The sequence below is a fragment of the Manihot esculenta genome, chromosome 8 (genome assembly GCF_001659605.2).
Source record: "Manihot esculenta cultivar AM560-2 chromosome 8, M.esculenta_v8, whole genome shotgun sequence".
NCBI lineage: Eukaryota > Viridiplantae > Streptophyta > Magnoliopsida > Malpighiales > Euphorbiaceae > Manihot > Manihot esculenta.
The window spans coordinates 6,050,357-6,194,535 of record NC_035168.2 but is presented as its reverse complement, the minus strand read 5'-3'; the positions used below and the strand labels follow the sequence as shown (position 1 = coordinate 6,194,535).

The 144,179-nt window shown below is 34.6% G+C and overlaps 9 protein-coding genes, 2 long non-coding RNA genes and 3 other non-coding genes across 17 annotated transcripts; 7 read left to right on the top strand and 7 right to left on the bottom strand.

Moving 5' to 3' along the window:
• Positions 1 to 5,616: 5,616 nt before the first annotated feature.
• LOC110620211 (probable methyltransferase PMT7) lies at positions 5,617 to 11,933 on the bottom strand. Of its 3 annotated transcripts, none has more exons than XM_021763845.2 (7): positions 11,535 to 11,933; positions 10,540 to 10,954; positions 10,095 to 10,384; positions 8,830 to 9,213; positions 7,985 to 8,231; positions 7,754 to 7,892; positions 5,617 to 6,058 (listed from the first exon to the last, which is right to left on the bottom strand). In XM_021763845.2, the coding sequence occupies exons 1-7, from the start codon at positions 11,707 to 11,709 to the stop codon at positions 5,900 to 5,902; spliced, it is 1,809 nt and encodes a 602-aa protein (XP_021619537.1). In that variant the 5' UTR covers positions 11,710 to 11,933; the 3' UTR covers positions 5,617 to 5,899. The 3 variants fall into 3 exon arrangements, with proteins under 3 accessions (XP_021619537.1, XP_043814611.1, XP_021619538.1); XM_043958676.1 differs by lacking the exon at positions 5,617 to 6,058 and adding an exon at positions 6,125 to 6,146; XM_021763846.2 differs by lacking the exon at positions 5,617 to 6,058 and adding an exon at positions 6,165 to 7,343.
• A 12,940-nt stretch (positions 11,934 to 24,873) lies between these two features.
• LOC110620963 (pentatricopeptide repeat-containing protein At4g33990) lies at positions 24,874 to 27,218 on the bottom strand (the record flags this gene model as incomplete). The annotated part of the gene is made up of 1 exon (XM_021764922.2): positions 24,874 to 27,218. A coding segment is annotated over one exon (2,202 nt), but the record flags the coding sequence as incomplete, so codon positions are not given.
• A 2,119-nt stretch (positions 27,219 to 29,337) lies between these two features.
• On the bottom strand, positions 29,338 to 32,007 carry LOC110620200 (nuclear intron maturase 3, mitochondrial). Its single transcript, XM_021763830.2, has one exon. The coding sequence runs from the start codon at positions 31,888 to 31,890 to the stop codon at positions 29,554 to 29,556; it is 2,337 nt and encodes a 778-aa protein (XP_021619522.1). The 5' UTR covers positions 31,891 to 32,007; the 3' UTR covers positions 29,338 to 29,553.
• A 10,221-nt stretch (positions 32,008 to 42,228) lies between these two features.
• On the top strand, positions 42,229 to 45,583 carry LOC110620962. Its single transcript, XM_021764921.1, has 6 exons — positions 42,229 to 42,764; positions 42,939 to 43,730; positions 43,816 to 44,026; positions 44,568 to 44,640; positions 45,103 to 45,164; positions 45,404 to 45,583. The coding sequence occupies exons 1-6, from the start codon at positions 42,229 to 42,231 to the stop codon at positions 45,581 to 45,583; spliced, it is 1,854 nt and encodes a 617-aa protein (XP_021620613.1).
• A 2,950-nt stretch (positions 45,584 to 48,533) lies between these two features.
• Positions 48,534 to 49,632, bottom strand: LOC110621705 (probable calcium-binding protein CML36). The gene has a single exon (XM_021765991.2). It carries the CDS (start codon positions 49,442 to 49,444, stop codon positions 48,776 to 48,778), a length of 669 nt encoding a protein of 222 aa, XP_021621683.1. The 5' UTR covers positions 49,445 to 49,632; the 3' UTR covers positions 48,534 to 48,775.
• A 9,748-nt stretch (positions 49,633 to 59,380) lies between these two features.
• On the bottom strand, positions 59,381 to 64,685 carry LOC110621133 (triacylglycerol lipase SDP1). Its single transcript, XM_021765232.2, has 3 exons — positions 62,375 to 64,685; positions 60,980 to 61,123; positions 59,381 to 60,740 (listed from the first exon to the last, which is right to left on the bottom strand). The coding sequence occupies exons 1-3, from the start codon at positions 63,791 to 63,793 to the stop codon at positions 59,763 to 59,765; spliced, it is 2,541 nt and encodes an 846-aa protein (XP_021620924.1). The 5' UTR covers positions 63,794 to 64,685; the 3' UTR covers positions 59,381 to 59,762.
• A 7,144-nt stretch (positions 64,686 to 71,829) lies between these two features.
• Positions 71,830 to 75,362, top strand: LOC110621077 (protein STRICTOSIDINE SYNTHASE-LIKE 2). The gene is made up of 3 exons (XM_021765130.2): positions 71,830 to 72,188; positions 74,132 to 74,398; positions 74,697 to 75,362. Exons 1-3 carry the CDS (start codon positions 71,917 to 71,919, stop codon positions 75,259 to 75,261), a joined length of 1,104 nt encoding a protein of 367 aa, XP_021620822.1. The 5' UTR covers positions 71,830 to 71,916; the 3' UTR covers positions 75,262 to 75,362.
• A 135-nt stretch (positions 75,363 to 75,497) lies between these two features.
• LOC110621079 lies at positions 75,498 to 77,198 on the bottom strand. Its single transcript, XR_002488902.2, has 3 exons — positions 77,057 to 77,198; positions 76,889 to 76,966; positions 75,498 to 75,754 (listed from the first exon to the last, which is right to left on the bottom strand). It is a non-coding gene; the product is annotated as an uncharacterized LOC110621079 (long non-coding RNA).
• Positions 77,199 to 77,230: 32 nt separating this feature from the next.
• On the top strand, positions 77,231 to 83,441 carry LOC110621076 (calmodulin binding protein PICBP). The gene is made up of 3 exons (XM_021765127.2): positions 77,231 to 77,581; positions 77,686 to 83,056; positions 83,189 to 83,441. Exons 1-2 carry the CDS (start codon positions 77,231 to 77,233, stop codon positions 82,984 to 82,986), a joined length of 5,652 nt encoding a protein of 1,883 aa, XP_021620819.1. The 3' UTR covers positions 82,987 to 83,056; positions 83,189 to 83,441.
• Positions 81,967 to 84,752, bottom strand: LOC110621080. The gene is made up of 3 exons (XR_002488903.2): positions 84,442 to 84,752; positions 84,266 to 84,362; positions 81,967 to 82,102 (listed from the first exon to the last, which is right to left on the bottom strand). It is a non-coding gene; the product is annotated as an uncharacterized LOC110621080 (long non-coding RNA).
• Positions 84,753 to 92,234: 7,482 nt separating this feature from the next.
• On the top strand, positions 92,235 to 100,111 carry LOC110621078 (uric acid degradation bifunctional protein TTL). Of its 2 annotated transcripts, none has more exons than XM_021765131.2 (6): positions 92,235 to 92,591; positions 92,689 to 92,780; positions 94,056 to 94,113; positions 94,539 to 94,640; positions 95,206 to 95,362; positions 99,485 to 100,111. In XM_021765131.2, exons 1-6 carry the CDS (start codon positions 92,451 to 92,453, stop codon positions 99,940 to 99,942), a joined length of 1,008 nt encoding a protein of 335 aa, XP_021620823.1. In that variant the 5' UTR covers positions 92,235 to 92,450; the 3' UTR covers positions 99,943 to 100,111. The 2 variants fall into 2 exon arrangements, with proteins under 2 accessions (XP_021620823.1, XP_021620824.1); XM_021765132.2 differs by having other exon boundaries at positions 92,236 to 92,591; positions 99,488 to 100,111.
• An 11,874-nt stretch (positions 100,112 to 111,985) lies between these two features.
• Positions 111,986 to 112,059, top strand: TRNAI-UAU. The gene has a single exon. It is a non-coding gene; the product is annotated as a tRNA-Ile (tRNA).
• Positions 112,060 to 113,661: 1,602 nt separating this feature from the next.
• On the top strand, positions 113,662 to 113,735 carry TRNAI-UAU. Its single transcript has one exon. It is a non-coding gene; the product is annotated as a tRNA-Ile (tRNA).
• An 851-nt stretch (positions 113,736 to 114,586) lies between these two features.
• TRNAI-UAU lies at positions 114,587 to 114,660 on the top strand. The gene has a single exon. It is a non-coding gene; the product is annotated as a tRNA-Ile (tRNA).
• Positions 114,661 to 144,179: the final 29,519 nt, after the last annotated feature.

Sequence of the window (144,179 nt, the reverse complement as noted above, 5' to 3'; positions counted from 1 at the left end):
CGAGTAAATATGAGAGATCTCATATTCAATCCAATCATAGAGCACTTTGATTTATTTGGTACTTTAACAAAACACAAATTGCTTTTTAGGCTTAAAATGGAAATAATGACAATTTATTTTTAGCGTGATTTGACATAATTGGCTAGTGGAAGATACATTAAAAGCACAAATTAAGATTTTTTCCTATAAATATTAATATACATAGAAAATTTTAAAAATAAAAATAAAAATAATTATTATCTTGTAAGATCCAATTGAGAAAAACAAACCATTCTATATTATATTGAGAGAATGATTTAATTTCCACTGTATTCTATGTGTGCTTTTAAGGTTTTCAACTATAGCTTATGAGACATCTTGATTGATTTTTTTTTCTTAATTTTTTTGAGCTTTAAATAATTAATATTTTATTTTAGAATTACTCTTATTGATAAATAAGTGTGCTTTTAGTTTTGGATTAAAAGATTTTTTTTTGTCATTTTAATAAATTCTTTAAACTTATTAATTGAATTTTTTTTAATTTAACAAAAAATATAATAGTCTAAAATTTTCAATTGAAACTTATCATATATTTTAATTTTATAAAAATTGTCTAAATAGAAATATAAGCTTTCTTATACAATTTTAATATCTGTGTCTATTATATTAAAAAAAATATTTTTTAGTCTTTCAACTATAACATAATTAACAGATTTATCTATTTATTTTTAAAACTCAACACTTTAATTATTTCACTTTAATTCTGTTAAAATTTAAAATTTTTTTATTAAAAATTTAGGTTAACTCAATAATTTTTAATATAGATGGTAAAATGAACTCGCAAGATAATCTAATTTTTAAGTTAGAGGAAAATTCAAAATTGCAAAGAAAAAAAAAATTAGGCAGATAAATTGATGGGATAAGTATCCGATGATGTGCAACTTTCTTATTCTTTTGGGTAAGCTCGACCATTTTCTATAATTAGACATCATTTTCCACTTTAGATTGATTGGACTCTTTATTATCACACACCAAATCTATAGGAGGAAAAAAGAATTTGCCTCTTCATCTTCTTCTAAAAGTAAGTTAAATTTATTTTCGGATTATATACTTATTCGACTTTTAAATTATAAATAAATAAAATTTTAATATTTTTAAAAATTTTAAATTTTTTAATTAAATTATTCCAATTAAATAAAACTTTAGTGTTAATTGTTATAGAATTTTATATGAAATAAGTAAAATTTAAATAATTTATAATGTTCTGAAATTTTGAAAATAAAATTTTTAGTGGTTATGTAAGCTTAACGCGAGTGGAGGATATCCCTTCCTTTTATTATTTTTCCTGTCTACTATCGGTACCTAATGGCCTTTTTGCAACAGTACTGTTCGTCTCTATCGGTTAGGTTCGTACGTCCGAAGGGCGTCAGACGTCTTAAGGGCGTCAGACGTCTTTTTCATACCAGACAGCCATTTAATTTTTTCGACGCGCATGTAAACAGGGCTGCGAGGTGACTGGATCTGTCGTCTTTTTTCGTATTATATCATTGGACTGAGCTCAGGATTAGGGGATTAGGACATTTGGGCTTATGAGTGACCCGACCTGCTTTCTGAGGCCATGTCTGAGTAGGGCCGGTCCAAATCGACAAGGAGAATTTCTAATTCTTGAGTTAAGATAATTTTCATGGATTTGAACTCTTCTTAGACGCGTGAAACCGCCTGTCATCAATTTATAAATTGATTATACTCATTGATTTGAAAGAGCTCATAATGAAAAGCTTACTTCCATTGTTGTGAAGATTCTTGGAACCAATGAGTGGAAAATTCTGAGGAGTACTCATTTGAAATATATATATATATATATATATATATTATATTCAAGCTCACATTTATTTAAATTATCATATAATTTAATAATATATTTAAATTTAGTTGATTCTATAAATAAATATAAGAATAATTTGATTGACGTTTTTTCACTTGTCAAGTGAAAGAAGCAGTGGATGAGATATCGATCTCAAACTCGAATTTTTTTTTAATATTTACTTTATGATCATAAAAAAATTTATATCTTATAGTATAATCTACTAATCCTATTTTTTTTTATGTTTTTTCATATATATATATATATATATATATATATATATATATATATATATATATTATTTGATATAATTTATTTTATAAAAATTAAATTCAAATAATTTATTTATAAAATCATGTAAAATTTTAATTTATTTTAAAATAAAAAATTTTAATTAAAAATAATTTTTTTATTTTAAATAAAAAATTATTATAACACAATCAATTGAATTAAATTTTTATAAAAAATAATTATTCCAAATGGAGAGTACATGAATATATAGCGTGGAATTTCATTTTAAGTGCATTGTGTGAGTTTTTTGGATTTATTAGGGAGAATTATTATTTAGTTTTTGTGGCATAAGAAATATTACTAATTAATTTTTTAATTTTAGAAAATATATTAAAAAGTTTATGAGGTATTAGAAAATCTACTAATTAGTCTCTTCGTTAATTTTAATTAAAAAAATTTAAAATGTTATTAATTGGAGGGACTAATTAATTTAATTTTTATAAAATTAAGGGATCAATTAATAAATTTTGTTAATACTATAAAAATTAAATAATAGAATACTTAATATTCAAAATTAACAAAAAACTTATTAGTAAATTTTTTAATATCTCATAAATATTTTAATAATTTTTTTAAATTAATGAACTAATTAATAAATTTTAGTACATTTGAGGAATTAAATAATTATTTTTCTTTATTATTATAAATTTTAGGTGTTTAAAAAAATTGATTAATATTTGGTGGAATGAGTATTTTTCATGTTAAAAATGAAAGACAAGAGAGGAGAACATCTAGTAATGTGTAGTATTATATAGACTTATTCCTATGTTGCAATGATTCACTTTTGCTAAAAATGTAAATATTAGAGGTAAACAAAAAAAATTAGGACATTTTTGTGTTAGCACTATTCAGTTTAAATAGAAAAAAATAATTTAAAATTTTAGTTTAGTTTTTATTTATTTTAATTTAATTTTTAATTTTAAAAATTTTAATTATTTAATTTAATTCAATTTTATTTAAAAAAAATCAAATCAAATTGATTAATAATAATAATATATTATTTTTAATAATATAAAAATTAAATCATAATTAAAATTAAAATATTTTAATTAAATTTTAAAATATTAAAAATAAAGTATAAAAAATAAAAAATTATTAAAAATTCAAATTAATTAAACGAATTAAATCGAATTAAATTGATTCAATTTAATTTAATTTCTAATAAAATCACTTTGATTTTTATAAATACGAAAGTTTTAATTTTATTAATTTCTGCATGAAGGATGGCCCTAATATTGCTGTGAACCCAATACATGTATGGAACCTACTTAATTATTCATTCCAATTCCACCTATTAACCATTTTTTTTAAAATAAAGAACAGAAAAAAAAAAAAATATATATATATATATATATATATATATATATATATATATATATAATCTCAATTCTTTCTTCACACTCATTTCTATTAATAAAATAAAAGTACAATTTCATACAAAATATAAAATTAGTTTTACCCTCATTCATTTAATAAATCTATTTATCAAATTTATAAAATTTTAAATTATTAAATATTTAGTCATTCCTTTTATTTAAAGAAATTAACTTTTTAAACGGTTGCTGAATTTATGGACAGAAAAAACGATTTGGCAGCTTCCGTCGCCGGTTTCCTTGTCATGAGACTTGATATACTATTCTCTAATTAGTCTATATCAGTCCTTGCAATTATATAACCACAATTATTTGATTTTTATAATTTAAAAATCATAATTTAATTTTTATAATTTGACTAATAACAATTTTTCAAAAAAAAAATGGTGAAGGTTGAATTTAGGGGGTTAAATGAAAGAGCACGTGATAGAGAGAATTTATCCAAAATTTTTCTCTTTGTTTTTTTTTAAAAAAAAAATAAAAGAATGAGAGAGAGAGAGGAAGAGAGTATAGAAATAGTAAAGCTTGACAGGAAGAAGCAGAGGGCAGAGGGCAGAAGGCAGAAGGCAGAAGGCAGAAGTAGGGAGGGAGGAGGGCCACGGGGGGGAAGATTGAATACACAGAAGGGAGGAAAGGAAAGGGAAGAAGCCAAAGGGGTCAACAGAAGCAGAGGGGAAAAGAAAAGCAAATAATGGCGAGCGTGTGTGTGGGGTTCCGACAAGCGTGGGCTTGTCTTGTCTTGTCTTGTCATTTCCCTTCTTCTCTCTCTCTTCTTTTTTATTTACTCTTTTGTCCTTCTGTTTTTATTTGCATGGCTATGTCCTTGGTCAATCCCCCTTGGTCAAGCCTACCATTCCTCTCACTATTTTCTAATATTTTATTTTTCATTAAATAACCTTATTATTTATACAATATTTTTTAAAAAATTATTAAAAAAATATATTATTTTTTTTGGAAAAGGATTTATGACTCAACTCTATAATTATATTAATTAATTATACGTGCAACTAAATGAAAAATGAATTCATATTTAATTGAAATGAGCATCTTCATTTAATTTGTCTAATGTAAAAAGTAAGTTCTTATTTTGCATAGCATCACTCAGCAGATAAGAAATAAAATTATGCATAATTTTATAATATTGAAAAAAAAAATTTTCTGACAAAATGAATCATCATTCAGTTTTGGTTTTGTTTCTACTGGTGGTGGTGATCGAATCAACCAAGGAGGCGGGCGGTGCTTGAGCATGTCTAATGCTTGAATCCACCGGGCCTTTATTTTTCAGATGAAGCCACCCATGGCTCGATAGGGTTCATGTGGTTGGATTTAACCTTGTTTGTATGTGGGCTGTAAGAGTCTAGTTGTTTGAAATCAAACCCATTTAGGCATAATATTTAACCTCCTCTTTTTAATGAAAGATTCTTACATAAATAAAATATTATTAATTTAATGGAAAACCTATCTTAATTTTAGTTGATATATTACTTATTTATTGGTTAAATTTATACACCTAGACCCAGATGTGTAAAAGAATTTCTGAAGTCTTTCAAGTTTTTGAAGGCTTAGAAATATGAAGTCTTGTAGTCATCTTTACTTAGAAACAATTGAAGAAAGAATAAAGGCAACACTTAACATTTCACAAGAGTTTTCAGTATGAGAGTAGGAGTTGAACTCTAATTATTTAAGGCCAACTCAATACCATTTGCAAACCGAGCTCGCGGCGGCAGGCAGCTAAAAATGATATGCTCATTGCTCAAGTGTCCTAATGGATGAATATATTCCTGTCCTTCAATATATATCGATATATACACATACAATATTGAAGGTAACTGAAATTGTAACCAAAATCATGAAGGTAAACTTCAAAGTTTCCATTAAAACTGTTAATCCCCCCAAGGTCGAGGCTAACCTCTCGACGAAGTTTTGTCCAACGATCAAACCTGAATTCTCTCCTCAGGAGAGAAGTGAGCCTTGTCACTATATCAAACATGGCTTCACTAGTTGCAAATAAGCTAGTTGTGTGTGAATACAAGTGATAAGTGGAACAAAGGGCCGACTCTCACTTGCAGCCACAATTTTGTTTCCTTTGGCACTTACAAGAAAAATAAATAAAAAAATAAAATTTACCTCTTTTATATGTAGAAAAATAATAATTTCTATGACACTAGATGTTCAAATCTTGTCATGGGTGAAAAAATAACAAGCAAAAATGAAATAACTACAACAATACTAATAAATTATAGCCTTAAGACATGAGCATGACTTGTTCTGTCAGCTACGCTAATTCAGGGGAAGAAAAGGAGAGAACATTAACAAAAAAAGTTAGCTAACAGATTGTGGAATAAGTAGCCTATCTAAGGTGGAGAGAGAACCTGTCAGTGGAGAATATGTCTCAGATGATTGCCCAAAACTTCTTTCTACAAATTAGAACTGTTTCAAGCTTCTTTTCTTTGTTTTCCAGAGAATGTGATTTAACCTCCCATAAAAATTTTGGAGCCAAATCATGGATCCTTGAGCTAATGGCTTCCTCATCTCTTATGATAATATACCCCTGCATTATGCTCAATATGAGGCTCCAGTAATCTGTTTCTAGACATTGAGGTCTGACAACACATTTGATTTCAAATGCAAGACTACATCTACAGTTAATGCAATGGTAAAAGTGGATAAGGAAAAGATTAAGCATTGAGATTAAAGAATCACTGTCACCAATCAAAAGAACTTATAGCTTACCATGCATCTAAAAGTAAACGCGAAATGAAAAATAAAAGGCTAAATACTTGATGACGCCCATGTTACTATATGGGATTAAGCTGTCAAACACTTGAACTAAAATCTTAACGCATTGAATACCTGAACTTTTAAGAATCATAATCATTAAACATGAATTAACTATGTTTTGTCAGGAAAAATAAAGAATAATCCTACTTATTGCTTATAATACTCTAAATTTCACTAATTGTACATAAAAGTTCTATAAAATGACAAAGCTACCCTTATACAAATGAAAGTAACTTTGTCACTTTATGAAAATTTAGAACACATTTAATAAATTTAGAATATAGTCCGCAGAATTAGAGTATAATAAAGAATAAGTGAGTTCATTCCTACTTTTTTACAAGACACGGATAAATTATATGGTGGATCGGTTATTCCATATTCTGAATGATAAACAACTAAAAACTTGACAAATAGATAAATTTAGTAATTAAAAAAAGAAAACTGCTTGATATTTTAAGGGTGACTTTTCCTACTTTAGGGTATACTTTCTGCATCATTGTTTAAATTTTATTGGGTTACCATTCCATATCGCTTACCTGGAATCACAGATATATGGCAAAATTTCTACAAAACATGGCTAACTTGTGTTTAATTATTATGTTTTTCTTTTTCAAGTTCAAATGTGCAATAGATTTTAATTTTAGTTCAAGTGTCTTATAAGTTAATTCTACATAGTACAAGAATATAAGTATGTACTTAGCCAAAATAAAAATAAAAGAAACTAAAGATCAAAATTGCCACAATAAAGTTTTAAGATGACCACTTATAACAAATTGAATGTAATGTTTTTGTTCTTTTTTCCAGATTATCATATGGATCTATGTATCAAAATAGTTTTGGAGAATTACAAACTCAAGACAGTAAATCAATGAAACAATATTACACATCGACAAACTGCAAAAACCCTAGCCATGATCCAGTTAAACTGTGAACCGGTCAAATGGTTCCATCATGAATTGGATTGGGACTGTTTATTAGATGGCTAGTTACAGGCCTCCCCTTCTTGAACCAGGATAAGAACCGTCCCAGAATTGGCCAGTTCAAACTGCCAGTTCCTAATCAAAATAGCCTAATTAAAAAATCTCTTTTTCAGAAAAAAAAAAAATTGGTTCACTTTAATTTTATTATTATTATTATTATAGAAACTAAATAAATGATGTATTATAAATCTAGATCTTATAAATTTATGTATTGTAATGTATAATACTAAAGTCGTCGTAGTTTTATATATTTTGAATTGAAGCCAACTGAAACTAATTGAACAAAAATCGCTTGGAACCATAACCATGTTTAAACCAAAACCATTTTGAACAGAAACTGGTTTGATTCATGAAGCCTACCAAACCAATGGTTCAAGCTGAAACTCGACAGGAACCAGTCCATGGCCAGGACTACACTGTGACCATACAAAAAGTGCATAGCTTATCATCAACTATGATTTTTATTCAAAAAATATACAAATTACCTGAGGTCGTATAACACGGTCCATCTCTAGCATGATATCCTCAAATAAGCAACCTTCTCCACGGTTTCTATAATGACTGAAGAGATGATTGGCATGCAACAAATCATATGTGCGTGGATATGTTGAGAATGGTTGACACCTGAACAAAAATATGCATACCAAACTAGGATATTACCACTCATCTATCAAAATTAGCATACAGCAACAATCTGAATTCAAACAATTTCTCACCAATCGTGGAAAGCACCTAAAAGACCCCGATCATAAATAGCAGGTAATGTATTCTTCATGCTCACAGGGACTATATTCATAACCCAAACAGGCAATGTGTTCAAAGCCACAGCAAATCCACCAAGAAAAGCATTCATGTCCATTATGTTTCGTATATCCGTCTCACCAACATTCAACAGCTTCCAGTAATTGCTGACTTGATTTTGCCAGAATATGGCATCTGAAGCAAACTCTTCTTCAGTGATACCTGCAATGAGCATGTCCAGAAATTAATGTGTCAGATTGAAATGTTTAAGCATATTTCTGTGTAATCATAACAATAATTCTAAATGATAAGGCTAAAGTCTAAACATTAATATTTTCTTTTTTTATTCTTTCAAATAATCAATTTCCAATATGTAAAGAAATACTGCTTGTTGCTTTTAAATTAGCAAAAAATAAAAAGAAAGTTGCTTTCTAGTAGCTATTCAAATGCTACCTTATTTTATGCCCGGTCAATATGGATTGGACTTATTTTCACCTAAAATAAAAGTTTTTTATCAAATTAAACAAAATAAAAAGAAAAAAAAGTTGGGATTTAATTGCACATTTGACTATAGAACAAGCATTTATCAATGATGCATTTGCTCTGATTTTTCTTTTCCACTGTGCTTATCACCATGCAACTGAAACTACATAATGTGATAAATTTTAAAAATAAAATCCCCTTTTAGCCTTTATTTTCTTTTGAAAAAAAAAGTGAAAATTCTTGCAAGTATGAAGCAATTAATGTACTGAACAGGCTAAAGCAGGAAAAAAAGAAGAAGCTATTTAAGCTCATAAAAGGTTAAGTGATAGAAATACACCTATTTTGATGAGATTCTTGGAGTATACAGAGAGACGCTCTGGCCTGGGAGGGAGTTCCTGAGCATTTATTTGTGCAGCCCTTCTTGGTATACAGTTCCTCAGTGGTGTCTTCCAAGATGGTTTACTATCATCTGCACTATCACATATATGTATTAACTCCATTTCTGCATTGTGCATTAGGCATGACTCATTCTCTTGTTTAAACCAGATTGCTGTCTGAACCTTTTGAGCAATGAGTTTCCAGCACATTGCTGAAGTCAGATTGACCAACTTTTCCCAAATCTGTGGAAAATTTTTATCCTTTCTGTAAGCAGGAGGAGCTGAATAGACAAAATATCCATTATATCTCAGAACACGATTAACTTCTTTCAGTAAAATACCATCTGCAATGAAAAATATAACGGTAGAATTTAGATTCACTGAATTTTTTAAAAGAATGCAGAAAAAAAAATTCAGAAGACTAACCTTTCTCAAACTCAAGATTATCATAAATAATAACAATATAGAGTGAGGGACTATATCAGCTAGCAACTCTAGGAAGGAACTATTATTTCTATGGTTGTTAGGGCATGAATGTACTTCAAATTGCATAGTCTTTTTTTTTTTCCTCTTCATACGTATCTCAACGGAGGAACAACTATCGTGGGCATTTGTATATAAATTTTGTTGTTATACTAAATTAGTCATTTTCGATTCAAATTTCAGTCATTTTAATAATTGATTGAATAGAAATTTATATTATTATTATTTTTGAAATATCAAAGAGAATTGAACAATGGGAAATATTTGACTAAAAAGGATAGAGAGCGGGGGATTTTCAACCAAGTTTCTCAAAACTCCTATATTGCAACAAATCCAAATTCAAATTCAAATAGTGTCTTGCCACAAAAAATTTTGAAATGAAAAGAAAATGAGACAAAGAGAGGTACTAGCTTGTAGAAATGAGAACTTTAATGAATTTGTTCCTCTTACACTACAAGAATACCTTTTTCCCCTACTCAACAAATCATAAAAAATACCAATCAGTGATCCATTCTACTGGTGCATAATTGACAATTTAATTTTCTACTTCACAACTACTAAATTGGACAATAATCATTAGTAACTTCTTTTGGCTGACAAATATCATTTTAATAGGGAAATAATTGCAGCACATCAGCAATATTATCCTAATTAGGAATGTCACTTTACATGTAACTTTTTTAGTATTAAACAATATTTTAAAATCATTTTGCACAAACATATGTATGAAACAGCAAAATACCATTCTCATGCCAATCAACACGACACCTTGAACAGTGAACCATATCAAAAGAGCTAGAGGGATATGGGAGTTGCTTTGTGGCAATAGCAGAGATCATAGCACCAATTCCTCGTTCTAAAGCAAACTGAATTTGATTTTCATGGCCATCTTTGGGAGCAAAAGACATTGTTTGTATATCCAAGGGAAGCAGATATGCTGAGAAGCTAGCAACCCCACAGCCAACATCCAGAACTTGAAAAACCCCAGCTGAACGTAGATCGCCTGTTTCATTAGTTGTCATATTTCCTAACCTGCACTTAGATTAAAAAATGACCAAATGGTACTTATAAATAATACCAAACCAATCCAGTGCTTGGATAATGGAAATATCTTAATCATGATGTAATATTCATGTAGGAATAACAAGGTAAAAGCTAATAAGAAAAAGAAAATATAATAAATTTACCTTTGAATGTACTCAGGAGCTCCATGCTTGAAATGAGTACCACCACCTGGGAACCACCATAATTGATCCTTTTCATGCACCCAATTTTGTCCTCCTTTGACTTTAGCAAGACGGGTATGATTCACATTGCTTCGCCACACATAATCCCGGCTGGTTGACCATTTTATTGGCAATTTATAATCTTCTGGTGGTGGCACCAAGCAAAATAGACGCCTTTCAGGGGGAGGGCAATGGCTCTCTAACTCTTCTCGTCTAGAAAGATCTAAGCTTGGGAGTATGCTGTTCACATATAAAATATCATGGCAAGGGATATACTCATTGAATTTCAAGGGACATATATTCATCCCACTTTCTGGGATCAGCAATGGTGTTTTGCGGTAAGCAAGAGCAATTTTGTTGGTAAATGTGAACAGATCTGCAAATATCCAAGATAAAAATATTTCAATTATTAGAAGAATAAAAGTACTTAAAAGTCAATACTACACATAAGTGCAGAGCCACATAACAAGCTCATGCATAATCTTAAAAACATGGTTTTATATTATTTTGCTTAACATATGATTGTAAAATATGTGTTTGAAATGTGATATGTAATCTGATACTACACAGGACTGTGGAAAATCTGCAATCAATCAATGAATGAAATGAGACTCAAACTCATTTCACTAAATCAAATGCATGTTTAACTATCTAATAATGCTTGATCCATATGAAGTGCAGAATCACATCTAGGCAGGTAATGCTGTCCAAGCAATCCAAGTTCACTACAACTTTGCCGTTCTCTATAATTTAATGAGGTTTTTTAAAATAGAAAATTACTAAAAATGGAACTTCAAATTCTATGCTAAGCAGCCTAAATTTCCACTCGAAACCCATCTCGAAAATGGGGAAAACATTCTTTTTTTTAAAGATGAAGATCATGCAATAGATTCAGCAGACACAGATATAAGTAGAAAAAAAAAAGCAGAATAGCAAAAAGAAAGAGAAGAGCGTACCAGGGGAGGAAACAGCGGAAGATGAATTAGAGGCGAAGGATTGAGAAACATAAATGGGAGCATTGTTGCCAAAAAGAGTGCCTAAGTAGAACGAACCCACCATTAATAACAAAGCCAACATTATCATCTGCCCTGATTTCGAATCAAAGGCCGAACCCAAAGCATAGCCTCCCATCTCTCTCTCTCTTTTCTGCGGGTGGATTGATCTAAATTGGTTCACTATTGAACTTGGAATAACAACTAATAAGGAAGACTATACTGCCATTTCCAGATCTCTGTAACAAGCACGGAGAAGAGGAAGAAGACGATCAGCTGAAGAGCCCGCCTCCGGTTAGTTTTTGTCGGGTAAAGTAAGGAATATTAAAAGGCCAGAGTTTGTTATTTGTTTCCATAGTAAGTTTTCTCATAAAAAAGGCATTGAAGAAACAAATCCAAACTTTCACCATACTTTATATTTATATTTAATACTTTTAATAGTAAATATAATTTTTTTTAATTTATCATAATTTAAAAAAATTATTAATAAATTATAATATAATCAATTTTTATATTATTAATAAAAAATATAATATTTTAATTTAAATTTTATATTAAAATTAAATATATTTTATATTTATTATTATAATATTAAATATATTATAAATATTTATTACAAATAAATTTATATTATATAAAAATATCATATATAAATAATATATATTAAAATATTTTATTGAATATTTATATTCAATATTATAAATTATGTGTATATTTTTATTTAAAAATTTTACTTTATTAATAATATTTTAAATAAAATAAAATATTATAAATTTTAAATTATAAAATTTTATTTTTTTTCTATTTTAAATTTTATTAATAATTTATAATATTATATAAAAGTGAAAATAGAATAAATAATAAAATTTATAAAAAATAACATTATTGTAATAAAAAAATATATATATAATTATTTTATTAGTCAAATAAAATTTTAAAAATTATATTTTAATTTACTATTAATTTTTTTAAATTCAACTTAGTTTTCATGATATAATTATTGAAAATTTATCCAATAGCCCTATAAAAAATAAGAACACTTATCCTTTCAAAAAATAAGAACACATAATATTTTTTATATTTTTTTAATCTTTATAATATGATTTTTTAAAATTAATTAATTAATTGTAAAAATTTATGATTTTAAAAAAATCTTCAAGTGTATAAAATAATTTTTTAAAGGATATAACAGTTTTTAAAATTTTAATAGATAAAATATATATGGCAAAATTTATAAAATAAAATTTTAATATCTACATTAATAGATAATCTATTAAATATTATTGATTGCTAATTAATTATAGAAAATATTAAAATAATGTTAATATCTTTAATTCAATAAAATTTTATAACTTAGAACTAAAATAATTTATTTTGAAAGTAATATAAGATATCCCATTCTGTTATTATTTTTAACTAATATTTTATTTAGTATTAATAAAAATATTATATATGTTTTTTCCTTCCTGAAGTTTTTTCATTAATTTAGCAATTTTTCATAATTAATTAATTTATAAAAAATATTATTATATAAAAATATTTTGAGGTAAGTTGTAATATTATGTTAAATAATTATTATTTTTTTTAAATTAAAAATTTCCACTACCAAGTCTATTTAAGTTATTTTATGTATCTGATTGGGAGATAATTCACTTAGCAATTTATTAGAAAATTGTTTAAGTCTTATTTGACGATAATCGAACGAGAGTCCTTTTATGGTCGAGTATTGATTCTTAAAAATTTGAGTAAAATAAAATCAAGAAAACAGTAGGATGGATTTCTCATTCATAAAAAAAAATTACATGGGAGGCACATCCTCAGCTTCCTCCCGAGTCTCTATTATATTATTTTTTACATCTACTACAGTATCTTTAGAGACTCGATTGTCCTCAGCGTCCTCCTCCTCTTCATCTTCACTCTTGTCTGAGAAGATGTCGTGGATCCAGGAGAAGACTTTTGCAGGAAATTGTCCGATGAGCTACTTCTTGATAGAGTCTTGACCTTGTACGAACATCTCTTTGCTCCAGACCACTGTCTCCTAAAACTTAGCTTCCAGTTTAGCCACTCTATCTATGATGGTTGGAGCCTTCTCTGCTTGAAACTGTAGTTCCTAGACTTAGCGTTGGAGAGTAGCCACTTGGTCCTCAGCAGTTTTAGCTCAATCTTTAGAGGCCAACTTTGAAGTATTAGCATCATCTAAGTCTGCTTGGAGTTTGTTAATGGACTCAAGTGTCTCCTTTATGGTGTTCTCCACCTCTTTAACCCGAGCTTTCAGCCTCGATCACTCCTCTTGTAGGAGATTTTTTGTATTTCTTGCACCCTGAACTCTCGCCTTAGAGCTTTGTTGCGCTCCTTGGCCATATAAGCACAGAAAGCGCTCTCCATGGCGGAGTAGATAATGTTGTCGTAGAGGTCGTCGGTCTCGACCTTATTCAATCGATGGCAGTCTCCAAGCCTTAGAGCACTCTTGGCGATCAAGACAGATAGGCAGGGTGTAACGACCTGAAAACCGGACCGCTACCGGCGCTAGGATCCAGATCGGCTTAAGGCCGCCGGGACCCGTAGCAAGCCTAACATACATCCTATCACCTGGTCAAATCCCATACATGATCAAAACATTAACATAAAAACTTAAACATCTGATGTAAATACCGAGCTTGACCTGTATGCTACATAACTGTAAACATAAAAGAACCCCATACTAGAGCCCTCATCAAATGCTCTAGCTGGGTCAACATTACATACATCAAGCTTGGATCACATCTGATGAGCCAAAACCTAACCTGTGCATGCATAAAAAACCATAAGCATAAAACCTCCACTAGAGTCCTCATTAAAAACTCTACCAGGGTAAACAACACATGCCACCAGTTTGGTTCAAACTCAACTCAACATTAAAACATAACATACATCATGTATTAAACAGGGACTAACCAAGCCTTAGGGCCAAGCACAATACTAATCCATTACATAACTCTACTTTACGTTACATTTCATTACATTACCTTACAATGCAATATATCAATTTACATTACATGTCCACACTAAAACGCTAATCTATTACTATTACAAAACCATAATCTTTACCCTTGACGTCTTCCTGGACTACCTCTGACCTGCAAAACTGGGATTAGGAGAGAGGGATAAGCTAAAAAGCCCAGTGAGTAGAAACAATAAAAACAATTCATTAATTACATGCTTTCATGGAATGCGTCACAGCACAAACAATTCACATCACGGATTGGACATGACCTCAAAACTCCCTCTGTCAGTGCCCGGTCCACAGAGAGCTCACACAGGACTTTCAACACATATCATGGTGCCCGACCCTAAAAGGGCTCACACAGGACTTATCCATCAAATGCCCGGCTCTCAAAGGACTCACACAGGGCTTTCAATGCCCGGCCCCCCTAAAGGAGCTCACACAGGACTTTCAATCATGACAGATCTATGGGCTATTGAAGTCGCCTTGGTCCATCCACATTAACAGCAAATAATGCAATGCATCATATTCGTGTAACTAGTGCAATCAACCTATTACATATAATCATGATGTATGAACATGTTTTAGGCCTTTGCTTTTCTTTAACATAAAAGGTTAGGTTTAGTTCTACTCACCTCTGGCAGACACTGGACTAACGCTGCAACAGCTAACACTGCTGGCCTCCTCGGTCCCTCGGGTCCTATCCTACACAGGTGGACTCGAATGAGGTGCCAAACACACCCTAACAACTCAAAAACAACTCCCCAAAAACCCCTCTAAACATCACTTAAACATGCATAGAAAACAACCATGAAAGGGCTGGACAGGGCACTTTCGGCGGCCGAAGGTCCCTCTAGAGCCGAAAGCCATGCAGGTTCGGGGGCACTTTCGGCGGCCGAAGTCTCTCTCCAGATCCGAAAGTCAGGCACTTTCGGCGGCCGAAACTGTCCTCCAAAGCTGCAAGACTAACTTTCGGGGGCAAGGTACGGCAGCCAAACCATGCATCCACAGGCAGGTTCGGCGGCCGAAACTACCTTCGGCGGCCGAACCTGAGTTCATCCAGAACTCAGCCTCTTATGCACAACTAGCCAACCAAACCTTCCAAACACCCAAAACATGCCTCCAACCTCTTAAAACATGCATAACCCATTCCCACATGCATAAAGGGGCATAAACTAACTTAAACCCCAACACAAACATCACATAAACATACATTGGGCATAAAACCCACATAAACCCTAACATGCATATCTACCCATACTCAACCATCAAAGCATCTTTAAACTTACTTAAAACTTCATTAAAACGTAAAGAAAGCAAAGATCTACGCTTACCTCTTGAAGATCGAGGGTTGGTGCGATCCCTAACTTGAAGATATGGAGAATCCAAGCTCCAAAGATCTCCAAGCTCCAAAACTTTGATCTAAGCTTTAAAACTCTTCAAGACAACCATGAAACTCATAAAAACATGAAGGAGTTGAAGAAAAAGCATGAAAATGACCAAAGGAGGACATGAACACACCTGAGCTCGAGAATGGGGAGAAAACTCGCCCATTTTTTGTCCGAGGGCCTTTTATAGGTGGCCGATCAATGACCTTCGGCGGCCTAAGCTGCTTCCGCAGCTTCACCACCTTCGGCAGCCGAACGAGCCTCCTAAACTATCTCATGTTCGGCGGCCGAACTTGACGTTTGGCGGCCGAATCTGGTTTCTGCCCTCCAGACTTTCGGAGGCCTAAAGCACTCCCGAAACAACCTTATGTTCGGCGGCCGAACCTGGGTCCTTCCTCCTTGGCCTATTCTTTTCAAAATTCATTTCTTTTCCATTTAAAACCATAAAATCATGTGAAAACATTTTAGAAACACATTTTACCCTTCTAGAAGGCTCTGGCATCTTCAGAAATTCCAGATTCCAACGGAGATTCCACCGGAAGGTAGGGATTTCGATGCCGGAAATCTAGCCGGGTATTACATTCTTCCCCCCTTTAAGAACATTCGTCCCCGAATGTTCCACAAACAAACAGGCAATCTCAAATCATAGCATCAAGCATACATAAATAAGCAAGCAAAACCTAAAAACCTCCCTCCTAAAAGGGATACGGTACTGCTGGAGTATGAATTCCCAGGTCTCTCAGGCACACTTTTTCATTATGTGGTGATTCCAAAGGGCTATCACCATTGAGATTCCTTGTTCCTCAGCTTCCTGACTTGGGTGTCAATGATCCGCACTGGCTACTCAACATGGGTGAGACCCTCTGAGATCTCCACCTCTGGTTCTTTAAGAACCTCACTTGGATCTGACACGAACTTCCATAACACAGGAACATGGAAATCCGAAGGGATTCTCTCCATCATGAATCACCCTTCCCATGAAAGACACCTTAAGCAATACCCTAACCTTCTCTTGAACTCCACAAGCTTCCGCTGCGCACTCTGATCCTTTCTCTTCTCTCTTCTTCTCTACTCAACTGACTTCTTTCTCTAACCCTCAACAGGTAGTACCTGAATCTCTGATCTATCTTGGAAAACAACCGGCTCCTACGAGCCGGTCCAATAGGTCACAAATCCGAGGTAGGGGATACCTGCTCTTGGTAGCGACCTTGTTCAACTGCCCGAAGTCGACACAGGGTCTCAAGGATCCATCCTGCTTTTCCCACAACAACACTGGAGCAATCCAGGGTGAGGTACTAGGTCGGATAAAACCCTTGTCTACCAAGCTCTCACAACTAATCCAACAACTGCTACAACTCTGCAGGTGCCATCTTGTAGAGAAGAATAGAGATGAACCTGATGCTAGGCATCACTTCTATTTCCAAACTCTATCTCTCTAGCAGGTGGTAAACCTGACAGCTCGATAGAGAAGACATCTAAGAACTCTCTAACTACTAACACTGAGGTTGGTTCCCTAACCTGATTACTACACTCTCAAACAAGAGCTAGAACCCTCTGACAACCCCTCCTACGCACCCTACGAGCCTGACAGGTTGACATCAAACCTCTAGGCATCCCTACATTGTCCCCTCAGCAGTCTACCTCTGACCCATCCTATTCTCTGAACCTGACTACCTTGTCTCTACAGCCTAAGGTAGCACCACGAGTAGAAAAACCAATCCATCCCTCGATTGACGTCCAGACAGTCAAGTCTAGGACCTCAAAGTCGGGTGGAAGGCATCTACCCTCAACTGACACTGAACTGAACCGGCAGACTGGCTCTGCCACAGATGGATCACACTCGGGTCTACTGACCCAAAGAGGACACTCTAGCCCAGAAGTTACCAACTCAACCTCTCGACGACTCCTAGAGCAACTAAAGAAAGAGAAACACCAGGGTTCACAAAAACATACACATCAGAACATTCAAAAGTGAGCATACCTGACACCACCGTGTTTGATGTGTTTGCCTCCTGCTGAGTTTGGGCGAAGATCCGAGCTGGAGCTAATAGACCTTCTCCGCGGGAACCTTCAGAAGAAAAGGCTGACCCTCTCCCTCTGCCTCGACTACTAACCTGAAACATGGTTGGAGCTACTGGCTGGGCCGCTTTACTTGAAGCTGCTTGCTGGGACTGAGCCCTCCAGGGCGCAGTGGGACACTCACATGCTATGTGCCCCTCCTGTCCGCATCTAAAACATAGATTGGTCCCAATCAAACAGACTCCCTTGTGCGGCCTTCCACACCTCAAGCACCTTGAATTGCCTGAGCCAGAGCTTGAGCCACCGCCTAATCCCAGACTAGACTTCAAATTCTTCCAAAACTTACTCTCGCATCCGCAGACATTCTCCTTAGATCCATTCCTTCTCTGCTCACATCAAAAGACCTTCCAGGATCCCGTGATGTTCCCCATCTGCCGACTCTACACGACTGCGCTCTTGGCAGAGCAAGGGGAAAGGTATCCATACCTTCCCTCTCAGACGGAACTCCAGTCGATTCCACAGATCGACGAGTGCCTCGCATCCTAGCTCCGCTCTGAAGAACAACACACAAGCATACAAACATTAGCATCATACGGTTCATGTGGAAACACATGAACCTGCATCACATACATAGCATAACATTACTGCACATGCATAAATCATGGCATTTCACATTATCATTCATACAAGACAGGACTCTACATCCTATCCTAGTGGACATGATTTTTTTTTTTACCTATTGTGCTTGCCTTTCTATAACCTCTATGAGCCCGACACAATCTAAGTTCGACCATATGAACTTAGGGCTCTGATACCACTCTGTAACGACCCAAAAACCGGACCGCTACCGACGCTAGGATCCAGATCGGCTTAAGGCTGCCGGGACCCGTAGCAAGCCTAACATACATCCTATCACCTGGTCAAATCCCATACATGATCAAAACATTAACATAAAAACTTAAATATCTGATGTAAAATACCGAGCTTAACATGTATGCTACATAACTGTAAACATAAAAGAACCCCATACTGGAGCCCTCATCAAATGCTCTAGCTGGGTCAACATTACATACATCAAGCTTGAATCACATCCGATGAGCTAAAACCTAACCTGTGCATGCATCAAAAACCATAAGCATAAAACCTCCACTAGAGTCCTCATTAAAAACTCTAGCGTGGTAAACAACACATGCCACCAGTTTGGTTCAAACTCAACTCAACATTAAAACATAACATACATCATGTATTAAACAGGGACTAACCAAGCCTTAGGGCCAAGCACAATACTAATCCATTACATAACTCTACTTTACGTTACATTTCATTACATTACCTTATAATACAGTATATAAATTTACATTACATGTCCACACTAAAACGCTAATTTATTACTATTACAAAACCATAATCTTTACCCTTGACGTCTTCCTGGACTACCTCTGACCTGCAAAACTGGGATTAGGGGAGAGGGATGAGCTAAAAAGCCCAGTGAGTAGAAACAATAAAAACAATTCATTAATTACATGCTTTCATGGAATGCGTCATAGCACAAACAATTCACATCACGGATTGGACATGACCTCAAAACTCCCTCTGTCGGTGCCCGGTCCACAGAGAGCTCACACAGGATTTTCAACACATATCATAGTGCCCGACCCTAAAAGGGCTCACACAGGACTTATCCATCAAATGCCCGGCTCTCAAAGGACTCACACAGGACTTTCAATGCCCGGCCCCCCTAAAGGAGCTCACACAGGACTTTCAATCATGATAGATCTATGGGCTATTGAAGTCGCCTTGGTCCATCCACATCAACAGCAAATAATGCAATGCATCATATTCGTGTCACTAGTGCAATCAACCTATTACATATAATCATGATGCATGAACATGTTTTAGGCCTTTGCTTTTCTTTAACATAAAAGGTTAGGTTTAGTTCTACTCACCTCTGGCAGACGCTGGACTAATGCTGCAACAGCTAACACTGCTGGCCTCCTCGGTCCCTCGGGTCCGATCCTACACAGGTGGACTCGAATGAGGTGCCAAACACACCCTAACAACTCAAAAATAACTCCCCAAAAACCCCTCTAAACATCACTTAAACATGCATAGAAAACAACCATGAAAGGGCTGGACAGGGCACTTTCGGCGGCCGAAGGTCCCTCTAGAGCCGAAAGCCATGCAGGTTCGGGGGCACTTTCGGCGGCCGAAGTCTCTCTCCAGATCCGAAAGTCAGGCACTTTCGGCGGCCGAAACTGTCCTCCAAAGCCGCAAGACTAACTTTCGGGGGCAAGGTACGGCAGCCAAACCATGCATCCACAGGCAGGTTCGGCGGCCGAAACTACCTTCGGCGGCCGAACCTGAGTTCATCCAGAACTTAGCCTCTTATGCACAACTAGCCAACCAAACCTTCCAAACACCCAAAACATGCCTCCAACCTCTTAAAACATGCATAACCCATTCCCACATGCATAAAGGGGCATAAACTAACTTAAACCCCAACACAAACATCACATAAACATACATTGGGCATAAAACCCACATAAATCCTAACATGCATATCTACCCATACTCAACCATCAAAGCATCTTTAAACTTACTTAAAACTTCATTAAAACGTAAAGGAAGCAAAGATCTACGCTTACCTCTGAAGATCGAGGGTTGGTGCGATCCCTAACTTGAAGATATGGAGAATCCAAGCTCCAAAGATCTCCAAGCTCCAAAACTTTTATCTAAGCTTTAAAACTCTTCAAGACAACCATGAAACTCATAAAAACATGAAGGAGTTGAAAAAAAAGCATGAAAACGACCAAATGAGGACATGAACACACCTGAGCTCAAGAATGGAGAGAAAACTCGCCCATTTTCGGTCCGAGGGTCTTTTATAGGTTGCCGGTCAACGACCTTCGGCGGCCTAAGCTGCTTCCGCAGCTTCACCACCTTCGGCAGCCGAACGAGCCTCCTAAACTATCCCATGTTCGGCGGCCGAACCTGGTTTCTGCCCTCCAGACTTTCAGAGGCCTAAAGCACTCCCGAAATAGCCTTATGTTCGGCAGCCGAACCTGGGTCCTTCCTCCTTGGCCTATTCTTTTCAAAATTCATTTCTTTTCCATTTAAAACCATAAAATCATGTGAAAACATTTTAGAAACACATTTTACCCTTCTAGAAGACTCTGGCATCTTCAGAAATTCCAAATTCCAGATTCCAACGGAAATTCCGCCGGAAGGTAGGGATTCCGATGCCGAAAATCTAGCCGGGTATTACACAGGGCTCTTCGAGAAGGGAGGTGGTACTGGTCAGAGCCAATGCCAGGTGATGGATGCCCTGAAGACATGTGGCTCCAACACCAACTTCTTCTTATGGAGTATCAGTTTGAGTAGGGGCTGCAGGAGGAGTATCCTTGGAGGAAGACTCAGGCTGAGTGAAGGTTGTTCCCTTGGTAGCAGGAGGGGGTGGAGGAGGAGGAAGTATGATAATCTCCTCGGCACAATGAGCACGCTTAGGTGGAGGACCGGTCGCTCCAACAATAGTTTTGCCTTTTCAGGCAGTACGTGCCGCTTTAGCGAATTTGTTTCATACCCCGACCATATCTGCATAAACAAAAGATGAGTAAGGCAATTTGAAATACAAAAAAAGTTAGAAAGAGAAATACCCTATTCGCTAGCCAGGATGGTGCTTTCTCCAAGGCAGGGAAGGCGGGTGGGTGAGGAGCCTGAGCCTGGTTTCCTTGGAAATGGCTCTGCCAGGATAAAACGGCGTTCCTCACCGCCACAGTGATGCTTTTTGGGACGTGGCCATTGTCTGGAGGAATTCTAGAGTCTTTTCCTCACTTCTCCATGGCTGGACCCCATCATTTCTTAGCTCCACATACACGTTCCAACTAGTACGGAGGAGATCAAAACCCTCGAACATCCTGTAATGGAGGATGAAAAACTTGTTCTTCCATCCCTTTAGGGATGAGGATATCCAGTCAAATAATATTTGGTGTTTCCTTCCATTGAAAAACTAAAACTCTTTATTTTTTTGAGTGTCCAGCTAGTACAATTGAGAGAAGAGGATCACACTCGACTCAATATTGTTATTAAAACAAACAAACCAGAATGGCACCAAGATCCTCCAACTATTGAGGTGCAATTGAGCGATTGACAGCTTATGGAATCGGAGGACCTTAATAAAAAATAAATCCTTGGGGAACCGAAGACCCACCTACAGTTGTTCTTCGTAGATAATGCAGTATCCTCCGCAGGGATCTAGTCATCTACGCGAATGCTCAGAGATGGATAAATACGAAAGATTTCTCGAGAGCTATAGTATTGGTCGTAAAGGCGGTCTACGTCCTTCTCAGTTAGTATGGAAGGAATGTCGTTGATTAGGATGCTTTCAATTTCATGGACCGCTTTTAGTGGAACCATGGGAGCAAAAGCACAAATGGGACTGTCAGAGGAGGAATTTGAGGTGAAACTACTACCAGAGGGAGAAGAAGAAGAAGAAGAAGAAGAAGAAAAGGAGGAAATGTTCCTATTCATTTCTATAAAAGGGAAAGCAAATAGGAATTACCTTGAAGTAAGGAAGTGCGAATGGAAAAGAGTGATCAAGTATTTTCTAAAACACAAATTTCAGTTGTGAGTAAAAGTGATATTTGGAGGAGAAGAAGGGCTTTTATATGATGGCTTTGAATGCAGCTTGAGGAACCATCATTTATGATCAGGAGCAAACAAAACGACGCTAGCATGAAAGGCCAATTTAGACATGCCACGTGTTCAGATCTTGAAGTCAACTGTCACCTTCGAATCTGAAGAATTGAAGGCCAGCAGGGGGACCTTTGATATAACACAATGACCGCCCAAAGCAAGTCATGAGCTGTCAACTTAAGATAGGGCCACGTAGCAAAGGTCTGATCAGATAATACACGGTCTCATCTGTGGAAAGGAAGACAGGAACACATGGCAAAGGAAGACAAGGTCACATGGCAAAGGTCTAATTAGATAATATGCGGTCCCATCAGTGGAAAAGAAGATTCGGATATCGTAGTCCTTGAATCTTTGCCAAGACTTGCCCTCTCAATAACAGGACGAGACTTCACAAAAATTTACCATTAGAGAGCACAATCTAGCAGATCCCTCACCTATAATCGCAGGATCTCATATTTACTAGCCGGTGATAGTTGGATTTCCAAGAGATTTGATGACCAATTTCATTTTCTTATAGTATAAATGCGGATAAACACAGAGATCAAGATACGCATTCTCATACAACTACTCTTGAGTTTTAAACAATTCATTACACTCACCCTAGTTCACTGACTTGAGTGTTGAAGTGGCTATAGTAGATATCAACCACCTCACTTTCTCTTTTTTACAGATTGACCAATCACAATACAAATTTATTTTAGCCACATCACTAGCCATTATTGATTTTGATCTGGTTAACTTTATATTTAAAAGTATAATTTTAGAAATTCAACTGGCGCACATAATATTATAAAAATGGTCATCCTTTTACATTATATGAAAAAAAAAACTTAGAATATATTAGGTATATTTCTATATAAAATTTTTTAAATAATTCTCCTCGCCTTTTATTTTATCTCGTTATTGATTTGAACGTTAAATTAGTTGCCACAAGATGTCATTCACCTCATTTTTATTTTTTCTTGCATATTGATCCATTAGATAATTGAAATCAATCTAAGATTACAGCGATATCATTTATGGATATATAAAATGAGATAAATAATGTCGAATACCATTAAAAAAATAAACATAGTATATTGAAAATAATTTTGTAGTTTATAAATTTTGATAATTATATTAATGATATCAATTTTTAAGTTTCAGCCCCTCCATAAGTAATCTCCGTCCGCCCGGGACCTTCATTTGGTCAAAACTTTTGAGCTAAGCACTATGCATTTTCCTCAACAATTTTGATGTTAAGGATGAATTTCGATAGATATTAGAATGGTGTCTGAAAATTTCGAGACCACGAAACCTAATCATAGCATAATGATAAAAATAAGGGTAAATAATTATATATTTTTTTTATTTTTAAATTTTAATATAATTAATAAATTAATTTTTATATTTTTAGAATCAAACACTTAAATTTTTATATTTTTAGTTTCTCTAAAACTCAATTTTTCCATTCATATTTAAATATCTTTATTGTTTTTTTTTTTAATTCAAAACATTAATCACAATTATAATCTTAATGAATAAATTAAAAAAATGTTAAACACTTTATTCATTCATTTATTTACCATTGCATAATATACTTCAGTCGCCGACATCAACCGTATTCTATATTATAAATTCAACTAATCTTAAAATTTTGGTTCTTAATAACTTAAATAGATGGAATAAAAGATATTTTAGGAAAAAAAAAATTATCTTTTCAAATATTTTACATTGATGAAAAGACTGATTTTTAGATGGACTGGAAATACAATGATTTAAATGTGGGATTTTAAAATACAAACATTAAAATTTAAGAAATTAAAATTTAATTTATCCTAAAAATAATAATAATGATAAAAAATGATGGGAGTTTTGTGGCTGCTAGAGCATGCTCTTTTTATAGCCAGATGGATGCAAAGTGTGCTGAAACTATAGCATTCCGGGAAGCATTGAGCTGGATTAAAGAGTGTGGATGGGATCGAGTTCTTTTCGAATTGGATGCTCAGGTACTTGTGATGTCAGTTAATTGTGTTTTATTAGATGATTTATCGTCTTTTGGCCTTTTGGTTCAAAATTGTAAACTGCTTCTATCTAGTTATGAAGAAGCAAAGTGTGCTTTTGTTCATAGATCTGCGAATGATGTCGCTCATGTTCTAGCAATATCGGCTCATTCTGAGTCAGGTCAAGGAGTTTGGATTGATATCCCTCCTCCTCATATTGTTTCTTTGTTCTCTTTGAATTAATGAAGTTTTCTTGTTATTTCAAAAAAAAAACCAACACTTACATAAACATACATGCAACTCACAGAACAGGAAGAGAAAAATTTCACCCCTTCGGGTTATTAGAATACCTTCTAGACTAATGAAATCTGCAAATTGAAAACTATCCAAATTCCTGTATTTTCCTACTTAAATGTCCTAATATCTCATAAATTTCCTCACTTTGCTCATGTGATCTATCTCCTGATACAAAAAAATAATTCTTCATCTTTTCCTCGATATAGCTCCAACCTGGAGTCTTCCTCAGCTCCTTCTCATGCATAATTTTTCTTACTTCTTCAACTGTCTCCCATTTTCCAGCACAAGCTTGTATATTACTCAGCACTGTATGATATCCAACATTATCAGGTTCCACTTCCAAAAGCCTCTGTGCTGCAAATTCCCCAATTTTCCGGTCACCATGAACTCTGCAGGAAGCAACTAGTGCTCCCCATATTCTACTGTCAGCAACAATCACCATTTTTACAATCATAGCTAATGCCTCCTTGAGCTTTCCAGATCGACCTAAGAGGTCCACCATGCAAGTGTAATGGTCTAAATCAGGTTCAATGCCAAATATCCATTTCATGGAAAAGAATAGCTCACAGCCTTCTCTGATGAGTCCGGAGTGGCTACAAGCAGATAACAAGCTTAAGAAGGTCACTCTGTTGGGTATTATTCTTTCCACCAGCATCTGAGGGAAAAGTTGCAGGGCTTCAATAGCCAGGCCGTGGATTCCGTATCCTTCGATCATTGATGTCCATGTTATGTTATCTTTTTGTGGCATTCTGTCGAAACATACTCTTGCTAGAGAAATGATTCCACATCTTACATACATATTGAGGACAGAGGTTCCCAAGTGTATATTTTCTTCCTCAGATGAGTAAAACAAGTTCCTGATCAGGTAGCCATGGATTTCTTTACCCAATTGTAGTGCACCCAGATGACTGCATGCATCAACAAGGCTTCCTAATATCCCAGCTGGGAGTTGAACACCTGCAGATTGCATTCGCCGGAACAAATTAATGGCATCATCAAAATATCCATGTTGAATGTGCCCTGACATCATTGCATTCCATGTAATACTGCTTCTACAAGGGATTGCTTCAAACAACTGAACTGAATTTCTCAATTCACCACACTTTGCATAAAAATCCATGAGAGAAGCTAGCAAAATGTCATCACATAACCCAGCTTTTATGGAATAAGAATGGAGTTTTTCACCTTCCATCAGATTCCCCATCTTTGCAAACGCTGATATAAGTAAAGTTAAAGTCTCACTACTAAGTGCTACTTCACTGTACATTTTATTGCAGCTCTCAGCCAGTTGTTCAACATCTCCTTTCAAGGAGTAGAAGCTAATCAAAGTATTCCAAGAAATAACATCTCTCTTATCAATATCAGTGAAAGAAGTTTCGACTTCTTTGACACAACCCAATTTACTATATATTCTCAAAATTGAATTTTGCACAGATCCATCAACTAACAGGCCATTCTTGATAATATAACAGTGAAGTTGTGTCCCTTCAATCAAACCATCAAATGCATAACACCCCTGCAACATAACAATCAAAGTCACAGAATTTGGTTCCACTTCAAGCCTCATTTTATTGAACAATTCAAGAGCACCAGAAACATTTCCTTCAAAAACAACCCCACAAATCATGGATGTCCAAGAAACCAAATCTCTGTGCAGCATCTCATCAAACACTTTTCGAGCATACCGGACCCACCCATATTTAGCATAAACCTCTATCATCGTATTGCAAAAATACTGCTCCAACCCAAAACCCAACCTTATTGAAACAGAATGAACCATTTGTCCCAACACTACATCACTCTTAAGAGACAAAACAGCTGTATTAATTATAGGAAGCGTGAAAGTATCGTGTCCAACATCCAATTCCCTCATCCTCTTATATAAGAACAATACCTCGTTAGAAAGGCCAAAATCAACGTGGGCTTTCATCATCAAATTCCATGTTAGAGTATTAGGCTTATGTAAGGAATTGAACAAAGTATTAGCACTTTCAAGGTCATTAAAGCGTGAGTATAAAGAGATGAGCTTTGAAACAGAGAAGAGAGGATCAAATAAACCAGTGGAGACTACAACAGAAGCATGGATTTGTTTGAGAGTGTTGAGGTCCTTGCAGGATTGCAGAAGCCAAGAAGAAGAAGAAGAAGAAAACAAGTGATGGGTTTTTATATTTAGGTGATGGGGGTGAAGTAGAAGAGGAAGTTCAGAGGTGAGAGCAGATCGAGCGAAACGGCATACGCCATGGAAATGAGAAGGAATAGTGGAGCTTGACAGGAAAATGTACGGGAATTACAACGCTTTCTGAATTATAATCAGCCTAGAAGAAGAACCACGAAACTTTTTTTTTTTTTTACAAGAAAAGAAAGAGAGCTCCCGACTATAGTACGGGCTTTTCTTTGCAAGAAAAGAAATCGGTTAGAATCAATTAGTAGTTTCGGTTTATAAATCAGATCATATTTGCTTGATAAGAGGACCAATCACGGGCCTTTCTCTAGTGAATCAGTATTAGAGCCACCCTGATTTTGAACTAAAATTTGCTTGATATATATTTTAAAATTATATTGGTTGATTTTTTCACTTTATAATTTTTTTACAATAGGTTTAAATAGATGATATATTATAAATGTAAATTTTATACATTTATGTATTTTAATATATAAAATGTTAATGTTATTTGAAATTTTAAAAATTTCAAATCTGTAGTATCAAATTAAAATCAAAATTAAACATGAGCGAATGTTGCCTTTATTCCTTGTTATACAATACCTAATTTAACTAAAATTTCAACATAAAAAACCCTAATATTAGATAAATGATTTTTTTTAAAACAATTTTCCATCGCTTTACAAAATAATTCTAGCAGGGACAGGTGGAAGTGAAGGAGCAAAAGAGGTCCTTATTAGAAAAGTCTATGAGGTCATTAATGAGGAAGTAGTCGGTTTAGACCAAAACAAGCCAGTGGTCGGGTCTATATGAAAGAAACCATTTTCTTTTCTCATGCGGAATCACACCTCTTCCATAGGCTCTATTGTCACTATTTCTAATCGCACCATCTGAATTCAGCTTCAAGCATCCAGTTGGGAATTAAGATTTATTTAAATAGAATGTGAGTGGAAGTGAGATTTTTTTTATGTAGTTTAAAATTTATTAATTATTTATATAATATATTTAATAAAACAGATAAATCTTTATGTAATAATATGGACAACTCTACTCATATGTATATAATTGCTAAAAATATATTTTAAAATGTATAGTTCACAAGCTTATATGATTAAATTAATTGTCTGTGATTACTAAACAATACTGTTCTTTATTTTTTAACACTAAATCATTTTTTTTATCGACTCTTAATTTTTTATTACGTTTAAATAAAAGATAATGGATTTTAACTTTTTATTTTTTAGTAGAATTTGTATTTAAATAAAAATTTTTATTTTAGTTTTAATAGATTTAAATTATGAGTGTATGGTTTCTTTCTATTCGATTTGCTTATTTGTGCTTGTGGTTGTTATTGTGCATTCCTTCTTGTTTGCAAGTTGTTCATTGGTCTTGCAACAAATGCAAGATCCATAATTAGGAGATTTTCAGCGGAAACCTTAGAAGCTTTTACTTCTCAAGGGCCTATATTTTAGGGAGTTTTTGGTGGTCGACACTATATCCTATCCACGTTTGGCGAGCAGGTCTTGGTAGCCTACGCGACGTAACTTTATTCTTATGAAGCCCGTCACCCCCTACTCAATTTCTTTACAAATCACACTGTTCTCCTGGATTTCTCCTTGTGATTGTTTCGGCTGCGGTGCCATTGCTTTCCTTGCCTATGTTTTCTGAATTTTTGCTGTTGATAAGAGTTTGGGCCTCGATTTTGTAAGTCTACTTCTAGTGTTTCTACCAATGCTTACTTCATAGAGATGATGGCTTCTCTCCTCTAAATCTCCTTGTTTTCATGGTTCGAAAATGCTTCTTTTGGAGGATCTTGCCTTTGTAGCTTTGTTCTTAGTGGACGCGGACATGAATGGAGGAGTTGGGATGTAAACAGGATTCGGAATCGGATTAGAGCATCCTGTTTGTATCAGGCCTTACACTTTTTTTTAAATGCTAATATTATCTTTAAAAAATAAATTAATTATTTGTGGTGCTATGCTCTAATCCTAGTATTATTTAAGTTTTTTCCCTCCTTTTTATAGGTTAAGCAATAGGTTAAGCTTGAGATCATCCCCTTGTTTGGAATGAAAGATTTCACAATAATTCAATTCTTTTCTATCAATTTCTTTATTTAGAATCTAAGAATTTTTTTTTAACTTATAAAATTTTTATTTTCAAAACAAATGAAATCAAACTGGATTTTACAAAAATTCATTTAAGTTCTTTTCTTACAAAATAAATTATGCCAAATGGAGACTATAGCTTCAGGAATTGCTAATAACAAAAATGCATTCCAGTATTGACCCAGCCTGAGCATGTAGAAATCACTCTATAAGGAAACAAAACATGGAGAGAGAGACTCCCTAATTCTATCTGTGTCAAAAGAACTGGTTGATTTGTATATAGAAAGCAACGGGTTGATCCCAGCCTCAGATCGTCAGCGGCTTTAAGAATCAACATGATCATTACAAACAATATTTCAGTCCACATTCAAAAATGAGGTGCAGTCAATGTCTTGAAGAGTAATTTTCCCAGTATATAAATCACTTATGTGATCAGAACACAACGGGAGGCATATTCGATCCATGCAGTCATGAATGGCACCCATTCCTTGACCCCCCTTGTCTTCTTTCATTGGGTTCACATTTAAATGATTTTGTAGTAACCTTACTCGATACACGATAGTATTCGTTCTATCACAGAAATGAGCAACACAGGAATGAGATGGCTCGTCGGAAGCCAATCTGATCAATGCCAATGATAAAGCCCCATCTACAGGTATTGGATCTGAGAGATTTTTATCTCCCATCATTTTTACCTCCCTCTCTGTGGGAAAGTGCACTTCTTCATTCCCATCCATATCAGTGACTTTCAAATCTTTAGTGTAATGTTTAATAGCTTCGCGCTTCATTGCTTCATGCTTTTCTGCTAGTGTTAAAATACAAGAGAACCTCAAGTGATAACTTACCACAGTTTTTACCATCTTAAAGTTGTGGCAGCAGCAAAAGAAATCTAGCCATCTTCTTCCAATCCCTGCATACCACTTTATAATATCTACGTCTTCCAGAACAGTAAGAAAGTGGATCGGTCTGGGTCGACCCATATTGTTCGTAAAACCGGCCATCTTAACAACCTTCCTTACCAGTTCTATTGGTGCTGATACTTTCATGCATAGCCTAGTCAGATCCTCCACTGTTCTCTCAGCGTACTTTCTTTCCTCCTCTTCTTCAACTCTCCTTTCTGCTGCCTCCAATGCCCTTCTAGCCTTCGCTGGTGATAAATGCTTCTCCACCTGCTCTTGGAACCTATCATAAGCATCAATAAGCTCTTGCGGCAATTGATCTCTAATACGCCTCAAAGAGAGGAAATCACCTGCACTGAGCATTCTATGCCAATTCCAACGCTCTTCCAAGGACCCCATAAACTCTTGAACAACTTCATCAGCCCAAGAAGCAAAGATTTCTCGCACTTCATTCTCGATTTGGTATTCAAACTTGAACCCATTACTCTGCTTTAGCTTCTTAAAGACATGACTTAAAATTTTCAAACCCAATTTCTTCCTATTCCTTTCCCGAGCATTTCTCAACTCCAAAGCCCTAACTTCCTTCTGTCTAAGATATTTCTTCCTTGCTCTGATTGCTTTTTCTGACATAGGAGGATGCAAGACTGAAGGTAGGACAGCCTGCAACTCCATCCCCAAAAAATCGATCTTTTCTGAAACTGCACTATGGATAGCTGTCTTTACTCTATCTAAGCCCAACTCCAAATTCTCCTCCAACAGTTTCAAAACCTTATTCTTCACATCCACGGTCATCATCTTCGAGCCGGAAGTGATTACTAATATCTCATCCAAGTACCTAACTGCATATACCTTCAATGGCTTATAATAAGAATTGGAACTCTCACTAATCTCATTTGGTTCAAATTTGGGATTCTGTTTGCTGATTGCTAAACGCATTTCTTGAATTTCTCTATCAAACCCATTAAAATAAATATTAATCAAAATTGAACACAACTTACATTCTTGAGGAAATCCCTTCCCCAAATAAAATCCACCCAATTCAATATTCAGAACTCCACATCCAAATAACTTTTTTATCACATCAATCAAAATCTTATCCTTAATTTTCTCTTCCATGAACAAACATAACTTATCTACATTCTTGCTATCAAATTTGACACGATTAAAGCAAACTCTAAACCACCAACTTGGGTTTTTCACCGAGCTCTTAAGGTACCTAAGAGCCGTGTGCCGCCCCATATTGACACGTCCACCATAAGAAAAAGTAACAAAACGATCATCGTATACAATTTCTAACACAACCCTTATAGCTTCAACAAAAACTTTAAGCTTCAAATTGGGCAAAACCAAGAACTCACCTTTACCTGCCATTTTGACACAATTAGACTCAATATCGAACCGGTTATCATAAATCTCGCGACCCATTTCTTCAATCGAGAAATGTCTAGAGACTGAGTGGTAAAGAGACTGAGAGAACCGAGTTGCCTCCGGCGAGGTGGAGGCATTATAGGGGCGGGGGACGAGGTTTTCTGAGGCAGAGAGGAGAACAGAGGGCAAAGCGACGACATTTTGGATGAGATTGAAGAAATTGCCATGGGAGAATTGGCTCAGCACTAAGGTTTTGAGTTGTGGTGGGGTTAAGGGGATTATTGTGGTGGGGTTTTGAGGTGGGGAATTGAGATTGTCGTGATCAGGGTTTAAGGGTAGTGTTGAATATAAGGAATTGAAGGAAGAGAAGATTGGGAAAGAGAAATTGAAAGGAAATGGCGTCTTTGTTTTGAGGGCGATGAGCATTGAAACACAGAGACGAACTGCTGATGGAAAGCTTGGCAAAGAAAGAGCTACTGAGTTGAAGAACTCAAGAAGTTGGAGTTTGATTCGGAGAACCAGACGACCTTTTTTTATTTTCCTTAATTGCTTGAATTTTATCAAAATTAATTAGTAGTCCTTGCTTTTAAAACTAAATTAAAATATATTTATATTTTATAAAATTAAATTCTATGGTTTTTTATTAAATAAATTTTAATAAATTTATATTAACGTTAATTAAATAGATTTAATATTATAAATAATTAAAATTACAATAATTATTTATATACAAAGTTAAAATTAGAACGATTAAATCATATAAAATTAGAGGTTAAAACAAGTTTATTACCTTTTATTTTGCTACATGCATTACTTGATGGCATAAGTACAGCTGAAGTATAAAGACATATTAAAAAAACAATGATTCATAAATAGATAAAATTGAACCTAGAAAAAGTTATTTCTTTAAGTATATTTTTGCCACGTAATTTGTTATAGTTTTAGCAAATTGCTTAATTAAATTAAAAAATATAGTCTCGAATTGTGATCACAACTCTGACATATTAATCACATGAGCTCGAATATCCCATGAAACTAGACTAGAAGAATGCAGAATGACAGAATGTACTATAGACGACTGATTTAGTCACTACAAAAAAACTATGAAATTGCGACCAAAATTTTTGGTTGCTGTATAGCAACCAATTAGCGACCATTCTGCTACTACATGAATAAAATAATATTTTTATTTAATAAAAAGCTCAACGACCAAAAATTGATCGTTATTTGGTCGCTAATTGTTAAAGTCTCTCTAGCTGTTAGTTAAAGTCTCACTAGTGCCAATCTAACTACTTTTCTAAATGTTAAAGTCTCTCTAGCTGTTAGTTAATAACACCATACTTTTTTCGCCAAGCCACTGAGAAGGTATCCAAGATGATTTCTTGCAACTACAGGACTCACGGTCAAAGAAGACTAGCTTGTCCAAACCACATCATAATTAAGTTTAATAATGCCAACCGAAGAGACTTCAGTAAGCTAAGCTAGAGACACGATGAGGACAAGGCTCAGAAATACCACCAAGAACATATGGACAATACTACAGTTCCAAGAGAACACTATTAATTTGTTTCATGGTTGCCACAGAATCCGGTTGAACATGTTCAAAAACACATCTATTTCTAGCCTTCCAAATACCACAACGTCATAGTGATCGTTGTCGTGATGGATTCACAATATGGCAAAGTACTAGAGGAATACCACACATTCATCTACCAACGCTTAAATCTGGGAAAGCTCACAATATTAGGTTTATAGACACAGGGGATTAAAAACCATGATATTCGAGTATGGGGACACCAAAAGAACGCATGCTCTAATGTTTCAGGGCCTTGCTGATATAGAACACAAACATAAGACACCTGCATATCTCTACTTGCTAAATTACTCAAAACAGGTATTGCACTATGGAAAAGGTGCGAAATAAAGTACTTAAGTTTCGAAGGAATTAGTAAAGCTTATGATCGCTTCCGAAGATAGTTCGATACTATATCTAAATGAGAAGCAGTAGCATTAGTAGTACCTTGAATAGAGGACTGCACCAATAATTTGTATCCAGAACAAACCGTATACTGACCATATTACTCATAATGTCAGACTAAGGTATCAAGCATATCAAGAGGTGCTATGGGAATGGCAAAAATAGCTTGAGCATGAGCTATTGGAACTAGTTGATATATCAAATACCTTTTCCACTGCAAGATAGTATGGTCAATCAAATCAGCCACCTATTAATATGAACGAGACATGAGGCTGGATGAGAAAGCTTAAAACTAACATTTCCAAGTACCCATGGCTCAGACCAGAGAGACCATCTCCAATATTCATATGTACCCTAATCTTCAATAAGTCTTGTCCTGCTAACAAACCTTACCAAATCCAAAAACAACGGCTTCTGCATTATGCCTCCCAGAAAGATGAACGAGGAAAATACAAACCCTTAAGTACCCAAGCCCACAAACTGGTAGGTTGAATGACAAGTCTCCAACATTACTTTACTAAGCATACGAGATTAAACTTTTCTAGATCCTTGAACCCTAGGCCACTTTGAAATCTTATGACTATCATCATTACCTCCTCCACCAAATATTAGAAATCAAACTATTCAATCTAGCACAAAATTGCTTGGGATAACGAAAAATAGCAATAGAATAGATAGGGATAGTAGTAAACACAAATTGAATCAAGGTCGCCCAACTTGCTTATGAAAGAAACTTATGCTTCCATGATTGAGTTTTAGCTCGAATTCGATTTTCCATCAGTCATAAAACATGTTTTTTAGATCGACCTAAGAACACTGGGAGGCCTAAATATTTATTAGTATCTTGCATCTAAAACACATTAAAATCTTGTGTCGTAAGCCAACTAGGTTTTTCTTACTGAAAAGTATATGAGGCTTATGGAAATTTATTAGTTGTCCAGAAGCCAACATATGAGATTGAAGAAGATGGAGCAAAGAAGTGGCTTCTTGTCTCGTTGCTTTAGCAAACAACAGTGTATCATCAGCAAAAAAGACACCCATAATAGTTGGAGAAAACCGCGAGAGTTTAATTCCTTGAATACTTTCATTAGTCTTAGCAGTAGCAAACAAATATAACAATGTCTGAGACACAAACAGAAAAAGATAAGGGGATAAAGGATCTCTGTGACGGAGTTCTCAAGAAGAAGAGAACGGAGCAGTGGGTTCACCATTAACAAGTATACAAAAATTGACAATTGACACACATTGCATAACCAACTGAACTCACTCTCTAGCAAAATCCATCTGTAGCAAAATTGATGGCAAGAAACCCCATTCCACCTTATCATACGTCTTGTATATATCTAACTTCAAAGCCACATAATGTGTTTTACTATTGGAGCTGTATAGATAATGAAAAGCCTCATGTGCTACCACGATGTTATCTTGAATTGCTCTAGAGAGAATGAAAGTAGTTTGATTGTGGCGATGAGAAAATCCATCAATGGCTTTAATTGTCGTACCATAGTTTTAGAAGTGACTTTATACACAAAATTGCAAAGGCTCATAGATCAAAATTGATTAAGCCCATGAAGGGGTAATTCTGTGAGAAATATCTATATATCGAATATAACATTATCTGATGTGAAAATAGATATAGGATTACCATCTATCAAGTCATTTGTTGAATTCAAGTAATCAAATTAGAGGTACTTGGTTTCTTTCATGTTAAATTCATGGAAGCTTATTATTTGTTTGGTGGTCAACTCACCTTCGATTGTAAATAGTCAATTAATTTCAATTTTGATTCTTTCCATTGGAAAAAAAAAAAAAAAAAGATTGCCTAATTAAATATCTCCTTATTTGTTTTGGTGTTTTTTCTAGTGGTTGAGAAGAATTTTCTAGCTATTCTGAAAAAAGAAAAAGAATTATCTTATTTTACTTTGTGTTGGTTCCACTAGTAACCATATTTTACCAGCTACATCACTATAGCAACTCCTTTTTTATTTTTATGAATGAAATAGGAACTGGGTATTTGAGAAAAATGCAACCCTTATGGTTATGAATGAAAATAAATAATGGGTATGTGAGATAATTAAACCTTTTTTATTATTTTCAAAGATAAATCAAAATATAGTTGTTAGTATATAATGACACTTGAAGAGCCAAAATATATCAAGTTTATTGTCTGTAATGCCATCGGTTCATTTTACCAGTAAATTTTATTTCATCTCCAAGCTTTGAAAGTATAAATATTCCATAAGCACTCAAATTGCAAGAAGAAAAAGTAATTAACTAATATATCTTGGTGTTTGTAATCGTAATTAAACAATATAGCTTTATTAATAGTCTAGCTCTCTAGCTAGCTTCTAGGGTATTATCACAAAAAAATTTGATTCGGTGGATTAATCACTTTATATAAAGAAAATATTTATTTCAAAGGGTCATGAAGGTCATAATCCCGATCACGAGAATGTAAGAAGAAAATTAAAGAAAAGTATAATAATTGAAGAAACTTGTAAAAGATTAAAATCGCATACTAGTTGAAATGCGTGAAAAACTTTAGACAATGAAAATAAAATAACATGCTTTTTCATTGATGTCATCGTATGTCCATTCAATCCATAAATTCTTAGGTGCTTCACATATGAATTAGATTAACACTCACTTTTTAGCATGAACTTATGATGCTAAAAATTAATTGTTATACTATTTTACTTTTTAGATATTTAAACTTTTTTACAACTTTTTAATTTATTGTGTTGTGTTGTATTTATATTTTGAATGTTGGATTATGTTGGCATTTTTCTTATTTTAGATTGTATAATTGAGGATTGAAATATATGTATATATATTGTTATTATAATAGGTCTACGATTAGAGTAAAAAATAATTGTAACAATGACCTTCGAAGCAGTAATTATTTTTCTGATAAATTATTTTGCAACCATTTAACAAAACAAAAAAAAAAAACTACATGCTTTAATTTAACTACCATTTAGTGACCAAATAGTAATCCTTTAGTAATTATATACTGTTGATTTAATTTAGCGACAATTTTAACGATCATAAAAAATTTGAGTAAAAATTTATATAATTGATTGTCAACTTCTATTTAGCAATCTATTAGTGATTAAATGCCCGTAACCGTTTGGTCACTAAATTAGTAACCATTATCTATTTAGACGCTATTAATTTAATAGCCAAACACAAGTTGCTTTTTTTTTTTATCGCTATTTTCTGATTAGAGACCAAATTATATTATATAGTGATCATATTTAGTTGCTAATTATCTATTTTTTTGTAGTGTGTGGTGATATAAAAGAATTTCGAATTACAATTCCATTCTAAAGCCATTGAACGTGAGACCTTCATTTCCAGTAAAATTCATCTCTCTTCAATAATTCACTACCAATAAACCAGCCTCAGTTGCATGAAAGGAAGGAGTTAAGGGTGAGAATAAATGTGTTCTACATGCTGCTGAATGGTAAACAATAGGGATGAGCATTCGGTCGGTTCGATTCAAAATCAAACTGAACCGAATAAGTTAAAAATCAAAATTTTAGTATTTATGAAAATCGAACCGAACTGATTTTGGTCAGAAACTGAATCGAACCGAACCGGTCTGATTCGGTTTGGTTTGATCGATTTTAATTTTTAATAAATTTTTTATTTTTTATACTTTAATTTTAGTATTTTAAAATTTAATTAAAATATTTTAATTTTAATATGATTTAATCTCTATATTATTAAAAATAATATATTATTATCACTAATCGGTTCGGTTTGGTTTTTTCAATTTTTTCTGATTAAAATCGAACTGAAATTTCTGAAATTAAAAACTGAACTGAATCGAATTGAATAAAAAATCGATTTAAATTTTTAAATTAATTCAATTCGATTGATTTTTTCGATTTGAACTGAATACTGCTCTGCTCGTGGCAAACAAATATTGCTCGGAAATCTTTCAATCTTTTACAGCCCAGCGTGTGAAAATGTCTTTTGTATAGTTTGGCCTTTCACTTTAAAAATGCCTTTTGGGTGACAAGCCCAATGGATAATATGGTTTTCTTTTTGCGTGTGGTTTCTTCAAAATGTTTTAATTTTAAAACTAAATCTAATATCCATTTCTTAAAAATAAAATTAACACATTAATACTCACTTTGAAAAATATTCATTTTATAAAAATTAAATTTTAGCATAATATATATCATTTAGTTTAATTTGGTTCAGTGATTAAAGATATATTATTCACTTAGAATATCTAAGTTTGAATTCTCATATCTTATATATTATTTTTTAATATATTTTTCACTTGTATTTTTTTATTAAATTATTATTTTACCTTTTTAATATCTAGTAATAGAGAGTAATATTAAAAACTAATAAATAAAATTATCATCTAAAAAGAAAAATAAATGAGGTAAATAAAAAAAAGAAAAATAAATATATTTTTTATGAGTTCTAAATACCTTTTTTCTTAAATCTTTTAAATGCATTAAGGAACAAAACGCATTTCGTCGAGCTCAGATGGAGATTTTATATTATAAATTTTAACTTGATAAATATATTGATATTATATTATATATATAATACTGATAGATTTTTTTTTATTTAAATAACTTAAAAATGTTAATTATAATTAAAAATAAAAATTTTGATTTTAAAAAATATATTAAAATATAAAAATATTATTTAATTCTCAATCAATCTTATTATTAAATATTTTACTATTTAATTTTTATAATTTTAAAAATTTATTAGTTAATTTTTCATAATTTTAAAAAATTAACTAATTAGTCTATCAAAGATATTTGAGATTTTTATATATATTTAACATATAAAATTAATAAAAAAATTAACTAATAAATTTTTTAGACGTTAAAAATATTTTAATATATTTTCAAGACTGAAAGATCAATTAATAAATTTTTTCATACCATAAAAATTAAATAGTAATTTAAAAAAAAATAATTAAAAAATTTAAACAAGAATTATATGCAAAACCTTGATGTAAAATTATTTCATTCAAACACAGTATAACAAAAATTGAAAATAACCTTCTTGTTTTTTTAACAAAATTTTACTTATATGAATATATTAATTTAAAATAGTACTAATTTGAATAATAATGTGAAACAGATGATGCATCCAACCAGACTCCATAATTGAAGTTAAGAGTCCACCAACTTGTGCTGTCCTAATAAAAACAAAATTGTGTTACCCATCTATAAGGCAGATGAAGTTTCCAGGAAACTTGGATTTCTGGGAAAATGGATCCACCACAACTTCAACATAAAAAAAAACGGTAATATTATTGGCAGTGGTTATATTTACTTGTTTATCATCATTCAAAATCATAATTCTTTTTAAAAAAATAAAAATATATATTTTAATCATTTAAATATTAATCAATAGTCAATTTAATATTTTAAAAATTTTTTAGTCTGATAATAGATTGAATTTTAATTTTGTCCTAACAACTCTAACTTTGACAAGACGGTTGATCCGCCCGTTTTCCATGTCTTTTCCTGATCAATTATATATATATATATAACTTTTGTTGATCATGTGTTGGATTAATCTCTGCCCTACATTTCAATTGTTGAATAACTTTGACAAGATTGTTGGAATGGGATTGGATTAGATCTTGAGCATCTTTTGGAATATTAGATGACCCATAAAAACTCCCAAAATTTCAGCTATTTGAGTTCCAATCCATTTTAATTTAATTTTTTCAGATTTTTCTATTTTAATTTTTAAAATGAAAAAAAAAAAATGGGTTTGGCATAAAAATTTTGTTAGGTATTCAATTAAATTCAGTAATAATTTAAATCATCGAGCTTGACTTATTTTGCTCGAATCCATTCGCTTTCGGTTTGGTTAATGTTATCCGACTGGAACATGCGGACATGAGACTGATCTACTTGTGTAAGATCTAATAGTAGGAGTGAGTATTCGGTCGGTTCGATTTTAAATCAAACCGAACCGAATCGAATAAATTGAAAATTAAAATTTTAATATTTATAAAAATCGAAATGAATTGATTTTGATCAGAAATCGATTCGAATTGAACCGGTCTGATTCAATTTGATTCGATTTTATTTGATTAATTTCGATTTTTAATAAATTTTTTATTTTTTATACTTTATTTTTAATATTTTAAAATTTAATTAAATATTTTAATTTTAATATAATTTAATTTCTCAATATTATTGAAAATAACATATTATTATCCCTAATCGATTTGGTTCGATTTTTTTGATTTTTTTTATTAAAACCAAATCAAACCGAAATAACTGAAATTTTTAAAATTAAAAATCAAATTGAACCGAATTGAATAAAAAATCAAATCAAAATTTTAAATTAATTCGATTCGATCAATTTTTTTGATTTAAATCGAATACTGCTCATCCCGACCTAATAAACCTTGGATATATACTCTTTTCCGAGTCTGAACTTATTTTCAAATATAAAAAAATTTGAGAATAATTAAAATTTATTAATTAGCAGTAAATTTTAATTTAATAATTTTATATATATTTAATTTTCATATACTATTACAAATAAAATTTTTATTAAATAATATGGTTGAAGGCTCTGTAGCGCTTTGTCCGAATCTGAAACGTTGATGTAATATCACACTCTCTGTGTGTATGACATATATATATAGTATTTCATAATTTTAATTATATATAAATTTGATGTGCGGAATTGGTCAAGTCTTGAGTAAATTCTAGAATATGGAAATAAAATAAATGAATTTAAAATGGTGCAAGGAAGTCCAGACGGAAGATAACAAATTTTCTCCTCTTTGGGCTAGCCAACATAATTTGAAAATTTAGAAATTAGTTCACACTCAAATAATAGATGAAATCAAATTAAAAATTAATTTAAAAATTTAGTTTAATTTTATATTTTTTTATAATTTTATTTAATTTTAATTAAAAAAATAAATAAAACTATATCATTTTGATAATATAAAAAATCAAATTTCAACTAAATACTCAAATAAATTTATAAATATTAAAAATAAATATAAAAATAAAAAATCTATTAAAAATTCGATTTGATTTATCTTTTAAAATTAATTTATTTTTTAATTTAATTTTAATTTTATGTTATTTTAAATTGAAAAGACTAAATGTTGATTTCTATTTCCAGCGGAGCCTTTTTCATTCATAAAATTCGAACTACCGATTTTATTTAAGAGGCATTTAACTCATTTTGCTAGATCCAATTCATATTAATTAAATTTCATAATTATTTAATACAAGAGATTTAAAAAGGTAATTTCACAATAATAAATCAAATTCTTTACGAAAGTCAAGACAGGAATAAAAGGCTATTAGATACTATTCGATGTGAAATTAAATTATAAAAATAATTTATTGATAAAAGAAAATAAAGTGTATATAAAAGTTGAAGCAACAGTTTAATTGATTTGGTTTAAAAATAAATTAAATTAAATTAATTAATAATTAAATTAAAATTTCAGAATTTTATATTATTATAAATAAACTATTTTTTGGGAAATATATATTATTTTAAAATAATAAAAAAGACAAGAAATTGTCGGGTGTTTTGTCAGAGTGTAAGGCTTGCACATCACACAAAAATCAATAATTTTCTTGGACATTCCCCATCCACATTCGTTTCACTCAATAAAATAATATATTAATTAATTACTTTTTCATATTTTAATAATATAAATAAATAATTAAAACCATCGTATCTATTTTGGGAATCTTTCTAATTAAATTATCCTAATTATTTTTATGCAAACCCATATGACTTGTAGCCTTTATTCTCCCAAAAAAAATTCAAAAAAACAAAGATTTCCACCCTAATATTGTGGAATATTAATGCTTAATGTTGAAGGAAAATAACACATAATTTTAAAAATTCATATTACATTTTATTTATTAGAAAAAATATTTACATGTTTAAAAATTAAAAGTTAGTTTTTTGGTAAATATTAATTTTTTAAATGAATTATTAAAAAAATTAATAATTATTAATTTAAAATTACAGCTAAGCTTCATGGAAACTCTTAATGAGGAGGTAAAATATTCAGAGCACTACAAAACACACGCAACGCAACATTACATTTCCTTTTTGTTTTTTTTTTTTCTCAAACGACCCAAGCCACTCAAATAGATTCATCACCATGTCCACATAAAATTTCGTATATTTAAGGGTTATAAGTTGTATTCACAAATTTTATCTTTCTTTGATTTTCATCGCAAATTTCCCTCTGTGGTCCCTCTATGACTCGATACTCTCGCCATTTCCTCCCGTCAAAGGTCAGGATAACCAAAAACAATGATCGTCCTGTATTGGAACTGTCGATGACTCGACAATCATCGGACAGTTAATGCATTAAAGAATTTGATTACTAGTTACTAGTTACTAGTTACAAGCCGAATATTTTATTTTTTATGGAAATAAAAGTTCTTAATTCTCGTATGAAATTTTTCCGTAGTTTTTTACAGTTTGATAGTTGCTTCTCAGTCAATAGATAAGAATTGAGAAGAGACATTTCGTCAATGTGGAAGAGTCATGTGTCTGTTTCTGTGGTTGACTTTTCTTCAAATTTTATTAATTCGGTTGTTTCAAAAGGTAATGTTCAATGGAGGTTTACTAGTTATTATGGGTTTCTGAAATCGCAACGACGACATCAATCTTGGAACCTTATTCGAATTTTATCTCGTAGAAGCTCTCTTTTGTGGCTTTGTTTGGGAGACTTTAATGATTTATGCTCGAGATATTAGAAAGAAGAAGGAGTATCTTTATCAAATTATCTTATGCAGGGGTTTAGACAGGCATTTGAAGACAATAATCTTATTCAAATACCCACTGTTGGCTCTTTCTTCATATGGGAGAAGGACAGGGAGTCGAATAATCTGGTTAGAGAGAAGTTTAATAGAGCCCTTGCTATTGAGGACTGGGCGCGTAAATTCACTAATGCGGTCTGCTCGGTTGTTCATGTTCCTAGATCGGATCACAAACCGTTGGTAATTAATACATCTCCTAAGGATAATAAGGGAGATAGAAGGAGATTTCGATTTGATAATGCATGGTTATGTGATGAGGGTGTAGCTGAGGTTGTTAAAGGAGTTTGGGTTAATTCTATACCACACAACCTTTTGATGAAATGTGATAATTTAGTTTCTGCTCTTTCCTTGTGGGGTAGGAGTAGAAATAGAGAGTTTTCAAAAAAGAAGAAGATTATACAGAGATTATTGGATAATAGGCCCAGTACTATTCCTCACGCCTCTTTAAAGGAAGACTGGAATCGTCTCCTTGAGCAGGAAGAAGCTAGACTTAAACAGCAGGCAAAGTGCTTTTGGCTTAAAAATGGGGACCGAAATACAAAATTTTTTCATGCACAAATTAATGGTAGACGAAGAACGAACCGTATTACTAAATTAAAGGAGTCGTCGGGTACCTGGATTGAGGATGAGTAGGAAATTAAAAATCATGTTCTGCATTATTTCCAATCTATTTTTTATAGCGGTTCTGTGGATTGTGAATGGGTTTTTGAGTTGGTGTCGCCCTTGATTAGTGATGCCGACAATGCTGATATTTGTGCTCCCTTTTTGAATGAAGAATTTAGAGCTGCTCTTTTTCAGATGCATCCAGACAAGGCACCTGGGCCGGATGGGTTAAATCATGCATTTTATCAGAGATTTTGGCACTTGATTGGCAATGATGTTTCCGATGGTTGTCGCCTATGGCTTCAACAATGTACTTTTCCTTATTCTCTTACTGAAAAATTAATTGTTTTGATCATTAAAGTGGATAGTCCTAAAACAGTTAAAGACTGTCGTCCAATTGCGTTATGTAATGTGTTATATAAGATTGTGGCTATAGCTTTGGCGAACAAATTTAAAAGGGTCCTTCTTATGATTATCTCTGAGAATCAGTCTGCCTTTATCCTTCATCGGTTGATTACCGACAATGTTATGGTTGCGTTTGAAATGATTCACAATATGAAAATTAATAAGAGTAGAAATGATGATAATTATGCACTTAGAATTGATATTTCTAAGGCTTATGATATGGTAGAGTTGGAGTTTCTAAAAGGCATGCTGGAACGATTTGATTTTTCTGCTCAATGGATTAAGTGGTTGACTATGTGCTTTTCGGAAGTTTCTTACAATATCAATTTTAATGGTAATTGGATTGGTCCTATTGTGCCTAGTAGAGGTCTTCGACAGGGGGATCCTATTTCTCCGTATATCTATTTGGTGTGTGCGGAAGGCTTATCATTACTGCTTAAAGATGTTGAATCTAGTGGCTGGTTGTAGGGTTGTAGGGTAGGTGTTAGATGCCCAAATATTTCACATTTATTTTTTTGCAGATGATTCTTTGCTATGTTTGAATGCTAGACTGGAGGAAGTAGATAGTATTAAATCTATTCTCAATACCTATGCGGCTGCTTCTGGACAAGTGGTGAACTTTAACAAATCTGGCATTTTCTTCAGTCCCAATGTGGTCTCCTCTGTAAGATCTAATATCAGTAGTATCTTAGATGTTCATTCACTATTGAGTCATAGTACCTACTTGGGATTACCTTCTCTTATTAGGAGGAACAAAAAAGTAATTTTTGGTTTTCTGAAAGAAAGAATGTCGAAGAGGATTAATTCATGAAGCAACAGATTTCTATCTAGAGCAAGCAGGGAAGTTCTCATAAAATCTATGTTACAGGCTATACCTGCATATTGTATGAATATTTTTTTGATTCCCATTACTATTTTGAATGAATTGCATATAATGGTTAATGGCTTTTGGTGGGGGGTAAAAGAGAAGGGCGGAGGGGTATTAATTGGCTAGCGTAGGAGAAGATATGTAGTAGAAAGAGGGAGGGGGTATGGGGTTTCAGGACTGTAGGAGTTTTAATTTGTCTTTACTTGGCAAACAACAGTGGAGGTTCTTAACAACTCCTAATACTCTTTGTTATAAAGTGTTTAAAGCAAAATACTTCCCAAATAGTGATTTATTTTCGGCCAATGTAAGTAATGGTGCTAGCTTTGTTTGGAAAAGTGTGATGGCATCGAGGGAGTTAATTTGAAGGGGTACAAGGTGGAGGGTGGGTAATGGAGAGAAGATTTTAGCAGCTTTAGCTCCCTGGATTCCTAAGGAGGATACATTTTTTGCGGATGATGGCTCCTATTTTATTGAACCACATTTGCGTGTTTGTGACCTTTTTGAAGGTAATGGAGGGCTTGGAACATTGCTTTTTTAATGGAGCTTTTTTCTCCAAGAGATATTAAAGCTATTATTAGTATTCCTATTAGTATTACCAATAAAGAAGATTCCTTCTTGTGGCACTTTCATAAAAGAGGTGTGTATACGGTGAAATCCACATACTTTGTATGGACTTGCTAGGAAGATCATCTTTTAATATGGGAGGTGAGTTATGGACTAATTTGTGGAATGTTTCGGTCCCACCAAAAGTGAAGGATTTCTGTTGGAGAGCTTGTAGGAATATATTGCATACAAAAGATAATTTAAGGCAAAAGGGTGTGGATGTGAATGCTAGATGTCTCTGGTGCCATGAAGATGAAAATGTCAATCATATTTTTTTGCATTGTCCTGTGTCCAATGAAGTTTGGAGGTTAGGGGGAGTGGGAAATTTGCAGCCTAATGATAATTTTTATAATTTTTTACTACAGATTTTGAAGTTCCAAGACAAGGTTCGAAAAACCTTTGTAATGGTCTGTGCACGGAGATTATGGTCAGTAAGGAATTCATTATTATGGAATTAGGTACAAAATTCAGCAGCTCATCTTATGAAAAATGTCATGCACCATATATTGGATTGGGAAGCTGCTCAACATGCTGGTATTTTGCATGGAAATACCACTGCTACTTTATATGAGGGCATAATTTATTTTATTCCTCCAACCCTACTCGTGATCCTGAAGTCATTCCTCTCCAAATTTGTGCGTCATCTTCAAGCTTGGATAATTTCAGTTGCTTTATCAAGTTGATGGGGCTTTGTTTCAATCTCAAGATTTTATTGGCTACGGTTTTGTTGTTGAAAACTCTGAGGATATATTTCAACGTAGTGTTTTTGGTTTTTCGGAAGGTAATGGTACACCGATAATTGTTGAAGTTTTAGCTCTCTGTCACTGTTTGCTCTTTGCGATATAATTTTTGATTTTGCCTTTTAATAACTGCATTCTTATAGACTATTTGCAAATGGTTCAATCTCTTCAATCTTCACGTTTAGACATTTCTGAACTGAGTTTGATTTTGAATGATTGTAAATATTTGTTAGACTTTGATATTTCTATTAGATGGATTCGTCGTCATGCTGTAACGACCCCAAAATGGGCCGTCACCGGCGCTAGAATTCAGGTTGGCTTAAGGCCGCTAGAACCCGTAGCAAGCCTGCTATACTCTCTGTGTACCTGTAAATCTCATACATGATCATACATTTTCTGTGAAAATAAAAACTCTTTTCTACACCACGGCTTAACCTGTGCATGCACTATCTCTGTACTCTGTACTCTGTACTCTGTACTCTGTACCCCTGACTAGAGCTTGCTCTAGATGGGTTAACTCATACCTGTTAAGCCTGGTTTTTCACATACTCAGTAAAACATATATACATATACAGATCATGTACATAACAAAAGAGGTACAACACAAACATCACTAAGTCAAGCACATTTCTAACTTTATACACAACTATTACATCTCTTTAATACTACATGTCCACTCTAAGCTATTACAAATCTCTTTATTCTTTCTGTATTCAGCTGATCTCCTCTGTACACTGTACACGGAACCTGCAAGACTGGGGTTAAGGGAGTGGGATGAGCTCTATAGCCCAGTGAGTAGAACAGTAAAACATATCATTAAAACATGATCTCATGGAATGCGCATCATATCACAGACAATCCACATCAAGGGTAAACTTGTCACCACATAGTCCCGGTAACTCTATCGTGCCAGGGCGTAGAATCGAGCACCTGGTCTTCCTGTCATATATGTATATGTGTATATAACACCTCTGTACTTACTATTGCCAGGACGTAGTCAAAGGCTCCTGGACTTTACTATACCTGCCAGGGCGTAGTCAAAGGCTCCTGGACTTCTCTAAACCTGCTAGGGCGTAGTCAAAGGCTCCTGGACTTCTCTCAGAGACTATTGGATCATTCAGCATTCACCCACAGCAACAAATAACTTTCGGCGGCAGGTTCGGCGGCCGAAAGTCCTCTCCAGAGACGAAACTCATGCACCTTCGGAGGCCGAAGCTCTACCTTCGGCGGCCGAAGCTCTACTTTCGGCAGCCGAACCCTTTCGGGGGCAAGCTTGGGCAGCCGCAGCTACCTCCTCATGGGTTCGGCGGCCGAATGTACCTTCGGCGGCCGAACCTGAGTTCATCCACAAGGCAGAAACTTGCTCTGCCTCTCACCAAAAGCACAAAAACGCTCTCAAACTCAAACACCTCAATTCCTCAACTTGCATACACCCAAGTATATGCTCAAAGGGGTCAAAACCTACCTAAAAACCCCAACAACACAAACATACAACACATATACAAGCTTCTCTCACAAAAATCACCAAAACCTCAAAACTAACCCTATTCATGCAACTCTCTCCCATAACCTCATAAAACCTTCAGAAAACATAAAAACAAGCTCATGATCTTCACTGACCTCTTGACACCAAGAAGATGAATGATCCTAACGTGAAGTTTTAGAGCAACTCTCCTTCAACCTCTCCAAACTTCAAAATTCAAGTTTCTAACTCAAAACCTTCAAATAAACATAAAAATCAATCAAATTTTTGCATGATTTAATGAAAACACGAAGAAAACTCGCAAAAGGACAGGGTCTCACCTCAGCAGGTCAAAGAAACGGTGATCTTATCGTTTCAACCGACTGAGGGCCTTTTATAGGTGGCTGGCCAGACCACCTTCGGCGGCCACACGTGAAACCGAAAGCCATGCATGTTCGGCGGCCGAACCTCAACTTCGGCGGCCGAACCTGGCTTTTCTGCCTTGGTTCATTTCACTCAAAAACTCATTTCCTTATGCTTAAAACTATGAAATATACCAAAACATTTGAGAAAAACATAAATCTATCCCGTCTAAAGACTTTCGGCAACCGGAACTCCATCGGAAAGTAGAATTCCGATGCCGGACTCTCGCCGGGTATTACACATGCTACTTTAACTGCTCATACTTTAACTAGAGAACCTATTAGACATGATTATCTCTCTATTTGGAATGATATCACTCTTTATTTGATGAAATTTTATTAATACAACTAGTAATTTTGCTTTAAAAAAAATAAAGTTGTATTCATATACTTAATCTGGTGGGTAAGTGCATGGACTTAATCTAATAGATAAATGTATCTAAGTAAATTTCCGGGTCTTAAATTTTATTTCCGCAATCCCTAATTTTCATTTTAAAAAAATTATAAATTAATCATTAATTATAATATATTTATATAAAATTTATTATTATCAATAATATAATTGTTATATATTATTTTTTTATAATTTTTATTTATTTTACCTTTTTATATATATAAATAAAAATAATTATTTTATTAATTTTTAAATTATATTTATTTTAAAATTTTTATTAAATAATAAGAAATATTTTGTAAAATTTTTGAAAAATATTACAAGAATTACAAGATAATATTTCAATACAAAATTAAATCACAAACTTAAAAAATTATAATCTTTCACAGTATAATTTTTTATACTTTCATTTTTTATTTATTTACTTTTAAAAATTATTAATAAAATTTATACATTAATAAATTATTTAAAATTATAACACAAAATACATTTGTCGCATTAAAATTCATCCATTTATTTATGATTTTATATATTTAATTTTTATAAAATACTCTTTAATATTTTAATTTGCATCACATATATCATGTATAAAACTATAAATCATGGATGGGCAATTTTAATTATCATCCAATATTCATAATAAAAGAAATACAATAATTGAAAATTTTAATTATTTCATAGAATATAATCAAAATAATTAATGAAAAAACTTAATTTAGTAAGTATAGATGTGGGAAATATGATGATTATTCAACAATTAAAAGAGCAAAAATAGAAATGTTCAAAGGAATTATCTGATCATCATATATATACGGCTGAGAGAGGCATATTTGCAGCGAGATCAAGCAATCAGGGCCGCTCCTGATCTTTTACTATGTAACTCATCTCCACCATAGCTACTCCTACTCCACCCCAGATCACTCGATTCTTAAGAAGAAAATTATAAAGGACAAAAAAGAAAAAAAAAATCAAGACATTTATCAAGTGCACCACCATCGCATGATCTAATTATAACAATGATCATCTTTGAAGCTCCATCATGCGAGAAAAATCTTCGAAGCATACAAACCCAACCCCGTTCTTATCCACCTGTGCTATCATGCGCCGGCAATCGTCTAACGTGCACTGCTCGTCCCCGAGCGTTTTGTAAACTTCGAGTAGCTCCTCGGCTGTTATTTTCCCGTCCTGATCCGTGTCAAAGAACTCAAAAGCCACTCTAAGCTCATCGTCCGCCGCCGGTTCATAGGTGGAGCCGATGCGGCTCATTAGAGCCTCCACGCTTATGAATCCATCGCCCTCCTGATCCACCTCGCTTAACATCGTCGCCACCTCTTCTTGGCTGGGAGGTTTCGCTCCCAATCGGCTCAACAGCGCCTCTAACTCGTTCCTTGGGATAATCCCATCATTATCCTTGTCTATGAGCTTAAAGGCCTGAAGCAGCTCTGAATAAGTATCGCAGGAGATGTCTGACCAGTCACCGGATAAATCAGGGAGAACACTGGTAGGCGTTCCGATATCAACCGCACCGCCTATCAAATCAGGCTTATGGTTGGAAACGGAAGAGTCGGAAGACGAAGACGACGACGCACCATAACTATATGACGACGGATCAGATCTGGAGACAACAGATCGGTCCTTTTTGGATCTGAAAAGGCGTTTGGGACTGATAGCCTTGATGAACTGTTTCATGGCGGAAAAACTGAGTGACCCAGAAACCTAAAATGGGTATAGAGAAATAGAGGAGAAGAAGAAGATGAAGAAGAAGATGAAGAAGAAGAAGAAATTGAGGGGTTGAGGAGAAAGAGAGACGAAGGTGGATCGCTTAAATGGAGAGTGGGAGCAGTGAGTGCCATGGCAACTTCCAGGAAGCTTCGTTCGAAACAAGAATTTCGCCTTTTTTGGGCATTTATATGTGAATCGTAAATGAGAGTTGGTGGGAAAGATGATAAATATTTCGCGGGTAAATTTCGGGTACGTGTGTGGTTCGTCCGATTAGAAGTTGTATTAATCGGACGAACCTCGTGGATTGGTGAGATATGCGGGTTTAACTTCTCGATCGAAGCGCCCAAATCGACTCGATCAGTCAAATCATATCTATGTAATCTCGGCTTAATTGGCTCTTTTTATTTTTATTTTTTGAAATTTAATTCAAACTGAATATCCAACTGGATTTCATACTTGAGATTCTTAACGCTGAATTATAAATGATTTTTTACATTAAATATAACAATTTATTCATCCATTTCTAATTATATATTTTTTAAAATAATTAATTTATTGTTTCATATAAATCGATTACGTAAAATCACGAAAAAAATATAATAAAATTTATTTAAATTAAACTGGTGATAAATTGATGAGATGGCAATTATGTTACATCACAACATAATGTAAGCTCTGAAAATTGAGGACAATTTTTGTTGTTGTATGGATTCTATAGAATTACTGTGTCTACTTGCAAGGAAAATGTCTTTATCTATAAGAAAGACTTGGTCAAATTTTTAGCCTAATTAATTTAAATGAATATAAAAATATATTTAATTTAAATTTCAAATTATTCGTAAAATCATTGATGACCGCTGGGTTTTTTCATCCGGATTGAGGCTAGGTCCATTAAGACGGCCCATAATTCGAAGGCTTCTAAATCTTTTTTAAGAGTCAGGTGTAGCCCGCTCAGCTCAAAGACCGGATTCCAGTAAGATTCTCCAATCAGGCCGACCCAGCTCATTCGGCCCAATGAACAGATCCCCTCTAGGCCCAGCCTTATCCTTATCTTCTGGCCCAGCTCGGAACTTATAAGGAGTTTAGCCTATTCGCTTTGTGGGACCATCCGCATGTGTACCTGGAGAGAATCAGGGGCCGTTATGCATGGAACAGAGATCTGATTCCCTCGTACGTCCGTATCAACGTAGCAAGAACAAGTGGTCCAATGATACACATTCTGTTACATGTCACTAGCTGCCAAAAGGAGAAATATAAAAGGAGAAATACTCTTCTCTAGATCTAGGTTTTTTTTAGTCTTACAGAATTCATTGTAAAACCCCATTTTTTGGATCTCAGATCATTAATCATATTTTTATATATTTAAAATTTAATTTTTCTTAAATTTAAACAATTTAACCGATTATTCCTGAAACCCATATCTTTTTTATAATTAATACATTTTTTTCTAATCATTATATATGGAACTCATTCTTTCAAAAAATATATTTTTAAATTAAATAATTGAATCAATATTTTCAAACAATTCATTTGAATCAATTTGCAACAAAGGGAGATTAAAAAAAAAATTCAATCAACTCTTAAATAATAAAGAATAGTATATAAGAATAATAATAGAATAGAAAACTTACCTTTATAAATATTTTCAAAGGAAGAGAAATTTTGAAATAGAAACAAAATAAGAACCACTAGAATTCTTGAATTTTGGCAATGGAAAGAATTGGAAACAGTAATGGGCTATTAGCAGTTTTTTTTTTTTAAATTTCTTTGAGCAGAGATGCGTAGCGTAGAGATTCTAACCTAAGTCTCCTAGATAAATAATATATGTTTAGCTACTCAATTAAGTTGAGCTACTTGAGAAAATCGAATAGAGTAGTATTTATATTAAAAACAATTAAAAAAATATAAAAAATAATTTATAATTTTATTTATTTTCACTTAAATCTTTATAATTTAATCTATATCAAAATAATATACGTTAAAATAGTTTATAATTTAATTTATATTAAAAAATATTTTTATATTATTATTTTTTAATAATTTTAAAAATTATTATTAGAAGTTTAGTTTAGTAATAAATATATTTAAATAAATATGAGGTTTCTTATATTTTATTTCATTAATTTTTGATTTTTATTTTAAAAAATATTATTATTATTTATTAATTATATAATATTATTTTAATATAAATTTAATTATAAATTATAAAATAAAAAAAATAAAAAACTAAGTTTTACTCTGTTTTCTTATTTTTTTAAATATTATTAATAAATTAATTGTTAAAAAGAAAAAAGAATGGAGGGATGAACTCTATCCCGTAACATTCGCTATCAACTTTCTTTTTTCTTTTTTTTGTAAAATACCTTTAAATTTGTAAAATCAGAGTCACGAGGACCCAAATGTTGCTTTTTATTAATTATTTATTGGAAGTTGAAATGGGAAAGTGGTTTCTCTTTGGGAAATTTGTACAGTTCTCTTTGTCCCGTTTTTTCTACGGCGTTATGCTTGTCCATGAAAGCAATGGATTTGTACCTTCTTACGTGTCGTGTTTTTAGTGATTTGAAGGTTTCCAAATTTCGATTCTTTAACTACGGTTTGGCCGCTCAAAGTTCTCCGGAATTTCCTCTTCCCTCTAGGTTTTGACCCTTTCCTTCCTTTTTTCCTCCAACCATTATGAAACTTTCTTAGATATTTACAACTAATTAATACTACATCCGTTACAAAATAATCAACTTTTTAGTTTTTTTTTATTTTCAAAATAATATTAATTATTATTTTTCAAAGAATTAAATAATTATCTTTCTTAAAAAAAAGTTTGGTTAGGCTGGTTGGTCATTTAATCATTGGTAGACTTTGTGGGTACAACTACCCACAAATTTATATTGGGGAATAGATCTTCCTATTAAGATTATTTAATTCTACTTTAATCTGTATATATATAAATATATATATATAAGGTTGAATTTGCCTTAATTATATAGCAGTAAAAGATTACTAAATTTTATATTTTAATTCAAATTTAGTTTTAAATTATAATTAAACAGTTAAATAAAATTAAATAGATTCAAGAAAATAAATACTCACTGAAATTTTAATAAATTTAGAGCGTAAGAGTTTTAGTCACTTTAATATATTTAGTTTTATATTCAAATTTATTAAATAATGAATATTTGACATATAAATAATAAAAAAAATATGAAAAGTAATGATTATTGGATCAGACACTCAGACCATGGTCGAATCCTCGTATAAAAAGTCAAGTTTAAAATCCATCGAAACTCCCTTCGCGAACTTGTTCAATAATACACAGTCTGCATTTCAATAGGTTTAGCAGACGGAGTTCGAACTTAATAAAAAGAATTTAATTTACTGAATTTAATGGGTCAATAAAGGGAACATGTCCATCTATACCTATGATTCTATCAGTACGAGCGCAAAAAGAAATTAAATAGTCATATGATAGAGAGTATATCCGTACGTATAATTTTATATGATATTGATAGGTGGTACTGCTAGAATATAAATAGAAAAGTGAATAAAGGAGAAAAACGCGAATAATTTAAGTTAAACTCACTCACATATATCAAAACTCTACATTTTTTCAGATTTCAAATCATTAAAAATGTTTATAGTAGAATCGAAATTGAATAAAAAAAAATTATTCTTTCAAATTATCTAAATTATAACAATTTCAAAAATATTATTTCTCTACTGTATTTAATAATTTTGTAATGTATTTTCTTACATGTGAAAAAAAGCAAAACAAAATTTATTTGATATACTACTTAATAATAATATATTATATATATATTTTTATAAATTAATAATAATATGTTAATCTATAAAAAAGCTAACATCATATATGTTATAAGTAAATAATTAAAAAATAGTAATTTTTAATATATAATTATTTTAAAAGTATTTTTTTGTATACCAAAATTAAAGAAAAATATGTTTTCCATATTATAAAATAAATTAAGATAAAAATAGTTAAATAATAAAATTTTGAACAACGATTTAAAATAAATTAAATTAGACTCTGAGATGAAAGTTATAATCCCCTTGCGGTGCAGATCTTGAACAACGAGTCTCTATTCCTACTAGTGCAGCGTAGCTCGTTGATTTGATTAAGCTTCTGCTAAATAGCAGTGGGTGTCTGAGGATTTCGCATGTTTGGAGAGAGGCGGATTCTCGTGCTTTGGATTTTCCGGTGGGTGTCATGTGTTATAGCATCCTCCTCTTGGCTTACATCGACGACGGGCTCATGATCAATGTCAGAGTTGCAAGTAGAGATCGGAATGAGTCATAATTATAATAGTTCAGATATAATTAATAATATAAGAATTTATAATGCATATATATTAATAATTATAATATATTTTTTAAAATTAAATCATTAATTAATGAATTTTTCATAAAAACAAAGGAGAAAGAAAACAAAATGGGTTAATGAGAAACAACCAAGGCATGCCTAATCTTCCAAGTTAGTGGGCATCATCATCATATTCATAGGACCACCCCACACTTTCTATATATATGTACATAAATATCACTATCATTCACATGATATGCATAATTCATGTGAAAAAATAAGAGAAACTTATACTTTTTGACTTCTTTAATCTAAGCTAGTTGTCTCTTCACAGACACTCTCTCCCATTGTCTTCCGATGAATGTAATATCATTCTCAAAAGACTCTTACCCATCAATTAAGATAATCATATATATTGATATTTCATTAGTAATTTATTTTTATTGATTACAATATTTAATACTTTTATTTGAAAATTACTTGACATTCATTTTTTTAATTATCAATAAGAATATTGCATTTCTTATTACCAGAAAGTTAATTTATAGTGTAGTCTAATCATTTATAAGAAAGTTTTAATTTAAAATCATCTAAATAAATCAAATGAAATCAAACCAATCAAAATTCAGAAATCTAACTCAAATTTAAAAAAACTAAATATTTTCATAACTTTCCAAAAATGATAGGCCTAACTTCACCACACCACCGCTTCAACTATTGTAATTCCATACTAAAAAACTAAAATCAAAATTTGCAAAACCTTCAATGAAGGAGACAAATCAAAAATCCAAGTAGAAGTCAAAAACCTTCATGCATGCGGCTAGACTCAAATGAAAAAGAGGACTAGCAGCGGTGAGTACCTTAGCAGCATCTCAATTTGAAGGCAGCTAAATTGCCTAAAAGCGTGACATTGATATTCCCAAAATGAATCACCATCGAACGATAAATGCATCTCCACCCACTATTATCTTCACCAGAACTATTAACTTCAAAATTCAACAAAGTGTACATTCCATCTCTATTTCTGAGATGAAATTTCTCAAGAACTAAAGTTGAGAAAAGAAAAGGATTTAGAGAAAAAAAGTTTCAACGGACTTTGTTACCATATGTAAGTTATGAAAAAAAAAATGAAAATAAAAGGATGTGATTTATTGAGCTTTATGATATAGTTTATATGCACAAGTTGATTGGGTAATTGTCTCCAACTCTGCTTAACTACCTAATAACACTATAAGAAAAATAAAAAATAACGATAAAATTTACCGATCAAATTATGAAAAAGTTAATCGTTAAAGTAAGTTACTGATTATTTATCCACCATTTCAAATGTCTATGATTGAATTATAAATCGATTACCGACGAAGTCTTATAATTATATTTTTACTTTTTATAGTATAAACTATAATAACCTAAAATATAATTAAAAAAAAAAAGATTATGATGAGAGCTATTTTATGTGTTTCTCATGTCATTTTCCATCGTTTCATTACTTCTCACCATTTTGTTTCGTGGAAGACTAATTTTAGCTTTTAGAACACCGTCCGGAAGATTCTCTTTACCTCTTAGCACACTGTTTAGTTTCTTATGTAAATATTTATTTTTTAAAATTTTTTTTTTATTAAAAAATATTTTTATTTAGCTAATTTTTTAATATTTTAACTATTAAAGAATGTAAAAATATTTTATTAAAAAATATTTTTAACAAAACAAATAGAAGTTAAAACATTATCAATTTGATAGAAAATTATGCACCACATACTATATATGAATCATTTTGTGATGGATAAATTGCCATTATATTTGTTAATGAAATACTTTTGCCATCTATATTTTCTATCATATTCAAAAATTATGTCGTTTGAATTATATATTATTTTGAGATATGATGAAATATTGATGCATTGATGTCTGTAATTTTATCTACTAACAATCTTGTTTCACCAGTGATTTTTTTATATTTTATTTAGTTAAAATTAATTTAAATTTTATAATTTTTTATTAAATTTCATTATTTTTAATTTAAATGAATCTCAATTAATAACTACTGACATTTGAGCTTATAATTGAAATATCTCTCTACAAAAGAATAAATACATGTAACAAAAAATCGTTAATAATATTACAATTGATATTCTATTGTTGCTCTCATTGATAAATGTTTAGTCACTAAACATTTAAAATATTGAAAATTATCAACAAAATGTTTATCGCAAATAATTATCATCATTATTTTTTTTTATTTTCTATTAATGTAAAGAGTATTAATTAAAAATTTTAATTTTATGTTCTTCATTATTTCTACTAAATACAATAATATCATAATATTAATGAGATACTCTTTCCTAATTAAAATAGAAAATTTATTTATGAACATGTGGAAACTCATAACTTGATAGAGTGGAAGATTTATTCCTTGATAGATGGAAACTAAAAGAGATACATCTCTTGTTTATATGTTATTCCTAAATTGGATAGAATTTCTAATTAGATTATGATTGAAAGATCTAACATTATAAATAAGTGTATAGTTTATAGATTATTTGGCTCTCCCAATTAAAGGGAAGGGATTTTGCCTATAGTACTAAGGGGTTTTGCCCAATCATGGAGAACAGGCTTTTAGAACACCGTTATGTAGTGTAGTGTATGTCATGGTGGGAGAGAGAGACTTCGGTCTAAGGTAAAAGCGCCCTGCAATGAGAACACCCTTTGTGGTGTATAATATAGTTATAGTAAATATATTGAGTTATTCATAAAAAAGACTAATAGGGACTAACTAATATATCTACTATAAACCATTTGCAGTAGTTGATTGGGTGTAATAGATTGATAGGTAGATAACTTAAGCTTGTATTCGATGATTTTACTGTTGGATAGTGGGTGAACCATGTTAAAATAATTAGGTCAAAGATGATAGCACAAAATTGAGGTGGAATCATGAGAGCTCGCTGATGTGCTCTTATGATCATGAAGACCATGAAGATTTGAAAGGTTCTAAGTTCAAGTATGAAAATTTGATGATTGCTTCTACTTAAGGTATGGTATGGTGGGTGGATTTTTAGTCAAGGCAGTGATCGTTAGATTTATGACTCATAATGCTTGTGGAATATTCTTTTCCAATTACGGTGAAATATTTATTTCTAAACAGCGAGAGACGCATAAACTTAGTAGAATACTCTTTTTAATTAGAGTGAAAGATTTATTTTCCAATTGGTAGAGGATTAAATGGGATAGATCTCTCATTTATATGTTATTTCTAATTTGAATGAGATTTCTAATTAGAATAGGACTAAAGAGTTTAATACTATAAATAGGATGATAGTTAATAGATTATTTAGCTCCGCCCAATTAAAGAGAATGACTTTTGCTCATAGTAATAAAGGGTTTTGCCCAATTGTGGAGAAAGTGTTTTTTCCGTTGTTGTCGTGTAGTGCAGTCTCAAAGAGGGAGAGAGGCTTTGGCCGAAGGTAGAAAAGTATTTTGCCCATGTAGTGAGACACCCTTTACGGTGTATAATATATATGTAGTTATGGTAAATACATTAAGTTATTTCTAGATTGAGAGGGCTAATTAATATATTTTTTACAAGCAGTTTGTAGTGTGAGATTGATGAGTAAATAATTTGAGTTTGTATTTAATAATTTTATTGTGATTAGTGAAAGATAGACGTCTATGGGTGTAGTCGAGAGGGAAACTACCTTAAAATTTTGTGTTTTTTTTTTATTATGATGATTATCATAATAATTTATCTTTTACTAGTTCTGAAAATATACACTTATATCTAAACGAATTGAAAATTCTAAGACTAAATCAATAAGATAAGGTGAAAAAGAAATTTAAGAATTATTGGGCTTATAGCATAATAGCATAATGGAGGCTTTATTTCTAGGGTCAATTTTTTTTTGGTAAATCTCATATAATGGGGATCAACATAGGAGGCTTGCACCAAACCAAGCCAAATAGAGAACTTTACATTGCTTGCAAACAAACTTCAATTTATTACAAGCAAATTTGAATTATTAGATATATTTTTATCCCAAATGTTTTCAGGATAGATGCATCCCGATCAACATTTATTTTTATAATAAATTCATGCTCTAATTTACCAACTATCAATATGTTTAGAGGCAATAATAAACTGTCTTATAATGATGTTCTTTTATAACAGTATTGTCCAACATGCAAAATATGCTAACGATTGTCCTAATTGTTTCCACTAATAATAGAAACTTACATTATAAGCTATGACAAGAATATACTTAAGCAGTGGCGGAGCCAGGAGCTTCTCTTTGGTAGGGCACCGGCTGCGCCGCTGCAGCACCTTCATCCCCTTCAAAGCATTTTTCAGTCGCCGGTACGGCACGTGCCCCTTGCCGTACCTTCCCTCCGCCCCTGTACTTAAGACAATTGAATCTTACCCTAACACATTTTGTATTCAGCTAGCAGCATTTAAATCACTTAAATAAAGATTATATCGATGACAACGGGTCGTATATTTTTAAATACCAGATCTAATTCATTTCTAAATAGCATGTAATCAAATTTAAAATGAATTTTATTTTAAAAAGTATGCTACCAGTGGGTTTGGAATGAATTTGAATAGCATGTAATCTAAGTTTGGAATGAATTTTACTTTGAAAAGTATGCTAGCAGTGGGTTGAAATTCCAATTTAGATTAGGTATACAGGATATCCAAATCCATTTATATAATAATTAATTTAATATTTTATAAAAATATTTATAATTGTTTTTATATTTTCATTTGAAAATTAAATTTAATATTTTTTAGAAATATTAATTTTTTAAATGAAAATTATTAATAAAAATATATTTTTATATAAATTATTAATTAAAATATATAAAATTAAATAAATTCGATTATTAATTTGATAATAATAATTAAGTTTGAACTAAATTTAGATAATTGAAGTAAATTTTAAATAAAATAGTTTTCATAAATACCTTGTTCGTCTACATCCTACTCATGCCTACCACATAAATCTCCACCACCACTTTTACTTTGATGAAATTTATTCTGATAATAATTTTTTGTTAAAATATGCCATTAAACTATAATATTATTTGAATTTTATTTTTATAATTTTAATATTTATTGGGAGTAAGAATATGTTATTAATAAAATAAAATTTTAAAGAAGAATTATTTACAATTAGAAAGTAATGATTTAATTGTGAGTTCTAATACTGTAATTTATCTTATTATTATTATAAGTTTTGGTCGGCTTGACAATATGAAAAAAATAAATAAATAAATACTGAGGAGACACGTAGGCAGAGCAGCCTTACCCTATCTGTTTTAATAATATTTGAACTATTTTTATGATTATAAAATCTTAAATATAATTTCAATCCCATTTTAAAATTTTAAAAATCACTATTTAATATAAAAATTCATCAATACAATTTGATAATTATTGGTAAAATTTTGAATATAATCTTCTTTAAAATTATTTTTTGACATAAGAATATCAAGCCAAAAACTTCTTTTTTTTAATTTTTTTTTCTATAATCATAAGAACAAAAAGAAGAAGCTGCAGCTAAGATTCTCCTCAAATGTTAAGAGCAAAACAAAGCTGAGATAAATATTTTTATTTTGCTTATTAACAATTTACATAAAACAAAGCTTGTAATCTGTTCAGAGAGGTGAGGTTAAAAATCTAGTTCATGTTAGTAAATAACATTGCAATAACAGTCAAACAGTTGATCAAGCTTCTTGTTAAGTTCTGAGCAAGTTTTATTCTGAAGTCGAAAAAATGGTTCTTTACTCTCCATTGTTCTTGACCAGTATCGCTCGAAATCACTGTGACCTTGGATATTTAAGCAATTATCGTCTTCTCTGTGCTATTGCTATATTTAGTAACATTTGAAATCAGGGTGATCCCAAAATCAGCTCCACCCAATTGTTCCATGCAAAAAGAAAATTTTCTGCAAAACTTTGTTATTGTCTGTCTTACATTCAGGGAGTGTTTTTCGAACTAGGGTCAGAAACTGTTTCGTTAGGTAAATTCATTGTAGTGTTGTCGTCGTTGTCCTTGTCGTCATCATCGTCATTATCACCAGCGTATTCCGACGCAGAGATAGCATCCATATCCCTTTCTGCACAGTCAAGCTGAACACATTCAGGAACTTCATTGTTGTAGTTCTCTTCCTGGGTCCTATTTGAGAGTGCCAGGTTTTCTCTTTTTACAACATTCAACACAAATCCATTGTGGATCCTTTCTGGCTGCAAAATATCACCTTCAGTGACTGTAATAGATGCTCTACTGCTAAAATCCCTCTGTTCAAATTCACTTTCCGAGTATCTACTATCTGGTGTTGTCACCCTGGAGATTTGATTATATGAATCCCTGATTCCCATCTGAGCCCCTGGAGAGTTCGGATTCGTCATCAAGCCTCTGGTCAATTCAACATCAATATCCAGATTTTGGACAAAGTCGATGAATTGATTTGCAGAAGTCGTTCTCATCAACGGTCCACCAGATCTTGTCCAAGAATTTAAATCTACACTTTCAGATTCACTATCACTTCCATCATGCATGTTACGGTGGATCCGCCCATTTCTAAGAGAAGATGCTCCAGAACCAGATCCAACAACACCTTGATAGAGTGTGGAAGCAAAATCAGCAAGGTCTTCTTCAAGTGAGCCTGTTGAGTTCTCTCGAGCAATGCAGTTCCAAGATGGGATTCTTTTAGAAGCACTGAATTTGACAGTGCTGGGAGCTGTGCTGGCCAGGCCATGAGAAGCAGCAGCTGCCCTCTCGGCACTTCTTTTGAGTCTACGCATATGGTTAAGCATAGCGACGCATTCATCAAGACAAAGCTCAATACCACAATTGGCTTTTATGGCTGAAAGTTTCTCCCATGTACACCTTCTCCCTTGGTTGATTGCCTTCTGAAGCTCCAGGATAGTTGGATTTTGTATAATTTTTGATATCTGCATTGCAAAAGATGTCATTTCATTCTCATGTCCAAGAAATCAGAATATCGAAAATTACTGACAAACATACTATAACGAAAGAAAATTAACGGCAAAATAAGGATTCAAATAACAGAAGTCCACCGCTGAAACCTTTTATTTGGACAATTTTTACATTCATTTCAAATAATTAACAAATATTTCGAACCATTAAACCAATGATTTCAAATTGCTGCTGAATTGTAATTTGCACATACCTGAGCAAGTGTGGCAGGCATAACAACAGTGACATCACCCTCCCAATCTTGAGCAAAAAGCTTAGCAACTCCCCACATTGGAAAACCAAGTTCCAGTGCCTGATTGAATTTATGTTTTACCTCCATCTCAGTGAGATGAGCAAGCTACAATGTCAAATACCATAATGTATTAGCTTCATGTCATTAGGACATTAAAAGAGAAACAAACAGCAAACATAGCTTATGCAGTTTACGTTGCCTGAGAATAGGTTTGCAATGTATAGCTATTAGGTACCATCCAAAAGTGATGGATGCTACATGAATTCCATTTTTAGAAAAGAGAGTTTTAACTTGAAAAACCCAGAATTAAAAATACAGTTCTTTAAAAAGAGACCTCCATATCTTTTGTTAGCTTCTCATCTTCAATCTGTGGAGAAACAAACACCTGCCACCCCTCAAATCCCAACACTTTTTTTTAAAGAAGAAGAAGAAAAAGTTGCATGGAAATTTAACTTTAGTTTGAGTACTGAATATTAGATTCATCAATGATTTTGTTCAGTTTCAATACCTAAGCAGCCCAAAGCCCTTTATAATTTTGTGACCTGAATTCCTTATGTATTTCTCTACCTGTCTCCTCGTTTCAATCATAAAGATAAAGGACTAAAATCTGCTATTGCAATAAAATTCCCATTATCAGGATCTGCATTTCACATCACCAAATAGCCCTTATTTTGTCCTGAATATCAGTCAAAAAACACTAAAATGCTCTTAATTTAAACTGTAGACTCCTTAACTTTAAATTCCTAAAATTCCTAGCCTACTCTACTGGATAAAACAAGTCTAATTCCATGTAATTAAATGACATTAAAATAAGGTCTTAATTTGTGGAAAAAAAAAATCCTCCACTGCCTGGTGCGTGCCGCATAGAGAGTGCTTGGCCACAACCTAAATGAAATGAGTTATTCAGAAAAGGTCGAAGCTAGTTTTGGCTCCATATCTCTCAATACGGAGCCTTGGTAAATGCTCTTAAAATCATAATCAGGATAACAAAGATGAAAAACCAAATCTGACAATGATGAACAAGGAACAAATCCATGAGCTAGCATGTCAAAATATACTGAACAATGTTCTAAATTATTTAAATATGCAATCTCAGAAATGAAACTCATTGATGCAGCTACAGAAATGAGGCAACTGGGAAAACAGAGACACTGAATTTCAGAAGGCCTTGTGTATACGTGGCATAAATAAGGAAACAACAAACATAAGCAGAAAATAATAACTGAATAGGGTATGGAGAAGCCTAAATTTGAAGCAGTGTCATCTTCAGAAGTGTAAATAAGAAAATGACAGAATAAGTAGAAAAGCAAATTAAGACTGATTAAGGTGCATAATTGTGAAGCCACAAATACGCACCTTGGCAGCAAAGTTACCACCATAAGCTCTCACAAACTCCTTCATTCTCAATAATGGAGCAATGTGAGGATTTGCCTGACTCACAATAAAATGATTGACATTAAACAATTCCTTCAATTGCATCATTGGTAAATCAATTTCCAAGCTACCATCTCTCCACCGGCGTACAGATGTGCTTGATCCTTCCTCTGGATCCAGATTAAAAGGTGGATGATATGGAACAATTTCTCCACTCCTGTCCTTAGCCATCAGTTCCTGGGCCTCAAAAAGGCCAGGAAACGCACAAGAAGCAGTGACTGCACTCCATATAACAACATGCGGTGAAGTCAGGTAGTTAAGGCACCTAGGAGGCTCATGCTTTCTAGGGGAGCAAACTGTGATCCCAAGAATTCGACCTGTCATGTCATAAGCTTCTTGAAATGTTAGATTACTCGTCAGATGCCTTAACATCCATTGCAACTGCCGAATTTCATGGACAGCTCCTTGTGTCCTGATCCTCTTTACAACAGTAAAAAGCCCACCCATCTGATCGAAAAACTGCAATGAATGTAAAGAATCCTCGAAAAAGCTTTGTAGCTCTGGCCACGACCGAGTTGCCACAACAGAACACATAATGGATCCAACACTAGAACCAGCAATTATTCTTGGCAAAAGCTTATGCTCTACCAGGGTTTTAACCACACCCACATGAAAGGCTCCAAGGGAAGCACCACCACTCAAAAGCAAAGCTGTCCTCCCAAATGCATGTCTTGTCTCATGCATGAAAGATAGCTTCTCTTCCAGTGCGAGCTCCTCGGAATCTGAATCACAAACCATTCTCAACTGAGTTGAGACCTCATCTATGTATTCCTTTATGAGCTTGGGCACATGAAGCCTACCCTTATGAAGCTCTGGATTACACATATTACCAAGATTTCTTATAAGATCAGCTCTCATGAAAAAGATAATATCTCTAAGAGATCCCTCTTGTCGACGGTGTTGTAGCTCCTGAAGTTTATTTCTCACAAGTTCTTCATCATAAAGATCTGATTCATGCATCTTTGGTGTCTCCTTATCAAGCATCTTTGCAGCGTGTGCCCACTCTTCATATGTCAATGCAGTTCTCATCATATTCCTCCAAAATTTCCTTCTGTAAGCCATCTCAGCCCTCAATTTCACACTCGTGTATCGTTTCAACATAAAAGCAATTACTGTCACCATGGCCAGTATACCTTGAGGATTCCTTGGATGGAACCAAGACAGTATGGATGCAGATGCATCCCTAAACATTTGCAAGTAATTCAATAACAAATGATATATTCTATGCCTCAAATGTGACATTGACTTGCAGAATAAGACTCTGAAAGCAATAGTCCTGCCAATGATCGTTGAGGGTCCAATTGAAAAGCGACCAAGATTGGCCTCATTACTTATATCCATATCTTGTCTGAATTAAAGATTGTATCTTGTGGAATTTTAACAAACAGTAACGATGGCTCAGAAACAACAATTAACAGGACACCAAGAAATGAAATTTCACAATATTTAAGGATGTAGCAGCTCTAAGGATTGTGCAAGGGCGAGAAAATGATTGAATTTGTTCCCCCAAACTTGGATATGTCGCAATCAATTGAGAAAATATTTCACCACCGACAAAAAACGATATCTATGCTCATGGAAAAAGGAAGCGGAGAATCGGAAAGATTAGCAATCACAAATGCAATTATCGCACAGACATGTACAAAAGCAACAAAACCAACCTCTTAATCCGGCACAGGACTCCAAATCCAGCAAGAAAATCCACCCAAAAACAGTAAACAAACCTTGAGAAACCTTGAAATTCTCAGGTACCCACCACCAAAAGAAGCCAAATGGGTCCTCAACTCGTCCCTACGTTACTAGATTCTGGTGACCAAACCCCGAAACACCCTCAAACGTAAAAACACAAAAGATTAAAAAAAACAAGCTAACTCCCAAATGGGTTTCTCATATCACCATCAAAAGTCCGATAACTAAAGAAAGAAAAGCAGTCCCAAGAATTGGAGGAGGAGGAGGAGGAGAAAGCCGAGAAACCCAGAAGGGATTTTCTCGGCAACATTGAGAAAACGTGGATATATAGAGAAATAAATTAAATGGATTAATAGAAGTATTGGGAAGCGTGAAATGGATAAAGATAGCGACGATGGTGACGCAAATTTGAATGGGCCGATAGATGGCGGACATCTTGGATCAAGGAGTGACGTGCGATCAAGTGGGAGGAGCAATCGATATATATAATATAAAATAATGGGTAGACCGATCAATCGAAGTTTCTAATTTTTTGCTTGTTTGTCTGTCGCAGTTGCTGTTGTTGCAGCTTTTGCCTTGCTCGCCATTTCCTTTCTAGATGGGCTAATTCTCACTCAAAATCATCTCAACTTCATTTTAATTTTTTTTTCAAATTTCTCATATTTTAATTTATTTTTACTAAATCTTTTTTATTAAAATTTATTATTAAAATAATGTGAATTAATTTTTTTTTATAAATTTAATATGATTTTAAAACAATTTATAAAATTAATTTTGATTTAAGAAAACACCATTTCAAAAAATTATTTTTTATATGTAAATGCTCTTAGAAATGCCACATAGACAAGTCGTTTCACACTTAATTTTATCTGATGTAATATATTATTTTTTAAAATGCCAATAATAATGTTTTCAAAAGCAATTAAATACTTTTAAAAATGTAATTTTTTTTATGATTTTCAGTGTTGAAAATTTTCAATCAATTCTAATAATAATATTATTATAAAATATTAATATTTGTAGTACAGTATAGGTAATATAACAATTAATGAAAGGGATTAAATAATTAATGATATAAAATAATAAAGAAAATTCAATCTATTTTTTAATAGAAGAATTGATTAATTAAATAGTATTTTTATTTTTAAAAATGTCAATCGTTAATCATTTTATATTACAATTATTCTTGAACTTGATTATTATATTTTGAAAATTTTGTTTATTAATTTATAAAATTAATTTCTATAAACTTAATAATAAACTTCTTTCCCATTCCATCTCTTTTCTCCCTCCGACCTTTTTTTTTTCCTTCTTTAATCTCTTTCCAGTTTTATCTTTTGTCATATCTCATGTCATCAACCTAATCCAAAATTGTCCCATGCGTGTAACAATTTATTTATGTTGTTATTATGGGAATCTCTCTTGTCTCTCCTCATTACATTCTAACATGAAATCAAAATTCAAACCTAAGCATTAAGGCATCACCTTTAGTAAAGGTAACCATTAAGACATCACTTTTAGTATTTATTGAGATAGGATGAGGAAAATATAATTGATAGAAAGGAAAAGAGGGGAAGAGTAGGGGTGAGCAGTATTCGGTTCAAATTGAAAAAATTGATCGAATCGAACCGATTTAAAAATTTGGTTCAGTTTTTTATATATTTCGGTTCGTTTCGATTTTTAATTTCAGAATTTTCAGTTATTTCGGTTCGGTTCGATTTTGATCAGAAAAAAAACCGAAATAACCGAATCGAACCGATTAGTGATAATAATATATTTTTTCAATAATATAGAGAAATTAAATCATATTAATATTAAAATATTTTAATTGAATTTTAAAATATTAAAAATGAAGTGTAAAAAATAAAAAAATTATTAAAAATCGAAATCGATCTAACCGAACCGAATAGAACATAATCAAACCAATTCAGTTTGATTCGGTTTCTAACCAAAATCAATTCGGTTCGATTTTTATAAATACTAAAATTTCGGTTTTCGATTTATTCAGTTCGGTTCGATTTTGAACCGAACCGACCGAATGCTCACCCCTAAGAGGAGGAGAAGCAAAGATAAAGAGGATAATAATAAAAAGGGGAAATTTTTTTTATTATTTTTTATAATATAAAAAACTCATTAACTAATTTTTCAGTTTTAAAAAATATATTAAAATATTTTTAATATTTTAAAAATTTACTAATTAGTTTTTCAGTTAATTTAACTGTGAAATACTCTAAAAATATCTAGAATATCCTTAATACAGAAAAATTAATTAATAAATTTTTTATAAACTTGAGGAACCAACTAATAAGTCCTTTCAATCATAGGCACTAAATAATAAAATATTTAACGGTTAAAATTAATGGAATGTTAGAGATATTTTAATATATTTTTTAAAATTAACATATCAAGTTTTTTTATACTATAGAATTTAAGTAGTAATTTTTTGTAAAATAAATTATATGTTTAGAAAGAGGCGAATTAGTGAATAGGTAAACAAAGGTAATATATATTTCTTATATTTGGGAAATGGAGGATGAAGTATACAACGAGAGAAATAAATAACTTAGGTGTTTCAGGAAAAATATCTTTTAGAAATTCTTTTTTACATTTTTTTAGCATTTGAAATACTCAAAAAAATTAGTTAGTAGAGAATATTTTATTAATTCTTTTATATAAAAATTTATTAATATATTTTATTTTTAAATTAAAATTAATAATGTAAAATAAGTTATCTATTGTAAAATAATTTAAATTGACTTTAAGTAAAATTTTATTTAATTAATTTTCAAATATAATAATTTATTATTATTAAAAAAATATTACATAATGCAATTTCCTTGTCACTTCAAATTCTAATTGAATTTTCCATTCTTCATTGGTAACTTGAGATTCAATTGAATCTCTCATCTCACAGAATTATGGCATGGAGGTTAATATGGTAATCTCATGTCAAGAACCTAGTATCAATTCCCATAGCTCAAAGGGATATGGTTGATGCCACAGGATTAGTTGAATCCAAACGCTCAATCCTAATTGTCATCAACTACCTCTATCCTCTCCTTGACCTTTTTCTTCAAAAATTGTCTTCCCATCAAAATCTATCAGGTTGCGAATTTCTTCTCTAATTTCTCTCTCTCTTATGCATTGTGTTGCTATAACCCTGTCAAGAACAAATTACTCAATTTTCCGATAGATGCAAATTCAACTCTTGAAAATTTATCCTCCAGAAATAAACCCACTTCACTTTATCTATCCAGCCATAATTCATGGATATGAATCTTTGTTTCGATGATTCAATGAGTTGGGGTATTTGTAACCAATCTAACAACATAGACAAGCTTAAGGAGAGGGTCCTCCCAGAGTTGCAAAAGAAGGGCGACAGAGAATTTTGCAACAACAATATTTAGATGATATTTAGAGAAGAGAAGAGCATAGCCAGATTGTTGGACGGAGGAGATGGTTGTTGCTGTTGTGGTTAAAGAAGATAGGCTCTGTTATTTTATATAGCTATAGAGGGTAATTTGGAGATTTCTATAGAGACTAATGGCTAAAAAAGACCTAAAATTATAGGGTTGTCTTTTGGGATTAATTTAAAAAATATAAGACAATTATTAATTTGATCAAACTACTGAACTACGGTACTAATTATCTCTTATTTTTTACCAAAGGTAAATTAGTTCATTAGAAAAATGGGCTAAGCCCAGTACATCAGAAGGAGCCCAAAAAACAAGATAAAACCCATAGGTCTAAAACACCTTGCTCTAAACATACACAAGACTAAGCCAAGAGAGCCCATGATCTGCCAAAAAGAAAAGCCCACAGCAACAAAGCCCAACCTGAAGGACATGATGCCCTAACTCAAATTCTCGACCCGAAAATTGTTGAAGCAACAAGGATTTTTCTCAAAGTTGTTGGTTCAGTACATAGATCTTAGGAAACATAGAATCTCCAGAAAAAGAAAACGATTTGACATGAAGAACAAACAAATCAGTTATTGAGAGGCCAAAACGCAACAGGCTGGAATAAATTTTGGAGGGAAGGGAAACTAAAAACTACATGGCAGAGTTTCGTCAATCTCAATGTCTTATAGTTTATGATCGGGATATCAACGGGATATACAAATTATAATTTTATTTAAGTTCATCTTATATTTAAAATAATCTCTAATTAATTATTTATTTTTCTAAATGAAAATTCAAACTATATTTTTAACAATGATTTTATTTTTTTAATAAAATTTAACATCCTTATTTTACATTAAAAATAAACATAATTGAAAAATTAATCTGTAAAAATTTATATCTTAACCAAAATAATGAAAAAGTATTTAACATAATAACCAATCTTTTACTATCTCCGTCTCGTAATATTTGCCATTTAAAATTATTCACTTACACTAATAAGAATAAGAGTAATGTTTATGTTTGTAATCTCGATTAATATGAATTTTCTATATTAAAATTTCCTTATATTAACAAAATTTATATTTAAAAAATGTAATTTACTTCAATTTGATCTTAATTATATCAATTCAATTGAATTATTAAAGAAGGTGTAATTCAATTGAAGTAAGATAAAAAAACAAGTATGTAATTCAATTGAATAAACATGTGATTTAATTATGTGAGTTAATCTTAATTCAATTTATTTAATTAAAATATTTTAATCTTTAATATATTAATTCAAATGAATTATTTATATTATATTTTGATTCAATTGAATAATATTCACAATATATAATTTAACTGAAATAGTTTATATTAATTTAATTAGTATAGTTTAGTTATTTAATATTAATTCAATAGATTCAATCGAATTATCTGCTGATTTAATTAAACTAAGATGATAAGTAGTATATATGTCGCATTCATGGTCCTAATCTTGTGGTAAATATTTCTGAGTAAATTTGAGAGATTTTATGTTTTACTCCCTCAATTTTTAATTTTTAATTTTAAAAAAAAATAGCATGTATGTCCACTGCATTTATTTAATAGTAATTCTATAGATTCAATTGAATTATTTGCATCGATATGATTCTATTGAATTAAGATCACACAAAGCATGTATCTCTGCCATATATATGTAATTCAATTGATTCAATTAAACTATTTTAATTTTAATTTAGATAAGAACACATGGCTTAATTTAATTTGACTATTTTAATTTAATTATATATAAATATATGATTCAATTTTACTAAAATCAAAAGGAATATGTATGTCCATTACATGTGATTCAATTAAGCTAGTTTATCTTAATTCAATTGAATATTTTAATCAAAAGGTTCATACCAATTTTAATTCAATTGAGTTATTTAAGAATGTGTCATTTAAATAAGCTAATTGATGTTAATTAAAGTGAGTCATGTTAATTAAGAAAAGAGTGTGTGATTTAATTCAATTTAACTATTTATATTTTAATTCAATAAAATAAATTAAATAATAATTTTTTAAGTTAATTATAAAATATATTATTTCCTATTTTATATAAAATTATTATTATTTTTAATAAAAATAATGTGCACAGAAAATAGAAAATAGAGTTGTAGTGTGATTAGCTAAATTTATAAAAAAGATAACACAAGGTAGTGGTATGCATGACAACCACTCACTTAAGTCAGTAAACTAAAAATAAGATGAATGTAAAGAATTACTTAGAATTTGTGTAATTGTATTAAAATTACGAACTTTTGTCGCTGTAATCCTTTTTTTTTTATACTGTAAGAGTATGAAATTAAATATAATATTTTCTGTAAATTTGATAATAATGTGGTCGGCTGTTTAATAAGAAATTTCACTAGCTAATCGATAAAAATTTTATAATTAAAGACATGATGGGATCTGTTGGATTGTATTTGTTAACAATAATTTTATGTGAAAACTTAGTGTTTTCGAAAAAGGATGAACTTGTAAGAAGAGCTAGATGTCTTGCTGTCTAGGTTTTTATTTTTATAGATAAATAAATTAATAATTAGTAAGGATAAAGATAAAAATTAATATTACCTAGAAGCTCTCGAAATGATAAATACTATAAAATAAAAAATTAAAACGATAATTATTATAAAATGAAAATAATAATTAAGTTTAATAATGATATAGAAGAAATACTGAATTTACTAAAATTCAGGAATTAATAATATTTTTTTAAAAAATTACAATTTAATTTTTATGAAATAAAAAAATTTACTAATTATTTTTTTAATTTTCAAAAATACATTAAAATATTTTTAAAAATTTTAAAAATTAACTAGTTAATTTTTTAATTAATTTTACTATAAAATATTTTAATATTTAATCTCTATTTTTTAAAAAATTTATTAGTTAATATTTTTATTTTTAAAAAAATTTATTAATTATTTTTTTACATTATAAAAATTTTAAATTTTTTAAAATATTTAATAAATTAATTAATAGATATTTAAAACATTAATAATATTTTAATATATTTTTAAAAATCAATCTAATTAATTAATAAATTAGTCATACTATAAAAATATTTAAAAAATTTTTTTTTAGATAAATTGAGATACCAATTAAATGTGCATCATATTCAGGCATGGTTGACCTTTGGATATCCTTGAACGGAGGGAAGTCCCATTTCCGATGCTATTTTAAGGTCCCGACATTACTTTGGGACTTTCGTCTTCCCAATTCCATCTATTAAACAAACTTCAACATAAATGCTCCAGTCTTCAAATTTTAATTTCAGAAATGTGATGCTTATTTTTTTTTAATTTATTAAATATCTAAATAAAAATTATAGTCTTTTTAATATTTACATTTATAAAAATTTTAATAAGTAAATATAAATTAATCCATAATTTATTAAAAAATTATCACATATATTGTTTATTACATTCTAAATCTTGTTTATTATATTTTGAAATTTTATAATTTAGCAAAATTAAATAATATTAATCTTATCATTTTATGAAAAATTTAGAGCGAAATTAATGAAAATCTAAAATATTTAATAATTAATTAAACTATTTAAGTGATAAAATTAAAAGATAGTAATTTTATCATTTTATAATTAATAATAAATTAAACTATTTATTGTTTCATTTAATAAGTCATTAACATTGTAATTAATTAATTTATATTTAATTAGTATTATTTTTCAAAAACACATATAAATAATAAAATTTATATCAAAATTAAATTGAACTCGCTTGTTTTAGAGGTGAGTATTTGTCGATTCAGTTTAAAATCGAACTGAATAAATTAAAAATTAAAAATTTAATATTTATAAAAATTGAATTGAATCGATTTTAATTAAAAACTGAATTGAATCAAACCGATCTAATTAGATTTGATTTAATTAATTTAAATTTTTAATAAATTTTTTATATTTTATTTTTAATATTTTAAAATTTAATTAAAATATTTTAATTTTAATATGATCTAATCTCTCTATATTATTAAAAATAATAAATTATTATCATTGATCGGTTTGGTTTAATTTTTTTTAATTAAAATTAAATTAAATTAAATTTTTAAAATTAAAAATCAAATCAAATTAAAATTAATAAAAAATTGAATAAAATTTTAAATAAATTTAATTCGATTCTGCTGCATACTTGTGTGTGGAGTGGACCGCAGAGTTGGTGAGGAGTTGAGTGGACTACGGAGTTGGTGAGGAGTTGGAGGCGACTTATTGATAAGTGGGCCAAAATGAAAGAAGTTACTTCTTCAAGACCAGCCATGTAATATGAAGACTACATCACCTTTCTATTATTTCCAAAGCAAAATAAACGTTATTGTGAGTCCACAGCCATGAGGCCAAAGCTCATCTTCACACTTAGCATTACAACTCTTCCTGTAATTCTCTCCATCTTCGCCATTCTTAGCTTCTTCTCTTATGAGAGTCATTGGGAGGGCAAGGGTGAAGTGATTCCGATCATGGGTGGTGGTGGAATTGGAGCTGAGAGTTTTGCTTTTGATCCACAAGGTGGAGGCCCTTACACTGGCGTTTCTGATGGCCGGATCATCAAATGGGTTGAAAAGGAACGGCGGTGGATTGATTTTGCTTTCATTTCTCCACCCAGGTATCTCTCTTCCTTTGCTAATTTTGGATAACGTGGTTACCAATTTAAAAAATTCATGACCGTTCAATTTTTTTTTTTTTTTTAAAATTTGCAACCAATAAAATTATAAAAGCAATATCAACTTCATGGATATGTAGAATCCAAAATACGTTTTTTATTTAAATTTGCATTTAATTTCTATTTAAATAGTATGTTTAATATATTTAAATTTAGTAAAAATACATATTTAAATTAAATTAACAATGAATTATAAGTAGAAAATAAAGAAGCAAACTCCAATTAAATTTATATTGATTTTGAAATTAAGTTGAGTATGGATCAAGTCATATATAAGAATTAATAAAAAATATTGAAAATAATTAATTAATTAATATATACAATGAGTACTAATAACGTGCAACATATTAAATCACATTAATAAAAAAAAATCAATGTTTCAAGTTTATATTAAAAATATAAGAGATTAAATATTACAATCTATTAAAAATAAATTTACTTCAAATAAAAAATTAAAATTGTAACAGGCGATAGCCTCTACCATATGCTTAGATTTCTCATCTGCAATGTACTTATTGAAATAAAGACATATATGGATGGATGGATGATTTGAGTAAATGTAATTATTATTTAACAAGTTTATTTCTATTATTATTTATAGATTTCTAACTATAATAAAAATACAATTTACAAAATAAAGATAAATTAGTAATTTTAATTACTTTCTTTCCACTTTTTCTTTTTAAATTAAAATAAAATTAATTGGACAAATTACTTGTGAAATTTAATCTACCTAATTAAAATGTCTCTATACTTTTGATATTAATTTAAAATATTCTCACGGTTTTATTCAATTAATCACTAAAACATCTGTTTAAATTTGGTTTTTTACCGTTGGTTACTATATTTTAGTTGGCCATGATAAAATAAATCTTTTTAATTTCTTAAATATTCTAAAAAAAATACAAATGAAAAATAAAAAAAAATTCTTAGCTGAACAGATCTTTCCATCAACTTCATTTTTTTTCTATTTCTCTACAAATATCATCAATGTCAATTTCTAATAACACCGGTGATAGCGAAGAAGAAAGACTTATAAACATCTGACTGCAGAAGTGAAAAAACGAGCTAAAAAAATTTTCTTCACCTCCTTATTTATACATCATTTTGAGGGCATTTAAAAAATTAAAAAAATTTCCTTCAAATTTTCTTCACCTCCTTATTTATACTTCTTTTTGAGGGCATTTAAAAAATTAAAAAAAAATTTCCTTTAACTGTAAAATAATTAAAATTTATATAGATATGGATTAACGGAATAAAACTGTGAGAATATTTTAATCTATATATATAGATATTTTAATTAGATAGATTAAATTTTAGGACATGATAATAATTTATTCAAATTAATTTATTTTTATTTTATTTTTTATTTTTTATTTTTAATTTATTCAGAAAAATATACATACAAAATTATTCTTTTATTTTTAAAAATAAATTCAATTAAACTATTGTATTTTCACTAAAATCCAAATAAACTCGAATTCGATTTAAAATTTTAGACTAATTAAACCTCTAAATGTTTATTAAGGGTCAAATAGATTCTAACTTAATAAAATATTATATTTTAATAATAAAATATTTTTTATATTATTTAAAATATAAAAAATTTAATATTTTAATTGTAATAAAAATTTTAAAAAATATATAAAAATAATAAATAATTTAAAATTATAAAAATAAAATTTTATCATATAAATTATTAATAATAATATTTTATTATTAAAAAAATATTATATTAAATAAGAATTTATTTAATTTTAATTAATATAAAATTTTAAATTAAATTTACTTGACTCTTTAATAAAAATAGAGAATTTAATTGGACTTATATATTTTATTTTCCTTCCGCACAATTCATGCAAACAAATTGTTGACCGCATGGACAGAGAGGACTGCAAAGGGCCACAAGATCATGATCCAACGGAGCACATCTGTGGGCGTCCATTGGGATTGGACTTCGACGAAACTAATGGTAATTTGTACATTGCTGATGCTTACATGGGCTTACTCATGGTGGGCCCTCAAGGTGGGTTAGCCACTAGTATTGCGACACATCTGCAGGGCATCCCCTTCACTTTCACCAATGCGTTGGACATTGACCAATCAAGTGGACTTATCTACTTTACCGATAGCAGCTCACAGTACCCGAGGAGGTATATTCAACATTCTATTTTTTCTTACAAATTATAAAATTTTTAATTTTTAATTTTTAAAGTAGTAACTTATATTTACATATAAAACTTAAATCAAACAGTTGTTGAATTTTATAAATTATACAGGATTATTCTTCTATTGTATTCTAAGTTGAATTTGTTTCACGTTCATCTATTTTGATATTTCAAATATTTTAAAATATTTAATAAAAAATATTTTTTGATGCAAGTTAAAATTAAATTATTTTTTATAAAAAAATAAATTATTTTTCTGACTATGCACAATGAAATATTACAGGAATCACATATCTGTTATACTGAGTGGAGATAAATCAGGAAAGCTAATGAAATACAACCCAAAAAGCAAACAAGTGACAATGCTTCTTGGAAACCTCTCATTTCCAAATGGAATAGCTTTAAGCCAAGATGGAAACTCCATGTTATTAGCAGAAACCACCAATTGCAGAATTCTAAAGTACTGGCTAACAACATCAAAATCTGGAAACCTTGAAGTTTTTGCTCAACTCCCAGGTTTCCCAGACAACATAAAGAGAAGCCCTAGAGGAGGATATTGGGTTGGTGTCCATTCAAAGAGAGATAGGGTTTTGAAATGGATTGTTTCACATCCATGGATTGGGAAATTTTTGCTTAAGCTTCCTTTTGATGTGATGAAAGTTCATTCATTTTTGGGTAAGTTTAGAGGAAGTGGGTTGGCTTTGAGGTTGAGTGAGGATGGTGAAGTGTTGGAAATGAGAGATGGAAGAGATTATAAATTTAAGTCTATAAGCGAAGTTATGGAGAAAGATGGGGAATTGTGGATTGGGTCAATCAATTTGCCTTTTGTTGGTAGGTTTATGATATGAACTTGTAAAATTATTTATATATTTTAGCCTAAATTTCCTTCCAAATGATCTTGAAAATAGATTATGCATATTAATGAAAATAAAATAATTATTTATTTAAATTTTAAAGTGTGACTTACACTTTTTTAGGCCTATTTTAAAGTGAATTATATCTTTTTCATTCATTTTCTTATAAAATTTAATATTTTTTTAATCTTACTGCATAATTTGTTATAAATTTAGTTTTTTTTTTAAAAAAAAAAGTTTAGTGTTATTTTCATTTTACACACTATACAAACAATAAATTACAAAATCGTGTAAAATAAAGCATCACATGAATTCTGGGCCATATAAAAATAGAAAAGAGCCGAGAAAAGGAAATCTTATCACCTGGATCCCAGATGAACAGTTTGGGTAGCAGAGGCCGATGACCGTCTAATCTGATCTCCGACAATTGTGGTTGGTGCAAAAATCACAATAGATTCCATTGTCCAGCAAAGCATTGCGACCCCACCTAGTGAAAATTCCAACGCGGTTCCAAGCTTAAGTGGTCAACAACATATCAGTACAAGTCCAGCGATATTACCTATTTTGGCTTTAATAAATTATTTTAATAATTAATAAATATTCCGTTAATAATTAAAAATTTTAAAAAAATCATAATTTATTTTTTGAACCAATAAATATTAGCATTTGACTAAATTAGAAATTTATAAAACTCTCACATTGAGTAAACTTGTGATACATTTTATTTTAAAAAATTATTTATTAATTTATTTTATTTATTTTTTATTAATTGAAGTGAATATAAGAATTTTTCCAATCTTTATTTTTTTTTGTGGTTGTAAAATGGACACAGGAAAATACTCTGCCAAAGACAAAAAAAAAAAAAAAAAAAAAAAAAAAAATCCCAGGTAAAATTTTCGTCATGAGGCTTTCCATGGTGATTTTATTACCAAAATTTTCTTGAATACAAAGTGATTTTGCTTGCAAGTTAAAATTTTTTTCATGAGAAAATGAGAAGCCACCTAAGTGATTTGCTTTCAGTTATGTCCACACAGAGAGGCCAACTCAAGCATGTGATGCGATGATGCTATCAACTCAATCATGCTTTCCATGTTCAGGTCCACCATATCAGTTTTACATATTCAAAGATTAACTTACCATAATTATAAAAAAGGTTAATTTACAATATAGTCCTGAAATTTAATAAAATTTATAATTTAATTCTTACGTTTTTAATAGTAAATTATTTAGTTCTGAATTTTTATTTTGCCTACAAAATAATTATTCTGTTCAATTTATCTTAAAAAGTAAATTCAAATTAAAAAGACTAAATTATTACAAATTTTTAAAATTAAAGGAACTAAACTGTTATAAACAATAAAATTCAAAGGTTAAATTGTGATAGTCTAACAATGAATATTGACAGAATTACTATTTTCTTATTGGAATGAAACGTTAAGGACTAAATTGTTTCACATTAAAATGACTAAATTATGAGTTTTATAAACATCGAGGACTGTTTTATTAATTACCCTTATAAAAATCATTAATTATTGGTATAAGAAAATATATTAAAGTGCAATGAAAGTATGCCATGTGTACAAGAAAAGAAATTAAAGTGCTACCCAGATATGAATCTTACCTTTAAAATAAACAAAAGCAAGAGTCAATCAAGGCCAGGTCAGCTCCTTCTTCCTATTGTAAAAGTCAAGGCATCCATCTGAATCACATTCAAACATGACATCCTAATTAAAAGCTGAAATTTAAAAGTAAGCTGCGATATAAAATAATAAATTAACAGCAATCTGACCGAAAGGAGAAAAACCAGAGAAGTTTTTGAAAACTTTCTTTGCATAAGCTTTCTTCTAGAGTGGCACTCTGCTGATCCCCACAAAAACCAAAATTTTCCATCTCATTCTGTTCTGTTTTTCCCATTTCTGGCAATTGTAGAAAAACCCATTTGCCCCTCTTAAAGATTCAACGAATGGATCCTTGTGAGATTGTAAATGAAGAAGATTTTGATTATTCAACCATGTCTGAGAGCTCGTTTGTGACCACTGGATCATCATCTTCAGGTCATCAGAATCAGGACATCAAGCACAAGGGAGCAGCAGAGCCAACGAGGAAAGTGAAGAAGTTGAGATCAATCAAGCTCGTCAGATTGCCAAGCTTGAGGCTCACTACAAGACAAGCAAGAGTTCAACTTGATTCTCTCTCTACCTTCCCGAGTGGTATAGCAAGTTTACTGCAGCTTGATCAAGCGGACATATCAGATGCATCGCCAAATTATATGAAGACCACCACTTCTTCTGATGCAAGGAAGGAGAGTTTACAGGCAAGATATTAGAAATAGGAATCTAGTTCTGATAGCACTAATCTTAGTGTTTTTTCACTTTTAAATCTATTTGTTCTTAACCAAATATTTGGTTTTCTATGCAGAAATCATCAAGAATTTTGACGAGAAGATCTAGTTTTAAGCCTTCAAAGAGTTTGACAAGGTTGTCTAGTACAAAATACAGGAGATCTTTGATGAGGAAGTCTTCTGGGGGATCTGACCTGAAGGGGAAACTGAAGAAGTCCAGATCAATCAAGACGAGAAATCTATCTTCAATTGCTTCATCAAATGATGCAGATACATCAGCTAGTCAACTGAAGGAAAGGAGCCATTGTGATGTAAAGGACGCTCATTTTCAGGCAAGTTCTTGTAGCCCTGAGTCTAGTTTGAGTAGCAAGGATAAAAGTAAGAAAAGCTCGAAGAATTTAAAGCCCAATTTAGCTTCTGGTAACAAATCAATGAGGGCCATAACCAGAACACCTTCTTTGAGACCTCAAAGAATCTTAACAAAAATGAACAGTATAAGAACAAAGAGGCCTTCCATGAAGAAATACTCTCAAATGGTTGACTCAAGCATACAAAAAGCCACATGTTCTTCAGTTCTCAAGGATTCCAAGTTTCCTGACCATCTTGAGCTTCAACCAGGAGGAAGTGAATATGAAAGAATTTCAGCCATGAAAGTGTGCACATATAGTTATTGTTCACTTCATGGCCATCGCCACTCTGATTTACCTCCATTAAAGCGCTTTGTATCAATGAGGAGACGTCAGCTGAAGACTCAGAGAAGTATCAAATTGGAAAGTCGATCCTTTAACAGAGCAAAACGTTCTACTAAAGCAAAGAAAGGAATGCAAGCAAGCAAAATGGGTTGCCAAACAGATGCTGCAATTCCAGAAACAACCCAGAAGAGCAGAGAAATCACTTCAATCAGAAAAATGGCTGAACCAGAAGCTGACTTTAATGGAGAAAGCAATTATGGTGGAGATGATGAAGATACCAACAATTATAAATGTGTTGGTGAGAGTATACTTGAAGAGGTATTACATCCTCGTCTGTGTCTGAACAAGAAACTGCAGCTCAGTGAGTTATCCACAGAAGAAAGTAAAGAATACTGTACAGACAAGAAGGGAGAGGGAACTGTTGCATCCAACTCCCATAATTATTTTCTTCCTGTTGATCATCCTGAGCACGCTAATACCATCTTACAAAAGGTCGAAAATCCTGGACAGTGTGATATCCTGCCGTTTGATGATATTGCTGGCACCTGCCATGAGGAAATTCCAGCAGGTGGAGAATTTCTCCAAAATGTCAATGAAGCTAGATTTTCAGGTTTGAACTTTGATGCATACAAAGGTGATCGAGAATTGAAGACTTCAGAGGCAACGACTTCAACAAGTTTAGCTAGAAAGCCAATTGATAAATTCAGAAGCCTAAGCGCCAAAGCATTTGAGGATGCAAGCAGAATAAATGATGTGATATCTTCTGCTTCCACATGTGATCAACTAGTTGAACAAACTTCAGAAAGAGGGGAAAAGAATGAAGATCCTCTGCAAGACACTCAGTTCCCAGGGACAGATTCGGAGCCCGATAGATTTTCTGGTTTGAACTTTGATGCATACAAAAGTGATCCAGAATTGAAGACTTCGGAGACAATGACTTCAACAAGTTCAGCTAGAGAGCCAATTGATAAATCCAGAAGCCTAAGCGCGAAAGCATTTGAGGATGCAAGCGCAATAAATGATGTGATTTCTTATGCTTCCACATGTGACCAACTAGTTGAACAAACTTCAGACAGAGAGGAAAAGAATGAAGATCCTCAGCAAGACAATCAGTTCCCAGGGACAGATTCTGAGCCCGATAGACTTTCAGGTCTGAACTTCGATGCATACAAAGGTGATCCAGAATTGAAGACTTCAGAGGCAATGACTTCAACAGGTTCAGCTCAAGAGCCAACTGATGAATCCAGAAGCCTAAGCGCGGAAGCTTTTGAGGATGCAAGCACAATAAATGATGAGATTTCTTCTGCTTCCACATGTGACCAACTAGTTGAACAAACTTCAGAGAGAGAGGAAAAGAATGAAGATCCTCTGCAAGACAATCAGTTCCCAGAGACAGATTCGGAGCCCAATAGATTTTCAGGTTTGAACTTTGATGCGTACAAAGGTGATCCAGAATTGAAGACTTCAGAGGCAATGACTTCAACAAGTTCAGCTAGAGAGCCAATTGATAAATCCAGAAGCCTAAGCGCGAAAGCATTTGAGGATGCAAGAACAATAAATGATGTGATTTCTTATGCTTCCACATGTGACCTAGTAGTTGAACAAACTTCAGACATAGAGGAAAAGAATGAAGACCCTCTGCAAGACAATCAATTCCCAGGGATAGAATCTGAGCCCCATAGATTTTCAGGTTCGAACTTTGATGCGTACAAAGGTGAAACAGAATTGAAGACTTCAGAGGCAATGACTTCAACAGATTCAGCTAGAGAGCCAACTGATAAATCCAGAAGCCTATGCACAAAAGCATTTGAGGATGCAAGCACAATAAATGATGTGATTTCTTCTGCTTCCACATGTGACCAACTAGTTGAACAAACTTCAGAGAGAGAGGAAAAGAATGAAGACCCTCTGCAAGACAATCAGTTCCCAGGGACAGATTCGGAGCCCAATAGATTTTCAGGTTTGAACTTTGATGCATACAAAGCTGATCCAGAATTGAAGACTTCAGAGGCAATGACTTCAACAAGTTCAGCTAGAGAGCCAATTGATAAATCCAGAAGCCTACGCGCGAAAGCAATTGAGGATGCAAGCACAATAAATGGTGCGATTTCTTCTGTTTCCACATGTGACCAACTAGTTGAACAAACTTCAGATAGAGAGGAAAAGAATGAAGATCTTCTGCAAGACAATCAGTTCCCAGGGACAGATTCTGAGCCTGATTGCAACTCTCCTGTAGTAGAGAAAACCCAAATGGAGAAGCAAAGACACGCAGGACTGTGGACCCTGATATATCAACATATGGCATCAGGTATTGCTTCAGATTACGAAATGCAGCCAACTGTTAACAAAATGGATAAGGAACAAGGGGAAGATGCAAACACTTTGCCTGCAATGAACAATTCAGATTCTTGTGGAGATTTTTCTGGAAAAGATCAGGGCATGGAGGTGTATGATCGTGATAGAGGCAGCCATAAGATTGAGCTTTACCAGCGCAGTGCCATTAAATTGGTACAGGAAGCGTTTGATAAAATCCTCTCAGAAATTCCCGATCACTCATCTGATGATCAATCAACTAAAATCGACAGCATGTTAGACAAGGGAGAAAAGATTCATGCTGCAAGTGGGTTTGATTCAGGTAAAGAAAGCGCGGAACAAGATCAGGCAGAAATGAGGCTGAATGAATATACTATGCATGGGCCAGAAGGACAGAAAACACAATCCGATGTAGAAAGCAAATCTAACCAGCAAGCACCCAAGAGCTGGAGTAACCTGAAAAAGATAATTATCCTCAAGAGATTTGTCAAGGCATTGGAAAAGGTGAGGAACTTCAATCCTCGGAAGCTACAGCATCTACCAGTACAGCTTGAACCTGAAGCAGAAAAGATCTATCTACGCCATCAGGCCATGGAAGACAGAAAAAATTCCGAGGCATGGATGCTTGATTATGCACTTCAACAGGTTATTTCTACACTAGCCCCAGCTCAGAGAAGAAAAGTAGCTTTGCTTGTTCAGGCATTTGAAACAATTGTTCCATTACCAGAAACTGGTACTAGTCCAACGTATCATGTAGCTGCTTCTTCACATGCAACTCCAGCTCAAACTTTTACTGCTTCCTCTTATGAAAATGGTTCTGGAAAAGGAAAAGAAAACAATTTTGGAATCTCTCTTCGTAAATCATCATTCCCCAAAGAGGATCAAGACCAAGTCAGTAACTCCTACACATCAGAGGAGGACTTTCCAGAATCTAGTTCTGAGGTCAATAAACCATGTTCAGAATCTGGTTCCACTCACACAGCACCGAGTATTTTGACTTCTGAATTCACTTCCACAGGCTTGAAGGAAAAAATTGGAGATCTCAATCATGATAATGGTGACCAAAATTCCATTGCCAAAGATGATGACCCTGGACATACCAATTACTGTTTGCTGGAGCCAGGCGAAGCTGACTTATCTGATAAGCCTTCCCTAGAGTCAGCTGATGTGGCAACCAGTTCTCATGATGAAGTTTCACTAAATGGAGAAATTCTCCAAGAAGTTCCTGTAGAAGTAAGTTTGATTTCTGCTTTAGAAGTCCAAGATCGTGATTTTGAATTCAACAGTGAAACATTGGTGTCAGATTGTCGAATTGATCTCACTGGTGAACATTCAGATGGAACCAAAAGCCAAATCCAAAAAAATTTGGCAGGATCAATTGCAGATGACAATGCACACATTTCTGTTTCTGTCTCTGAACTGCAGGAAGAATCATCTAAAGTCACTGAAGGAGAAAATGTGCTTCAAAATAAGTGTTTCCAAGAATTTTCTGCACATGAAGAATCTAAATTCAGTTCTGCTGACAGAGCACATGAAAAGCAGAAAAATATGAGACTTTGGTACTTAATATACAAGCACATGGTTTCAGGCAGTGCAAGTCTACTCGAGGAGGGGCCAGACAAGGAAGAACAAGCAGATGATGCAAACACATCTTACGGAATGGATAATGGTTGTTCTCATCAAGGTTTTTCTCAGGATAAAGATATAAATAATCATAAAGCAGGCAACCAAAAGATCGAACTCCAGCAGATTGAAGCCATAAGAATGGTTGAAGAAGCAATTGATGAAATCCCGGTTCCAGATATTCAAGATGACTCACATGATGATCAATCAGTCAGCAGTGATGTAATCCGAGATCAGGATTTCCTTGAAAGGCAACCTGATGAAGGAGGGGAATCTTATATCTCAAATTACATTGGTTATGCCAAAGAGAGCTTTGGAGAATCCAGCAGTACAAAAATAGAGCAAAGCTCCATGCTGGATCCAAAAGAACCATACCTGATTCCTGAAAAGAATGCTATAGCAGACAAAGAAAAAACTGCATTCATGGAAGAAAATAAGCCTAAACCGCCAGCACAGAAGAACTGGAGCAATCTGAAAAGGCTAATCCTTCTTAAGAGATTCGTCAAGGCATTGGAAAAGGTTAAGAAGTTGAATTTGCGGGAGCCACAATTCCTGCCCTTGGAGCCTGAGAAGGATCCAGAAAAAGTTCATCTAAGGCATCAAGATGTGGAGGATAGGAAAAATGCTGATGAATGGATGCTTGACTATGCACTTCAAAAGGTTGTTACTAAATTAACTCCAGCTCGAAAAAGAAAAGTGCAGTTGCTTGTGGAAGCTTTTGAGTCAGTCATGCCTACTATTGGAAGTTGAAAGGGGAGAAATTCCCAATGCTAAAGCTACTCTGGATTCAAAATCTATAAACCTGAAGTTTATTCGGAAGGTAAGAATAAATCCCTAAGTTGACATAAGAAGAGCATAGAGCATCCGAAAATAAGGCAAAAGATGGATTGCATTAAATGGACATATTTAAAGTGCACAAATTAACCTACAATTTTGTTCAATAAATATGCAGGTATGGTGACAAGAAGCTACCTTTTAATGCTCATTTCAAATGGCTCTATACATCATTAAAATTTTCAGCAAAAACCATCATTTGTGGAAGAAAGTCAATCAGAAAGTTGCAACTCAAAAGTTCAATGGAGATTTGTGAAGGTACATACAGTGAAAACAATTTTTAGCAATTTTTGGAGCTTCTTAGTACCTGTGAAGAGTGATGACATATATATATGTATATGTGCGTGTGTGTATATATATATATATATATATATATATATATATATATATATATAATGCAGCCTGTAAGGTGTATTGTATGTGTCATTCATTCAGTTTCAGTGGATTTTAGATTATACACTATAAAATGCTATAGTGATTAAAGGCAAAGTCTTGTTACAGCATATTTTTCTGATAATAACCCCATCAAACTTTAACAATCCAGCAAAGGATTGAAAATACATGCAATCATGAAACAGTAAGCTGCCATACCACATACATAAGCATTTGACAAAAAGGAGAGGTGTGAAGAGGAGACAAAGGAATAAAGAAAGTCTGATAAAGAATTTGTGAAGCCACGCAGCTAGTCACATGACAAGGTGTATGCACAGAAGACACTTGATGACAGCTACATAACAAGGCTAATGATTATTTATTCATAGTCACCATCACTATGATTAAAAAAAATGGAAAACAAAGACCCATCTTCTAATCATGAATTATCGAGTAAAAAAACAGCTCATGTGCATTGAAGGAATGATATATGCCAACGCAATTGGTCATTGCCTGAGAGAGACTCTATATCTAATTAGACAATCCTTATGCAATTGCTCATCAATACAGACAAAAACAGTGCATCTTTAGTGCACTTATCTTTGTCACAGAATCAGAGATTTTAACCCTATCCATTTCACTTGAACTCGAAACAAATTAGACAAAAATCCATCTTGATATGATATCAAATTTAAAAATTAGCGACCATCTGGAAGGTACCCAGCAAGCAGAACTTTAAAATCATGTGATCTTGAGACACAGCTGCCTGGTAGCAAAATAAACAGGAAAAAAAAAAAGGAAAGTAGAGAATTCAAAAACCCACATTACTGAATAAAACACAGAACCAGGAGATTGACCGTTGATATTTAGACGTCTGAAACAGTGCGTGCCTCATCTCAATGTAGGATTTAAGAGAAATCCTTCAAAAAAGAAAGGAAAAAAAAGGCTCAGTCTAATCATTGTCGTCGCGGCAGCGTTCTGTCTCTTTTTTTCTTTTACCTGCATATCCATGCACGGGAATGGCTGCCAAAGAAAGCAGCGTTCTATCTCTTGCCTCATTTGATCATTGGAACCCTTGGCTTTGGGCAACGAACTGTTAGCCACTGTTGACGAGAAACGGTACCAAATCTAAGGTTCAATTCAGAACAATTTGCTAGTTTATCATGTGTATACCTTCTAAAACGCTATTACAAGAGATGAGATTTTAAGGAATTTTATCTCACAGAATTAAATCACCGTATAGCAATATGGCATGTGAAGTATTTGAAAAAAAAAAGCGCAACGTCAGTTCACGGGTTATCTGATCAAGAGCTCAGCGACTAACGCCATCTTATGCAACATTTTTTATAGTGCAATATTATATTAACCTTCTGCACTAGTTTTTAATATCAAAAAAAATATTTTATTTATATTATTTTTTCTTTAATATTATATTATTTATTTTATTTTAATTTTATTTATATATTTCACTCAAAAAATTTATATAATTTTATATATTCACTCTAAATATTTATATATTTTATATTTTCATCCAATATTTTATATAATATATTATAAATAAATTAATTTATTATAAATATTATTTATAATTATGAATATATTAATTTAAATTAAATTTTAATAATTATAAAAATATAAAATAAATTAAAAGTATAATAAATTATGAGAGTGAAAAAAATAAACTTAATTGAAAATATATATAAATTTTGAATTATATTATATATTTAAAAAAAATAGAAAAAGATATAAATTTTGAATTATATTATAAATTTAAAAAAAAAAAAAAGAAAATGGCGTTGCTACAGTGTTGGCGTGACACTGTAGCGCAGCGCCAAAATCCCGTTGAATGTTGATGCTGCATTGGAGGGCCATCTCTAATGCCAAAATAGAATTTGGCGCAGCGTTGGAGATGGCCTAAATACCCATAACTAGTGGGCAAATTTTAGAAGTAACAAAAAGAAAAACAAAAGTAAAAGGAAAAACAAAAAGAAAGAAAGGCAAGGAGATAGAAAAAAAAAAAAAAAGCCACAAGGCCGATTATGTCTTGATACAATCTGGGTATTAGGATTACAATACTACAATTCGAGTGTTAGTTCCGCTAAATAAAATCATAAAACGAGTTTTATTAGGTTATAATCTAAGTATTAGTTCCGCTAAACAAGATATTTATAACATGTTATAAGGCGGGTTTCGCCATGTCATAATCTAAGTATTAATTCCACTAAATAAGACTATAATACAGATGCAACAATCCGAGCCTAGATCCCACTAATTAGGGTTACAAAGCAGATTTCGCCAGGTCAGGTCACAAAACGGGTTTCGTCTGACCACACTGAGTCATCGGTCCCACTAATTAATACCACAAGACGGGTTCTTCTAGACCAAATCATAAAGCGAGTTCTATCATACTATAATCCGAACGTTAGTTCCACTAATCAAGGCTACAAGGTGGGTTCTGTCAAACTACAATCCAGGCTTCGGTCCCACTAATCAAGGCCACAAGGTGGGTTCAGCCAGGACAGGTCACGAAGCAAGTTCCGTCAAGCCACAAGGCAAGTTTCACCAAAACAGGTCACAAGGTGAGTTCTATCAGGTCAGTGTTAGTCTCGCAAAACAAAACATCTTATGCTAGGCAACCGTACGAGCAACCGATAGGCAAACCTGTGGGCACCAAATTCCGAAAGACGAAGGTGTCAATAAGAAATTAAAGTTGTTAGGGAATTCTTATGACCAAGCCTCAAGATGCACAACTGGGTATAAGTCCAATATTGCAAAACTTCTCTAAGGAATTTCATGCTCAGAAGGCGGGAGTCTATTAGGCCACATGCTCAGGTACTTATCCTGTTTCACAAAAATTCTCTAAATTATTTTATGACCGCTAACCAGGTGTTAGGCCATGTTAAGTGAACCTGCCTTAACCCCTTTTTTGGGCAAAAAATGGTGATACACTAGGTTCTTGGGCTGGTAGGGTGGTATCTGCTTAGCCAATTGTTAAAATTATTTAAATCATCAGTAACGACAATCATATGAAGGTACGGAACATACAAATACTTAGTGAAAGTAATAACGAGATATGCAAAATATATATTTTTATTATAAAAGATCACATGGGAAGAGAGAGGTCTTCAGTTTTCTCCTCCCAAATCTCTATTACACTAGTATTTTCTACATCTATTAGTAGAGACTTGGACGATGGGATTTTTCTCAACTTGTCTCTCTCCCTCTTGCTTGATCTCATCCTTCGGAAAGCTACCATTTCTCCAACTACCCTCCTAGCATGGCCCTAAGAATCAACCTTGTACAATCCAATCTCTCAACAAGGGTCTCGACACTAGAAACCATTAAAGAGGGTGACACCATGGCCGGCACAGAGCCCCTTCATAAGTTTAATATAGCTATTATAGTCCTCGGCCATGACATAAAGGTGAACACTTTTGCACATTCATAAAGACTCTGTAACTTCTAAAATAAAATAAAATAAAATAAAATAAAATAAAATAAATAATAAAAAAGAGAAAGAAAAATAAAAAAAAGAGAAGAATAAGATGAATTAAATTTTAATTTAAAGACAAGTGGCTCAATTGTAACCACTTAACCAAATAAATTTTATAAAAAAAAAAAAAGAAGAAATAAAAGAAAAGACTAGAAGAAGAAGCCATCTTCTCCATTTTTCTTCTTTCTTCCCGTGAACCAAGAAGAAATTCCAATTCTCCATCTTTTGTCTTCTACACCAAATTTCTTCAAATTTCCACCTTCAATCAATTACCCATTTTCTCCCAACACCTTTCCAAGGTAGAATTTGAAGAAAAGAAGAGAAATCAAGGAGAAATTCAAGGTTGAGGGAGAGTGAATAGTAACTAAGTGTTGGAAAATTTAAAAGTATGTTAGGGGTTTTGATGTAGAAATGTTTTTTATCATTTTTATGTGAATATTTATGAGGAATATTGTATTAATATAATTTGTTTGTTTATTTTTCACGAAGAAGTAGAAGGGAAGTGTGGAAACTCCAAAGGGAAAAGAAATGAATATTATAAAATTTTAAGTTTATGGAAGATTTTGGAAGGTTTAAGGTTTGTGCTCAACTTTATTTGAATAAATTCAATAATTTGTTAATTATGTTTTGTTTGAAAATTTTACTACCTTAGTAGAACTATATCAAGTGAATAATATTTTAGTTATATTACATGATTAAAGTTTGAAGAAAAGCTAAACTTGATAAATAGAAAATTTTGAAATTAATATGTAATTTGACTAAAACTCAAGTTATGGACCAAGTGGAGGGATGTAATTTGGCTAAAATACAGTAACAAAAAAAATTTATTAGTCTAAATAAGGAATACTACTTTTTATACGTTAAACATTGTAAATTAGTTAAATTAGGATTGAAAGAAAGTTGTTGGATAAAAATAAAAATTAAAAGAAAAAGAGAAATGAGATATAGTGTATCGTGATTAATAGAAAAATATATTAGATTAGGAAAAAAATAATAATAAAATAATAATAATTAATTAATTAAGAATTAAATTATGAATTTGTAATTTATGTAGTTGAATTGAATTAATAGATTTACATGATATGACAATATTTAAAAGCAGAATTGTAATATGATAAAGTATTACGGTTTGAATAATTAAAAGTTATACTATATTGAAATTTTTGTCTCCATGTTTAAATGTATAAATTATTTAAAGTCTGGCCCTAGTAAGTTTGGTAGGAATTGTGAGTTAGTTTAAATGTTTAAATGTATAAATTATTTAAAGTGTGGCCCTAGTAAGTTTGGTGGGAATTGTGAGTTAGTTTAAGGGTGTGGCATGCCATCTTGCAGTACTGCACTACAGTTACACTGATTGGTACTCTACAGGTACGGCTGATATACTCTACCGCTACCGTTATAAACTCTTTTGAGTCATACAATTATTTGGCACTTTGTGTTCTACAATATAGCTTTCTTATCTGACTTAATAGTCCCATTTAAATTTATAGGGGCTAAAAAAATTAAAAAAAATAAATAAATGTATTAAGAGAAAATAAAATTTTCTATATGAAAAAAAAGATCATGAAATTCAAATATATATATATATATATGAAATAATAATATGATTTAGCATTATTTCAAATTATTTGCTATATAGTTTATTGTCATTTGTTTGATTTATTGTTGATAAATGAATTTTGATTTAAATGTTTTATTTAAAAAAAAAAAGTTGAGCACCACTAAGCAATTTGCTTAGTGCGTATGAATTTATTTTCCTCGCGTAGGTTGTAAATTCAAGAAGCAGTAGATCAAGATCTGCATCAACCCAACCAGAGTTACATTATTAATTATCTTGGGGTATATTTTGTAAATTTTATATAAAGTTGATTTTGGAAATCTGGCATATACATAAAGATTTAGAGATAAAGATTTAGAGATGAAGTTGTATATGGTTGTGAATTAGATATATTTGAAGATTTTAATTTTTGGTGTAAATATTGGTTATTAGTATAAGTTTTTGTGTTGAGATTAATGAGATGGTTTATGAAGTGTTTGATCTGAGTTGAAATTGTGTTGATGTTAAAAAAGTTTGGGGGGTAAGATTGAAGTTTATAGAAGTGTGATATTACTATTTACAGGTGGAATTAAGCCCATATTTTAGGGAAAACTCTGTCGAATTTTCGGTAAAAAAAAAGACCATGAATTACGTGATATAAATTAAAGGAAAAATAAGAAAACCGTTGCAAAATGTAATGTCTTCGGCTCGGTTAATTAAATAACCGGGTAGGGGGTGTTACAGACTCACCTTCAGCTGCTCCTCGTAGACCATGATGGTATACTCCGCATGAATATGATTGTCCATAAAAGTGGGAATGTGGCCGTGGAAGAAAGAGTCGGAGGTAGAACTTCCACCAGTAGAAAAAGAAGAAGAAAAGAAGGTGCCCCTACTCATTTCTATAAAAGGAGAAAGCAAATAATAAATACCCTGAAACAAGGGGGTAAAAATAGAGAAGAGGAGCGGCCAGAATTTTTGTGGACATCAATTGTAAGCAAAAGCATAGTAGAAGGGTTTTATGCAATGGTGTAGCCGATAAAGTTTTGAATACAGCTCGAGAAATAAGACAATCATTATTTATAGGCAGAAGCATGCAAAACGACACAAGTAGGGAAGACCAATCTAATCATGCCATGTGTCCTAGATCAATAAAACAAAACTATCACCTTTGAATATGAAGAATCGAAGACCAGCGGGGTTCTCTGATACTACACAAGAATCACCCAAAGTGAGTCGTGAGTTGTCACCATAAAATAGAGCCATATGGCAAGAGTCTGATAAGCGGATGCACAGTCTCGCCCAAGAAAGAGAAGATCCAGACATCATTACATCCGATTTTTTATCAAGACTCGCCTTCCCCTGAAAAGATTGAGCCTTCACATAAATTTATGGTTAGCAGGCACAATGTTGTGGATTCCCGTTACACCTGTAATCACATGATCACCGACTAGCTAAACTGGTGAAATCCCTTATCAAGAAACCGGCCACATCACATCATCATCGGATTATCAGAAAATACTATATTTAATTTTGTCCTCTTATAGTATAAAAGCCAACGATCACAGAGACAAAGACACACAATTTCTACACAATTACTCTTTGAATTCTAAACAATTCTTTATACTGGTCATATTCTCTAGTTTACTGACTTGAGCGTCGACTGTCATAGATACTAATCACCTCACATTCCCTTTTTTTATAAGTTTAACCAATCGCAACATATCTCTACTTTCCGACTGCATCACTTATTGTTAATTAATATATAATTCTAGAAGTAGCGTCATTGTAATAACTTTTGGTAATGCAGCATAATGGATTTAGAAGGGGATATAGAAAGAATGAATTATCCTATTTGGAGGCATCTAGTTTCGGTATAATATCTTTTAAATTAAAACTAAACTAGTTGTAATTTTGGTGTATTGCACGATTTATTTTTCTATTTTTATGATATACTTTAATATTTATGTTTACATTGTAATTTCCAAAATTATAATATAAAAGTTCATTAATGATGAGTGTATTTCATTATTAAATTATTATTGCTTGCAAAAATGTTTAATTGAAAAATTTAAACCATAATATCTCAAAATCTAAAACTTTCATTGTGTAAATTAAATAAAAAAATTAAAAAAATAAAATTAAATAAAAAGGGAGATTTACAATTTAGTCCCTGGATATTACTATTATTAACAAGTCAGTCCCTATATTTTCAGAAACCTATTAAAACGTTTTTATTTTTTATCTCTGTCAACAAAATAATCCTTTCATCTATTTTTGTAGTTAAAAATATAGCAAAAGACCAAATTACCCCCTTTTTTCCCTCCTCCTCCTCCTTCTTCTTCTTCTTCTTCTTCTTCATTGATTCTTCCTTCTCCTCTTCTTCTTCTTTGGTTCTTCTTTTTCTTCTTCTTCTTCTCTGATTCTCTTTGATTTTTCTTTTTATTCTTCTTCTTTAAGGAGGAGGAGATTCTTCTTCTCCTTCTTCTTCTTCTTCTTCTTCTTCTTCTTCATCATCATCATCATCTTCTTCTTCTTCTTTTTCTTCTTCTTTTCTTCTTTTTGAAGGAGGAGGAGGATGAGGGGCTATTTCGTTGACGGAAAGAAACGATAAAGATATTTTAACAGATATAAGAAAAGATAAGGATATTTTAATAGATATGAGAAAAGATAAGGATATTTTTTAATAGATTTCTGAAAATGTAGAGACTGACTTGTTAATAATAGCAATATCTAAGAACTAAATAAAGTGTTTTATTTGAGAGTAAAATTGGATTTTAAAATTTTTTCTCTCTCATCATTTATTTATTTTTAAAGGAAAAAAGGACGGAAGGACTATTTCGTTGACATAAAGAAAAAATAAGAGACGTTTTAATAGGTTTTTAAAAATGCAGGGACTGACTTGTTAATAATGACAATATCCAGGGATTAAATTGTAAATTTCACAATAAAAAATTTATGCTAGTTAATAATTTTTTAAATATTATATTAAATTAACAAGTATTGGAAAGTATACAAAGCGGCCAAACCTTAAGTTCCATTTTAGATGATAATATATTAATAATTAAAAAATTATTATTTAGTTATTGTAATATAAAAATTTATTAATTAATATTTTAATTTTAAAAAATATATTAAAATATTTTTAAAATTTTAAAATTATTTTTTTATTAATTTTAATTATTAAATATAAAAAAATATAAAATTTTCTCAATTAAAAAAATTAAATCATTTATATTTTTATAAAATTAAGAGATTAATTAATAAATTTTTTTATATTTTAAAAATTAAATAATAAAACACTCTATATTTTAAATTAAGAAAAATTGATTAATAAATTTTTTAATATTTAATATATTTTTTAGAAAATTATAAATTAATTTTTATAATATTAAAAAATTTCTCTTAATTTTAACGAGTGTATTAAAATATTTTTTAATATTTTAAAAACTATGCTAATTAATTATTTCATTAATTTTAATAATTAAATATTATAAAAAATTTAGAATATCTCTAACACAAAAAAAATTTATTAATAAAATTTTTAAAATTTAAAAAATTAATTAATAAAATATTTAACTGTAAAATTAATAAGAGATTAATTAATAAATTTTTTAAAATATTAAAGATATTTTAATATACTTTTAAAATTAATAAATTATTTAATATTATAATAATTAAATAGTAAATTTTTTTATAATTTTTAAAATTAAAAAATTAATTAGTGCTAAATACTAAATTATCCTTAATAATTTACTACAACCCATGTATTTTGAAAATACACTCCTAATTTCCTACACAGAGAGAGAATCAGAAGACTGATATCCCCCGATTCTCACCAGCCTTTGAATCCTCCATCAATTTCAGCACCATTGAGATTCAATCGGCGTTGGCCTACTTCAGCTTTGATCCATCGGAAATTTAAAGAAGAGGAGGAAGGAGAAGAAGAAGAAGAAGAAGAGGAAAGTATAAGGAACTAATATGACTTTGGAGAGATTTGAGGAGCAGGACTTTTTCGCATGCTGTGGCAGCACCAGATTCGCTAAAGAAATGGCGTCGGCTTACCCTTTTACTTCCCTTGATGATGCCATCTCTGCCGCCAGAAACATCTGGTTCAACAAGGTAAAGATTCCTTTTTTTTTTTTCTTAAAAAAAAAAAATTCTGTGTATGTGCGTTTCTTTATACTAATACTATTCTACCTGGTATTATATCGTAAAGGTTGATGTCAATGGTTGGCTTGAAGCATTCTCAGCTCATCCTGCGATTGGACAATCGCCTTCTTCCGCCCATGCTTCTCATGCTTCTGCTCAGTTGAGTTTTCATTTGTCCCCTATCCTGTACCTCAACTTTTCTGTTTCTTTTGATATTTAATTTATATGTAATTTATACTCTATTAATCAGCATCAACTATCTGGAAACGGGTTGGAGCTCAATCAACAAAAGAAAACATCCGTTTTCTTTTCTACTTGTGTAGCAGTTTGTGTTTAAAATTTTGTTGACTAACTCTGAGTTTACTCATCTGAAATGAATAGCATCAATAGAAGTTTCAGAAAATAACTTGGCAGCTTTTGTTGACTAACTCTGAGTTTCCATGCGGGGGGTGCTAACTGCTAATCATGTAACTTCGATCAATGTTACCTAATTCAGGATTTGTCATACGTGTTAATTTTAATAATTTAGTAATTCGCGATACTGAGGGATAAGCATAGTTGGTAGGCTATAAACGGTCACAGTATGCTAAAACATGTTGATAAATTCATTTTTAGACTATATACGTAAGAAACATAATTTAAAGGAGCTATTTTAAGATGCATGTGTGTATAAAGTTGATATAATTTGGTCCTTAATCACTATTTTTACTATATTTTTGTCTACTTTTTTTACACAATTATAGAAAATTTTGAATGTATTCTTATTTCAAGTTTTTCATAAATATATGACTTTCTCTTGTTTTTTTAAAAACCCGTGTAGGCTTACTTGTCCTAACAAGCTTCGACTCAATATGTGCTCTCTGTCTCTCTGTCAATTTACAATATTCCTGTCTTTCACTGAATACTTTCATGGGATTGTTATGATGATAACTTTGAAGTATAATGTTTCGTTTGACATATAACTCTGTATTTTAATATGTAGCCGTATTTGAAGGTATTCTTTCGATCAAATTATTTTCCTTGTGTTGAATCCCACATCGGTTGTGGAAAGGGGTATTGTGCCCCTTATATGGGCTATATGCAATTCTCCCCCTTGAGCTAGCTTTTAGGGTGAGTTAGGCCTAGCCCAAATTTAACATGGTATCAGAGCCTCCCCATCCGATGTTGGGTCTACCAGTAAAACTCTGGGCGTGAGGGGGTGTGTTGAATCCCACATCAGTTGTGGAAAGGAGTATTGTGCCCCTTATATGGGCTATAGGCAATCCTCCCCTTTGAGCTAGTTTTTGGGGTGAGTTAGGCCTGACCCAAATTTAACACCTTGAATGTGGTGACACACATTATTTTTTATTTAGTTTTGTTCATCAAGATGTTTATAGACATAAGGCGTCTCTCTTTTCCTGTCTTTTACTTAGTATTTTACTTGCTTTAATGTAGATGGAGTAAGGGAGAGCAGTCAACTGCTTTAGCAACTTCTACTGCCTCCACCTTACAGGTTAGATTGGTCTTACAATTTTATTTTCAAAATTGTTGAGGTATACTTCTGTTAATGTCAGAGGTATCAAATGTTTTGCTAGTGTTACATGGGACAGAAGGACATTGCTCGCTGGAGAAGTTATCTTCTAATCCTATATTTTTCTTGCCTGGATATGTTAATGTATCCAATTCATTAGAGGTATCAAATGTTTTGCTAGTGTTACATGGGACAGAGGAACATTGCTCGCTGGAGAAGTTATCTTCTAATCCTATATTTTTCTTGCCTGGATATGTTCATGTATCCAATTCATTAGGTGGTCTATTTCTGTTACGTGTCCTGATCCATTTCCTTCTTTTGTAAAAGAAAACACTTCTAGTTTATATTGTAACTTTAAAAAACTAGCTTACTCATTTCTTCATTTTTGGCCCATATGCTCTTTGCAGGAACTTTCTGACGGGAATGCCCAGTACAGGCAAAAGTTTGGATTTGTATTCCTTATATGTGCATCCGGACGGAGTACTGCTGAAATACTTGCTGAATTAAAGGTGAAGTTTGGTTTTTAGCTTGCATTTCAAGTGCCATAATATGAATCATGTCTTCTTTAATGAACTAAACAACTAGTATGCTGCTTGTTAAAGTATGAATTAACGAGGCATTAGCTTTTAAATAATAAGTCATAAGCTTATTGATGATTATTTTTGTCCAGATATTCTTCAAAATCTTCCTTTTTCTAATGTCGATGTTGTTTAAATGTGTTCTAATGTAACAGTAGATCTTTACTCTTTCAGAGACATTCATGCTGCAGTTCCATTTGAAAGAAAACATATCTTACAAACTACAGCTGGAAAAATGTTTACTAATAGCTGTAAAAGTAAACAATTTTCACAAATCAATGAGGGGCTTTTGTGATGTTGATATTATTCTTTATTGGTCAGACACACCACCAACACGAGAATTATTGTTCTACCACTTCTCTATACTTTTTTTCCCATTTACCATGTTTGATCTCAGTCCACTCTTCATTGTCATTCTTTCTCCTCTTCTTCTTTTTCTTCTCTCTTATATTCAATTTTTTGAACAAGAAGTGATTTTTTCTTTTGTTTTGTGCAGAAACGGTTCCAAAACAGGCCCATAGTTGAGTTTGAAATTGCAGCACAAGAGCAAATGAAAATAACAGAGCTCCGTCTTGGAAAGCTCTTCTCAACCAAAAGTATAGCTGCTTCAACTGGTAATCAGTATCCCACAGTTTCTGCAACAAAAGTAGAAGGTATTTTCTTTTAAATATTATAGTGGGGATAGGTGTTGGTTTTTATTTTATGGAATTTCCATGATCTTTTTTGTTTCTTGTTTAGAGAGTCTTGGTTTATAATCTCTCCCTAACATCTTTTATATATGCCTTTTTAACATATCTTTGTATGGATTATGATTACCTTTTTGTATCTTACTCACTTCTTGTGTTTGTCTTATACTTTCACAATGCATTGACTAAACTTCACATTTTAAGGTTCTCGTGGATGAAAGTCTTGGTTTGATCCCTTCACTATATCTTCTAATACTCATTTTCAACTAAACTTTTTATGGATTGTGATTATATGTAAAGTAGGAGCTGGAATTGTGTTGTAAGGACTGAAGAATGGAGATCGAGATGAGAAAAGTAGAATAGAAATAGGTGAAAGGGAAAGAATAGTCACAGGTGAGAGGAGAATAAGAATTGGGAGGGAAAGGATGGTTTTATTGAATCTTGAATGAATGAACTGTTTACAATCAAATCTCTAACATACCTGAAGGTCTCTAATAACTGTCACTAACATAATTGACTTTAGTCAACTAGAGTTCCCTCCAAAACTAATAATTTTCTTCTTACTAGTCCCCTTCCCCTGCTACTTATTCCTTCTAGAAATACATGACAATACCCCCCCTCCCCAAGTGAACCTTCTTGTCCCCAAGAAGATTTGAATTCAGGAAATTGCTTGAGGATGAAACTTTGATCCTCTCGAGTAGTTTCCTCTTGTGGCAAGTTGCTCCATTTAATGACGCCTTGAGGAATCTGCCTACCCGCTCTTAATAGCCTTTTAGACTTCAAAACTGCTTTAGGCATGATGTCCACAAAATCCTCTTGGAAGGAGGGTAGGTCTTGAATAACCACAGATTGCTCCCCTATTTTCTTCTTTAGTGAAGACATACTAAAGATAGGGTGTATAGCGGACTCAAGTGGCAATTGTAGCTTGTATGCACAAGTCTAATCCTTGCTAACACCTTATATGGCCCATAAATCCTAGTAATGAGCTTGAAATGCTTCCTTGTAGCCAAGGAAGTTTTCCTATAAGGCTGCGTCTTAAGTAAACCCAGTCCCCAACTTCAAACTCCCTCTCAAACCTTTTCTTATCTGCATGTTGCTTCATTCTGTTTTGAGTTTATAGCAAATTCTCTCTTATTATGTGAGACGTGTGCTGCCTAGTTTGCAGAAAATCCACCAACGCCGGTGTCCAGTGATGTTGGAGGAAGGGTCACCGGCATGAAAGAGTCGCCGAAGAACTGTTCACGCGCCGACGCGTGTATCGGAGTCAGACAGCTTCGATGGCGCGTGGAGCCGGTTCTGGTAGCTGCGCTTCACAATGTCGCCAATTGGAAGCTGGCGAGAATGGTGGGCTAGGTGGTGAAACCAATTGATTTCCTAAAAATCTCCAAACGAAGGTGGCAGATCTGCCACTCACATTTAGGCCAAGTTTCTTGGCTCTGATACCATGAAAGCAGTGATGAAAAAAGAATTCCCCTCGAGCCAATTTGGGTATATATACTACTTATAAGAATACATACTAGATAAGAAAATAAATTAATTCCCTAATTAATCATATCTCTAATTATGCACACAATCACTATAAATCTAGGCTATTTACAGAAAGTATCTCAACAACACGCTTGTTCTCAGGACTTTTCTTCCATCAATTACTGTTACACCAATAGCAGGACAATAATTATTGGAAACTTCATTTCCTTAGCCACTTACTCATTAAGGAAATTGTGAGTGCTACCACTGTCCACCAAGATCAACATCTTTTTGTTCTTATGCTGCCCTAACACCCTAATAGTGTTAGACCCCTGACTTCCCTCCAATGCATGCACTGACAATGTTCCTCTTCTTGCATTTCAACAGCATTTCCTTTCATCACATTGTGCTACTCTTCTTCCCCTTCTTCTAAATTTTGACTTTGCATTACACTTAGAGCTGCTTCACTTTTATCTCCTTGTTGTGTCATCATAGATTTTGCTTTACGCAAGGGACCAGGGAAGTACCTTTCTCCACATTTGTAACATGTCCTGGGTGGTCTATTGGTTGTGGAGTTAATGGTGGTATTCTGGTTAACCAGGGTTTGGCTGGTAGTAGGTGAGGTCTTTTGCATATCACTGGTTTTTTTTTAGGGAGGCAATATTTTCTAAATTTGGGGGCTATTTTCTAATCCATGCCTAGGTTCTTCGCCATCAAAAGACACCAATTGAATCTTGGGAATGAATTTAGGCATACCTTGGGAATCAACAACAAATCTAGTGCTGTTAGAATCTCCCAGTGGTGGATTGCTGTGGCCCTTGGGGCTGGGCAGGATACCTCTGCCCCCAATTGATACAGCAGGTTTCCAGCAGCCATAGGAGTCTCTCCCACTCCTTCACTGCTTTCTCCCACAACTTCTTTCCCTTTATCAGGTATGGTGGCCCCAAATATGCTTCTCAACTCATCCAAAATAGCATTCCTGCTCTCATCAGCATTCTGATTAATTTCTTCCCTTGATTTCTCCTCGTCTCTCCTTGCACTTCCTTGCAAAACTGTGATTTGTTCTTCCATTTCCACCATTTGAGTTTCTTGATTAACTGTTGTGCATCTCGTCATTGTTGCAACAAGCAGGATCGAGATTCAGCTGGAATTCAATCAGATTTGAGATGACAAACCCTAACCTTGGCCTTTGCAGCCTTGCTCTGATACCAAATTGTAAAATAGGAGCTGGAATTGTGTGGTAAGGACTGAAGAATGGAGATTGAGATAAGAAAAGAAGAAGAATTGAGATGAGAAAGGTAGAACAAAAACAGGTGAGGTGGAGAGAATAGACTGAGGTGAGAGGAGAATAAGAATTGGGAGGGAAAGGATGGTTTTATTGAATCTTGAATGAATGAACTGTTTCCAATTCAATCTCTATTATACCCGAAGGTCTCTAATAACTGCCACTAACAGAATTAACTTTAGTCAACTAGAGTTTCCCTCTAAAACTAATAACTGTCTTCTAACTAATCTCCTTTCCCTACTACTTTCTTATTCCTTCTAGTATATGACATTATGGTTGCATTTTTTTCATTATTTGAGTTTCTGTTATACTTTTGCAGTACATTAACTAACATTCCACGATGAAGTTAAATAAAATTAAGGTCCTTAGGGATGAATACAAAGTGAATGTGGGATAGTGTATGGATATTCTTGCAAACCTTGTTGGCAACACCATAAATTTTGAAGTAAAACTGGATTTGGTAAAAAATGGAATACATTCAAATAAGCCTCTCAAGTTTTTAATAAAACCCAACTAAACCTATTAATTTGAATCCAAAAGCTCAATTCATCTTCGAGTTAAACTATTTGTAGATGAAGGCATATCCAATAGGGTCTGTGCAGGTATCCCATTGAACCGAGAATGAGTGGTGGTTTGGGACAAGGCTGAGGAACAATGCAGCTGCACTAGAACCTATGAGATCTATAATCAAGAGTGAGATGAAGAATAGGGGAGGAATTTTGCTAAGAAAAGAAGAAAAGAAGTAGAGAAGGGAGATTCAAAAGGAGGAAGAAGAAGAATGAGAAGGGATTTGGTTTGTAGTGTGCTATGGGATAATTGGGTGTTGGATTGTTGTGTGCTGTGGGGATAATTGGGTAATATCGGTTTTCTTTGTTATTTATTTTACTAAAAATAAAAAATAACTTTTTATTATTTAAAAACATGAAATAATTATTTTATTAACAAAATTTAGTAAAAAAAATTATTTTAATATTTTTGGTGACAATGGACTTATTTGGTCTTAGAAAGTTATGGGTTAATTTGAGCTAAAAAGTTATTTTGGGCTTATCTGAACATCCCTAAAATGTGTAGGGGAAAATTTGAAATTCTTCCCCCCCTCCCCCGCCCCCTAAAGAAAAAGAAAAAGATGGCAAGAAAAAAAAATTAGGACAGAAAACAAGGTGCCTGTAATCTCTCACGTGGTGTAGTATTTTTCTGCAATTTCCTAGTCAAACGTGGCTTTTGATTGTTCTCCTTTCCTGAGTCTCTCTCCAAGAACGGGTTGCTTGTTCTCTTCCATGGAGATTGAGATTGTATCAATTGCTACTATTTGATTTTTTTTTCCTTTTGATATTTAGAAGATCGTGTAGCTGTTATTGGTGGACATTTAAAGGCTGCTCCAAATTCTTCCTCTGATAATGTGTCTCAAATCCCAACTCGAACCCGACCACCCATTACCACACATATCTTGGATGTTTCTCGAGGTTGTCCAGCTGCTGGCGTTGAGGTGCGTTTGGAGATGTGGAAGGGCAGTCAACCTCGACCCATGTTTGATAAGATAGATATTGGTGGTTGGATATTTTTGGCATCTTCAAGTACAGATGCAGATGGAAGAAGTGGTCAATTAATGAGCATTGTTGATGATGTGAACCCTGGAATATACAGAATAAGTTTCAATACGGGTAAGTACCATCCATCTGGGTTCTTTCCATTTGTTTCTGTTGTCTTTGAAATCAAAGAATCACAAAAAAAGGAACATTTTCATGTTCCTCTGTTGCTCTCACCATTCTCATTCAGTACTTATCGGGGCAGCTAGAGCCTTAGGCAGGTCAGTTAACAAACAATGTTTTTTCAGGTACAACTTCTCCATTGTGAATGTAATAAATGCTCTTATCAACTTCTGCTATAAACAGTTTAGCAATAATATTTGATGCTTGATCTCTTTTTATGTAATACAAGAACGAAGGAATCATTCTGTTTGTGCATGTTTGGTGGGGCTTGCTATAAGAAAATGGACATATTTTGTCAAAACTATCAATTCTTCCTAATTCTTTGTATATTTTTGCCAATTTATTTATATAAAAAATATTATTTTTAGTGTAATTTGAAACTTTATCATCTCATAATTAAAATTGAGATTGAATTTGATGTAGCAGTAAATATTAATATTTTATTTGATATTACTGACATGACTAAAAGTTTCAAATGTTATTTTAATTATAATCAATTGATTAATTTTAAAATAAATTATTTAAAATTAAACTTACTTAATATATTATTTATTTTATTAATATAATTTATAATTTTTTTATTTCTCATGTTATATTTTTAATGTATTTATAAAATTTATTTGTGAAATAAATATAATATCTTACATTTGAAAATATTATATATTATTTGAAATAATGTTGGAGATAACTTTTATTTTCCTTCAATTTAATTCTTTTTTTCTTAAAATTTGAGTGAGAAAGTGTAATTAATATTCTTAAAATGTGAAATGTTGTTTGAGCTTTAATATAAACTGAGAGTTAACTTCTTGGTACCAGAAAAATATCAGTATATAAAAAAATTGATATGTTTTTTTTTTTTTTTTATAAATATTGCTTATTGCAATAGTTATGATAATTTTATAGTCTTAAATATTCATAATCAGACTAGTATACATCTGACTTGAACCATTTGAAATAATTATACTTAAATACTTGCTAGAAGAATAAAAAGCAATTACAATTATCAGTTAATATGTTTTACTTATATAATTGGTTAGACTTTTTATATAATATAAATGATAGGATAAATTATATTTTGATATCTGAATTTTAGCATAATTAATATATCGATTCCTGTGTTTTTAAAATTGAACACTTAAATTTCTTTCTATAATCAGTTTGTTCAAATTAGAGGTCTTCCCATTCATTTTTATCGTTAAAAGTGTAGAAATGTGTTTATTACTATTTTTAAATAGATGAATTATATTTAGAATCCTTGAATTTTAGATAATGAATCGATGTCTATATTTTTTAAATTGTACGCTTAAATTTTTTTATGATCAATCCGTTCTCATCTATTATAATTTAAACATTTTGATTTTAATTTTTTATTTAAAAAAACACTTAAATCCTATTAACTTTTATCTATAATATCTTATTTAACTAATTTTTAACACTTTTTAATTTTCAATTTTCATTCATTAAAATACTTAAATACTTATAATTTTAATACGTTCAGAAAAATATTTACAACTTCAACTATTTTTAAGTGGTATCAAAATAACTTTAAGCAGATTGGAAATTTTTATAAAAAATATTTTAGAAAGAAATTATACTCTCAACAAAATTTGATCATGTACTAGTTTTGAATTAATGTTTATAATAGATAAAAAATTGTAATTTTAGACGGATTAAATATAGAGAGATTTAAAAATTAAATTTTAAAAATGTAAGAACTGATACATCAATTACGCTAAAATTTAGAGACTAAAATATAGTTTACACAATATAAAATTCTCAACTATATTAAAAAAGATTTAAGTATTCACGACAATATTTTAGTTATTTAAAATATTTATTTTTCTTTCTACCGGTCTAATGGAATTATAGATGGAAAGACAACCAATTTAGAAGGAATAATTATACAGAAATTGAAATATTTAATTTAAAAAATATAGAAATTGATTTATTAATTATATTAAAATTTAGAAATTAAAATATAATTTATTTTAAATAATATAGGGTAATATATTAAATTTACTTATTTTACATTATATAATATATATAATAAATAAATATATTAAATAAATAAAATATTAAATTTGACTAATTTAAATTAAAATTAATTAGTGAATTATATTTAAAATAAAACTTTAAAATTAAGTTATAATCGGTGGTCGCTTGCTGCTAGATTCGGAAAACTTGCCGAAGCCGCCAATAGCTCTAGAACTTTTGCCGATTGTGATTCCACCGGAATGTCAGATTCCGGCAATGAGGGTATGGAAGAGGATGATCTTTTGCAACATAATGGCCGTAGGAAGCGTAAAGATGGTGAAGGAGGTTTCTCTTTAGAAGAACAAGACGGTAGAAAGTTTGAGTCTGTTGGACAACCGTCTCCAATGGGTCCTTCGTTTAGGGATATGCTAGTCAATGGGAGTCCTAATAACGAGACTGTGATTGCTGACACAGTTGAAGTGAATGATGAGGAGTCGTATGAGCTTTCTGATGGGGAAGAGGATGAGGAGGATGAAAAGTGCCCTAATATTAAACTTACTAAAATTGAGAAATCTCGTTATTGTAAACCATGGAAGAACTCCTTGATTATCAAGCTGATTGGAAGATCAATAGGGTATGCCTATTTATCACGAAGGGTGAAGGAACTCTGGAAACCTAAATCCCCTATTGACTTAATTGCTCTGGACAACGATTTTTTTCTTGCTCGATTTAATAGTAGGGAAGATTTTGATTTTGCACTGGAGGGTGGACCATGGATTATAGCTGATCATTATTTGTCAGTTCGCCAATGGTGCCCGGATTTTGATCCATTTAATGTTTCCTTGGAACGCTTGGCAGTTTGGGTTCGTTTTCCATGCCTTCCAATTGAATATTTTAATGAGGATTTTCTTATGCGATTGGGGAGGAAGATAGGAGATCCTATCAGAGTGGATAATAACACTAGCCGAGTGACAAGAGGGCATTTTGCGAGATTATGTGTTGAAGTTGATGTTACGAAGCCTCTTTTGTCGAAATTCAAGCTGAACCGGAGAGTTCGACGTATTGAATATGAGGCGTTGCATATGGTTTGTTTTTCATGTGGAATTTTTGGGCATATGAAGGATAATTGTCCTTCGTTGCGGAAAGAGTTGCAGCCAGAGAATGTAGAGAATGTGTCTAATTCGGTTCATAGTAACCCTGCTCCTAAGGTGGCTCAGTTACCCGAGAATCAGGTGGTTAATCCAGCTGTTTTAGATGATTTTGGTGATTGGATGCTGGTTAAGAAGGATAGAAGACGTAATCAACGTCCTCAGGAAAAATCTGTATTTAAATTTGGGTCAGGTGATCATGGTCCGAGGGAGTCAAACAAGGGTAAATCAACGATGAAGGCCAATAATAATCCCTTTAGTTCTCTAGTTATTCTCCAGGATTCTGAGACTCATATAGAACATAATGCGACTCCACCAGTGGTACAAGATTTTCGTCCTGTCTTGGGCAAGAAAAAGCTACGGGATTCTAAAGGGAAGGGTCAAGTGGTTTCTACTGTGACAAGAGAGGAGACTCCCAATATTGCTTTAGATTCCTATGTGAGATCTAATGGGCCTGCTGTGCAAAGTTCAGTTCTAAAAATTAGAGGGGTTTCGAGTGGATCAGGGGGATCTTCTAGAAAAGCTGCTGCACAAGATGACCATGTAGTTGTTCAAGGGAATAATAGAACGAATCAGTCAAAGACTTGGGTTGTTTCTAACCCAAAATTGGTGGGACTTGCAAATTTAGAAACAGAATTGGATAGGAATCAACATGATAATTTTAATGATCCTTCGTTTCCTCATCCAACCCGTCCCAATATCCCAGCAGCTAATGGAGATGGTAATCAGGATATGAATCTTGACGATGATGCGATGATAATTATTGCTCAGACTTCCTTGAATGAATTTCAGAATAGTGGTTTAATTGGTAAGATGCCTTCTAATGAGGGGTCTTACTAGATTTTTCGTTCTATTATGGTTCAGTCATCCTCATGGCTTTCTTTTCTCTCTTATTTTTAATGATTATTGGAGTTTGGAATTGTCAGGGTGCTGCTTCTTCTAATTTTTTGAGAGCTTTTAAGGAATACAATCGTATCTATAAGCCTCAGATTTTTTGTTTGGTTGAGCCTCGAATTTCTGGCCATTCAGCTGATAATGTTTGTAAACAGCTAGGTTATGATAATTGGGTTCGTGTCGAGACTTTTGGTTTCAGTGGAGGTATCTGGATTTTATGGTCAGAAATATTTTTTAAGTTAACGCTTGTGTCGACAGATCCGCAATTTATTACATGCAATGTGTTACTTGATAATGGGGACTCGTGGTTAGTGAGTTTTGTGTATGCCAGCCCTGACATTAGTTTACGAAGACGTTTGTGGCATTCGGTTCTGGGTTTCAATGGAAGTGAGAAAAGTTGGTTATTGTTGGGAGATTTCAATTCTTTTACAAGCGAGAATGAACAAACCGGCTATGTTAATGTTCACAGTATTGGGGCTAGTGATTTTCGGCAATGGATTTTTGATAACTCACTTATTGATTTGGGTTTTGAAGGTACCCCTTTTACTTGGAGTAAGGGTGGTATTAATTCTTCTTATAAAGCTGCTCGATTAGACCGTTGCTTGTGTACTGAGATTTGGCGCATGACATTTTCTAGAGCTACAGTTATTCATGCTCCAAAGTTGCATTCTGATCATTGTCCTATTTTTATGAATTGCTTTGGAGTTACAAATTCTTCTGTTCGTCGTTTTCATTTTCAAGCGGCTTGGACAGCTCACAAAGATTTTGTTGATGTTGTTTCCCGTGGTTGGAAGCAAAATACTTCTTTATTTGATAATTTGAAATCAACCAAAGACTCATTAAGCCAATGGAACCGATCTGAGTTTGGGAATATTTTTCATAATAAGCAAAGGTTGATCCGTCGAATTGATGGTGTTCAAAAAAGCTTAGCTATCCGGCGAACGAGAGGTTTAGTGAAGCTGGAATTTAATCTGAGACGACAGCTTGAAGATGTTTTGAAGCAGGAAGAATTATACTGGTTTCAACAATCTAGGGAGGAATGGATTGTTTCTGGTGAGAGAAATACAAGGTTTTATCATCTTTCTACCGTGATTAAACGCAAGAAGCAACAAATTCTCAAGCTGAGAAATGGGAACAATGTGTGGATTGAAGATTCTAGTCAACTTAAAGAGCTTGCTAGCGGTTACTATCAGGAGCTGTATTCGAAAGATTTGGCGGTTGACTGCAGCCATTTTGTTAGACCTGATGGGCCTGCTCTTTCTTCTTCTCAACGGTTGCTTCTGGATCGTCCTTTTTCTCATGATGAAGTATATGATGCTTTGCGCCTTATGTCTCCTTACAAGGCTCCAGGACCCGATGGTCTACAAGCAGTTTTCTTTCAGAAATCTTGGTCTGCGGTAGGTTCACAGGTTTCAGCGTTTATTATTGAGGTCTTGGGCGGGAGGGAGTTTCCAGAGGAAGTTAATGAAACGGTGCTAACTCTTATTCCTAAAATTGCTTGTCCAGAATTTATTTCTCAGTTCAGACCAATTAGCTTATGTAACGTGATTTATAAGCTTGTTACAAAAGTGTTGATTAACAGATTGAAAGATGTTTTGAGCTCTCTCATTGGATTGGAACAAAGTAGCTTCGTTCCTGGCCGACAAATTATTGATAACATTGTGGTGTTTCAAGAAGTTTTGCACACTATGAGAACGTCTAAGCGATCAGGGGGTTTTATGGCAATTAAAATTGATCTTGAAAAGGCTTATGATAGACTAGATTGGGATTTTATTCAGTGGGTGCTGGGTTCTTACCACTTTTCCGATGCTTGGATTTCTAATATTATGAATTGTGTTAGAACATCTTCTATGTCAGTGTTATGGAATGGTGAGAAGTTAGAATCTTTTAAACCGACTCGTGGTGTGCGACAAGGCGATCCAATGTCTTCATATCTTTTTGTTATGTGTATTGAACAACTTTCGAGAATGTTTAAACAGCTTGTTCGTCAAGGCAGATGGAAGCCGATTCCTATCTCGAGTAATGGTCCGATGATTTCTCATCTTATGTTCGCGGATGATATGGTTTTGTTCGCAGAAGCTTCTGTGGAACAGTTGGATTTGATTTTATCATGTTTGGATGACTTTGCTAAGGTTTCCGGGCAGAAAGTGAATTTAGCTAAGTCTTCTCTTTATTTGTCGCCTTTTGTTGATAGTGATTTGGCGTCACTTTTGTCTTCAAGGTCAGGTATTCCTTTGACTGCTGATTTAGGAAAATACTTGGGTGTGCCATCTATTCATGGGAGGATTTCAGTCTCGACATATAGTAGTATTTTGGATAAAATGAGAGGCAGACTTGATGGCTGGAAGGCGAGAGCTCTATCAAAAGCTGGACGACTAACGTTAGTTCAATCAGTTCTTAATGCTATTCCTATTTTTGTGATGCAGAGTGCTCTTTTACCGGTATCGCTTTGCAATGAAATAGAGAAAATATGCAGGAACTTTATTTGGCATGGGAAGGATATGAAGCCAGCTGTACATCTGATTAATTGGGATACAATGTCCTTGCCGAAGCGGTTAGGTGGTCTTGGCATCAGAAATATGCGACAAATGAATCAGGCTCTATTAGGGAAGTTGTGTTGGCGAGCTTACAAGAATCCGCAAGCTTTGTGGGTTAGGTGCCTTTTCAATAAATATGAGTCGGGTTTTGTTCATTGGGAAGTCGCTAAGCGAGCTAATGGTTCAGTCAATTGGAAATCTTTTTGTTATGGTTTGGAGCTACTTCGAAAAGGGATAGTTGTAGATGTGAATAATGGGATGCACACTAGATTTTGGCTGGATGATTGGCTTCCGGTTGGGCCTCTTTGGAATTTTGCACTTAAACCGTTGATTGAGTTGAATATGCAGGTTTGTGTTCGATATTTCTGGGTTCCTAATGTAGGCTGGAATTGGGACATTTTAAATTCTCTTCTTCCTACTGATGTCCTTTTATATTTCCAATCAATTACTTTAGTTGATGATATGTCGTGTTTGGATGGTTTTGCGTGGAAGCATTCTTCTTCTGGCTTATATACAGTTAAGTCAGGGTTTGATACGTTTTATTCAGAAGTGTCAGGATCTAATATGGATTGGCAAGGGCTGTGGAAGGTTAGGGTGCCACAGCGAATTCAAGTGTTTTTGTGGGAAGTGGCACATGAGAAAATCATGGTTAATGTTCAACGCCGAAAGCGAAAATTTATTGATTATGATTTATGTCCTCTTTGTGGAGTTGCAAGTGAATCTGTTTTGCATGCTCTACGAGATTGCCAACATGTGAAACAAATTTGGAATTCCCTTTTACCTACCAATTTCGTTTCTCCATTTTTTGATATTTTGAATGTGCCTTTATGGCTATCTGCTAATATAGAAAAAGTAGGGTTATTGGCTAATGGAATACCATGGGATGTGCTTTTTAGTTCGGTCGTTTGGTGGTTATGGAAGCGAAGAAACTTGTTGGTTTTTAATGAGAATAATGACCAGGATACTATTGATGCGTCCTTTATTCAGCTTCGAGCAAAAGAATATGTTCATGCATGGAGGTTTTCGATGCAGGCTGGGTCTGGACCGAGAGGCCGGTCTTTGAAGTATGTTGGGTGGAAGCCGCCAGAAACAGGCTGGGTGGTAGTGAATTCCGATGGTAGTGCATTGTTGTCAGCAGGAAGGGCAAGTTGTGCAGGTTGTTTTCGAAACAATGAAGGTAGATGGCTTTTGGGCTTTCAACGGTTTTTGGGCAATTGTGGAGCAATGGAAGCTGAGCTATGGGGAATATATTATGCTATAGTATTAGCATGGGATTCAGGGTGGAAGAAGATTGAAGTTCAAACGGATTCTCAACTCGCGTTAGATTTACTTGCAGGTAGAGGTGCAGGAGTTTTTAGAGTTGCTAATTTGGTGAGGAATTGTCGTGATCTTATCAATAGAAGCTGGGAAGTCAAGATGGTAAAAATTTACAGGGAAGCAAATGCGGTAGCGGATCGTTTGACTAGTTTAACTATTGGTGATGATTTTAATTTGAAAATTCATCAATGGCCTCCTGTTACTATTAAATTTTTACTGGATGCTGATAGGTTGGGGCTTTCATGGCCTAGATTAATAAAATAAGGGCTCTATCCCTCTTTTTCTAAAAAAAAAAAAATTAAGTTATAATCGGTAAAAATTGAAAAATTTTGAATTCTTTATTATAAAACTTTCCATCACTTCAATAATAATAATTAAAATATTAATATTTATGTTGTGTCATCCTCACATCAATTTTAATTTTGATTATCGGTTAAAATTGATAAAAAATTTAAATTAGACTAAAATTAAAAAAAAATTAAAATTAACAATAACACTAAAGTTTTGGATTTTAGACAAAAAAAAAAAAGTAGATATAAGTCCAATAAAATTTCTATATTTTTATTATTTCACATCAATTTAAAGTTTTGAGTAAATTAAATAATTTAAGGGTTAAATAAGTTTTTATATAATATAATATTATTTTTTAATATTAAAATTTTATTTTTATAATTTTAAAATTACTTATTTTATCAATATATTTTTTAAAATTTTTATGTTAATTAAAATATTAATTTTTAATATTTTAAATTATAAAAATAATATTTTATGATTAAAAAAATAATATTAAAATTTATTTTGACCATAATTAAAATATAAAGTCTTAATTGATTCAAGATTTTAAGTTTGACTTATTCAATTTTGAAAAAAAAAAACATAAAGATTTAATTAGAGTTATTTAAAAAACATTTTTATTACATTTTATGAATAAATTAATTTAAAAAAAAACCGTTTACGTACAAGTAGGCTACGTCTTCGGACTCTGATGCACATTTTTGTGGTGAGATCATGTGATTCACGTGCGTACACCTAATTTCTCTTGGCGGCCAAAATATAAAAACGGAACTTCTTCGAGTCAAGCAATAATCTAAACCACTGAACAGTTAAGAGAATCCTTGGAAATATCGGTAGTATCTAGGGTGAGCAATATTTGGTTCAAATTAAAAAAATTGATTGAATTAAATTGATTTAAAAATTTAGTTTAGTTTTTTATATATTTCGGTTCGATTCGGTTTTTAATTTTAAAAATTTCGGTTATTTCGGTTTGGTTCGGTTTTGATAAAAAAAAATGAAAAAATCGAACCGAACCGATTAGTGATAATATGTTTTTTCAATAATATAGAGAAATTAAATCATATAAAAATTAAAATATTTTAATTAAATTTTAAAATATTAAAAATAAAGTGTAAAAAATTAAAAAATTATTAAAAATTGAAACCGATCAAATCGAATCGAATCGAACTAAATCAGATCGGTTCGGTTCGGTTTCTGACTAAAATCGATTCGGTTCGATTTTCATAAACACTAAAATTTCAATTTTTGATTTATTCAATTCGGTTCGATTTTAAACCAAACCGACCGAATGCTCATCCCTACTGGTCTCTTCACTCTTAGCATTCATTCCACAGTTTCTTGGAGCTCCCTCAACCCTTACCTAAAAAATAAAATAAAATAAAATGAAGAATTAACTATTTAATCCTTATAATTCAGTAAAATTAATTATTTAACTATTTTATTTTTTATAAAATAATAATTATTTAATTTTCATAATTCGTAATAGTATTAAATAGTTAGCGGTATAGAATGTGGGTAAGTAACAAATGTGATTTTGAAAATAATTAATTTTCAAAAAAAAAAAAATTGAAGAAGAGGGAATATGCTCGAGAACAAAATCTCCACCCATTAAGAAACAGACAAACAAAGAAATAGAAAATAGACTGAAATCCCAAGTTACTGAAAAAATTAATTAATATTTATATAAAGAAGTTGGTTCTAGTCATAAAAGCCGTCTCTTCCCCTTCTCTATATAAAGAGTAGGAAGGAAGCCACTATCCTCCAACCAAGAATCCTCCACCACTTTCCTTTTCCTCTAAGCACAGCTCTCTTCCTTTAGTTCTTGTTCTTGATCTTCAGCTTCATAGAGTGTGTGAGAGAGAGAGAGAATCCATGGCTGGTCTTCAACAGTACTACTTTTTCCCAACTGATTTCTTCTACCCACGTCCACAATCAGTTCGTGTAGATACTGCTCAGAAATCAGCTCTTCCTCTGCAGATTCAGAAGCGAGACATCTCCGATGATCTTAAGCATCCCACAAGCTTAAGCCTTGTTCTTTACACCAACAATCATGCTAATAAGGCTTCTGCTGCTATTAGCAAAATCAGAAGTGCTTGATCATGCATGTTCATTTAGCAGAAACAGAGAGGAGAAAGAAAGATACAATTGGTAAATCTGCAAGAAGTTTATTAATTTTTTCTTCATTGTAATATCTCTTTTGTTTGATAATTTATTTCTTAGCATCAGTTAATTTTGTTTTTCTTTTTATTGAAAAATTAAAAATATATAATTTTTTGTTCAATTATATTTTTTTATTTATAAAAAAAAACTTTAAAGGATAAATTTGACTCTTGACTTTTAATACTTTAATCTTTTCATTATTTATAAATTAGGTGTGCGCATCAATCTCAACTGCAAAATATGCATCACAGTCAAAATTTGTAGCCTACTCGTTGCTAAATGTTTTTTTTTTATTTAAATTTTATTAAAAAATGTAATATAAATGCGATAAACGTTTTCTTAATATGTATGTTTAATATTCAATTTTTAATATGTCACGCATTATTTTAAAAAGTAAATGTCATATGATTACAAAATTATAATTAAATTATATGACATATAATCAATTGATTAACCACTATTCTTTCAATTCTTTTATAATATATAACATGTAATTAATTAATTAATTATTATAATTTTTTTATTAATTTACTGTTTAGTTTCTGAATATTTTCATTATTAATAAATTAATTTTTATATTTTCAAAAACTTATTAAAATATTCTTATTTTTTCTCAATGTCAACCAAATAGTCCTTCAATCCTCTTTTCCATTACAAATAAATAAAAAATGAGAGAGGAAATATTTAAAACTCAATTTTGCTTTTAAATAAAACTCTTTATTTAGTCATTGAGTATTGCATTAATAAGATAATTTCTGTATTTTCAGAAATTTATTAAATTTTTTTTTTATTTTTTTTTGAATATATTAAAACATCCTTATTTTTTCACTTCGTCAATAAAATAGTCCCTCCTCCTCCTCAAAAAAAAAGAAGAAAAAGAAGAAGAGGAGGAGGAGGAAAAGAAGAAAAAGAAGAAGAGGAGGAGGAGGAGGCGTCTTTTTAATGACAGAAATAGACAGAAAGACTATTTTGTTAATAGAGAGAAAAATAAGAATATTTTAATAGGTTTTTGAAAACGCAAGGACTGATTTATTAATAATGGCAATACCCAAGAAATAAATAGTAAATCTCCCTTTTTTTTTTCAAAATACATTGGCCGAGGATCATCCATCCATATAATCTTAGCTTTACCAATAAAGAATCACTTTAAAGTACAATGAATAATAATATTTACTTCTCTAACAACATGTTCAAATAGCCTGTCACTTTCCACCTGCAAGGAGTAGAAACCTGCTATATGAGCAAGTGAGCCAGAGCATCAGCTTCTGCTATATTTGAAACCCAATTTCTTTTTTTTTTTTTTTTTGCTGCTAGTAACTCTGGAATAATAATTTTATATCTTCATAGCCAAAGAAGGAGGAATAATAAGAAGGATAATTTAGTCTTTTATTATATTTTTAACGGCAGAAATAGACAGAATGCCTATTTTGTTGATAGAGATAAAAGATAATGATGCTTTAATAGTTTTATGAAAATATAGAGACTGACTTGTTAATAATGACAATACCCAATGACTAAATAGTAAATCTCCATTTCATTTTTGAAAATACATCGGCCGAGGATCATCCATGCATCCATATAATCTTAGCTTCACCAATAAAGAATTACTTTAAAGTACAATGAGTAATAATATTTGCTTCTCTAACAACATGTTCAGATAGGCTGTCACTTTCCACCTGCAAGGAGTAGAAACCTGTTATATGAGCAAGTGAGGCCAGAGCATAAGCTTCTGCTGTATTTGAAACCCAATTTTTTTTTGGCTGCTAGTAACTCACGAATAATAATTTTATGTTTTCATAGTCAATGGTCTTGTAGCTCAGTTGGTTAGAGCATTGGTCTTATGAGCCGAAGGTCGCGGGTTCAAGCCCCGCCGGGACCAAAAATATATTATATTCTATTCTTCTTTGAAGAAAAAGAAAAAGGGTAATTTGGTCTTTTCACACTATATTTTTAACGGCAGAAATAAATGGAATGACTATTTTGTTGATGGAGAGAAAAGATAAGGATGTTTTAATAGGTTTCTAAAAATGCAGGGACTGACTTGTTAATAATGGTCAATATCTAAGAACTAAATAGTAAATCTCCATTTTTTTTTGAAAATACATTGGCCGAGGATCATCCATCAATATAATCTTAGCTTAACCAATAAAGAATTACTTTAAAGTACAATGAGTAATAATATTTGCTTCTCTAACAACATGTTCAGATAGGCTGTCACTTTCCACCTGCAAGGAGTAGAAACCTGTTATATGAGCAAATGAGGCTAGAGCATAAGCTTCTGCTTTATTTGAAACCCAATTTTTTTTTTCTGCTAATAACTCACAAATAATAATTTTTTATCTTCATAGCCAAAGTGAGGCCAGAGCATAAGCTTCTGCTTTATTTGAAACCCATTTTTTTTTTCTGCTAGTAACTCACAAATAATAATTTTTTATCTTCATAGCCAAAGGAAGAAGAAGAAGAAGAAGAAGAAGAAGAAGAAGAAGAAGAAGAAGAATGGTAATTTGGTCTTTTACTATGCTTTTAATGGCAGAAATAGACAGAAAGATTATTTTGCTAATGGAAAGAAAAGATGAGGATGTTTTAATAGGTTTTTGAAAACGCAGAGATTGACTTGTTAATAATGGCAACACTCAAGGACTAAATAGTAAATCTCCCTTTTTTTTTGGAAAATACATTAGCCGAGGATCATCCATCCATATAATCTTAGCTTCACCAATAAAGAATTACTTTAAAGTACAATGACTAATAATATTTGCTTCCCCAACAACATGCTCAGATATGCTATCACTTTCCACCTGCAAGGGGTAGAAACCTGTTATATTAGCAAGTAATGCCAGAGCATAAGCTTTTGTTGTATTTGAAATCCATTTTTTTTTGCTGCTAGTAACTCACGAATAATAATTTTATATCTTCATAGCCAATGGTCTTAACTCAGTTGGTTAGAGCATTGGTCTTATGAGCCGTAGGTCGCGGGTTTGAGCCCCGCCCGGGACCAAATTATATTTTATTCTATTCTTTCTTGAACAAAAAGAAAAAAAAAAGAAGAAGGGTAATTTTGGTCTTTTTACTATATTTTTAACGGCAGAAATAGACGGAAGGACTATTTTGTTGATGGAGAGAAAAGATAATGAGGTTTTAATAGGTTTCTGAAAATGTAAGGACTGACAAGTTAATAATAGTCAATACCCAAGGACTATATAGTAAATCTCCCTTTTTTTTAAAAATACATTGGCAGAGAATCATCCATCCATATAATCTTAGCTTCACCAATAAAGAATTAATTTAGAGTACAATAAGTAATAATATTTGCTTCTCTGACAACATGTTTAGATAGGCTGTCACTTTCCACCTGCAAGGAGTAGAAACCTGTTATATGAGCAAGTGAGGCCAGAGCATAAGCTTCTGCTGTATTTGAAACCCAATTTTTTTTTGGCTGCTAGTAACTCACGAATAATAATTTTATATCTTCATAGCCAATGGTCTCGTAGCTCAGTTGGTTAGAGCATTGGTCTTATGAGCCGAAGGTCGCGGGTTCAAGCCCCGCCGAGACCAAAATATTATTATATTCTATTCTTCTTCCTAGAAGAAAAAGAAAAAGAAGGGTAATTTGGTTTTTTTTTTCACGTTATATTTTTAACGGCAACAATAAATGGAATAACTATTTTGTTGATGGAGAGAAAAGATAAGGATGTTTTATTAAGTTTCTAAAAATGCAGGGACTGACTTGTTAATAATGGTCAATATCTAAGGACTAAATAGTAAATCTCCATTTTTTTTTGAAAATACATTGGCCGAGGATCATCCATCCATATAATCTTAGCTTCACCAATAAAGAATTACTTTAAAGTACAATGAGTAATAATATTTGCTTCTCTAACAACATGTTCAGATAGGCTGTCACTTTCCACCTGCAAGGAGTAGAAACCTGTTATATTCTTCCTTGAAGAAAAAGAAAAAGAAGAAGAAAGGTAATTTGGTCTTTTTTACACTATATTTTTAACGGCAGAAATAGACAGAATGCCTATTTTATTGATAGAGATAAAAGATAATGATGCTTTAATAATTTTATGAAAATGTAGAGACTGACTTATTAATAATGACAATACCCAATGACTAAATAGTAAATCTCCATTTCATTTTTGAAAATACATTGGCCGAGGATCATCCATCCATATAATCTTAGCTTCACCAATAAAGAATTAATTTAAAGTACAATGAGTAATAATATTTGCTTCTCTAACAACATGTTCAGATAGGCTGTCACTTTCCACCTGCAAGGAGTAGAAACCTGTTATATGAGCAAGTGAGGCCAGAGCATAAGCTTCTGCTATATTTGAAACCTAATTTTTTTTTTTTGGCTGCTAGTAACTTACGAATAATAATTTTATGTCTTCATAGCCAATGGTCTCGTAGCTCAGTTGGTTAGAGCATTGGTCTTATGAGCCGAAGGTCGCGGGTTCAAGCCCCGTCGGGACCAAAATATTATTATATTCTATTCTTCCTTGAAGAAGAAAGGTAATTTTGATTTTTTTCACACTATATTTTTAATGAAAGAAATAAATGGAATGACTATTTTGTTGATGGAGAGAAAAGATAAGGATGTTTTATTAGGTTTCTAAAAATGCAGGGACTGACTTGTTAATAATGGTCAATATCTAAGGACTAAATAGTAAATCTCCTTTTTTTTTTGAAAATACATTGACTGAGGATCATCCATCCATATAATCTTAGTTTCACCAATAAAGAATTACTTTAAAGTACAATGAGTAATAATATTTGCTTCTCTAACATGTTCAGATAGGCTGTTACTTTCCACCTGCAAGGAGTAGAAACCTGATATATGAGCAAGTGAGGCCAGAGCATAGGCTTCTGTTGTATTTGAAATCCATTTTTTTTTGTTGCTAGTAACTCACAAATAATAATTTTAGATCTTCAAAGGCAAAGGTCTTGTAGCTTAGTTGGTTAGAGCATTGGTCTTATGAGCCGAAGGTCACGGGTTTCAAGCCCTTGCGAAGACCAAATTTTTCTATTCCATACTTTCTTATTTTATTCTATTCCAACCGTACGGCACTTGGTTTGAACTCTTTTCAAGTCAAGTCAGCCAAGCTCTCTACACGTTCACCTGGACAAAGGAACGTAATGGTTAGGACCTCCTGCCCTATTCCCATAAAAATGAGGAAAGCCAGAGTTATCATGTGAAAATATCATGATCAGATAATTATAGCAATACAAGCACATCAACAAGCAACCAAGCACAGAGATTTAGAGAATGAGCTACTTATTTTATTCCAGGGGTAAAATAGTCACTACATAATCATGGCAACGATCCTCTCCCACCTTACAGACAGGGGGGTCACTCCCCCTAAAGAGCCTTAAGAACAAGTAGAACTATGGTGGGAGGAGACATCAATATGTCTGAGGTGACACCCCCTTAATAAATAAATAAAAAGGAATTACAAGAAACTGACATGACCCTTTTCTTATTACTAATTTCTACTAATTTATCCCAACTTGGTTTGAACTCTTTTTAAGCCAAGTCAGCCGAGCTCTCTACGCGTTCACCTGGACAAAGGAACGTAATGGTTAGGACCTCCTGCTCGATTCCCATAAAAATGGGGAAAGCCAGAGTTATCATGTGAAAATATCATGATTAGATAATTATAGCAATACAAGCACATCAACAAGCAACCAAGCACAGAGATTTAGTGAATGGGCTACTTATTTTATTCTAGGGGCAAAATAGTCATTACATAATCATGGCAACGATCCTCTCCCACCTTGCAGACAAGGGGGTCACTCCCCCTAAAGAGCCTTAAGAATAAGTAGAACTATGGTGGGAGGAGGCATCAATATGTCTGAGGTGACACTCCCCTTAATAAATAAATACAAAGGAATTACAAGAAACTGACATGACCCTTTTCTTATTACTAATTTCTACTAATTTATCCCAATATTGGTTCCTGAGAATTCATGTAACGACCCGAAAATCGGACCACTACCGGCGCTAGGATCCACGACATAAGGTCGCCGGGACCCGTAGCAAGCCTAACATACATCCTGTATACCTGTTAAATCCCATACATGATTAAACATATACATAAAAATTTAAACTTTTTCTTTTCATTCACCAAGCTTAACCTGTGAATGCAAAACTCATAATCATAAAACCCCACATTGGAGCCATCATCAAATGCTCCAATGGGGCAACATATCATATATTAAGCTTGGTTTACATAAACATCATGAAAACCTTTCATTAACAAGATCATGTATCAAAAATGGATTAACATACACGAGGGCCAAGCACAATTCTATCCTCAATACAATTCTTTACATTACATTTCATTACTATACGTTACATTACGATGTCTTTCTCATGTCCACAGCTAGCTATTATATAAAACATGACTTTACTCTTGATGACTTCCTTATCTATCCCATACCTGCAAACCTGGGGGATTAAGGGAATGGGGTGAGCTACTAGAGCCCAGTGAGCAGAATAATAAAACATTGTATTTAAAATATATGATCTCATGGAATGCATCACATCACAAACAAATCACATCAAGGATGGTCTTGTCACCAATAGTCCTCTACATATCCATTAGTGCCAGGGGTGTAGAATGGGCCTCGACCTGGTCTTTCTCTTAACATAACATAACATAATATTCCTATAATGCCAGGGGCGTAGAATGGGCATCGACCTGGTCTTTCTCTTAACATAGTGCCAGGGGCGTAGAATGGGCCTCGACCTGGACTTCCATACCATACCATACCATACCATATCACATCATATCATACGAGGACTAAAGGATCATACAATACCCATCCACATCATCATCATATTATGCAATGCAACATATTCGTGAATTCTAATGCAGACAACCTAATATATCTCATGTCATTCGTGATGATGAACATGCTCAAAATTTGATTTATTTACTTTGAAACATGAAGAGTTATTCTACTCACCTCAGGCTAGCTCTAAAAAGACACTGAAGCATCTAACTCACTGCTGGGGTCCTCGGTTCCTCGGGTCCGAACCTACACAGGTGGACTCAAATGAGGGACCAAACAGACATGAACATGACTCTAAAATACTCTCCAAAAACCCCCTAAAACACCTTAAAACAATCATAGAAAACATGCAAAGGAAGGCTGAACAGGGCACTTTCGGCGGCAGGTTCGGCGGCCGAAAGTCCCTCCAGAGCCGAAACTCAGCCACTTTCGGCGGCACCTTTGGCGACCGAAAGTGGTTCCAGAGCCGAAACTCATGCATGTTCGGCGGCACCTTCGGCGGCCGAAAATCCCTTCCAGAGCCAAAAGTCCAACTTTCGGGGGCAGGGTTCAGCAGCCAAAAGTTTGCCTCCACAGGCAGGTTCGGCGGCCGAAAGTCCCTTCGGCTGCTGAACCTGAGTCCTTTCAAAGTGGCAGAACTCAGCCATTCTATGCACAATTGCCTCCCAAACCATTCCAACATGCATTTTAGCTATTCTACAACATGCATACACAAGCAAAAAGCATTTAGGGTATCAAACTATCCTAAACCCCAACACAAACACAAATAGCAACTCAAACATCATACATTGCTCATAAACTCAACATTTACCCTAACAACAAACAACAAATTTAAACATGCATTTCTACCCCATGAACCTTCAAGAAACTTAGTCAAAACATGAAAAGAGGTGATGATCTACTCTTACCTCTTGAAAATCGACAGGAGAGGCGATCCAACTCGGAGGTGGGAGAGATCTAGCTCCTTGGGCCTTTAAACTCCAAAAACTTGTTCTAAGCTCACAAATCTTCAAAAACCAAGCAACCACTTGTTAAAACTTGAAAGATTTGAGGAAAATCACCAAAACCAACCATGGGAGAGCATGGACTCACCGTTGGCCAAAAATAGGGGAGAAAGCTCGCCCATTTTCGGCCATGGGTTCTTTTATATGTAACAGCCCGGCCCTTTTCCACCGGCACTGTTACCACTCACAGCCCGGACTGGCTCCAGCGCTGTGAGCAGCTCTTAACATCCTCTCACCCTCACGGGCTCTTGAGGCAGGATTTGTCCCTCGGGGAAGCCAGTACGGCCCACCTTAGCCCGAGTGGATTTGGCTTATGGCACTTTTCCACCATAAGTCGCCTCCCCCACTACTCGAACCCTTGACCTCCCACTTTAAGGGACGGTCCGGCTGAGAGTGAGTACCATTTGTTCCACTGGAACAAATGGTACTCACTCTCAGCCGGACCGTCCCTTAAAGTGGGAGGTCAAGGGTTCGAGTAGTGGGGGAGGCGACTTATGGTGGAAAAGTGCCATAAGCCAAATCCACTCGGGCTAAGGTGGGCCGTACTGGCTTCCCCGAGGGACAAATCCTGCCTCAAGAGCCCGTGAGGGTGAGAGGATGTTAAGAGCTGCTCACAGCGCTGGAGCCAGTCCGGGCTGTGAGTGGTAACAGTGCCGGTGGAAAAGGGCCGGGCTGTTACATAAAAAGGCGCAGGACAAGCTAGCGCAGGTGTATCTTGAGGAAGTTGTGAGGTTGCATGGGGCTCCTGTTTCTATAGTGTCTGACAGAGGACCCCAGTTTACCTCCAGGTTTTGGCGAAGTCTGCAAGAGGCTATGGGCACAAGATTAGACTTCAGCACTGCTTTCCATCCACAGACTGACGGACAGTCAGAGAGGACCATCCAAACCATAGAAGATATGCTTCGCATGTGTGTGCTAGATTTTGGCGGATCTTGGAGGCAGCATCTACCCTTAGTGGAGTTTGCCTACAACAATAGCCATCATGCTAGCATAGGGATGGCCCCATATGAAGCTCTGTATGGGAGGAAGTGCAGGTCACCAGTTTGTTGGGAAGAGGTTGGAGAAAGGTCCCTAGCAGGGCCTGAGTTAGTAGAGATCACGAACAGGGTGGTGCCCATCATCAGAGAGAGGCTCAAGACTGCTGTTAGTCGGCAGAAGAGCTATGCAGACGTTCGCAGAAAGCACATAGAGTTTGAGGAGGGGGATCTGGTCTTGTTGAAGGTGTCTCCAATGAAAGGGGTGGTTCGTTTTGGGAGGAAAGGTAAGCTGGCTCCGCGGTACATTGGACCTTTTGAGATTTTACAGAAGGTCGGAAATGTGTCGTATAAGCTTGATTTGCCTATGTCTATGGAAAGAATCCATCCAGTCTTCCATGTTTCTATGCTACGAAAGTTTGTGTCAGATCCGAGTAAGGTTCTCAGCGAACCAGATGTGGAGATCCTAGGTGATCTCACGTATGAAGAACAACCAGTGCGGATCATTGACACCCAGATCAGAAAGCTAAGGAACAAGGAGATCCCGATGGTGAAAGTCCTCTGGAACCACCATAACATCGAAGAGTGCACCTGGGAGACACGGGAGTCTATGCTCCAACAGTACCCCCATCTCTTTTGAGGTTAGTGTTAGCTTCTTTTGTTCTTTATGTGCTTTATGTTATGTTTTTACTCTGTTTTGAGTTAGAGAGGAACATTCGGGGACGAATGTTCTTAAGGGGGGGAGAATGTAATACCCGGCTAGACCCCGGTATCGGAATTCCTACGTTCCGGCGGATTTTCCGTTGGAAGTCGGGATTCGAGGATGTCAGAGCTTGCCCTAAGGGTATAAGAAAGGTTTTTAAGATGTTTTTTAAGTGTTTTTATCATGTTTGCATGTTTTGAGTTAAGAAAATTGAGTTTTGAAATGAAAAGGCCAAGGGGACAAAAGCCAGGTTCGGCCGCCGAAGGTGAAGTTCGGCCGCCGAAAGTTGCATGGTTTCGCATGCACGTTAGGCCGCCGAAGGAAGAGTCAGTTGGCCACTACAAAAGCCCCTTTGCCCGAGACTTGAGTGTTAAACACTCTGTTTTTGGGTCAAAGGTAGGTTCAAGCTCTCCTTGGAGTGATTTTTCATGTTTTCCTCAAATCTTGCATGTTTTAACTTGATTTGAGCTTTGTTTTAGAGTTTTGAGCAAAAGGAAGCAAAGTTGAGCACTTGGAGATTTTGATTGAGTTTTCCTCCATCTCCAAGCTTGGATCATCAATCCTCTAGTTCTTCAAGAGGTAAGCATGGATCCTCACCTCCCCTTATGTTTAAAGCAAGTTTTAGAAGTTTTGGAGAGGTTTATGGCATGTTTTGGGGTATAAGCATGAGTTTGAGCATATGTTGATCATATGAGTTTCTATGAGTTTTGTTGTTGTTTTTGAGGCTTGAGCTAGTTTTTAGGCCTCTATATGCATGAGTTATGTTATATGTTAGTTCAGAAGTGTTGGTATGCATGTTATGGGTGTTTGATAGGATTTTGGAGGCTGAGAGCATGAGTTGTGCTCGGATTCTGCCTTTCTGGAGAATCCAGGTTCGGCCGCCGAAGCAAGGTTCGGCCGCCGAACCCCTTGTGGAGGCAGTTTCGGCTGCCAAACCTTGCCCCCGAAAGCTAGGCTTTGGGTGAGAAAGGGACTTTCGGCCGCCGAAAGAGGGAGTTCGGCCGCCGAAAGTGCATGAGTTTCGTCTCTGGACAAGACTTTCGGCCGCCGAAGGTGCCGCCGAACATGCATGAGTTTCGTCTCTGGAGAGGGGTTTCGGCCGCCGAAAGTGCCGCCGAAGGTGCTCTGTCCAGCCTTCTTTTGCCCATTTTTCCATGCATGCCTATGATGTTTTAGAGGGGTTTTGGGGCGATATGAAGAGTTATGTTTAAGTAAGTTTGGTCCTCATTTGAGTCCACCTGTGTAGGTACGGACCCGAGAGACCAAGGAGGCCCACAGAGTTAGAGTTACAGAGACTGCTCAGCAGTTGACAGAGGTGAGTGGAACAGAACTTTATTTTAAAAGTTAAGAACTGTTTTAGCATGATTCATGCATCATTAATGCCATGTTTATGTAGGATGCTTTGCATTAGTATTCACCAAGTTGATGCATTGCATTATTACTTGTATATGTGGATTGGACCGAGGCGATCTCAATAGCCCATAAGTCTGTCATTCTTGTATGTCCTGTGTGAGCTCCTTTGGGGCCGGGCATTTACCTTGGATGAGTCCTGTGAGAGCCCTTATAGGGTCGGGCACCATGAGTAGTTAGTGAAAGACCTGTGTGAGCTCCTTTGGGGGCCGGGCATTGACAGAGGGAGTTTTGGGATCATGTCCAATCCGAGATGTGAAATGTTTGTGTAGTGATACATCATGTGATAACATGTTTTAAATGTGATTTTTATAGATTCCGCTCACTGGGCTCTAGTAGCTCATCCCTCTCCCTAACCCCATTTTTCAGGGCCTCAGAGAAGAGAAAGAGAAAGAGATAGCAAGGGTAAAAGGCATATGTAATAGTATAGAATGGTGGACATGAGAATGATGTACAGTACAGAGTTTATGTAATGTATAGAAATGATGTAATAGCAAGCTATATAGTGAGTTATAGAATTGTGCTTGGCCCTAGTGCTTGTTATCCCTCTGCACATGATCCTTTTATGATATATATGATTGAGATAATGTTGTGATGATGATGAGCTAAGCTTGGTGCATGGTAGTTTTTCTATCTCTGTAGTTACTGTATGGTACCATAGCAGGTATCACTCTTCGAGTGCATACAGACAGAGCATGCATAGTCCAGGCTTAGTGAAAGTTATACAGAAAGAAAAGATAGTCAAGCAAACAAAAAAAAAAAAAAAGTAACAGTTTTAAGCTTAAGTATGATCATGTATGGGATTTATCAGGTACACAGAGTTGACAGTAGGCTTACTACGGGTCCCGGCGGCCTTAAGCCGATCTGGATCCTAGTGCCGGTGATGGTCCGGTAAGCGGGCTGTTACAGAAGAGCCACTCCTGACAGGAATGAAGTGAGCAGATTTAGTCAGTCTATCCACAATCACCCATATGGAGTCTAGTCTGTTGGACGTCGCCGGTAACCCCACTACAAAATCCATGGCTATGTTCTCCCATTTCCATTCTGGAATCGGCAGTGGGTTAAGCATTCCAGCTGGCTTCTGGTGCTCTAGCTTCACCCTTTGACATATCTCGCAGGCTGACACAAACTGTGCCACTTCTCTCTTCATTGCTGGCCACCAATACACTCTCTTCAGATCTTGATACATCTTGGTGGCTCCAGGGTGAATGCTATATCACGCATTATGAGCTTCCCTCATAATGTCTCCTTTCAAACTGATGTCGTCTGGTACACATAGTCTATGCCCGTAGCGGAGAATCCCTTGGTCGTCGAATCTGAACTCTTCGCTCTTGCCTGACTGAACAGTCCTGGCAATCTTGACCAACACTGGATCCTCATGTTGTTTCTGAGCCACCTGCTCCAGAAACACGGGTGTAACTTTCATCTGTGCAATCAAAGCACCTGTACCAGTTAACTCTAACTGTAGCCCTTCCTCAACTAACCTGTAGAAGTCCTTCACCACCGGCCTCCTCTCTGCTGTAATGTGAGATAAACTGCCTAGTGATTTCCGGCTCAAGGCATCGGCTACAACATTTGCCTTTCCCGGATGATACTGGATTCTGCAATCATAATCACTAAGCAATTCCACCCACCGTCTCTGCCTCAAGTTTAACTCTCTCTGACTCAGGATGTGCTGTAGGCTCTTATGATCTGTAAAGATCTCACATTTCACCCCATAGAGGTAATGCCTCCACATCTTGAGTGCAAAGATAACAGCTGCCATCTCAAGATCGTGTGTTGGATAGTTCAGCTCGTGCTTCTTCAGCTGTCTAGAAGCATAAGCTATTACTCTGTCATTCTGCATTAACACACAACCTAATCCCACTCGGGACGCATCACAGAACACTGTGAAGTCTTCATCACTAGTAGGCAGAGCTAACACCGGTGCTGAAGTTAATCTTCTCTTTAGCTCTTCGAAACTCTCTTCACATTGGTCAGACCATGTGAATCTCTGGTTCTTTCTGGTTAATCTGGTCATAGGAGCCGCTATCTTAGAGAAGTTCTGAACGAACCTCCTGTAGTAGCCTGCTAAACCCAAGAAACTCTTGACCTCTGTCACTGTCTAAGGGATACTTATTCTTGGTAGTGACTTTGTTCAACTGCCCGATCTCAGATCTATCTTAGAAAAACAACCTGCTCCTGCTAGCTGGTCGAATAGATCATCGATCCTGGGGAGAGGATACTTATTCTTGGTAGTGACTTTGTTCAACTGCCTGTAGTCGATACAAAGTCTAAGGGATCCATCCTTTTTTCTGACAAACAACACTGGAGCACCCCAGGGTGAGGTACTTGAACGGATGAAACCCTTGTCTACCAACTCCTGTAGCTGCTCTTTCAACTCCTTAAGCTTTGCTGGTGCCATCCTGTAGGGAGGAATAGAGATCGGTCTGGTACCAGGCACTAACTCAATCTCGAACTCTATTTCCCTATCAGGTGGTAGTCCTGGAAGCTCATCTGGAAACACATCTGGGAACTCTCTGACTACGGGCACTGAACTAGGGTCCCTAACCTGACTGTCTAGCTCTCTCACATGAGCTAGATATCCCTGACATCCCCTCCTGAGCAACCTACGAGCCTGTAGGGCTGATATCAGACCTCTAGGCGTGCCCCTCCTGTCTCCTCTGAAGACAAACTCAGATCCATCCTCATCTCTGAACTTAACTACCTTGTCTCTGCAGTCCAAGGTAGCACCATATGCAGATAGCCAATCCATCCCTAGAATGACGTCAAAATCTGTCAACTCTAGAACCACAAGGTCAGCTGGAAGGCATCTACCATCTATAAACACTGGACTATGTCGACAGACTGTCTCTGCCAACGATGGATCACACTTAGGGCCACTGACCCATAGGGGACACTCTAACCCAGACGTCATCAAACCCACTCTCTCTATGGCTCTGGGAGCAACAAAGGAATGCGAAGCACCAGGGTCTAACAAAGCATACACCTCAGAACACCCAATGAGGAGATTACCTGACACCACGGTGTTAGAAGTGTTTGCCTCCTGCTGTGTCATCGTGAAAATCCGCGCCGGAGCTGACGGACCTCCACCTCGGGGACCCGCAGATGAAGAGGCTGACCCTCTCCCTCTGCCTCTGCCCTGCGTCATCACTGAAACTGGTGGCTGTGGCATGCTAGCTGGAGCTGTCTGCTGGGATGGTGCCGTGAAAGATGCCTGAGGGCACTCACGAGCCATGTGTCCCTCCTGGCCACACCTGTAACATCCTGTAATCCCAAAGCGACAAACTCCTCTGTGCGCTTTACCGCACCTACTACACACTGGAACCTCTGAACCTGCACTCATGCCACTGCCCAATCCCAGACCTGCTTTAATCTTGTTCCAGAACTTATTCTTCCTCGACTTCTGAGTGGAACTACTCCACTTCTTACCACTGGAAGTTGCTGCACCCTGTGAAGAGGGATCTGACTTACCCCTACCTGGGGTCTTAGAACCTGAGGACTGTGCCGGCTGCTGTTTCACTGTACCCTGTATAATGGCACTCGCCTCCATTCTCCGTGCTAAATCCACCACGGTGTGGAAACTCTCCCTCTTGGCTGCATGGATCAAGGAGGAATACCTGGAATGCAGTTTCATAGCATACCTCCTGGCCTTTTTCTGTTCAGTATCATAGGCCTGTCCTGCATACCGCAGCAACTCTATAAACCTATCAGTAAACTCATCAATACTCATATCCTCTGTCTGCTTGAGCTGCTCAAACTCTATCATCTTTAGCTCTTTCGAGCTATCCGGGAATGCCCATCCGGCAAACTCATTAGCAAACTCCTCCCAAGACATGTTATCCAACCTAGGGTCCACATAGACGCCAAATGTAATACCCGGCTAGAATCCGGCACCGGAATTCCTATTATCTGGCGAAATCCGGGGTGTTGGGATTCTATCTAAGGGTAGGAGTTATGTGTTACTAAGGGTTATGATGTGTTTAAATGTTTTAAGGTTAAGGGAAGTGAGTTTTGAGTTGAAATGATCTAAGGCAGTTGAGCCAAGTTCGGCCGCCGAAAGTAAGTTCGGCCGCCGAAAGTGTTTGGCTTCCGAAGGGAAGTTCGGCCCCCGAACGTTGCATGGTCTTGCATGTGATTGGGCAGCCGACGATGAGTTGGCCAGCCAAGCTGAGTCATGGCTTTTGACAGATGTTGGCCTCAGATTCTTGCCATGAATTAGCCACGTCTTCTATGACTCATCTGCAAGTGTTTTGAGCAGCTCATGCAGGAGTTTGCTCATTCACCAAGTTTTGAAGGGTTTGAAGCAAAAAGTGAGTTTGAGAGAGTTTGAGAGTGTGAGAAGAGGTGATCCGTTTTCCCTTGTTCAGAGTGTTTAGCTTCTTGCTACAGGAGGTAAGTGATGCACTTGAACATGTGTATATGTTTCTGAGTTTATGGGGATAAAGGAAGGAGATGCATGCTTAGGGTATTAATGGTAGTTTTAAAGAATTATGCATGGTTACATGTTTATATGTATGTTTGTTTTGTTGTTTGGGGTTATTAGCTAGTTTTGGACCCCTGTGATCATATATATGAGTATATGTATGTTGAGGAGGTGAAGTTTGCATGGTTTGAGAAGTTGAAGGAAAGAAGGAGATGGTTTGCCGTTGAAACTGAGTTCTGGATGAACTCAGGTTCGGCAGCCGAAAGTTCATTCGGCCGCCGAACCTCTTGCATGGTAGCTTAGGCTGCCACAGCTTGCCCCGAGTGTTTTTGCATGTTCGGCTTTGTTTGGGGGATTCGGCCGCCGAAGGTGCCGCCGAAGGTGCTTGAGTTTCGTCTCTGGAGAGGACATTCGGCCGCCGAACCTGCCGCCGAAAGTGTTCTGTCCAGCTTTTCTTTTGCATGCTTTGCATGGCTAGTTAAGTGAGTTTCAGGGGATTCTTGGGTAGTTTAAGAGAGGTAGTCGTCAGATAGTTTGGTCCCTCATTTGAGTCTTTATGTGTTACAGACCAGAGGAACCAGAGAGAGCAGCAGTGAGTACTGCTCCAGAGGTGAACCTGCAGAGTCAGTCAGTCCAGTTAGCCAGAGGTGAGTGGAACTCAACTTATAACTTTTAATTGAACTACAAACTGCTTTTAGCATATCTCATGCATCATGTTTATGCCATAGGTTGATTGCATTAGTATTCACGAATATGTTGCATTGCATCGTTATTTGATGATGTGAGTAAATGCTGAATGATCCAATAGTCACAGACAGGAAGACCAGGAGCCTTTGACTACGCCCTGGCATGTATAGCAAAGACCAGGAGCCTTTGACTACGCCCTGGCAGGTATATAGTAAAGTCCAGGAGCCTTTGACTACGCCCTGGCAATGGTAAGTTCACAGGTGTTATATACACATATACATATATGACAGGAAGACCAGGTGCTCGATTCTACGCCCTGGCACAGAGTTACTGGGACTATGTGGTGACAGGTTTACTCTTGACGTGGCTTGTCTGTGATATGGTGCATTCCATGAGATCATATTTTACTGAGATGTTTTACTGTTCTACTCACTGGGCTATAGAGCTCATCCCACTCCCTTAACCCCAGTTTTGCAGGTTCAGTATTCAGTGTACAGTGTACAGGAAGGGACAGTCCAGCAGAGGACGGGAAAAAGTAAAGAGATCTGTAATAGCTTAGAGTGGACATGTAATATTAAAGAGATGTACTAGTTGTTGCTTGACCTAGTGATGTATGTTTTGTACATGATCTGTATATGTATATATGTTTTCCTGTATGTGAAAACCAGGCTTAACAGGTATGAATGAACCCATCTAGAGCAAGCTCTAGTCAGGGATACAGAGTACAGAGTACATGAGTACAGAGTACAGAGATAGTGCATGCACAGGTTAAGCCTTGGTTCAGCAAAGAGTTTTTATTTTCACATAAAATGTATGATCATGTATGAGGTTTACAGGTACACAGAGAGTATAGCAGGCTTGCTACGGGTTCTGGCGGCCTTAAGCCGACCTGAATCCTAGCGCCGGTGACGGTCCATTTTGGGGTCGTTACAGATTGGTATCAGAGCCCTAGGTTCACATGATCGGACCTATAGAGACAGTGTTGGGCTCAGACAGGTTAGAAGTGGTCAAGCACAATAGGAAATCATGTCCACTAGGATAGGGTCTTGAGTCCTATCTGCTATGATATGCCATGAGTGTTGTATGTGTATGTTTGATATGTGATGTTTATGTGCTAAAGTGGTATGTTATTTGTTGTATTTCCAGAGAGTAAAGATGCGAGGAACTCGTCGATCAGCTCGATTGACTGGAGTCCCACCAGAGAATGAGAGACCAGCTGCTCGTCCTCCTGCATTGCCAAGGGCAAGGTCTCAGAGATCTAGCAGGGAAGGTACGTCGATAGACCCTAGAAGGTCTGTAGATGAGAGCAGAAGAGGAACAGTGAGGGGAGGAAGATCAGAGGAAAGGAGGGAAGCTATGGAAATTGATCAGTCTAGAGATGACAGCATGGGTATAGGCAGTTTTGAGGAAGGTATGGGAGAGTCGCAGGGAGGTGCTCAGACCTTAGGTTTTGGTTATCCATCCTTGTTTCAGGAGCCAGAGTATCCGATGGAGGGGATGTCGGAATACTCTCGATTTGACCCATATCCTACATACATGCCATATATGCCATATCCTCACTATTACCCATCATATCCACCATATGCTATGTATCCATCTTCCCCTATACATCCAAGTGCAGCACACCTAGAGCCAAATGAACCAAATGAACCAGTACTACCAAATGAACCAGTAGCCCCTGTTGGTGATAGACCTGAACCTAGCTCATCTGGAGGTAAAGTCCAAATGATGGAGTACTTGAAATTGGATGCTCCTAAATACAACACGGGAGATGATCCATTTGATTACCTCAGAGCAGTTAGAATGATAACCAGTGAGTTGGGAGCAGATGATAGGAGAGCCATTGAGATGGCAGGTTTCACAATAAAATGCAAGAAAGCCAGAGAATGGTTTAAGAATTATGTGGAGCCTAGAATGGACAGCATGTCATGGGGAGAGTTCGCCAATGAGTTTGCAGGGTGGGCTTTTCCTGACAGTTCGAGGGAGATGAAAGTAATTGAATTTGAACAGTTAAGACAGACAGACGAGATGAGTGTTGATGAATTTACAGATAAGTTCCTGGATCTGCTTCAGTACGTGGGTCAAGCCTATGATACTGATCAGAAGAAAGCAAGAAGATATACTATGAGACTTCATCCCAGGTATTCTTCTTTGATCCTTCCAGCTGAGAAGGAGAGTTTTCATTCGATAGTGGACGCAGCCAGGAAAATGGAAGCTAGTGCCAATATTCAGAAACAGTCAAGGGCACAAGCTTCGGGTTCTAAGGCCCCCAGTTCAGGTTCTACAGGCAGTAAAAGATGGGATAGAGCGAGAGGAACAAGGAAAGGGTTCTGGAATAAAGTCAAGTCAGGTCTGGGAATAGGTAGTGGCTCAAGCTCTGGCACAGCTCCAGTCTGCAGACGATGCGGAAAACCACATGGCGGAGTTTGTCGGTTGGGATCTACAGCTTGTTTTCGATGTGGACAGGAAGGGCATATTGCTCGGGATTGTCCGCAGATGACTTTTGCACCATCCCAGCAGATGAGTTCAGGCAGTGTGGTACAGCCAGTTGTACGGCCAGTAGCTCCAGTCATGCCTCAGACTAGTGGCAGAGGTAGATGTAGAGGGGTAGCCTCTACTTCAGCAGCAGGTTCCCGAGGTGGAAATCCGGTAGCCCCAGCACGGATTTTCACAGTGACACAAGAGGAGGCTAACACGTCGAACACAGTGGTGTCAGGTAATCTCATCATTGGGTGTTCTGATGTGTATGCTTTGATGGACCCCGGTGCTTCTCATTCCTTTATTGCTTCGAGAGCCATAGAGCGATTGGGTTTGATCAGTTCTGAGTTAGAGTATCCTCTCTGGGTCAGTGGACCTAGATGTGACCCATCAGTGGCAGTGTCAGTCTGTCGTTTCAGTCCAGTATTCATAGAGGGTAGATGCCTTCCAGCTGACCTTGTGGTTCTAGACTTGACAGATTTTGATGTCATTCTAGGGATGGATTGGCTATCTGCATATAGTGCTACATTGGACTGTCGAGAGAAGCTAGTGAGTCTCAGAGACCAGGATGGGTCAGAGTGTGTCTTCAGAGGAGACAGGAGAGGTACACCCAGAGGTATGATTTCAGCCCTTCAGGCTCGTCGTTTGCTTAGGAGGGGTTGTCAGGGGTTTCTAGCTCATGTGAGAGAGCTAGACAGTCAGGTGAGGGAACCAGCCACAGTACCAGTAGTCCGAGAGTTTCTCGATGTGTTCCCAGACGATTTGCCAGGACTACCACCTGATAGGGAGATAGGGTTTGAAATTGAATTATTGCCAGGTACCAGACCTATCTCTATACCTCCCTACAGGATGGCGCCAGCTGAGTTAACAGAGTTGAAAGCACAGTTGCAGGACTTGGTAGATAAGGGTTTCATCCGCCCTAGTACCTCACCTTGGGGTGCTCCAGTGCTCTTTGTCAGAAAGAAGGATGGATCCCTTAGACTTTGTATCGACTACAGACAGTTGAACAAGGTCACTATCAAGAATAGGTATCCTTTACCTAGGATTGATGATCTATTTGACCAGCTAGCTGGAGCAGGTTGTTTCTCGAAAATAGATCTGAGATCTGGGTATCATCAGTTGAGAGTCAGAGAGGCAGATGTGCCTAAGACAGCTTTTCGGACCAGATATGGGCATTATGAGTTCTTAGTGATGCCGTTCGGGTTGACTAACGCCCCTGCAGCATTTATGGATCTCATGAACAGGGTATTCAGTGAGTTTCTGGATCACTTTGTCATTGTGTTTATTGATGATATCTTAGTGTATTCCAGAGATGCAGAGGAGCATGCCCAGCATCTGAGGATTGTTTTGCAGACACTGAGAGAGCATGGTTTATACGCCAAGTTCTCGAAGTGTGAGTTTTGGTTACGGAGCATTTCCTTCTTGGGACATGTAGTATCAGCAGAGGGTATTGAGGTAGACCCCAAGAAGATAGAGGCTGTAGCTAACTGGCCCAGACCCACGACAGTGACTGAGATTAAAAGCTTTCTGGGACTGGCAGGTTACTACAGGAGGTTCGTTCAGAACTTCTCAAAGATAGCAGCTCCTATGACCAAATTGACTCAGAAGAACCAGAAGTTTATCTGGTCAGACCAGTGTGAAGAGAGCTTTAAGGAGCTCAAGAGAAGATTGACAACAGCACCAGTGTTAGCTCTGCCTGTCAGTAATGAGGACTTCACAGTGTTCTGTGATGCATCTCGAGTGGGATTGGGTTGTGTTTTGATGCAGAGTGATAGAGTAATAGCTTATGCTTCTAGACAGTTGAAGAAACACGAGTTGAATTACCCTACCCATGATCTAGAGATGGCAGCAGTTATCTTTGCACTTAAGATGTGGCGGCATTACCTCTACGGAGTTAAATGCGAGATCTTCACTGATCATAAGAGTTTACAGTACATCTTAAGTCAAAGAGAGCTGAATTTGAGGCAGAGAAGGTGGGTTGAATTGCTCAGTGATTATGATTGTAAGATCCAGTATCATCCGGGTAAGGCGAATGTTGTCGCAGACGCCCTAAGCCGGAAGTCACTAGGCAGTTTATCCCATATAGCAACAGAGCGGAGACCAGTTGTGATGGAGCTTTATAAGCTTTTTGACGAAGGATTACAGTTAGAGTTGTCTGGTACAGGTGCGTTGATAGCACAGATGAGAGTGACACCTGTGTTTCTGGAGCAGATAGCTCAGAGACAGCATGAGGACCCTGAGTTGATGAAAATTGCCAGGACTGTTCAGTCAGGCAACAATGCAGAGTTTAGATTTGACAGCAAAGGGATCCTTCGCTATGGGAGTCGACTTTGTGTACCAGATAGGGGCAGTGTGAAGGAAGACATTATGAGGGAAGCTCATAATGCAAGGTATAGTGTTCACCCAGGAGCCACCAAGATGTATCAGGATCTGAAAAGGGTCTATTGGTGGCCAGCCATGAAGAAAGAAGTGGCGCAGTTCGTGACAGCCTGTGAGGTTTGTCAGCGAGTGAAATTAGAGCATCAAAAACCAGCAGGAATGCTTAACCCATTACCGATTCCAGAGTGGAAATGGGAGAACATAGCCATGGATTTTGTAGTGGGTTTACCAGTAGCGTCCAACAGGATAGACTCGATATGGGTGATTGTGGACAGACTCACGAAATCTGCTCATTTTCTTCCAGTACGGAGTAACTATTCTGTGGATAAGTTGGCACAGGTCTATCTGGATGAAATAGTGAGATTACATGGAGTTCCAGTGTCTATCGTTTCAGATAGAGGACCTCAGTTTACCTCCCGCTTTTGGCGGAGTCTGCAGAGTGCGATGGGCACAAGATTGGATTTTAGTACTGCTTTCCACCCACAGACTGATGGACAGTCAGAAAGGACCATCCAGACCATAGAGGATATGCTTCGCCTATGTGTGTTAGACTTTGGCGGTTCTTGGAGGCAGCATCTACCTTTGGTGGAGTTTGCCTACAATAACAGTCATCATGCTAGCATTGGGATGGCTCCTTATGAAGCTTTATATGGGAGGAAGTGCAGATCCCCTGTTTGCTGGGAAGAGGTAGGAGAGAAAGCTCTTGCAGGGCCAGAGTTAGTAGACATTACCAGTAGAATGGTGCCCATGATCAGAGAGAGAATCAGAACAGCTCAGAGTAGACAGAAAAGTTATGCAGACGTTCGCAGGAAACAGTTAGAGTTTCAAGAGGGTAATTGGGTATTGCTGAAAGTGTCTCCAATGAAAGGAGTGGTTCGTTTTGGGAAGAAAGGTAAATTAGCTCCACGGTACATTGGACCCTTTGAGGTGTTACAGAGGATCGGAAATGTGTCGTATAAGCTGGATTTACCTGCTTCTATGGAGAGGATTCACCCGGTATTTCATGTTTCTATGCTACGACAGTTTGTGTCAGATCCGAATCAGGTTCTGAGTGAGCCTGAGGTGGAGATTCATACGGATCTCACCTATATAGAGCAGCCAGTGCGGATTCTGGACACGCAGATCAGACAGCTACGGAACAAGGAGATTCCGATGGTGAAAGTTTTATGGAACCACCATAATCTAGAAGAGTGCACATGGGAGACGCAGGAGTCTATGCTCCAGCAGTATCCATATTTGTTTTAAGGTTAGTTTCTTCCTTGTGTTTTTATTTTGTGTTTTAGGAACATCCGAGGACGAATGTTCTTAAGGAGGGGAGAATGTAATACCCGGCTAGAATCCGGCACCGGAATTCCTATTATCTGGCGGAATCCGGGGTGTTGGGATTCTATCTAAGGGTAGGAGTTATGTGTTACTAAGGGTTATGATGTGTTTAAATGTTTTAAGGTTAAGGGAAGTGAGTTTTGAGTTGAAATGATCTAAGGCAGTTGAGCCAAGTTCGGCCGCCGAAAGTAAGTTCGGCCGCCGAAAGTGTTTGGCTTCCGAAGGGAAGTTCGGCCCCCGAACGTTGCATGGTCTTGCATGTGATTGGGCAGCCGACGATGAGTTGGCCAGCCAAGCTGAGTCATGGCTTTTGACAGATGTTGGCCTCAGATTCTTGCCATGAATTAGCCACGTCTTCTATGACTCATCTGCAAGTGTTTTGAGCAGCTCATGCAGGAGTTTGCTCATTCACCAAGTTTTGAAGGGTTTGAAGCAAAAAGTGAGTTTGAGAGAGTTTGAGAGTGTGAGAAGAGGTGATCCGTTTTCCCTTGTTCAGAGTGTTTAGCTTCTTGCTACAGGAGGTAAGTGATGCACTTGAACATGTGTATATGTTTCTGAGTTTATGGGGATAAAGGAAGGAGATGCATGCTTAGGGTATTAATGGTAGTTTTAAAGAATTATGCATGGTTACATGTTTATATGTATGTTTGTTTTGTTGTTTGGGGTTATTAGCTAGTTTTGGACCCCTGTGATCATATATATGAGTATATGTATGTTGAGGAGGTGAAGTTTGCATGGTTTGAGAAGTTGAAGGAAAGAAGGAGATGGTTTGCCGTTGAAACTGAGTTCTGGATGAACTCAGGTTCGGCAGCCGAAAGTTCATTCGGCCGCCGAACCTCTTGCATGGTAGCTTAGGCTGCCACAGCTTGCCCCGAGTGTTTTTGCATGTTCGGCTTTGTTTGGGGGATTCGGCCGCCGAAGGTGCCGCCGAAGGTGCTTGAGTTTCGTCTCTGGAGAGGACATTCGGCCGCCGAACCTGCCGCCGAAAGTGTTCTGTCCAGCTTTTCTTTTGCATGCTTTGCATGGCTAGTTAAGTGAGTTTCAGGGGATTCTTGGGTAGTTTAAGAGAGGTAGTCGTCAGATAGTTTGGTCCCTCATTTGAGTCTTTATGTGTTACAGACCAGAGGAACCAGAGAGAGCAGCAGTGAGTACTGCTCCAGAGGTGAACCTGCAGAGTCAGTCAGTCCAGTTAGCCAGAGGTGAGTGGAACTCAACTTATAACTTTTAATTGAACTACAAACTGCTTTTAGCATATCTCATGCATCATGTTTATGCCATAGGTTGATTGCATTAGTATTCACGAATATGTTGCATTGCATCGTTATTTGATGATGTGAGTAAATGCTAAATGATCCAATAGTCACAGACAGGAAGACCAGGAGCCTTTGACTACGCCCTGGCATGTATAGCAAAGACCAGGAGCCTTTGACTACGCCCTGGCAGGTATATAGTAAAGTCCAGGAGCCTTTGACTACGCCCTGGCAATGGTAAGTTCACAGGTGTTATATACACATATACATATATGACAGGAAGACCAGGTGCTCGATTCTACGCCCTGGCACAGAGTTACTGGGACTATGTGGTGACAGGTTTACTCTTGACGTGGCTTGTCTGTGATATGGTGCATTCCATGAGATCATATTTTACTGAGATGTTTTACTGTTCTACTCACTGGGCTATAGAGCTCATCCCACTCCCTTAACCCCAGTTTTGCAGGTTCAGTATTCAGTGTACAGTGTACAGGAAGGGACAGTCCAGCAGAGGACGGGAAAAAGTAAAGAGATCTGTAATAGCTTAGAGTGGACATGTAATATTAAAGAGATGTACTAGTTGTTGCTTGACCTAGTGATGTATGTTTTGTACATGATCTGTATATGTATATATGTTTTCCTGTATGTGAAAACCAGGCTTAACAGGTATGAATGAACCCATCTAGAGCAAGCTCTAGTCAGGGATACAGAGTACAGAGTACATGAGTACAGAGTACAGAGATAGTGCATGCACAGGTTAAGCCTTGGTTCAGCAAAGAGTTTTTATTTTCACATAAAATGTATGATCATGTATGAGGTTTACAGGTACACAGAGAGTATAGCAGGCTTGCTACGGGTTCTGGCGGCCTTAAGCCGACCTGAATCCTAGCGCCGGTGACGGTCCATTTTAGGGTCGTTACACCAAACCATTCCTTCGCCTTCTTACATTTTAAAGTGAACCCTGCCATCTGAATGGCTCTGGTATCATCTGCCCCTAACTCATCTGCTATCATCTTGACTGCTTTAATGTACTCAAACGGATCATCTCCTGATTGGTACTTAGGAGCATCTAACTTTAGGTAATCAGTCATCTTTACCTTGCTCCTCACAGATGGGCCAGGTTGAGGTGTTTGGATAACTGGGGCTTCTGGTTGTACCACTGGTGGTGGTGGTGGAGGAGGTGCAGAACTCTCTGGTGTAGAGTATGCTGGACTGGGGTAAAAAGGTGAGGGTGGATACATGGGATATGGTGGATATGGGGGGTAATACGGTGGATAAGGCATATATGTGGGATATGGGTAAAAACTAGGATAATCCGATGTACCTCCCATCGAATATCCTGGGCCCTGTGGGTAGGGCTGATAGTGGGGTGGATAACCATACCCCGAGGCCTGACCACCTCCCTGTGATGATCCCACATCCTCCTCTGTAGTGCCAACACCTAACCCTCCATCCCTTCTTGGATCCACATCCATCTCTTCCCTTGTATCACTCGATCTTCTCTGTTCTGTTTCCCTCCTGCCTTCATCAAACGACCTTCTAGGGTCCCTTGATGATCTTTCTCTGCCTGCCCTTTGGGACATAGCTCTTGGCAAAGCAGGGGGACGCCCTTCTATACCCTCATTCTCGGGTGGAGCTCCAGTCAATCTAGCTGATCGACGGGTTCCTCTCATCGTAGCTTCTGAAAACATAACATAAACTGTAGCATTATAAGATCCATGTAAAAAAATGAACCCTCAACTCATAGAAAATCATTACATGCACATGCATACATTCATGGCATTACACAGCATCAAGACAGGACTCAACATCCTATCCTAGTGGACATGATCTGCCTATTGTGCTTGCCCTCTAATACAACCTCTTTCCGATGTGAGATCTTTCTAATCCCTGAGTCTCTTAACTCAGCACACCGTACTCTAGAGGCCCTATGCTCTGATACCAATCTGTAACAGCCCGCTTACCGGACCATCACCGGCACTAGGATCCAGATCGGCTTAAGGCCGCCGGGACCCGTAGTAAGCCTACTGTCAACTCTGTGTACCTGATAAATCCCATACATGATCATACTTAAGCTTAAAACTGTTACTTAATTATTTATTTATTTTTTTTTTGTTTGCTTGACTATCTTTTCTTTCTGTATAACTTTCACTAAGCCTGGACTATGCATGCTCTGTCTGTATGCACTCGAAGAGTGATACCTGCTATGGTACCATACAGTAACTACAGAGATAGAAAAACTACCATGCACCAAGCTTAGCTCATCATCATCACAACATTATCTCAATCATATATATCATAAAAGGATCATGTGCAGAGGGATAACAAGCACCAGGGCCAAGCACAATTCTATAACTCACTATATAGCTTGCTATTACATCATTTCTATACATTACATAAACTCTGTACTGTACATCATTCTCATGTCCACCATTCTATACTATTACATATGCCTTTTACCCTTGCTATCTCTTTCTCTTTCTCTTCTCTGAGGCCCTGAAAAATGGGGTTAGGGAGAGGGATGAGCTACTAGAGCCCAGTGAGCGGAATCTATAAAAATCACATTTAAAACATGTTATCACATGATGTATCACTACACAAACATTTCACATCTCGGATTGGACATGATCCCAAAACTCCCTCTGTCAATGCCCGGCCCCCAAAGGAGCTCACACAGGTCTTTCACTAACTACTCATGGTGCCCGACCCTATAAGGGCTCTCACAGGACTCATCCAAGGTAAATGCCCGGCCCCAAAGGAGCTCACACAGGACATACAAGAATGACAGACTTATGGGCTATTGAGATCGCCTCGGTCCAATCCACATATACAAGTAATAATGCAATGCATCAACTTGGTGAATACTAATGCAAAGCATCCTACATAAACATGGCATTAATGATGCATGAATCATGCTAAAACAGTTCTTAACTTTTAAAATAAAGTTCTGTTCCACTCACCTCTGTCAACTGCTGAGCAGTCTCTGTAACTCTAACTCTGTGGGCCTCCTTGGTCTCTCGGGTCCGTACCTACACAGGTGGACTCAAATGAGGACCAAACTTACTTAAACATAACTCTTCATATCGCCCCAAAACCCCTCTAAAACATCATAGGCATGCATGGAAAAATGGGCAAAAGAAGGCTGGACAGAGCACCTTCGGCGGCACTTTCGGCGGCCGAAACCCCTCTCCAGAGACGAAACTCATGCATGTTCGGCGGCACCTTCGGCGGCCGAAAGTCTCGTCCAGAGACGAAACTCATGCACTTTCGGCGGCCGAACTCCCTCTTTCGGCGGCCGAAAGTCCCTTTCTCACCCAAAGCCTAGCTTTCGGGGGCAAGGTTTGGCAGCCGAAACTGCCTCCACAAGGGGTTCGGCGGCCGAACCTTGCTTCGGCGGCCGAACCTGGATTCTCCAGAAAGGCAGAATCCGAGCACAACTCATGCTCTCAGCCTCCAAAATCCTATCAAACACCCATAACATGCATACCAACACTTCTGAACTAACATATAACATAACTCATGCATATAGAGGCCTAAAAACTAGCTCAAGCCTCAAAAACAACAACAAAACTCATAGAAACTCATATGATCAACATATGCTCAAACTCATGCTTATACCCCAAAACATGCCATAAACCTCTCCAAAACTTCTAAAACTTGCTTTAAACATAAGGGGAGGTGAGGATCCATGCTTACCTCTTGAAGAACTAGAGGATTGATGATCCAAGCTTGGAGATGGAGGAAAACTCAATCAAAATCTCCAAGTGCTCAACTTTGCTTCCTTTTGCTCAAAACTCTAAAACAAAGCTCAAATCAAGTTAAAACATGCAAGATTTGAGGAAAACATGAAAAATCACACCAAGGAGAGCTTGAACCTACCTTTGACCCAAAAACAGAGTGTTTAACACTCAAGTCTCGGGCAAAGGGGCTTTTGTAGTGGCCAACCGACTCTTCCTTCGGCGGCCTAACGTGCATGCGAAACCATGCAACTTTCGGCGGCCGAACTTCACCTTCGGCGGCCGAACCTGGCTTTTGTCCCCTTGGCCTTTTCATTTCAAAACTCAATTTTCTTAACTCAAAACATGCAAACATGATAAAAACACTTAAAAAACATCTTAAAAACCTTTCTTATACCCTTAGGGCAAGCTCTGACATCCTCGAATCCCGACTTCCAACGGAAAATCCGCCGGAACGTAGGAATTCCGATACCGGGGTCTAGCCGGGTATTACATTATAGGTGGCTAGCCAGGCCACCTTCAGAAGCCGAAGGCGACTCCAAAATGCATGCATGTTCGGCAGCCGAACATGAGGTTCGGCGGCCGAAAGAAAGCCACATTCAGAAGCCTAACGTGCCCCCCTAAACTATCCCACTTTTGGCGGTCGAACTTGAGGTTCGACAGCCGAACCTGAAAATGCCTCCATGGTATTTTTCATTCAAAACTCATTTTCTTTCTTACTTAAAACCTTAAAATACATTAAAACATTTTATGAAAACATGATTTTACCCTTCTAGAGGTTTCCGACATCCGAGATTCCGGTGGACGGTAGGAATTTCGATACCGGAGTCTAGCCGGATATTACAATTTCAATATTAAAAAATTACAGTTTTGATCCCTGAAACTCTATAACCCTAACACTCCCCCACTTAAATGGTCGACGTCCTCGTCGACTGAGCGTTAATGAAGTCCACAATCTTGTGTGCATATGCATGTAGACTTGACTCCTTCTCCCAATTGGTTTCTTCAACACCAAGGCCATTCCATTTGACAAGGTACTCTTTGTGTGGTGGACGCTTGGTGGACTTGACAACTCGTTCAGCTAAGATTTCTTCAACTCCTTGATTGACAGGTGGTGCGCGGGTTACTACTGGTCGTGATGTCGTGTTACGGCTTGCAGAGTTGAGGAAACAACTGGATGAATTATTGGAAGTCGGGTTTATACGGCCAGCAAAAGCCCCCTTTGATGCTCCGGTGCTCTTTCAGAAGAAACAAGATGGAAGCTTGAGATTATATGTAGATTATCGGGCCCTAAACAAAGTCACTGTGCGAAACAAGTACCCTATACCTCTAATTGTGAAGTTGTTTGATCAGCTGGGTCAAGCAAGATTCTTCACTAAATTAGATCTTCGGTTAGGGTACCATCAAGTGCGGATTAAGGAAGGAAACGAGCCCAAAACCACCTGTGTGACACGGTATGGTGCTTTTGAATTTCTTGTTATGCCTTTTGGACTAATCAATGCTCCTACCATATTTTGTACTCTAATGAATCAAGTATTTCATGAGTACCTTGATCAGTTTGTAGTGGTCTATCTCGATGACATTGTGGTATACAGCTCCTCCATGGAGGAACAGAGGGAACATCTTCGTTTAGTCTTCAAAAAGCTGAGAGAGAATAGACTCTTCTTGAAGAGAGAAAAATATGCTTTTGCTCAAACTAAAATCAAGTTCTTAGGCCATGTGATTGAACGAGGGCACATATGTATGGATCAAGGTAAGATAAGGGCCATTCAAGAATGGGGTGTGCCGAAGGGCGTAACGGAGTTGAGATCCTTTTTAGGGTTGGCAAATTATTATAGGCGATTTGTGAGGGGATACTCCCATAAAATATGTTCCCTTACAGAATTGCTGAAGAAGGGAAACAAGTGGCTATGGACGAAGGAGTGCCAAACTGCTTTTGATGATGTGAAAGAAGCTATCACAGCAGAACCATTATTAGCCCTACCAGACATGAACAAGCCCTTTGAGGTACAGATGAATGCATCAAATTTAGCATTGGGGGGAGTATTAATGTAAGACGGTCATCCAATTGCTTTTGAAAGCCGTAAGCTAAAAGATGCAGAGATTCGTTACATTGCACAAGAAAAGGAGTTACTAGTAGTTATATATTATTTGCGTACATGGAGGCACTACTTGTTGGGGTCAAAGTTTGTAGTAAAGACAGACAATACCGGTGTTAGCCATTTCTTTTCACAACCAAAATTATCACCAAAACAAGCCAGGTAGCAGGAATGCTTAGCTGAATTCAACTTCCAATTTGAATACAAACCTGAGAGTTCCAATAGAGTTGCAGATGCTTTGAGTAGAAAGTCAGAAGTGTTCACACTTAACCGAATAGCTCACCTGTCTCGAAGCCAAGTGGAGGACTCAGTGGGCAGTCAGATTCGAAGGAACTTGAAGAAGGATCCCCAAGCAATGGCCTTGTGGTGTTTAGCACAAGAGGGGAAAACTTGTCAATTTTGGATAGATAATGATCTAATCTTGACGAGGGGAAGCCGAGTATACGTGCCAAAGGTAGGGAACGTCAGAAGATTGTTGTTAAAGGAGTGTCATGATACGCTATAGGTTGGACATTCGGGTTGGCAACGCACGCTAGCTTTGCTAAAATATGGCTATTACTGGCCTCACATGGAAGATGATGTGAAAGAGTACACAAAGACTTGCTTGGTGTGCCAACAAGACAAAGTAGATAGACAGAAACCGACGGGTCTTTTGCAACCTCTACCAATTCCAAGCAGGCCTTAAGAGAGTGTTTCCTTGGATTTCATTGCTGGCTTGCCAAAAGTGGGGGAATACGATCATATCTTAGTGGTTATAGATCGATTTTCAAAGTACGCCACATTCATACCAATGTCGAGATATTGTTTGGCAGAAGAAACGACCAAAGCATTCTTTAAGAATGATGTGAAGTATTGGAGTGTTCTTAAAGCATTGTTAGTGACAGAGATGGGCGGTTAATAGGGATTTTCTAGTCTGAGCTGTTTAACATCTTAGACACAAAACTAAATATTTCAACAAGCTTTCATCCCCAGACTGACGGACAAACAGAGAGATTCAATAGGTTGTTAGAGGAGTACTTGCGACACTTTGTCAATACCAGCCAAAAGAACTGAGCCTCACTGCTTGATGCTGCACAATTTTGTTTTAATTCCTTAAAGAGCTCTGCTACTAACAAAAGCCCTTTTGAGATTGTTATAGGTCAACAACCGCTGGCACCACATACACTCGATGTGCCATACACAGGGAGAAACCCCAAAGCATACCAATTCACAAAGGAGTGGAAGCGTAATGCGGAGATTGCACGAGCTCAATTAGAGAAGGCATCCAAACACATGAAAAAGATGGCTGATGAACATCGAAGGCCTCAAGAGTTTGTAGTAGGAGACTTAGTGACGATCAAGCTACTAGCAGAACAACTATGATTCCTTCGCAACCGAGACCGAAGGTTGGTGCGCAAATACGAAGGGCCAATTCCAATCGTTGCCAGAGTTAGGCTTGTAGCATATAAAGTGGAACCACCACAGTGGATGAAGATTCACCCAGTACTTCATGTGAGCAGACTCAAGCCATACTATACAGATGGGACATACAACAACAGAAACAAACCCTCAAGACCTGCCGTTTCATGAGTATCACAAGTGCATCAAGGCGTTGAAGGAATCTTGGCGGAACGAGTTGTACAGACCACCAAACGTCCTCCTTACAAAGAATACCTTGTCAAATGGAAAGGCCTAAGCATCGAAGAAACCAGCTGGGAGAAAGAGTCGAACCTCCAACAACATTCGCAGAAGATTGAAGAGTTCCTACAAGCTCAGTCGACGAGGACGTCGACCATTTAAGTGGGGGAGAGTGTTAGGGGTCTAGAATTTTGAGGGACTAAAATGTAATTTTCTCAATATGGGATTTCTTAGAAACGAGATGGGTAGAAATTAGTATAAAATAGTAGTATCAAAAGAGTCATGTTGGTTTCTTTTAATTCATTTCCATGTAATTATTAAGGGGGGGATGTCACATCAGACATATTGATGTCTCCTCCTGCCCCAGCTCAATTTGTTCCTAAGGCTCTTTAGGGGGGAGTGACTAGTTGGTCACCAGTGAGGACTGGGCCTAGCTGGCCACCAGTGAGGACTGGGCCCAGCTGGCCACCGTAGGCCTACTGAGTCCCTATGCTGTGCCTCTACCCCTTGTAGGCGTTCCCCCTGTCTACAAGTGGTGTGAGGATCGTTGTGTCAAATTGTGTAGTGACTGTTTTGCCCCTAGAATGAAATGAGTAGCCTTTTTATTAAAATCTCTGTGCCTACATGCGATGTTTGGGTTGCTTATGCCATTATGTTTGTTTGATGCTTATACCCGCTGGATACATATATATATTGCTCGCTTTAATAACATTCTAGCCTATTGGCTAACTGACATGTTTCGTTGTGCAGATCAACGTGTAGATATATTGGCTGACTTGCCTTGGTAGTGTTCAAGTCAAGTGTCACACGGTCTCGGGTGAGTGCCAAAGCTTGGGCTCGTGAGATTAAGTGAGTGAAATTTGATCATTTTTTTAAATCACAATAACAAGTTAAAAAACACTTGCTCTACTTATGTTTAACATATTACACAGATGAAGATACTTCTTATTTCTTGAATTATATTTTTAGACCATTCATCTTATGAGCCGAAGGTTGCGAGTCCGAGCCCCGTCGAGACCAAATTATTTTATTCTATTCTTCCTTGAAGAATAAGAAAAAGAAAAAGGGTAATTTGGTCTTTTTACTACTATATTTTTAACGGCAGAAATAGATGGAATGACTATTTTGTTTATGGAGACAAAAAATAATGATGTTTTAATAGATTTCTAAAAATGCAGGAACTGACTTGTTAATAATGGTCAATATCTAAGAACTAAATAATAAATCTCCCATTTTTTTGAAAATACATTGGCTGAGGATCTATCCATCCATATAATCTTAGCTTCACTAATAAAGAATTACTTTAAAAGTACAATGAGTAATAATATTTGCTTCTCTAACAACATGTTAGATAGGCTGTCACTTTTCACCTGTAAGGAGTAGAAACCTGTTATATGAGCAAGTGAGGCCAGAGTATAAGCTTTTGCTGTATTTGAAACCCAAATTTTTTTTGGGTACTAGTAAGTCACAAATAATAATTTTATATCTTCATAGCTAATGGTCTTATAGCTCAATTGGTTAGAGCATTGGTCTTATGAGTTTGAAGGTCATGAGTTTCAAGCCCCTTCCAGACAAAATTTATTCTATTCCATTCTTCCTTATATCAACTAGGAGCAGGATTTTTTTAATTTTCTTATTTCTTGAATTATATTTTTTGAGTGAGTGAAATTTGATCAATTTTTTTAATTACAACAACAAATTAAAAAATACTTAGCCTATCTATATTTAACATATTACACAGATTAAAAGTTAATTTGATCGATTTTTTTTTAATTATAACAATAAATTAAAAAACACTTGGTCTATCTATGTTTAAGATATTACACAGATGAAAATACCTCTTATTTCTTGAATTATATTTTTCGAGTGAGTGAAATTTAATCAATTTTGTTTTAATCCCAACAACTAACAGATTACACAGATTACACAGATGAAGGTGGATTGAAAACCCATCCAGGCCATAAAAGGTTAGCTTCTAACAGCTCCGACTAACCAATCTGCACATCCGTTTACCGCTCTTGGAACAAAAAGGATAGAAAAAGAAGGATGCGTTGACAGCAAAACTTGAATATCTTGAATGATTGCGGCTAATTCCAGAGGTGATCTGAGTCCAAGCCCGAAATATATTGCTTTAACATCAAAGAATCAAATTCCAACGAACAAGATTGAACATTCAACGTTCCTTGAAACAGCAAATTAAATTGTTGTCCGAAGACCAACACCTTCAGCTACTAAAGCACAAAAACAAACAAAATTAGCTGCAAAACACACCTCTGAAATCTCGTATGATGATGCCAAAGCTTGCTTCTTAAGTAGTCTGAGAGAACGAGGCATCAATATTAAATTTCAGAACACCCACAGGGGGAGGGCTCTAACTTCCAGCTTGAGGAAGAATCCTAGAATGATTTTGCTGAGTAGCCAAAGAAAGCAATTATTCAAATTCATTCTGGGCTCTATTAATCGTATACACAGGATTAGGATCAACCCCCTCAAAAATTGCAGCATTTCTGGCCTTCCAAATATTCCAACATACAATACTAGTTAGCTTGAATTCTCTGTCATCTACTAAATTAAAAGATAATTGAATATCCTTCTACCACTATAAAAAAGATACAAAACCTTTCTCTCGAGGCCTGAATCCTAAAGAAGAACCAAACCAAACCAAGTCATAAGAGCATGAGGACGGAAGAATAACATATGCTCTATAGATTCTTCTTTTTGTTGGAAAAGTGGGCATAAAGGAGAGTCACTACATTTTCTCTTATACAAGTTTATCTTTGATGCAAGAGAATTTGTACATGCACGCTACAAAAATATTTTGATTTTAGGAGAGACATCCAAAGACTACAACCTATTTCAAAAAGAGTCTGGCAGCTGGAAGGAGGAGGACGGGACTTGCCTCCCTTCATTTTCATATTGGGTTTTCTTCAAGAACCTGTACACCTCTTTTACAGTGGGAGTGCAAGATCTTGAAAAATGCCATACTAACTTTGGTTCTCTCGGAACAGCCCCTATAACGATTTTGCTGATTTCCAAGCATTCCTGTGGAGAGAAAGATGCATGCAAAAAGTATGTTCATGTCCCATTGAGTAGTGCCCTGCTTGATTAGAT

Coding starts and splice junctions, on each gene's coding strand:
- LOC110620211 (XM_021763845.2), bottom strand. CDS start 11,709: ATGGGAGGCTATGCTTTGGGTTCGGCCTTTGATTCGAAATCAGGGCAG. Junction 8,232..8,829: donor CAAGAATCTCATCAAAATAG/GTGTATTTCTAT, acceptor TGCTCATTGCAG/GTATCACTGAAGAAGAGTTT. Junction 6,059..7,753: donor ACCGTGTTATACGACCTCAG/GTAATTTGTATA, acceptor AGCATAATGCAG/GGGTATATTATCATAAGAGA.
- LOC110620200 (XM_021763830.2), bottom strand. CDS start 31,890: ATGCTCATCGCCCTCAAAACAAAGACGCCATTTCCTTTCAATTTCTCT.
- LOC110620962 (XM_021764921.1), top strand. CDS start 42,229: ATGCAGGGGTTTAGACAGGCATTTGAAGACAATAATCTTATTCAAATA. Junction 42,765..42,938: donor AGACTTAAACAGCAGGCAAA/GTGCTTTTGGCT, acceptor TATTTTTTATAG/CGGTTCTGTGGATTGTGAAT. Junction 44,027..44,567: donor TTATTAGGAGGAACAAAAAA/GTAATTTTTGGT, acceptor TGGATTCCTAAG/GAGGATACATTTTTTGCGGA.
- LOC110621705 (XM_021765991.2), bottom strand. CDS start 49,444: ATGAAACAGTTCATCAAGGCTATCAGTCCCAAACGCCTTTTCAGATCC.
- LOC110621133 (XM_021765232.2), bottom strand. CDS start 63,793: ATGGATATAAGTAATGAGGCCAATCTTGGTCGCTTTTCAATTGGACCC. Junction 61,124..62,374: donor GTGGTAACTTTGCTGCCAAG/GTGCGTATTTGT, acceptor TTGACATTGTAG/CTTGCTCATCTCACTGAGAT. Junction 60,741..60,979: donor TGCCTGCCACACTTGCTCAG/GTATGTGCAAAT, acceptor TTTGCAATGCAG/ATATCAAAAATTATACAAAA.
- LOC110621077 (XM_021765130.2), top strand. CDS start 71,917: ATGAGGCCAAAGCTCATCTTCACACTTAGCATTACAACTCTTCCTGTA. Junction 72,189..74,131: donor GCTTTCATTTCTCCACCCAG/GTATCTCTCTTC, acceptor CCGCATGGACAG/AGAGGACTGCAAAGGGCCAC. Junction 74,399..74,696: donor AGCTCACAGTACCCGAGGAG/GTATATTCAACA, acceptor GAAATATTACAG/GAATCACATATCTGTTATAC.
- LOC110621076 (XM_021765127.2), top strand. CDS start 77,231: ATGGATCCTTGTGAGATTGTAAATGAAGAAGATTTTGATTATTCAACC. Junction 77,582..77,685: donor CAAGGAAGGAGAGTTTACAG/GCAAGATATTAG, acceptor TTTTCTATGCAG/AAATCATCAAGAATTTTGAC.
- LOC110621078 (XM_021765131.2), top strand. CDS start 92,451: ATGACTTTGGAGAGATTTGAGGAGCAGGACTTTTTCGCATGCTGTGGC. Junction 94,114..94,538: donor CTACTGCCTCCACCTTACAG/GTTAGATTGGTC, acceptor TGCTCTTTGCAG/GAACTTTCTGACGGGAATGC. Junction 95,363..99,484: donor TTCTGCAACAAAAGTAGAAG/GTATTTTCTTTT, acceptor TTTGATATTTAG/AAGATCGTGTAGCTGTTATT.